Source organism: Zonotrichia leucophrys, chromosome 9, assembly GCF_028769735.1.
Source record: "Zonotrichia leucophrys gambelii isolate GWCS_2022_RI chromosome 9, RI_Zleu_2.0, whole genome shotgun sequence".
NCBI lineage: Eukaryota > Metazoa > Chordata > Aves > Passeriformes > Passerellidae > Zonotrichia > Zonotrichia leucophrys.
The window spans coordinates 10,280,313-10,407,141 of NC_088179.1; the positions used below are offsets into that span (position 1 = coordinate 10,280,313).

Sequence of the window (126,829 nt, forward strand, 5' to 3'; positions counted from 1 at the left end):
GCTTCATTTTCCATCCCCATCAGAAGTTAACTACCTGCTTTATTCCCTGATCCTGCTGAAACAGCTGATGATGGTGGGACACAAAGAAAGGCACCTTGACATGCAAAGAGGTGGGTATGTTGTTGCTAAACAAACTTGCCCATGTTAACTTCAGCCTCATTAAAAATACAAGACAAACATTCATCCTGGGATCCCGGGCAGGCAATTGGTAATAAAGGATGTGTTCTAAGCATCAAAAAACACACAAAACACTCCAAAACAAACAGGAAAATAACCCACTATAAATCCATGGTAGGTAAACACTCAAAATTATAAATCCTAACAAAGAAAACATCTTTTTTATGTTCTGGCTAGCATGTCTTGAATCTTGGACGAGAAGATTTAACATTCTTTTCACTCTATCCACTTTTAATAGGAAAATCCAGGTGCAGATGTGGGCTTGATTCCAGTGCCAAGATCCCTGCTCTCTTCAATAAAGAGTTTATTGCAATTTAATCTAGAGAAGCAAAGAGCCCTAAGATTCCAGCAGTAGAGATTCAGAATCCTAATTAATTTTCTGTTGGTCAGTTCTCACAGAAATTCCCTTAGTTTAAAAAAATATTAAATCTAATGAACTGTGGATAAATCAGTTGCAATTCTTGATGAAATAATTAATATTTATGCAAGAAAATAGAATATAAGCAACCAAAATCATGCTGTTATCTCCTCCCTCCCTTCACTTCATCCCTGGCCATGAGATTTTTCTATCATTAATAAAGGGATAATCATGAACATATGGAAACACCACTGGCTGAGTCTGACTCTTCATACACTGGTGTTTAGGAACAGAAAGCAGAAGCAGATGTTCTCACCCTGCCAACAAATCCACAGGGACCCTTCCACCACAGGAGGAGAAACAATTTTGGGTGGCTTATGAAGATGAGCAGTACATTTGAATTTCACAGAATCACAGAATGTCCTGCGTTGGAAAGGACCTTAAAGAGTACCCAGTTTCAACCCCCCTGCCAGGGGCAGGGGCACCTTCCACTAGAGCGGGTTGCTCAGAGCCCCATCCAGCCTGGCCTTGAACACTTCCTGGGGTAAGCTAGTAACATTACTTTACAGGAAGCAAATGAAAGCCATGCTCCTCTAGGCCTGGAAGGAAAAATTGGCAGAGAAGCCATTGATCACTGCACATGCAGCTACCCAGGGTCTAAGGTAAGCAGCAGCAAAATGGCCTCAGTGGGATATGCAGTGAAGGCACCAAGAAATTCAGCAGCCCAAGATGAGGAAAAGTTAACCAGCACATTGTAGCTGGCAGGAGGTCTGGGGGTTTTATAGCCCAATTCTGTACACAGGGAGAAACAGCCTTTTGTGGGTGGCTGTGCAAGAGGCTGTCCTGTCACAGCACATGCCACAGTTGAGATGGCCACAACACACAGAGTGTCACCATACAGTATCAGAAAGCTTCAACCTATACACAGGAACACCCCACCCCTTCAGAAGGCTTCATGTGTCTGCCCACACAGAGGAACATCAGGTCGTTTCAGAAGGCTGCAAACAACTGCCTTTCTTGTTCTTCAGCCCAACCTTTTATACCCTCCTGTTAATGCACTGCCCCTGTGTGCCCCTCACTGTTAATGCACTGCACCTGTGTGCCCTCTGTTCCCTTTGGTGGTTGGTCAGTGCCCCTGGGCACTCCATGGCTCATTGCTGTCAGCGCTGCTCACCTGCTGCTCACAGCTGTGCCCATTGGGGATGGGGCTCAGCCCCACTCCCAGACAACACCAACTGAGTGCTTACACTGTCCCAAAGTGATGAACACATCTGTAGTCCCTACTGCCCATGTCTCACCCATTTGGGGCCAGCAGCAGCTGCCTGCCTTGATGAGACTCAAAGCAGGTCCCAGGGCAGGCAGGGGCTGGCCATGTGTTCAGCACACCCACAGCAGCTCGAGTGTCCTGGACCCACCCACGGTGATATCAACATTTCGGAAGCCCTTTGTTTGTAGGAGCACAGACCACACATTGATTGCATTTCCTCCTGGACTAGGGTGAAATTCTGATTGAGAAAAGCACTGACAGGAACTCAGATAATGCATCACAAATTCAATATATTCAATACAAATGAACAAACACCAGAATTTCTGACCTCTAGCCACCATATCACTTTTGTAATATGATGACACCATACCAAGCTATTTCCTCCTGGTTCAAGAGCCAAATGCTATTTGCTGAAAGCCAGTTCAGTTTGTCTGAACTTAATAAAATATCTTTCTGCAACAAAGCATAAGGATTTTCTTCTGAAAGAAATTAATAAACATTTGACAAGTTAAACAAATTGAACCCTGCTGAAACCCTTGAGGCTCAAACATATTGCTTTTTTTTAAATTCCCCCCAAATCACAGATTTTAATAAATGGCAGGAGTAGACCGCGTTATACAAGGGATTGTTATTAAGTAGATTTGGGAAAATACTAAATGTCCAGTGTCTGCCTGCTCACTAAAACTGTTCCATTGCATTGTTTGTTTCCACCGATATCATTTTCACTCTCATTTAAAGATACCTGAGACAAATGGAGTTCTAGTGAAGGTACAAGCAGTGATACACAGGATGCCTCCAGAGCTGGAGAAAACCGCTGAGACAGTGGTGGTCCCATGGCCCATGGCTACAGCCATTCTCTGCCATGGGGGTTTGGATCTTCAGATGATCTTTATTTGAAAATGTTCAGTTCTTGAATTTGCTCCATCCTCTGCTCTCTATCTTCCTCAGAAGGCTGAAGAGAAAGTTTTTGCAAAAATCAAGAGACTACCAATAGTGTCATAATTAATTTGGCAATATTATTAAAAATATTGTGATGTGGTTTTCAAAGAAACTTTTTATAACAGCTTTCCATGTGAAAACAGAGCAAGTAGCCAAGCAAAAGGCAATTATTATACAAGCTGCTTTCCACTACTGCAGCAAAGAAGCTTAGCAAAAGAGATCTTCTTATTATTATTTATAAACAGTAAATGACACAGTCAAAAATAATAACAATGAAAAATCAAAAAGCCCATTAGCTAACTGATTTCAAGAATTATGCTGGTCTGTGAGGGTTTTTTTAAAATAATGCTGTCTTTCACAAAGATTAATTTTAACCCAGCCACATATAAATGCTGAGCTGGTTTTTAATGACCACAGTAGTGGGGAAGCCCCTGAGTGAGGTGACACCTGAGTGCAGTTGGGCTACCCAGGAGTTTCTGTAATCACTTAGAAAAGTGCCTTTGAAACCTCCTTTTCCCAAAAAGAATGGTACCTCTGCAGATCATGAATTTCACTTCTCTGTCAAAGGGAAGAATTATTCTGTTGGTGACAGAAATAAATGTTTTCAGATTACTGAAATGATTATACACAAGGAGAAAATAATTCATTTTGAGGTTTACTTAAGAAACAAAACCCATTCAAATATGGTCTTTTCCCCGCTGATGTCTGCAGCCCTCTGCCAGAGTGTTCAATGTCAGCAGGACAGTGCATCTCTTTCTTGTAAGGAAAGACTCACTCTGTGATGATTACAAATGGAAAGACTGAATAATACATGCTGCTGAGCAAGTCCCCGTGACTGGGAAAAATTCCTGCCATCCCCTGCTGCTGCTTTCCCCATCATCATCCTCGGGGCTGTCTGATGCTGCTGCGGCACTCGCAGGGCGGCCAGTGCTGCAGGGCCAGTGCTGCTGCTGGGAGGAGAAGAGCAGGTTAACACGGACACATCAGAATGGAGGGCTGAAGGCAGCAAGAGACAAATCCTTGTGGTGATGGGGTTATCACAACTTGGCTCTTTCCCGGCTGTAATTTCCTGCAGACCAACAGGGACAGTGCAAAAAAATCAACTTGTACGTGTTCCAGTTCAAACCACTGGCGTGGTCTTTATGCCTTTCAAGAAGAAAAAGTAAACCTCAGAGAATCAGAATCAGTATCCAGGAATGCATTTTACTCCTAATTGCACAAGATCTCCAGAGCTGCAATTACTCCTGAGAGTGTCTGTGTTTTCTTGGTCCCACCTAAGGATCCAGCAGCATTCACAGCACACTGAGCACCTCACCGTGTTCTGTCTGGGCTTGGTGACAGCAGCCCCCCAGATGCTGGGGGGAGCTGGGACAGGCTCTCAAAGGAGCTGTGAATCTCTGTTAAGCCAGCTTCCTTCTCTACAGAATTTTCAAACAACCACTGTTTTAAACATAATATTTCACCAAGAGTTCTTTGTAGCATTCTAGTGCTCTAAGACATATCATTAGATGAGAATTATGAGCAAAATGCACTAAAGTGCAAGAACCAGCCCACTGAGTTGCTTTGAGAGCTGACAGGGAAGGAAAGTGAAGATGCAGATGAGCGAGTTACTTGTCAGTCTCTCAGAGTCCAGAGGTTAAACCATTAGAAATCAGGTGTAAGGGGGATAAAAGAATGCAGTGAAAATTTCACTGCCTTAACATGTGGGCGAGGATGAGTGAAATGTCTCCTTTCATTTTGATGTCACGTTCCTGAGTAACTGATGTTTACATGTTTAGGAAGAGTCACAAGAGATAAGATACTGGCTTTTTGCCGGAGGAAACAAGTCTAACCCACTTTCTTTCTCTGTGTTTTCACCATAGTGACAAAGTGAGTCCTCTCTTTTCATTAACAATATTGTACCTGTCAAGCAAAAGTCAAGTCAACAACTAAGAGCTTCTTGAAACATAAGATCTTGACATGTGAGGTCTTTGCTTTCAGTTAATGGAAACAGAACATCATAAGAAAACTTGACTGTATCCTCCTGGTGACCCTCACCTCCGAAACTGCTCAAAGACACCAATCTGTGTGAGTGGGAATTCTGTGTGGCAGGCTGGAGCAGGCTTGGTCCCTGTGGTCTTGCAGGATAGAAGACAGTACATTCTTGCAGATTTATTTGCAACATTTTGCATGCTCCCTACAAATTTACTTTTGTTCATTCATGCTTACCCACTAGCAGCTAAAATTTATCACCAGGGCTTATGTAAAGGTTTGATGTAAAAAACTAAAGGTATGCATGAAAAAGGGGTATATTTTCCCATTGATACAGATATTCCATTCCAGTGCTTCCTAACAAGAGCCACTTTCAAGCTTATCAAAATGGGATAGAAATGGTTTCATCAGTGTGCTAGTGCTCCCTCAGTCACACTCTGACCTTGGGCAGGTAATTTATCTGCTCTGTACATCAGTTTTTCCTTCTGCAGAAAGGAGGAATTGAATTTTACCTTACAGGGACATGCTGTGAAGCTACAGAGTTTTAAGGGTGACAGAAGCAGACCTAATAAAGGGAGAAGATACAAGACCCTGAGACAGATCCAGCTCTTGGGTTCATTTCCCAGGACTTAGCCCTTATAGTGCAAGGCCAAAAGAATTTATTTTAAAAAAATAACAATAGATAAGTCTTCATGAAAATTAAACATGATATTAGCTGCCTCTCAAAGTCATAACATTAAATTTAAAACTTCCAAATTACAAGAGCTTTCCGATCAAAGTGCTACACAGCAGCTCAAATGGAACAGAAATAAAAAGGCATTTATATCCAACTGCCCTCCTGCCAGCCACTCCTGTCAGGCTGGGCTCAGCTTCCACTCAGCAGCTGCAGTGAGCACAGTGATTTTCTAAGCTACAACAAGCTCTGCTGAGGGGCCTCCCAGCACTGAGGAGGTCCCTGTGCTGTCACCCCCACGCTGCAGTTGCCATCCCAGCAGAGCTGCAGTCCCTGCCCCGCTGTGGCACATCCAGAGCACTCACACCAGCAGGGACAACAGCTGGGGACTGCCAGCACACAGAAACTGCACTGCTCTGGCCAGCCTGGTGTCTGCTCACTGATGGACAAGGCAGATCGATGCACTCCCCACAGCAAAGGAGAGAGGCAGGAAACCTGAACTGGCTTCAATTCAGAGACCCTGCTCATGGCAGCCCCTGATTTGGGTCCATATCTCCATCAGGAGGATGTGCATATGTCCACTCTCCCATTCTACAGCAGGGAAACAAAATGACTCTGGGACAGCTGTCAAATCCCTGCCCTCCTCACTGGTTCTCTGGAGGATTTTTATTTCTAGATTTTATTTTTGATTTGTTTGGGGGTTTTGTGGATTTTTTTTTTAATTTCATTGATAAAAGTCTAAAATTATTAAATAACCTCTTTACTTTCTCTCTAAACACAGGTGTAATTTTCAAAACTGCATTTTAGAAGGCAAGAGGCCCTGGAGATGGGTCCTGCAGGAGTGGGACACGTTGTCTGACAAGGGCAAAGAGCAGCCAAGGGGCTATGGCCCAGAGCTGCCAGTGGCCCTGCTCAGCTTCCCTGCTGCCCTCCCTGCAGGGCAGGCTCCTGCAGGGCCCCCAGCAGCACTGCTGGGACCTGCAGAGCCACAAATCCCAGCTCTGCTGCTCCTCTTGCCATCCCGCTCCCCTCAGCTCTCCAGGTGACCAAGTGGAGCCTCTGAAACACCTTGTCCCCCAGAATTGCTTGTGAGGTATTATTTCTGTTAATTAGACCTCTTGGCTACTTGGTATGCCAGAGTGTTCATATTTTTCTACTCTTTTTCTACTGCTTTTGAGTTGTTGTATTTATTCAAGATGAAAGCCAGATGTTATATTAATAAGAGAACTGCCTTTCCTAAAGGGAAACATTCATCAGGGCAGAAACAGACATTGTAGCTTTGCTGTGAATTATTTAAATTCCTCCTTTTTTTTTTCTTCTGAACAGGAAATCCAAGAAGATGTATTTGAAAGCAATGGTATTGTGACTGCACAATAAAAGCCATTTGCCCTAATCCCTTTAAAAACTGGTAATAGGGATTTAAAAGTACTGAAGCTTAAAACTGTTTAAATTTGAAGAAAAGAAAAATATAAACCCAAAATATTGGGGAAAGAAAAAGAATGTTTGGATAATTTATACAGCAAATACTTTACAAATCCAACCTCAGATAATTGCTATCAAACCAGCTAGATTTTTTTCTTATACCCAGTGGCAATTGTTTTTCCTACAGAGGCTCTTCTCCCAAAGGGTTTTAGCAGAAATGGACCTAAATGACATTTTGCTTTATGCTGAAAAAAAGACAGTTTCTACAGAACATCTCCTCTAATATTGTGCTGGATGGGTAAACTGTGATTATTTTCACAGAGAGGGAGGGATGGGGGGACTGGGGAACAAATAATTTGTGCAGATAATCTTCCCCATGGTACTGCCCAGGTGGTTCTTGGGCCGATTCTGACACCTGGGTTTGGCACTTGAGGAGCTGTGCTGGCTGTGACTCCTGGTCCAGTGCCAGAGGGGGGAAATGCTCACTCAGTGCCTGATCTTTCCTCTCCTCCTCGAATTTCTCTTCACAGTGGCTGGAATGACACCCATAGGAAGAACAGTGGAGAAGGAAAATGCAGTATTTTCTCCCTATTTAAAACTCAGCAGCAAATAAATAATACTTTTCATGGAAAAAAAAAATAGACTTTACAACTGACTGGTGGCCACAGTATTTCCCTGTGAGTAGGACAAGAGCAGCCTCAGGCATTGCCCCACCCGCTGACCCTGCTGTTATGGGTATGTTGCTAACACAACTTGTGATCTGAGTCCTTTCTAGAGCCAAACATGGCTTAGAAATCTAACTTTAGCAGCATAACTTTTTAAACAAAGATCCAAGCTTTCACACATGCAAATGAACACTTTGAAAGCATCCCTCCCATGTATTAGCTATCACTTTAAAATTTAAATAAATTATATGTATATCAGAGATTTCTAATACCATATATTTATCAAAATAATTATAATCTTGAAACTTCACTTACTGAGTCTTGGAAAATTTTTTGAAGTTGTAGTGAAATTATCTACTCATATAGAATGTTGTATCTTTATTATTAAATATCTCCATTATGCCATTCCTGGAATATTTTTAGAATTAATATAATCTGTTGTAATAAAAAGAAGAGTGCTGGCATAGCTATTTGACAGAATGTGTTCCAGTTGAATGAGCTAATTAGCTTTTAATAATGAGATCCAGCCCATGGACTTACAAAGCAAGCTACTGGAGCCTAATGATTTCAAAAGCTATCACATTTACAAGTTAATGTAGTATAAATTATTCATGAGCATCTTATAAATAAGTGTAATAAGTTATTTGCAGGGCTAGTGTTGCCTTAAAATGAGGTTCTTCGGAAAAGTGCCTTTAGAAACTGAGCTTTTGTGTGACCCCATATCCACCCTGGTTTTTGGTACCTTCACATGAAGTTGCAGAAGTTTGGATGTTGATGTTCATTCACCAGCTCAGATTTCCTTCAGCCCACATCTCTGCTAAGCCCTGACAGTCCCCATGGTTTAGGAGGAGCAGAAGAATCAGAGACCCTGGGGCAGCATCCAACTTTTCTGATTCCCTCTCCTGATGGCAGATAGTTAATGCCCATGGCTCCCTCAATACAGAAATCAGTTCAGGGAAACTTCCCAATGCTGAAGCCAGGAGAGCTGCACAGAGGCACCAGCAACACTCTTCTTCTTTATCACCCAGCCCTTTCTTTTATGGACAGGTTTTGACTCATCCAGCAGACTGAGATACCCTCCCCTGGGTGCCAAGCACCTGTGAAATTTTATGAATTTCTGAAGAATTCCTGAAGAAATTCTTTCCAACCCAATCTTTGTCACTCTCGCCCTTGAAAACAGGCAGAGTTTCAGTAGCAGAAGGTGAATCAAGTTTACAAAACATTTTAAAACATAGGTCAGGAGTGGTTCAGGGGATATTCTACAGGTATTTTGAGCCTAAAGGAGGAATGCTGATTTAGAGGGTCTGGGGACTAAGGACAAGAGGAGGGAAGAGTTGGTTTGGTTTTAAGGTATTTAGATATTTACTATTTTGCCATGCTCCTATTGCCTTTCTTGGCCTGGCTTAATGAATTCCAATTATCAACTGAAACAGGGCTTCAGCTGCAGCTGCTCAGGTCAGGGCTTCAGTTTGTATCACCTGGGGATGCTTTGCCTTGGGGTTTAGAATAGTAAAATGGGCTCATCAAGAAATTGCTTTGATTTGTGAGAATATTTGAAAGTCAAATCTTCTAGAGCACAATCATCTCTGCCAAACATCACTTTTTATGCAAAAAGAATCCCTCTTCTAGGAGGGATTTTTTATTTATTTTATATACAGGTCATAAATCTACACATTCTAATCCTAGTATAAGACCAACAAACACAGTAAGATTAAGGCAGGAATGCTTTCCCTGTTTAATTGCCTGAGTTATATCTTGGCAAAGTTCTCTGTGATTTGTTTGTTTTCTAATGGATGGTACTCTAGGCATTTTCTCCATTTTGTTATTTTGCTTACCACTGGGGGATCTTGGATGACTCAGAAACATCAATTCCTATAGAACTTCAGACTTTCAGAACAATCCCTGCCATTCCAGTCAGCTGTCATCATTTGGGATTGTTTTGGGTTTGATTTTACTGAGTTTTTGAGTCACAACACAATCTCTTCAGGCCTCAGAAGGAACTATGTGGTCCTCCTCCTACTTCTTATTTGATTAGCTAAAATTGGTACTTTTAAAGAACAGAGGAAACAGTTTATTTCACAATTGCTCATTCAAAGCCAGAAGATTGTATTTTCTCTTGAAAAAGTAACTTGGCCGTGTTTATGTATCTTATCAGGAAATAGGATGAGGGAAGATACTTGAACTCTGTTCCTCTTACTCACTGGTTACACAGAGATGTTCAGTACAAATTTGGAGGAGGAGAGGTTCATTAGATGCATCAAACTTGAAAATTACAACTGTTTCTTCATCAAAGCTCACATGCACAACCAGAGGAGAGAAGCTTGGCTCAGAGGATTTCTATTTACCTTGGTGGTCAGCTCAGGACCATGGAGTCACTCCTCAAGAGATGCTAATTATTATCACCAGGTCCTCCAGCTTCCTGTATCCCTTCAAGCAGCATTTTAGCCCTGCTTTCTCCATCAGCAGTATGCAGCAATCATAGCAAACTGTGATTAAAGGCAGATATGTAAGCACAGATATCCATATGTGCATGGCTTGCCCCCCCCCAACACACAAAATGTTATAGGAGTCCAAAATGTCTCCCCACGGGGAAAGGAAATAAGAGCAAACATCAGCCCACTCTTATTTAAGAAAATTATACCACTTTTAAAAGGGAACAAAACAGCACATGAATCTATGAGGTGATGTCTTCCACTTGGGTGTCTTCCCTCAGCTCACCTCAAAGTTCATTCATGAAGTTCAATCCCAGTTTTTCAGCAATAGCAAACAAAGCTGATGGGTCAGATGGTCTACAGGAGGCTAAGAGGAATGACAGCAATTAAAATACTTTTCTATATTTGTGTAGGAGGTATGAAAATATATTCAAACCATATTCATCAAAAAAAAACCATTATGGATATTCAGTACTTCATGAACAGTGTATCTGCTGTTAGATGGGCTTTTAGAGGGCACCCCCATTAAGCTCTGGTTCAAAAACAGATTGGTGTGATTCACTTGCAGGTTAGAGAAATCCCATCTGCACAAGCTATGATGAGGTCCTTGAGGAAGACACAAGGAGCATTGTCAGTATTTGGGCATGCCCAATTCCATAAACATCCCACACTGGAAAAAAAAAGAAAAAGAAAAGGAAACAGTTTTCATCAATCAATTTAAATTACTTAAGTTACAAAATGTTGAAAAAAACCAATGTGCATGTTTGCAGACATTTCTGAGCTTTTTCTCCTCCTTTAATTAGCAATTTATTAAATCTTTTAAAACTATCAGGGTTTGCCAAGCAGTTCCATCAAGCTGCATTCTTCAATGAGTTCATGAGTCTTCAGTCCAGTGAAGAACAAATGAGCAGTGTCAGCAAGACCTTCAGCTAACAGGAACCAGGTGGGGTTTGACACAGGATTTTCAAGTTGTGCGTCATCGTGTTGCATTCTTGAGCCTGGTGTGACTTCCTGGGAGCAGTGCCAAGGTCAAGCAAATCATTATTTACAACTAATGACATCTTCAATATCACATATGCTTAAATTTGTCTTGTCCTTGTTTCTTTTGAACTGCCTCCATCTTCTTTTGATTCTGACTGCAAGCTCTTTGGAATAAGGATTTCCAACAATTTGCAGTGTTTGGGAAAAGGCTCCAGAGATTAGCCACCAAAGCTGGAGCCATCAGGAGACAAGGGCTGGCTTCACAGGCTCGTGGAACAGTGCTTTCCCCAGGGAATGGTTTGCTGTCCCGGGCTGTCACCCAGCATAAGGTCACAGAGTGAATGAGGGACTCCTTACTCTGCAGCCCAAATGTGAGGGATTCGTTCCTAGAGCACAACTCAGCTCCTCCTGCCTTTCTGCTGTTCCCCAGCTGTTATGATTTTGCCCAAATTCAACTCTCAGCCACTGGGGCAGTTCCTGGTGCCTTCTCCTCACTACAGACAAAGTCTTGCCATGCAGAACCCTAGGTCTCCTTCCAGCCCCTTTCCAAACCTCCCTTAGCTGCTTCAACCTCCACTGCAACCAGCATGGTCCCCTCAAGCAGACAGAGCCAGGACCTGAGAGCACAGTCTCCATCTCCCTTCTCCAGCATCAGGGCATGGCTGCATTTTTGAGATTCCATCTGCATGATATCTGTAAGATGCAATTTTCTTATATATTGAAGCATTAAAAAAATTTCACCAGCACCATATCTCCGATCAGATAAAAGCTTACCTCAAACACTCAACCTTGTAGCTCATCCCCTTTAAGAGACCCCTCAGCGGATCCCGGCATGGTAGGTCCCTGCCACCAGCAAACCCAAACCCACTGCCTCATCACTCACTGATTCCCAGCTCCAGGCAGATATTTTGCAGCTTCACAGACAGAAACTTCTGTAATTTTTCCCCTTCACCTCCTTTGTTGATTTAACGTCCTATAACAGATAATTTTAAGAGCCTTTTGGACTGAAAGGCTTCCCAGGTGCCTGCACAAATATCCATTCCCTACATTTACTCTGAGCATCCAAAACCATCAACAGACAAATTAGACTCTTAATTACTGCAACAGGAAAATGAGCTTTACTATTAAAATCACAATGATCTCTTGCTGGAATAAAATTTAAGAAACATGCAGAACTAGGAAAAGCACCAAGTGGACACAGAATCATAAAATTATTTGGGTTGGAAGGCACCTTAAAAATCATCTAGTTCTACCCCCACTGCCACAGGCAAGGACACATTCCACTAGACCAGATTGCTTAGAGCTCCCTCCAACCTAGCCTTGAACACTTCCCAACATGCTTTGGTATAATTTCCCTAATGTATCTGGTCAAAGATGGACTGTTGATACACATTTTCCTTATAAAAAGCACCTATTAAAAAATTTCCCTTATCCTTCTTCCCTAAAGTCTCCAACTTTGTTTGGCAGACAAAAGTTTGCCATTTTGTAATTATTTTGTTATCTCCTGCATTTGTAGTTCATCAAATCTCTCATTAGTTGCTTATCCACCAGGAATTGGAGATGATTATTGCTCTGCTGCTTTGAATTTATACTTTGATATGATAATTTGCTGTCTGGATTTTATCAATAAGAGCCAGAGGAAGCAGCCTGAACACCCTGGCTGTAATTTGATGAAGGATTTGTGGCCCTACTTAGCAGTTCTTTAACCATCGATCTTCCTCTGCAGGGACTTCGCCTAATGCCCCCGTCTGCCATGCAATGAATTAGGCTGTGGTGCAGGGGGAGCAGTGATTATTCCAATATATCATTTCCAAGTCAGAGTGTCTAAACACAGTTTACAGCCTGTATGGGAAGGCATGGTTATAAAAGACTTTTTTACAGCCCTCAATGCACACTTCTCCTGGAATTTTTAAAGTAGGTAAATAGCCCAAGTGGTAGTCAGAGCTTGTGTTTTGTGTCCAGTTGTAATTCAGTTGTAACTCCATTAAAAAGATTGTCAGTGACCTTTGCTGGTTCATTGTGCATATTTGAGGGAAGGAAAGGGAACTTGTTCTTCACTACCATTTATTCAGTTATTTATGTAATAAAAAGCTAATGCCAGTCAGGCCTCCCTGCTAGCACTAGAACTACATCTGAGCAGAGGAGTAGCATCAGTTTGCTGGTTGCCCAGTCTTTGAGAAGTCAGCCACATTTATTTTTGCAGAAAACACGAGCAAAATTCAGCCATTCATCTGAAGAAATGTTCACCCCAGGGTGATAGTCCCTGCAGGGACCCTGGAGCTCATTTTGTTTTAGGAACAAAGGCAGTGTGGGATGTCCCTCTGCACAGCTCATCCCTGCCAGCCCTGGCCTTGGGCACAGCCCCCGGGTGACCTGGCACTGCTGCCAGAGACACCGTGCCCAGCCAGCACTGCAGTCACTGGGGGAGGGCTCTGGGCTCAGTGCAAGCCTAGACTAAAATAATTAAAGTCCCTTGTCAGCTGCATGGACAGAATGTCACTGTCACCAAAGCCAAATTCCCATCGTTTTACAGCTCCCAAAACAGGCTGCCAGCCTGCACCTGAGGCAACATTTCTATGACCCTTCACCAACACTGACTAAATAAATTCAGAAGGAAGATGATGACAAATGCAAAAACTGGAAGGAACTATAAAATTCTGTCCATTTGTGTTTTTCAAGACAATTTGTGTTTGTAAAAGTTCCCAGTTCTTGGACTCCTTGGCTCAGCAGCTGCTTGCCTGGTTGCATAGCAACTTTCTCTCTGCTTCTGCTTGCCAGAATCAAAGGGCCACATGTTGCATAAAATAATTAGAGCATTTCTTGGCTCAGAGGGACTGAAGTTCAAGCAGGGAGGCTGGCACCTTGCTGCCTGAACTGCTCTCTGACTCCAAAATCCCACCTTGACAATAAGTGATATTCATAGGACTGAAATCACAGACCTAACATTTGCCTTTTTTTTTTTAAGGGCACAGTATGGTGCCTCCTGTCACTGGCCATCTCCTGCTTTAAAATTAAAGATGAAAGGGGTCTCTGTACAAGAAGAAGATTATCCACCATCCATGTAAGAAAACCTGGGTTTAGTACCATTTGGATTATAAGACCCAACACTCTCTTGGTCTTCCCCAGTGAGATTTATGGTGGCTATTTAATACTTCATAAAGATGCCAGACCTGACTGTGACAGCATCTCTGGGTGCCAGTCATGAAAATGATGGCAGTCATCTCTGGACACTCAGTCAGAGCCATGAAACACACACCAGCCCTGGCTACAGCCTGGCATGGCCACAGGCAATGCCAGCCCATTGAAATATTATTGAGAAAGCTTTTGTTTATTGGGTTGGCTTTAGGACACCAGTTGCATTTTAGCACGAGGCTGAAGCATGGTGAGCTCTCAAGGTGCTTCCCTAGCTCCTTGCAGGACTGTGCTCTGGGAGGTTGCTGAGGGGACAGTTTTGGCGGCATTTCGTGTATTTCTGTGTACCTGTGCATTTCTTTCAGGGGTGTACCCCCACAGAAAACACAGCCTTTCTGAAACAGAGACCCAAGCTCTTCCTCATATCACTGCTCTGTTTTATGCTCCATAAAACCAGTGAGGTAGGCAATTACCCCAAATTCTTTCCAGCTGCCACAAGCATAACATCTTCAGGAGCAGTCCAGCTTTCAACATAAAAAAAAACAAAACCAAAAACAAACCAAAAAATCACTCTAAAAAGAGACATTTTACAGGACTTTTTAGGGCAAAAACCTGCTCAAGCTTAAAATGACAAATGACTGTCTTTGATGGAAATATGCAGATACATGCATACAAGAATCCAGCCCTGCTATCCTGTATTGCTGCTGTTTCTGGGAAATGGGTGTATGGATTTAACAGAGTCCTTTACCTAACCCTAAAACTTCCCCGCATTTTTTTTCTTTACATCTCATAATTTGCAGAGCACAATGTGAGCAGGAAAGAAATCACAGTGAGCAGTCACTCCATCCCTGTGCAGCAGCTCTAGATCACACAGACAATCCAACATGGTCCTTGCTGTGCTTTTGGGCCAGGCCGCCCATCAGCAGTGCCAGGGTTTGCTGACAAGCAACAGAAAAAGGCTCTGCCCTGGCAAGCAACCATAAGAGCTCACAGCAGCCATGGGCAATGCCCACCCTCTGTGGGTCAGCTGCCAAACACAGCCTCCTGAGCTGTGCACACTAGCAATACACAAAACCTCAGTGGCTCAACCAAAGTGCCCAGCAAGCATCTTCTGAGCATCCTGCCACTCCCTAACAGCTGAGACAGAATTACCTCCTTTGTTCCTCTTTCCAAAACCCCACACTCCTCAGTTCTTCCCTGTGAGCCCAAAGTGGTGGCTCAGATATAAACCACGGGAGGAGAATCAGCTCTATCTTGCATCTACCCATATCCTCTGGTGCTGGTCCTGCTCCAGCTTCAGAGGAGTCACACTTTATCTACATCACCCTGAAGGAAAGGAGAAAATCTGACTATTTTCATCATCCATCCTCTTTCCTAGCACATGAAAAGCAGCTTACCTTGCTGGAAATACGCTGAAATCTCAGATTTATTAGATCTAGGAACTTCCAAAGATAAAGCCAGTGCTGGATTTGATCTGAAATGTGCAATGAAGGAAAAAAAGAGCAGAAGCTCAGATCTTTCTTCTTAGTCTCTGTACAACATGAAAATACACATTTTTGAAGATGCTGTTTGCATTATTTTCACTCTAATTCTGTCCCCTTAATCACCACAATTTCCAGTGAAAAAAACCCACTCTCAATTTCTCCAATCCCATAAACATATCTTAACCCTCTAATGATTAAATTTGAAGAGGGTAAGGGCAGAGACAGGTCACCTACTCAGCTTACTGCAGGGTCAAACTTCCACAAGGAAAAGTCCAGTTGTGTCTGGACCTAGAACAACTGATATCCAAGAGGACTAATTTGGGATGCTAATTGATCTGCAGGCAGGTACCTCCTCAACTCCTCTAAACAATGTCTGGAGACCAAGGTATATGTTTGTGCAGGGCATCAGAAATATGTAAATTATGTCTATGTCTGTGATAAATATGTACTAATTAGCAAATACTGGTTTTAGGGAGAATGAGGTATCTAAGCATTTTTTAAAATTTGGCCTCAGCTGCAGGAAGTACTAATACTGTTCTCCAAATATTTAGCAATGCATAAAAAGCTGGTTCCTGATATTCCTAAGGACACAGAAATTATTTGAGATTGTCCCAGAAAGACTTTGTTTTATTATAAGCCAACATACTCCACAAGATTCTTTCCACCCACATTTCTTCCCAGCTGTGTGATGACTGTAGAGTGTAAGTGCACACACAGAGTGGGCAGGAGGCTGGGTGCAGCTTCTTGAGAGCTCAACATTTGGATGAAACATTTCTAAAATTCTTCAGTCATCTTTCCAATTAAAAAAAAACACCACACTTATCTTTCCTCTCACTATAAAGCTTCCCCTCCTGAAGAATGTCTTAATGCCCAAGTGCTGATGTGCCCATCCCATGGCTGCAGTGACCTGCCATCCCCAGGCTCCTGAGCCCTCCAGCCCCTGTGGGTGCCAGAGCTCTGAAGGAGGAGCACACTCCCAATCTGCTCTCAATCACTTTCCTGGAAGGTGCCAGGATCTATCCTGCATTCCTTTGGAAACCACGTGCCATCTGATGGGGACTTGCCCACAGCCAAGATGTTTCACTCATGCTGTGATTTTACCTTAAATCCCCTTTACTTCCTGTGAACACCAGCATGATCCAGGCTGAAAGGTGTGCTGCAGCTCGTGCTGGCCAGCAGTGATGCCCAAAGCAGGTGACAGCAGACACAGGTGAGGAAACACTCAGCTTAAAGAATCCTAAATTTTGGCTCTTTCACTGAGACAAAAACAACCACTGAGCAACTTGTTGCTCAGGTGAGCAACTCCTCTCTTCACCCAGTCCATCTAAGGGAGGAAAAGAGTTTTTATTTTGAGAAAAAGACATCGTATTTTGTGTCTCACCATCCCCTGGGTTCACACTGACACACACCTCAGCATCCACAGCCATACTCTGGGCCTGAGCTGGGGCTCTGAGCAGTGAGTGGAGCTCCACTCCTGCTGCTGCCTATTTGCAGTGTAAAATCCTGTCAGGGAGCAGCCCAGATCCACCACCCAGCTTTGCCATTCCAACCCATGCAGTGGTTAAGTGGGGACTATCACCTTTGTGCTGCTGAGGCCACCCAGTACCATGGGCAGCTCTAGGGTTTGCATGTCCCTGCCTGACTCCAAGCTCCCAGGGTGTGTGGGATCCATCATCAGAAATGAAGCACTGCCTGAGCAATATAATTTCCCTCCTCTTTTCTTCTTTAATGAATGCAACAATGACAGCACAGTTATGATAAAAGGTTCCCTCTGGCAACAGAATCATAAAATAAGAATATGATACTCCCTCTATCTGCTCTGAGCTGTATATTGGCTCTGGCATTTATATTTCTTTAAAATTCAACTCCAAAGTACAAAAACTTGGGCTAAAGCTTTTGGAAGTCGGTTTAGTGATCTGGAATAGGATTTGCTCCCATGAAAAGTTTGTTGCAGCTCCTCCTACTTTAAGTTGTAGAAATGGACGGGAAGACAGCCATTCAAAAAACATAGATGCTGGGAATCCTTCCTACAAACCTCCCCTTGGTGACAAATATTGTTGTCCTTCAGGTTTTTTTACATTACCTTTAGAAAATCAAGCAGTCTGAAGTTCAAGAATGTCAAACCTAAGGCTATTTGGACAACTTACACCACTGAATGGAAGATATTGGTTACAGACATGTTTGGTGATATTAACACCAAATGTGTTTGAACATCACCTCAGTTCTTCAAGAGAAAACACCTCATTAAAATCCCTATGACAGTGGGAAAAGGGGAGCCTTTATTTATGTGGAGTCCTGTGTGGTGGCAGCTTTTGGCACACTGGCAAGTACAGCTGAGCTCATGGAGCCTTTGGCTGCACCAAGCCCTGAGGATAGTGTGACCAGCTCCCAAGAATATGTCATGGAGAGGGTGCAGGTGAGCATTATCACCTTTCCATCATGTCAGATTATGATGGAAATAACTTTTTAAAGCAAAAGTCCTTCCAGGAAAATATAAGAACAGCTGGACCCATGTTTTTTCTACTCTTGGTGTTTTCTTCACCAGCTGGATCCTTTCAGACAGAAATGTCTCATCTTTGGCTTCCACCCAGCTGTGTGGAACCTCATCAAAGCCATCAGAATTACCTCAGTCCCTGAACCGGACCTGAAGAGGAAATGAAAACCCCTCCACCCACAGGTCTCAGGAAGTTAGGATTTGCAAATAGGTCTTTTCTTTAGGACTGTGGAAAAACCCCCATTTACCACGAACAAACCTGGGTACACCTGAGAAACTCATCCCAAAGGCAATACTTGAGCCCTAGTCCTAACTGATGGAAATAATGAATATGTGATTTACTGATAAATCTTGTCTATGGCACAGTAAATCTGTCCAAAATTTTGTAGTGAACTATTAGGCAATAAATTCTTTCAAGTCATAGAAACAGGACAAAGCAATGAAGATGCTGTCACTGAAACTCAGAGAAGAAACTAATTTCCAGCAAGTATTAATTATATGAAAATAGATATGCATACTGCATATAAAACAACATGTAAAATATACATTTATATAAAAATCTCATTAGAGGTTATGCCAGGCACATAGGTTTATGTGTAGAGTACACATTTACAGAATTACAAAATGTTACACAGTGATTTGCTGCTTTTAGCAGGTCTGCTCTTAAAACCACCATTCATAACCAATTCCACATTTTGAACTGTAATGTTTATAGCAGGTTTTTTATATGGTAGTTTTCTCACTTATAAAACTATCTGTATGTTTAACATATCTAGGAAAAAAAATTTCTTCCATTCAATTGAAAATGGATGTTATTTCACTAATTGGGAAGAGCTATTTTTCTGAAATATATTAAGTTAATTGGTTTGGCAATTGTTTGTGACTTTGCACTCTGACAGAATATGTAATTTGCATAAACCTCTGTCAGCTTGGCTGACATAAGTAGTCTCCCTTTTTTAATCTTAAATTTCAGCATTTGCATTAAAATGGACAAGCTTGATACAAACAAGCCATGAAGAGATAAAATTGCCTTGGAAAAGAAATATGGAATTCACTTAAGCAATTTCTTTGTGTCCAAAACACTCTTTGCAGAGTCTTGTGTCACTTTGGCAGGTTTGGTTGCTGGTGTGTGCAGGAGAGTTTGACAAGCACAGGGGTTCAAGATAGAAAGATCTGGACTCTCAGTATCACAGAAGCATTGCCATGTCATACCTGCTAAGCAAACAAATACATTTGCAGTGAAATATAAATGAGACTTATTTGGAAGATTTTAAAATCTGACAGGAGAGTAGCAGTAGTGCTAATACAGGCCTTAACCTTCTGTTGGGGTTTCCAGTCGATGTCAAATGGGGCATTTGGGATATGAACTCCAGCGTGAGAAGGTGGAAACTTTCCACTCCTTTCTTAGCTCTGTCTTGGGTGGTGCAAAGCATTGAGAAAGAGCAGGTTTGGTGTCAGGGACAGGCCCCCATCTGTGAGTGAAGAAAACCCTCCTTTTCTCTGGGAGTTAACAGAGAGCATGGCATCCCAGCTGGGCCTCCTGGCCTTGGTGGGCAGCTGCTCAGCTGGACAGGGCACTGACCACCAGGGTACTTAGCACTGCACAGCCCAGTGACTCTTCACTGCTGCTGCTCCCCCAGCACAAGCATTTGCCATGCAGATCTATTAATTACAAATTGAAAGCATCCACATACTCAGGATAGCTGCAACATTTCCCCCAGGAATGTGGGAGATATTTAACATTACCAGCTTGAAAGAGGGGGAGAGGGAAAGAAGGAATTTAATCCCGCTTTTGTATGAGGTAACAGCAATTCCTTGCAGTCAGGAGACTGGGGCTTAATTGATATCATATGGCTAACAAATGTACTCCAAAGCCACGTTCATCAGATTGCTTTTTAATAACTAATAACTCTCGCTGGGAGTCCAAAATATGATGTATGTATGAAAAAGAGCACTGGAGCTGCCTCTGTTTTCTGCCAAGATCACTGTTACTGAAGCACATTTGTACCTTTTGCAGTCCTGGAATAGATACCAGCAGTGGCTGGACACGTACTCTCTCAGCCTGCCCCAGCCAGGAGCGTCTGGAAGAGCTGCAGAGAAGTTGGAGGTCCTGTCCCTGGTGATGGCAGTGGTTGTCCACCCTCCCTGGGGTAGGTGTGGGGCCGTGGCTGGGGGAAGGACTGAACCCCTCCAGGGGTCCTCCCTTGCCTGCCCAGACCAGCTCCACACAGACACGCTTGCCCATGGCTGCAGGGCACATAAAGTAGTTGCCACTGGGCAATAATTCTGTCAGAAATCATTTTTCCTGTGGAGTTCATTGCCTTGCCAAGTCACAGATCCCAAAGCAAGGAGCTGTCCTCTGCAATGGGGCAGGAGAATCATCCAGGGTTGGGCTGCTCAGTTCCCTTTGGTAGCCCCACATTACCTCCCCTGGTGCTCAGAGTCTCCCTACTCACTCCCCAGCCCAGGCAGAGTCAGCAGGCCACCAGCAGTGTCCCCCAGTGTCCCTCAGCCCAAGAACAGCACAGAAATCAGCTGGATTCCACTGAACAGCTGATTATAAAAAAGCTCTGCCTGAACAGCAGGGTCCAGATGCAAGCAGATTTTTACAGAGCAGAGTGTATGCAAAAAAATCTGGTCTACTGACAAGCACTAGCTGAGAAAACCAGAGGCTGAGTCCTTCTTTCCTCCCTTCTCTCCCTGCCCCAGCAGGGTGGCTGAAGAGGAACAAAGGGATCTGACACTGCTGTGTCACAGACTGCCATGTGCCTCCCTCCAGCCCTCAGTTAGTGGGTGAGTGGCCAGGACTGGGCCATGTAGGGCCAGGAGTCAGGATCACTGGCTGGCTCCCCAGGGCTTCTCAGCCACTGGAAGTAGATCATGAAGCAGCCACTTCTAACCCTTGGCAACTGAAACATGTGCTGGGGGTTCCCTGAGTGATCCCTCACTGTGGCAGCCTGTAGGAGCAGGGCACCCCCAAAGGTGAGACGCTGCCCCAGGGGAAGCTGCAACACTGGATATCTGACCTTCTGCTTTAAGGCATGGGGGAACCTTCACAGGGTTCCTTGTCTGGACTCTGTTTTATTTGGAATTTTATGATTTTGGTTTTGCTGGGATTTGGGTTTTGTGGGGTTTTTTTGGTTGCTTTTTGAGTTTTGGGGTTTTTTTGTCCAAGGGACCAAATCTTGAAAAAATGCTGATCCTGTGCGTCCTTCATTCCAGCCATGATTAAAAACTCTCCTTGCTGTGGTTGCATCTGGGTTAGTGTCAAAAAGAATTCAGATGTCTTTTGTCTATAACCAGATGTAAAACTGGGCAAATTATACTTGGGATAATTCATATGTATTTGATTTCTTTTGCTTAACAAGAGGATGCAGGACAAAGCTTATTTTAAATGAGTTTGCAGAAGGGCATTGAAGTCCATATACTGAGAACAATTAATAAAGGACCTCTCCTGAGACTATTAGAAAGACTACTAGGAAGACAGCAAATTATGGAAAATTGAAGACACTTGATGCAGGCCAGAAAGAAGAAAACAAAACCTAGGCTGGATAATTAATGACGAAAACAAAATTATATCCTACTTGGTAGAAAACAAACACATTCAAAGAGTCCAGGGGTTCTTCTGTGAATAGAGACTGATGAGTGGAGCACTACCACTGTTTCTGTGAAGCACTGGCAATGAATCAAAATTAGTAGAAAAATCATGAGCTTTAAAACAATTCCTCAGAAAAGCAAGGTGAAATGCTAAAAATTACTATTTTGTGTTGAAAAAGGGAAGAAAAAATTACTGCAGTGTCCATTGCCCTGTTATTCCTCCACTATTCCTCTGTTTCCAAACCAGCAGAGGTAACAGACACATCAGAGCACACCTGCCCACCCCACTTCCTACAGAGACACAATGGGACCAATTTATAAATGTCATTAATGGAAACAGTGTCAGGAAAAATTGTGGACTGTTACCATTACAGTGACTGGTGGCTTTGTTTTACACATGTGCACACTGATTTTACTTCATTTCTATAAAGATGCCATTGATTAGATTTTCATTAGGACTCACTAAATTGCACAATAGGTTTGAGTGAAGGCCTTTCCTTTGGCTTTCCACGTTCCCTGTTTCTCTTTGTCCATCATAGCTCAAAATTATAATATTTTTCATTCTGGAGTGTTAGATAATCAAAAGACACTGTTATTTTATAAATGTACAATAAAAAAAGCAAAACCAAATCAACCCAAACAACAGAAAGCAAGACCTATTGCAATGAAATTGCAATATGTTGTTCTGAAGAAAGGTAGTTTAGATTTCCGCTTCAGTAAGCACATTTCATCAAGGCCCACAAGAACTAGCTTACAGCTCTTAAAAATAAGAGTGGTCTTATTCAAGTTAATAATGAAACAACATGGTTGGTAATTGTAGCAGATGATTTTGGGCTGCTTCTAAGCAGCAATACAGTAAGATTTGCTATACCTTTATACAGTATAGATAGACACAAAACAACCCTAAAACCCCCAAATCTAAACCAAATAAACCAACATTGGTCCCCTGTTACAGGAAGGGTGCTGCTGTAGGAAAGAATTACAAGAAACAGGGTTGATGTTCAGGCCTTTTGTTGAGGACTGCTTGTGCTCAGCACCATGTGTGACAAGTTCCTCAAGCCATTTAAAATGCACATCTCTTGACTTCCCTTCCTGATATGAGTGAGTTGCTTAACCTCTATAATTTTATTCCTTGTCACTTGGCCATGACATTAGCAATAGGAATAGCTTACAGCCTCATGGGGATATAAAGAATCAATTCTTAGGGTTTATGCAATTAGAGGTTGCATCCTTCACTATTTATTGTTACCTTTCATCCCAAAGGAGCAGCAAATCCTGGTCATTTGCTTTTTCCTGTCCTTTCTCTGCACTTCCTTAACATCACCATTAATGCTGCAGTGTCAGTGCAGTGCAGATCCTACCCTTGGAAAATGGAGGTGGTTCCTTGGCCAGTGCCTTGCACCAGCTATGGAGCTGCTCCATTAGAGGCTCCATGGGCAGCTAAAGCCACCTTTAGCTCTGGTGAAAGCCACCTTCACCTTCAGTGTAAGACTTGCCTGGCTGCAAGTGCTGATCATAGGGATCCAAGTCAGAGCCATGGGGAGTTCCCTGCCACAGCCCTGTCCTCAGTGAGACACAGCAAGTGTACTGATGTAGCACCACCACCATCACTTGATTGTTTGCATTTCAAAATAAGATTATATAAAAAATCTTGTGTCTGAGCATGCAAAGATGCTCATAAAAAAGTCTGTTAATTTTTATGCCTCATAAATGTAAAACACTCTTTAAGTTTTGCTGTGCAAACATTCCTTTTAAAATCTGAGATATGGGACACGGAACAAATAAGATTTCAGAATAAAGCCTGGTTTCTATTATCTCAAGAATTCTGTTATTTTTAATTAATAATTCTGCTTTGCCTTTCTTTGTTTTCAAATCTTTTCAAGGCATTTCTGAAGATCTGCTGTTTTACTGCTCTCCTTTGATGAATATTTTATCACATAGTAATGAACATCTTGTAAGGCAATTGTACAGTTTACAACTGTTACACAGTGAAACATAAAGCAAGTGGGGGAAGCAAGAGCAGAATACTATTAAACATTTAAACTTCTAGAAAAGCAGGGGTGACATAATATTAATTTATTCTAATGCCAGGCAGCATTTTGCCATTCTGCTCCTGCCCGCCACTTCCCTGAGTGGTGAGATTTGGTTGCTTGTGTATGACCAGGCTGATCACCCTTTTGGAAGTGTGGGCACAGGGAGCCGTGGTGCCAGCACTGCCTGAGCTGGGGCACAGAGCTCAGGCTGCCCCCACACCTGCCTGTGCCTCTCTTGCTGGCACTGCAAACTTCTCCCTGCCTGACAGTCATGGCAGCTGATGCAGCACTGGATTTCATTTATGTGTGTGGTGAAAAGCTGTTTGTAAACCTCGTGGTCAGCTTCTGGTCTGAGCACAAGGCCATTGCTCCTCAGTGGCTGTGCTGGGCACATCCCACAGACACCTTCCTGATGCAGAACATCACCACTGGGGGAAAGCATTTTCAACAGACATTATTTATTTACAGGCTGACAAAACGTAGGCCTTAGGGCTGAATATTAATGTAATAACCCAAACTGTAATAAACCAGCTGCTTCTCAGAAGTGCTGATCTCCCACAGCTTTCAGTGTCCCTATTTTTTTCCCCTCATATTCTTTACTGTCCTAAAAATCAGACTGCTTTCATTTCCCTCTACAAACAACAGTCTTGTGTCAAGCAGCCTTTGGTGTTAGTTTTGTTTCAGGATTGATTCTTGTGTTCTGCTAAAGTCAGAGACTTGCAAACTGTTTGCGAGACTCTTTTGAACTTTTTGGGATTTTTTTAAACATTCATAAGAACAGCATTACATGCAGCACCCCCCTGAACAGTGTGCAGGAACCACAGATTTGTTGTCACCATTACATGACACCCCCAGGGAAGCCTCACACAGTTCAAATGCAGGAATTCTTTCTGGTGGAGGAGCACTGGCATGTTTTTGTGGTGTGTGCTACATGGATGCGTTTAGACCGTTACTGACATTTGCATTATATGTTATGAGGTGCAGATAAAGTGCTAGGAAAGGTTGTGCCCACCTTGACAGAAAAGGTTCCTCTTCTCTTGACGCCTTTAGCCCCAGTTCCAGGCTGTATGGACAGTCCCAACCTTCACCATCCCTCCTCAGTTCACAAGCTGATTTTTAATTGTTTTTCTTTTCTGACAAATGGCAGGGGTTCCTTGGCAGGGAAAGGCAGGAATTTCTCTGCTCTGGGAGAAGCACCTTCCAGAGAGGAGGCTGAAAACAGTGGTCCCAGTGCAGAGGACAGGCCTGAAAAAACAGCACAGAGTGAGGTCTGCAGACTTGGCTTCACTGCTCTACTGGTCCTTAGGCTTTTTAAAAAAAAAATAAAAAATTAGGCCTGTGAGAGCTGATGGACTTAAGATACCTCTCAAAACCATGATCCTTGTACACCAAAGCTCTGTCACACCTTCCTGTTCTCCTGCAGTCTTGGACTGCTGATACACTGCTCAGAAGAAAGTAGAGGGCCTAAAACCAACACATGTTGTGGAAATGTCCCACAGAAAGTGAGTAGGATTGTTTCTTGCCCTCAGGAGATGACCCGAGGCAGCGGCATGAGGAAACTTTTCTCAGGCAGCCTCAGGAACCAGTCTTGCCCCCAAACATGATGTCACCAGTTTCCAGCTGCTTGAGGCCATAATTCTTCTACTGATGTTCCTTGAGCATGAGAAACTGTTGACAAACCAGAGGTTCAAATGCTCTGGGTGAATTTTGGTGTTTTTACTGGTGGAAGTCTATAGAAACCTTGTCAGTAGCAAGGCAGATCTGCCCATAACTCAAGTACCATTCTGTGGGAAATACTGAGGGTTTTATTTCAACACAGATTAAGTGGTTGTCCCCTATTACAGACAGTACGAGCGGTACTTGGAGACCTACAGGAAGGAAGCAAAAATCAGCTATGATAAGCTAAGTTTTCCATTTGGGGCAGACACAAGCACAAGGATACATATGCAGCAGCATAATACTGCCAAAACAGGAAAGAACAGGCTGATTTTATCCATTATCACTGTACTAGACTAAAGAATTTTGCATGGGGGAGTAAACAGATTTTAAATAGCTTTAAAGATTTACTACTGATTTAAAAAAAAAAGTTGCACAGCATGTGCATAGCCTATTAGCTTTGCCACATGTTATCTTTGCATTCAATTGTTTGATAGGGTTCACATATGAATTAGGCATAGGAAAATGAGAATATCAGATGGCTCTAATGAGGTAGATAGGTTTAAAAAAGATGTAAATACTCAGATTTCCTTGGAGCAAAAGCCACTTCCAAAGACACAACAAGGCACAGAATGGAGCACTGCTCTGCCTGCTATGGCAATTCCCAGTTCCTGAATAGCCTCATAGTATATTTTACTGTGTCCTCTTACACACTACATTTACAGCTGAGAAAAAAATAGTACTTGCTATCCTTGAAGTGCACACAAGAATTTTTAGCTGCATACCCTTATAAATGTAGAACTGCCTTGGGTTTTCTCCTGGCTTTATTCTGCCTTGCCTGGCACCTCTGAGCTGCTTCCAGACCAGCATTCCTGAATCACTGGAGTGAGCTGACAGCGAAGCTCAGCACACCGAGCCTTGAAGCTGTGTGAACACAGGAAGGGTTTAGGAAATTGCTATCACTATCTCAGCATTTCAAATAGCATTAATCTTGAGCCCAGCACTATTGCTATTACCTTATCCCTGGAAACATCCAAAATCCAGTGCCTTGAAGCCCTGTTTTATCACAGGCTTTCAGTGGGGCCCACAGGCTATCAACCTGAGCACTGAAAATCAGAGGTGGGACTTAGCAAATTAAACTTTTCTCTTGACCTCCTTTGCAAGTATCCTTTGACACTTGCGTGGCCACCAGCCCATCCAAAGGCAGGCAAGACAGGAGCCAGCTCAGCACTGGTTTGCCTTTGGCTGTTGCAAATACTATTGGAACGTACCTGGCCACCAGGTTCACCACTCAGGGAAGCACCACGTAAGATGAAGGTGCAAAGAGGAGAGGGGAAAGGGAAAGAGACATCTATTTTTGGACCTTAAAAGAAAATATTTTAAAAATCACCAGTGTTGGCAAGGAAAAATATTTGATTTGAGGTTTGCAAGTGAGCAACTTTATTTTTAAAGCTGGCATGAAGTCTGCCCTTTGTCCCACAGGTTCTAATCCAACACCAGCTGAAATCACTTGCCCATGGACTTGCACTTGGACTTTCATGTAAGTTAATACTTTACATAAAAACTTACAGCTCAAACTTACCCAATAGAAATGTTTGCAATAACTACCTTTCTATAAAAATAAGCCTCCATATTTTCAGAAGCATTTTAAGTGTTTACTATAAAATTTTATTATATATTAAACCTAATTACCCAAATTAAATTCTCAATTATTATACCTGTGCATGCCTTTTTATTCTTTGCTTCAGTAATGCCAGACAGTATAGTGATTTGATTGTATTTTGAAATTTGGATTGCATTTATTCAGGTATTTCAAGCTGGTAGTGAGCTAATGATAGAATTTGGTTAAGCTTTAGTATTACTGACAGCAACCATGCAGGCTCTGTACTGCCAATCATAGCTGGCAACACACCCTGGGATTTTTTGGAAGAAAGACAGCAGTGATCAAACAAATGGGACTGTCTGCTAGGTCCTAATGTTGAATCAAAAGCAGATTTCCATTTTGAAGCCAAATCTTTCTCAAAACCAGGTTTTCATAGATGAAAACATTACATCACCTTGGGGAAAAGGGAAAGGATAAAATAAGAAATTTTAAGGCGAATAAGCCTTATACTTTGCCAAGTATATGACTGCTGACAATTCATTTCATTTATGCACTTACAGAACACCTTTTACATTCTTATATCCAGCATAATAACCTCCTCCCCCCACACCTTGAGTCTCTACAGTACTAAGCCATCAAAAAAAGAAGTTACATTCTTATTATTTTGATTTGAAATCTGAGTTACCTGTTACTCTAAATGTTGTAGCAGGCATATATTTTCTGGTAAGCTCACAGATGAGCTTTGCTAGCCATACAAATAATACAAAGATAATTCACTGCAAAGATATGCCCCTTTCAGAGACCACTTCATTTATTCCTTGCAGTAGCTGAAAAATCCAGGCATGAAATCATGTTTTCCAGATATGCTTTTTGTCATATTTATGGTCTCTTTGGTAAAATCAAAGGAATGCACTTCTGTGTAATGGGGCATAGTTTGAATGGGGCACAGTAACCATCACACCATAAAATTTAGAGTTGGGCTGCCTGATTACAAAAGCATGTCCTCACTCCAGCCTTTGCACAATGCAGCTGTTTAAATCACCGGGAATTTAAAATTGGAGTCACTTGAGAACTAAAATTGCATGTGATGGCAAAATGGAAGAAGATATTAAGTTTGGGCTGCCAATTTCAAAGCAATTTCTAGAAGTCTGAGAGCTTACTGATAAAATTATGAGATGAAGAACATGCAGCAGTCATTAAGCTCCTTCCCTTTTGCTTGCATCATGAGATTTCTTATCCCAACAATTTACTGTGGGACTCCTTGGATTTAGAAACAGGTACCAACAAACGAGAACAGGGTAATGAGATTTTTGATGTATGGAGCCTTTAACTCCTGCTGGTTTTCTCCTGAGACATGCTCTCTGCTACTGCTCACTGGAACATTAATAAATGTTCATCTATTACTGTGTTCGACTAAACCTTGCAATCCCTATTTGGTTTAAAAATGTTCATGATGTGACAATCCCATGTAAATTTCCAAGTACAACACGCTAGTGTAATGACCACCCTCCTTTTCCTTAAGATGAGCCTGAAGAGTCCTCCTGGGAAACCTCACTGCAGTGTTCCAGTACTTGAAGGGAGCTTTAAAAAAAGATACAGAAACTTTTTACACAGGCAGAGAATGCTGGGAATGTTTTTTAACTAAAAGAGGAGAGATTTAGATTTGATGTTAGGAAGAAATTCTTCTCTGGGAGGGTGGTGAGCACTGGCAGATTCCTTGGAAAAGCTGTGGATGCCCCATCCCTGGAAGTGCCCAGGGCCATGTTGGTTGGGCCCTGAGCAACCTGGTCTAGTGGAAAGTGTCCCTGCTCATGGCAGGAAGTTGGAACTAAATGATACTTAAGGTCTCTTCAACGAAGTAATTTATGACTTGATGCTGAGGAAGATTTGTGCCATGGCTTGGTTTGGGCAGTGGAGCCACCTCTGATCACACTATCTCTGGCAGGTGGATGGCAGTTGGCCAATCCCCACAAGGTCTCTTCCCCTCTGGGAGCATGAAACAGAAAGAGGGGAAGGTGACATACAGGGGCTTTTTTTTTTCCCTTGTATTTTTCATACTCATCCACAGAAGCACCCAAACCATGTGAGCTGCCAAGGATATTCAGGATGACATGTGACTCACTAAAATTCAATAAATGCAGGTTTAATAGCATGCTTTTGCTGCTTTTCCTAATTTCAAATGATAAATAGCCCTATATCTTTTTCGCAAGATAATTCCCAGTTTTCCAAAAAAGAGAGACCACACTTCCCCACCCAAATATTACATACTGAAAAATTAATCATTCATTTTTATCAGAAATATGTAAGAAAAATAATGTGATTATCAGAGCTAATGCCAAATCACTGTCTCCTCAGGGTGATGTCTCAGACGTCTCCAGATCTCATGCCAAAGCATCAGTTATCTCCCATGCAGGGCAGTTTCTGCAGGGCAAAGTCCATTGCAGAATCTGTCCTCCACTGTTTCCTGAAGCTACTCACACACTTTCCACAGGAAATGCAGTTTAAGGATAACCAGACATCATTGCAAGTCTGCTCCTTCTGGTTTTCCTATACTAATAAACCCTCAGCCCTGTTGCCAACAAAATGTCAGTAAATTCAATCGCTTCCAAAACCCTGTGTTAACTGTGGGGCATCTGCAACAGCACAGGGATGAGCAGAGCAATGCTCCTTCTTTACAACCTCAAAACTGTTTTCTTTGGAAATGAGTGGAAAGCCATTTCTGAACCAGAGCATCACATGGAAATAAGAGTACAACAATTCTTTCTCTTTAGCTGTTAAGTGATTGTAGAATTTTTTTCCATGTTTGCAGCTATTGTTTTTCTTTCTCCTCTCTATTAAATCTGGGTGTATAGTATTTCAGATCGTTTTGATTTCCACCTGTATGAAATTTACACACATCTTGACATGACTTACTATGCAAGAACAGAGTTAATTCTCTGTTTTACCTGATTAACTCCACTGAACTGATCACACTTGCTTTTCTCTTTGGCTAAGATGTACACAGCTGCTCATCTAGAGCATACAAATTATCTCATAGCCTAGTTATGCTGCTGACACAAGGTCATGAAAAATATGCCAACAAAACAGAATCCCCAGTGCTCCAGCAGACAACAACGAACCTCATATTTCACTATAACTTGGCAATTAAGTTGGAAGAAATACCTCAGGAGAGGAGCCATTCTCCAGGATTTCAAGCAGAACAAACCACTGCTGCTGAATTAGCTGAGACCCACTGCAGCGTGCAGGCAAAATGTGAAGCATGCTGAAATGCTCTGTTCTTAACCTTTATAAGAGCATAAATTAGGATTCCTGTAAGCAAGGCACAGGGAATGCTGAGATCTGCTGCACAAAACCATGCTCAGGACAGCTCAGCATCACCTCCCCCTGCAAGCAGCTGCAGCGCCATGGCCTGCCAGGCTCCCCGGCCTGCGGCCTGGCTGGGCTGTGGGGACACCCCAGAGCCAGGGGTGACAGGGCTGGCCTGTGATGGCACCCCACAACCAGCGGTGACAGGGCTGGCCTGTGATGGCACCCAACAGCCAGGGGTGACAGGGCTGGCCTGTGAGGGCACCAAACAACCAGGCGTGACAGGGCTGGCCTGGTCCCACTATGTTCCTCTGCCCGCTCCTGGCTGGTTCCCCAGACACACGTGAGCCCACTGGGACCGTCCCCCTGACACCAAGGCATGAATGACCTGAGACAGAAAAGAGGTGGATGCAGCCCAGCAGAGACCTGTAATGCGCTAATTATCAAACGCTGGGCAATTCCTGGCAGTTAAACTTCTGCAGACTGCAGGGAGGAGCCTTTCCCTCCCTGCACAGCACAGCCCAGTGCATTACCATCCACTCACTTCCACAGCACTGGTAAGGAACAATGTATTTTTCTGACAGGCCACACAAATTTAATCAGAGCACACTACCTGCAGAAGACACTGCAATGGCCCAGGGAGCAGAGCAGGGCTCATTGGAAGTGACAGCCGCCTCCTCACAGGGACACCAGGGACAAGCAGAGCAGGACAGCCAGGCTGGGGCAGAGCAGTGGGTGCAGGGATCCCGCAGCTCCTCGCACACAGACCTGCCTCCAGCTCATCCCAGGTCATTCCTCTGCTACCCAACAGCAAGGACTGCTAGAAACAGGGAAGGGAGGCACAAATGCTGCTAGTCTGTGTGGCCAGAGCTGACTTGAAAAGATACAAAGGAACTTACCTGGAAACCCCAGAGAAAATCAGGTCCCAGCCCATTTAGGAGAGCCTGGGTAGATATGAAGCATGGTCTATTAGTCAAGCATAGTTTCAGATTTCACCTGTTCCTGCATTGGAAGAGGTCTGACTTATTTTATGGATACAAAAATATCTTGCAGTTGACTATCATCATTTAACCTCATTTTTCCTTTCTAGAAGAGTTTCCTTTGAAGTTCCTCTGTGTATTTCATTATTGTCTTGGGATCTGGAAAAGCTGTTGTTACTTGAAACCATGAGATCTGGAATCCATTAAAGATGAAACTGAGCCAGGGAGCACTGGCATGGTACTGAGCACTCAACCACAACAATTTAACCCAACTGTGCAAGAAAACCTTGATTAATTATATCCTCAGTAATTATGTCTAAAACTATTTCTACTCTCTAAATGAGAGGTAACTAAATTGAAATAACAAATTTGAAATAGGAATAGCACACTTTTTCACATTCACATGACCTATATAAACTGTATAAAATTACAATTCACTAAGAATGAAATCTACTCCTGTCCATCATTCTCAGAAAATCTATACTGCCCGCAGGAAAACATACCAGCCACATGATGCATTATTCATGGGATTATAATGTCTCCTCTCTTTCTGACAGCAATAAGATTTGCAGGAAAATAACAGAGTATGTAAAGCACAATGCAAATCAAAGCCTAACAGGTAAAATAGCTAGTGCTATCTTCCCACTCCAATGGTGGAAGTTGGGAAGGAGAGAGATGCTCCAGTCTGCACAGTAACCGCCCTCTGGGGAAGGGACATTCTAGGGAAGGATGATTCTGCATCATGTGACAGGTACAGCAATTAAGAGTCATTCCTTTGCCATCAAAACTGGAACCTTTCTGTGCCCTCCCACCCTCTCCCTCAGGATTACCAGCCCATTGCCAGTTCATCCCATTTGCAGCACAGTCAGCATGTGCAGCATCCCACCTGTGTTTCCAACACATCTCTTAACTCTTTTTCAGAGAAGTCACCGCAGCACACAAGGTAACATCTCTCCAAACATACACTTATTTTCAGAAAATCATTGTATCTGCTTTAACAGTCACGATCAAAATTAATTACAATCCTAACTGCAGAAATTCTCAGAGCACTTACAATGAACTGCAGCCACACAAGAGAGAAGTCTTCCCAACTTCAAGGAAATCAAAGCAGACACTGAACTACAGCACAGGGGCACAGTACCAGTGTCTGTGTGCTGCTGGGGTGGGAGGGACCACCTCCCTGGAAAACCTGGCCTTTCCCCAGCCAACCATGATCAATGCCACATTGAGAGAGAGGAAGCATTTTAATGGAGTTCAACAAAAAAGGAACTTTTAAAAACACCCTGTATCTGTTTAAAATTATATTAGAAGAAAGGTATAATGAGTGTTTCTACTTTCACTAAAGGATATATTCTTTTACTGTAAACTCTGGTCTACAGGACAACAATCATACATTTAAGTTATCACTTCAAATTATGTACAAATTAATAACTCACTGCCACAGGGAAAAATGAGCCTAACCATGTATCATTCTTAGAGTAGCTAATTTGGCATGGAGTGGGATAGCTCTGGTGGTAAGTGGTAAATAATGCATATGGTACATCAGATTTTGCATGTAGGTAGACAATTTAATTTGTTTCCTACTGTAAAAGGGAGAACCTTTTAATAAGTAAAACATTCATCTCAAGACTAACATGCAAGACTGCCTTCACACATCCACCTACTGTTACATATGTCCATCATTCACATGATATTTAACAAGGATCGTGTTTCAAGGTGTGTATGGATATGTATGAACAGATAAATCCATACATGTGTATACAGACACACAGCGAACCCTACAATTAAAATAAAATTCCATGAATTCACTGAGACAGAAGTATCAAAACTTCCAAGAATAACGTATTTAAAGTTTTCTAAGAGACTGATAAGGAGTTGCCACTTAGGTATCAAACGCTTCTCAATCACATACCATTTATCTGTAAGTTTTAGGAAAATTAAATGAAAGTCATTGGCAAAATCCAACTGCTTTTTCATGTAAAACTGAAGTCATTCCCTACAGAAAAGCTAAGGAGTGGAACCAGCTGCAGAGGGTTTTGTTTTGGGGACAAACAAAACAAAACATTCAGCTGTTCTTCAGAGCCTTTGAGTTTAAACATGAAAGAAATTACTGTCTGCCTTTCTCCATCCCCCTGGGCTAGAACCCCCATGCACATCTAGGCAATTCTCATGCAACCTATGTTCATTGGTGCAGAGTGTTACTCTCCCCATGGCACAACTACCATTCACTCACAGCTCCACAGAAGACTTGGTAGGAACAGAAGATATTTAGACTTCAGAGCTTGAAAACGGAACAAATTCATTCTATACAGAGTAACAGTTTCCCTTTCTTAAGGTAGGTAGAAAAATAGTGAAAATCCCCTTGGCATAACCATGGTGATGTTATGTAGTGGCATTGAGGTGTAATGACCTAAATGCTTTTTCCACCCTCCTAATAACGCACAGACATTTAGACCCCTTCCACTCTCCCCTAGAAGCACAAGAGGGAAATAAATCCTTCACATGTTTTCCTGGCTGACACTGAAGGAACTCATCAACCCACAGCGGGATGCAGTGAGATCCAAAACTGGACTCTTTGTAGTTGAACAGGAATTACTTTAGCCAACTGGAAATTACTCTTGATGGAAACTTTGTGATTTTTCTTTTCCAGCAGATTAATTGAAGTAAAAGTTTAACTTGATATTTCATTCCAGTATCTACTGGCAACTGATAATCAGTGATAACTGCTATGCTAGCAATTCATGATTTAAAGCATTTCTCCTTCTTGCAAATGGCATCACACATTTGGAATTGATAATGCAGAGAGATTTGGCCTGAATTCCAAATTATCTAAGGATCCAAACTCATGATACTGATTATTTTTCAAATCTCATGTTTTCAAAGACAAACTGCAGTTCACATTCCCTAATATTCTCTTGCATGCTTGAAGTATTAGAAAATAGCTGGTTCGTGTTTCAAAGGGTCTGATTTTCTAATAAAAGGACTAGAATTTTCTCCTTTATATTTTATTTTTTCATGCAAAATTCTAAGCTAATCCACAGCCTCAATGTCATATACTGAGGGACCCAAAATGGGACACAAGACTCTTAAGGTGCAGCCTCACCAGGGCCCAGCACTGGGGGACAGTCACTGCCCTGGTGCTGCTGCCACACCACTGCTGACCAGATTTCTGTGCAGTTGTACTCTGGCCTGGCCTGGAGGGTGAGAGGGGCAGACTGTGTCAGCCAGAAAGATCACGCCCACCCCATGACAGGAAGACATCCCACTCTCCTAATTATTTACTCCAGAAATAGAAATCCCAAACTCAAACCACCCACTGCAGTTCTCTGTACAGCTGGCAGGAGGCACCTCAGCCCAGTGTGAGGTGGGCTGGGAATCTCCTGCCCCTTCCACACTCCAGCAGCCCTTGGCCAAGGCCTGGGGCTCACACACGAACCCCTCTGCTGTCAGCAGGGACATCTGGGTGAGAGGATGGAATGAGGGATTCCACACACCCATTCATAGCAGCTTTGGTGGCAGAGCATCCAAACAAGTCAGGAAGCTAACATATAAATACAGCTCTGAGCAAAAGAAAATAATTTGTTAAAAGTTGAAGGAAATTTGGCTAATTCTGCCTTTGATCAAGAAGGCAACTATATACACAGCAGGACCCAGATTTTTTTTTTGACCAGCATATAGCCCATACATGACTCCCCACTTCCCAGTACACACTGTGGGAAGAAAAAGAGAAATAATTTTTTAGATCTGTATTTGGAAACACTGAGTCATCCAAAAATTCAGAGAAAAATTCAAAGCTGCCAGCATGATGGTGTATTCCCCATCCTGCCATCAAATGCCCTACCTGAACCATGCTGTGATTTCTATAATGAAGGCAATACTGCTCCCACTCAGCAGAGTTCATTTCAACTGCTCAGGTTGGGAGTGGGGGTATCTCTGCCACCTCCTGCTAAGCAAAAGTTACAAATCATGTCCCCACTCCACAAAGTAAAAAAAACAAATAACAAACAAAAAAAACCAACCCCAACCGACCAAACAAAAAACCGAAAACAATCCAAAATAACCAACAAAACCAGCCAACCAACCAACAAAAACCACAAAAAATCCAACAAACAAACAACCAAAACACACAACCCCCTCATAACCAAAACAAAACCTCACAGCAATAATTGGCCTAAATATTGAAAAGAAAATAATATTAAAATGTTAACAGCAATTCCCATGAAGACTGATGCAATAATTAAATGGAAATAAATTAACATTTTCGTTCCACTAAATGAAATAAACACAGAACCCACACACACAAAACCACAGAGTTTATATTGGAAAGACAGCTTAAAACTAACAAGGTTTAACTCAAAACTTTTTTTTATTAAAGTATGAATGCATTTATGCTGGAGAACAGTTTACATACATTGTAAAGCAACAAGCATATTTTCAAGAGGTGTGGGCCCTCCTCAATACATCTCCATGCTCAATCTACATGCTGGACTCACACATACACTCTCACATACAAACACAGAGACACAAAACACAGACACAGAGCTAAATCTGCTTGGATTAGCTTTCTTTTAAGGCTTCTGTAAGGTGCCCTAGTGCCCCTAACATTACCATAATTACAAACAAAATTGTACAAAGGAGCAGCATTACTTGCAAACTATTGATCTGCTCTCAGCCTTAAAAAATATCAAGTGAAACAAGTTTTTCCTTTATTTGAGTTTTATTAAACATCTGCATTTAAGAAAGGCATGACTGTATATCTGTGAAAAAGGAAAGATATGGGAATCTTAACATGAGGTTCTCAACCAGAACAGCTGTTCAAACCTGACTCCTAAGGGACCATTTCCTTAGATCTTTCCAGTGAGGCAGCCCTGTGTGATAAGACACTGCCAGCTCCATCCCACCAGGGCCGCTCGCCCAGCAATGCGGAAAGGGGGACACAGAGCTGTGCCCACCGTGCTCGGATCTCGTCACACCTGAGGCTGATGAGAAGTCACAGCTCTAACACTGACACACCCAAGCGTCCCTCAGCTCTTCCCAGCGGGCCCCCTCCTGTGGAGCACATCAGGGTAGGATAATGCACAGACAGCAGGGCTGACTTGCTGAACCCCCAGCCACCAGGGAGTATTTCTGCCCACCCCTTTTTGGTATCCTGCAGTACATAGTCTGAAACTGCAACTACTGGTGTTGGGTGAAAGACATGGCAGCCAGTACATTAAGAAAATAGGTACAATGAATAAAATAAAGGATAGCATATGATATAATGTGTACATACAAGCATCTTTCATTTTTTATCTGTGAAATGTGAATTAACTGCAGAATGCCAGGCCATTAGTCTAAAAGGCTGCGTATGGCTGTCTTAGCCTATGGATGGTCAAAGGATCTGTGTGATGCATCATGGGGAAAGATTCTTCAGGAACCATTAGGGCTTTCCAGGCCTACTTGCTCTTGTGCATCAGCATCAGCCTGCAGCTAGGAATGCCAGAGAAGCAACTAATAAAATTGCCTGACCAGTCTCATAAGACAAACAGGAATGACTGCACTTCATGGTATGCACCTGAACTACAGAGACAAGAAAGGGACAGTGATGAGAGAGTGACAGAGGTGGGGGAGGGAAATCTTCTTCTCACTTTTACAACAGCAGCAGATTTCAATGCAATGTAATTACTTTAATAATGCATATCTGTAGGTACCAAATTGCTCTTCTGATTTAAAAAGGTGGTCAGACAAATGTTTGGCAGTCCTTTCATTACCCAGTTTCAATTGTTGCTTATTCATCTATCAGCTCTCATTCCCTAAGCCATTTCTGCCTTTGCTGAACTGTGAATGACTTCAGTCAGCCATCATCAGATTCAAATTCATGAGACACTTCCTCCGATGAGCTGTTCCTGTGGATCCGGCCATCGCTTTTCATGCTGTGAAAAGTCTTCTTAAAGGCCTCCATCATGGCGTGGGCCAGCTTCTTGGCCTCCAGCTTGCTCTCACACTCCACAGCGTGGCAGTCCATCTGGTAGGACAGGTCATCGTTGATCTCCCGATAGACCCAGGCGAAGATGTTTGGGCTGACGTTGTGGTCAGCAGTGCAGTAGGCTATACGTGCCACCTGAAAGGTATCCATGTGCACTGTCGCCTCGCCTTTGAGGTCCAGATGATGCAGCCAGACTTGGAAAGGGCGAATTTCCAGAAGGGCATTAGCTGGGTAAACATCCTCCCTGGTGAGCGTGTGCTTCTTCCACAATTCAATGACTGGTTTTTCTGTGCAGCCTGACAAAAATTGCATCCCTGTTGTGGAAACCTTACCCAAATATGTAACCTGCAAAGAAGAACAAAGATAGGTGAAAACACAGAGCAGACTCTCGTGGTACTTTCTGCCATCCCAGGGAGTTCCATTGGGGAAATAAAAGCACACACCTCCCCTCACAAACTCCCCAATTTCAGTATCATTTTCAGTAAAACAGTTTTCAAACTGCTTTCCAAATATTTGCTTTTGCAAATGCTGACTTCACCATTCCAACCCAGAGATTAAAAATGCCCAAGTGTCTGAGTTTCAAGGCATTCCACTTTCTTCACCTCCCCTAGAAAGCCCAGCTTGAGAGCCCATGACTACCCCTAAGCTCATCTTAGCAAGGGCAAGTGTCACTGGAGCAGGTCCCAGGTAGCTGTGATGCAAACCATATATTTTTTTTTCTTCATTTCTTCATACTTTATTCAGATGATTTGCTGTATCATATTTCAAACATTAGTATTAGGGAGATGGAGACATTCTCAGTTTGATAAAGTAAGGCTGCAGGGGGTCTGAAAAGCATGATCACAGTAGAGGATTTTAAACTGAATGTTTCTTTTCCAAAATGATCCTGGTTTTCCACCACTTTGGCTACTTCTACTTAAGTATTAAGCCAGGAATAGCTCAAAGCTGTTCAAAACTTTATCTTTGAGCAGGGCTGAGATATTTATTACAACAATTTAAGAAAATATGCTGTCAAAAAATCTAGTAATAAATCTACCTAAGTTTAATCACATCATCTCTCTCCTCTCTTGTCTAGTCCTTTTGAGTAATACCCTGTTAGGCAATCAGTACAGGAAAGCAAGGTGGTTTTAGTGCCTTTACAGAAATTTGTTCACCAAATATCAAATTCACTAGGAGGTCCACATCAAAATTCTGTATTAAGCCTGTGAAGAAACATTCCCCTAAATCTGTGCAGCTACTAATGAGGCTTCCTTCCACTTACAGTTGAATGGAAGATTATTTTATCTGGGAAAAGGGATTTTCTCTAGGAAAGACAGGTCAATGCCACATAAATGCTATTATGCAAATTATTCTATTTATTGCTGTTGTCAGGATGGTGCATTTAAGAACAACTGTATGAAAGCAAAATTGTTCCTCATTTATCTCCTGCAGCAGTAACTGACTGAGACAGAATATTTTACCCCTTGCTTGATGTCTTAGAACCTCTACATTTTACTCAAGGCATTTGGAGGAAAAAAGTAATCACATGCACTTTTCAAACTAATTTCTTCAAAATTCTGCATTAAACACACAGTATAGGTTATTTCTATGTTGTAAATGTGTTAAGAAATGTATAGAAAAAACAAGGAATTTCCACATTTAAGCACATTAAAAAATCATAACCACAAGAAATACGGGATTTGGAATCCATGCAAACAGCTTTCCACAAGAGAAATATTTTGCTGCAAGTTTCACACGTTTTGTTAAACTCAGAGGCCTAAATTAAGTCATAATTAAGGAAAAAGCTTACAAAACTTTATTGGAAGTCTGTGTGGCTTAATCACGCTTGCCAAAAAAGCAATTTCCTAGCACTAACATTTCAAAATGGGAAGTCTTATTCTTTGCCTATAAATATTCATGATTTGCACTGGGAATAAGTTGAATCTTATAAAGCTTTGTATTTTTTTTGGAACAGTGGGAAACACAACAGCTAGAACAGTTAACAAGGCAAGACCTACCAGTGTTTTGCCTTATTTTATTTTATTAGTGATGAGAGTTGAGTTCCCTAAAGTACTGTAGAAAAACTTAAAAGAAAACCTCAGAGTTCACAGTGCCAACTAAACACATACACACAGCACATCCAAGACCAAAGAGGAATGTGTCTACAGCATACTGGGGGGTATTTCAACATATATCCAAAGTCAGATTGCTTTGAATGGAGCAAGATCATTGTGCAAATTTGCACATTCAATATATTCTCCAAAGGTTCGATCAGCACTGCTTCATACTCACAAGCCAACTAACAAAAGACAAACACTGTAACCTGACACTTGGGGTCAAATTCAAAGCCCATTGCAGAACCACAAGTCCTTCACTAACTACCAAGAGATCTGCACAAAGACTTTAAACCCCGACGAATAGCGAAATAGCCTCTTGCTCATGCACTTTGTCACTGGCCAAATACAGCTTTGAATCCCTGGCTGCAGGAGAGAGCTGCCACCACGGCAAACATTTTATCCCCCCAGCTGCTGGTTGGAGGAGACCAGTGTCACCTGGAGACCACAGAAATCAGTATCTCTCATGGGTGCACAAGAGGGGATGCAGGGAATTGTTCCACTGCTGGCTTGCCCTAAAGAGGAAGCTGCTGCCAGCTCGTGAGCTGCCCTGAGCAGCAGCACGAGGATGGGGAGAGGGGAGGAAAGCAAAGGCAACTCCACTCCTCAGTCAGTGTCGCTGAGCTCTGTACTGCAAATTCACCCCAACACCCAGCATCAGCTTCTGAGCATGGATGCCTCCCAAGTGATGCTCCAACACCTTCAGCAGCCAAGGAGCAAAATCAGAGCAAGTTGTCACACAGCAGCATAAATTGAATTTAATGTTTTCCTCTGTTCCTCTGCAGCAGCTAGCTGCAACCTCCTGTTGGCCATCAATCAGTGTGTGTGGCCTGCATAAGAGTGAAGCTCCAAAAAATAATGGACTTCCCTAAAATAAAGCAGTTGTATTTTAAGAAAAAAAAAAAAAAAAAAAGACAGCGAATTACTCTTAAGCAGCCAATGCAAAAGTAACTAATAATAAGGATGGAATTCTGGCTTGTTTACCAAAATGGGATGTACTGGTCTGATTTACTGTCCCAGTTCTGTCACGGTATAACTGTGTAGGAACCTCTGGAAAGTTGCTTCTTTTAACATCACTTTGAACCTCCATTATATAAATCTCCTTTTCCTTTGAGGACACATCCATAAATATTTATAAGGTGCTTAGACATTACAATAAGGAGTTCACAGGAAAGAATAAACAAAACCTCAACTTTAAAGTTTCTCCTGCGCTGTGTCTTATATAGAAACATCTACACCTACTAGTGCTGTTACTTTTTGGTTTTTAAAATGAATTATCCTTTTTTTTCCTAGTTGAGACACAAGCATTTGACAAGATGAAGCTCTTGGTGAAGACAGATGTCCAACATTTCATCACAGCATGGTCCCCTGCCAAAACAGAACAGGGATACAGGGGCTGGGGAGACTCCTCCACTCTGACTCACAGAAAGGTACTTCTCCCTGAGCTCAGAATCACAAGGTTATTCCACAAGCAGTGCTCTTGCATTTTGGCTCCTGCCTTGACACATCTCACAGCATATCCACCTTTGTTTAAATGCTCAGAAACTTCTGACCACACCATTACAGTGAAGCTAGTACAGTACAACCACCTTCCTTTTCAATTTCCAAGTCTGCCAACCAAGGGTCAAAGAACAGATAATCCCTTTCATTATCAGTTGGAAAAGAAAGCTATTTTGAGGCAAAAATTCCCATGGGTGGTCTTTCCCAGTAAAATCATTGATATCTCATCAGTGTGAAGCCAGCAGGTACTATAAAAAAAAGACCCCAAAAAACCCCAGAATTTCATCTTTAATAATCGTAAGATTGAGATGTGAAGGGCACAGAAAGGCATTAGTAGTAGCAGTACTGATGTTGTTACAGCTATCATTGCACATAGGAAAACACACTGAAGTGCCTGAACAGCATCAACTCCACAGCTTTACTGACCAGAGAGTGATCATTGACAAAGACAAGCAAGGCCACAGTGCAGGCTGAAAGGCACATCCGTGATAATACAGCTCTGACCACAAGCAAAAGTTCACCAGGACTCAATAATGCTTTTTCTTCCTCTGAAACTCTGGAACTCACTCGGCAGCAAACATTAGTCCAGGAAAATTACTTATTTGTGCAAGTGTGGCATGTCCAATAGCAAGTTCATCCTATACACAGTGAGGCCAGGACCTTTATTCCCTCCCCTCTAGGGTTGTTAAGCACTGGAACAAGCTGCCTGGGGAAGTGGTGGAGTCACCATCCCTGGAAGTGTTCAAGAAACAACTGGTCATGGCACAAAATGCCATGGTTTTTAGTTGACAAGGTGGTGTTTGGTCAAAGTTGGATTTGATGATATTGGAAGTCTTCTCCAATCTTGATTCTCATGATTCTATGATTCTAGTCACAGTGCAAGGCAGAGTAGCTACAGGTTGGTTGCAACAAGTAAATTATGATGCTGTTGCAGCCTTTACTTATTTTGGACACTATTTTAAGGGAGAAAAGGAATGCAAATTCAGCTCAATGCCACTGTGCTAACATTAAGCAGTGAAGGCATCTCCTATCATATCTTCTACCAGGGATAAGAGTGTATTTCTTTATGGCCGTTTTAGTCCTTTGTGTGCTCCATCTGTTCCACAAATTTCTAGAAGATACATACATCTCACAAAAATTTCTTGTGCATGTTAAAAATTATCCACATTCTTTCCTGCCCTTCTATGGCGAATTTCATCCTCTGGCAAGCCGCTGTCACCAAGCATGACATAAAATACTCTTGAGGCTTCACCACCTCTATGCTTGCAAGCATCCAAACATTTTGTAAAAGCCAAGATGTTCTGAAGAGCTCCTTATTTCACCCTAGAGATTTGCCAACACCAGTGTCAGTGTCTGGCAAAACTGTCCTCAATTGAAAAATGCTGTGCCTTTGCCCTTTTGTAATGCAGCTACACCCATGTGACACATAGAGATGTCTCATGTCAAAGGACATGAAGAATAATTGATGTCATTTTTCATGCACTCTCCTGGAAAGACAGAAATATCTGAGTATTTTGACATTGTTGTTTTCAGCCCCTTCAATCCAATAACATATGGTGAAAATATCTTTTAATAACTATGTTTAAGAGCTTACCAACTTTGAAAAGACCAGTAGAGCAGCTGCCATAGACATTTAAACTTCTAGCACACTATGATTTGTCAAAATTAATAAGGGGTTTTTTTCTTTTCATATCCTTTTCATACTCTTTCATCATTGATCTCACATTTTTCACTTGCAATTCATAGCAGATAAAGAGCAGCTTAGCTCCTGCATGTGTCTCTCTGACCTCAGACGTGACTCCCCAATGGATCATATATCCATACTGCCCCTACCTCACAAGCCTCACTGGGGCACCTGAAGTTAGGCAGTCATTTGACTTTTTCTCCTTCTGTTCCCTATCCCCAGCCCATAGACTATTAGTGCTCCAAGAAATCAGATCCAAGTTGTAAAGACCCATAATTACTGCATTACATGAGGACAGATGCTCTCTTGGCACAGGAGCTTGGCACAGGGACACATACATCACAGGACTCTCAGCTTTCTCACTATTCAAGACCACGATCAAAAGATCATATATAAAATTAACTCCTTATTTATTTAATATATGTATTTCTTCCATACTACATAAGGAGGGTCTTTGTCAGCAAAATCAACACAGAAAATGAAAAAAAAAATAGAGCACTGACCTTCAGCTAGCAGGTATTTACTCTGCATATTTGCAGTCACTAGAGGATCTTGAATCTTGTGCAATCTTAGTAGTAGGTGACTGTCTCTTTTGTTTATCGGTGTTTTAAAATAAACATTCCTTTAGCCTCAAATTTGGTCTAGTTGCTACTGATTATGTTTGATCAAGGCAGTTTGCCTCACTTAAATGTGAGGCAAGCAGAGGTAATGAGACATTTTCTTCCTGAAAACAGAACTGCTCCTGTGGCACCTTCAGGATACGTGGCGATGAAGAAAGTGACTGTAAGGGTCTGTGCTAAGATGCACAGGTACAGACCCTCCAGTCAGCAAGCAAACCATGACAGAATCATGGAGACATCAGGGTTGGGAGAGACCTTTAAGATCACAATCCACTCAGCACCACCACTGCAACCCCTACACCACTGAACCACTTCACCCAGCACCAGATCCAGACACCCTTAAACACCTCCAGGGATAACAACTCCACCATCTCCCTGGAAAACCTGTCCAATGGCTGAAGCTTGTCAGTTCATCCCAGCCAAGCCAAGAAACACCAGCCCAAAGATCAGGTAAACCTGCAGAAGTTTTAAAGAAGAATGCAGAGGAGATTGGAAGAACAGCAGCCAAAAGCAGGTTTAGAAGGACGCATGCATGTCTTGTTGAAAATTGCTGCAAGAACACATACATGGAGATGCTCCCTGGGTTTGCAGCACAAAAGCAGATGCAGGATGAGAAAGTTCAGGCACATATTGTCACAGCCAGGACACAGCAAGCTTCATCTCCACATCATCACAAGATCTGGGAACCTCTGCAAGAAGTTGCTACTCAGGAAACTTGTGCTCAACTTCACTGCAATGACAGTGTGCCAAAGTCCCCAGTGGCACCTCCAAGCTGAGTGGCTGGGGAGAATCAGGGCTCACCAAAGAGGCACAGATTTGATGGCTGAAACTAGTTTTTCTTTTTTCCTCAGTGGAGCTGGAATACAAGTGGGACAGGCCTTCAGCATGCTGTCCAACAGCTTGGTAAGTCCTGGCACAGCTTTCATGTCAATAAAAGCAGATTTAGCTGTAGAGTCATTTTCAACATCTTTAATTAACACATCCAGCTCCAGGCACAGCAGGAGTGCTCTGTGCTGGACAGGGTACCCGTCTCACCACACCAGCTCAGCTCTCCTCAGCCTAAAGCACAGTGACTCAGCCTCAGGCTGGCAGCTTGGGATTTAGAGCCAAAAGCTGCTTTTTGGCTCTGAAGGAAAAACAAAAATAACCCAGACATTCCACTGGATCACTGAGCAAATACCATGAACTGCATTCAAGCAACATTTGCTTAAGACTTAAAAAATAACTCAGTCAAGTAAAAAGGCTCACAGTTTCCCTCTGCCTGTCACTGCTTCCTCACCCACACTGCCTGTGTCCAGCCAAAGCCTTGCAGCACGAACACAAGGGTCTTTGTGGGAATGGCAGGGCTCCTCAGCACAAAGAAATACACAGTAAATGCAATAATGTGGCTTACAGAAATATGTGAAGAACTGTTTTATTTTTGAGACAAAATTCAGAGGGAGAACAGACAGAGCTAGGCAACTATTTAGTGGAAAATAACCATCAACTCTTAGGGCTGCCCACTGGATTAGGAGAGAAAAAAAAAATTCATCAGTAGTTAATGTCTGATTTATTCCAAGGAATCAAAGGATAGCTCCAGAAAAAGCTGGAAGCATCAGCACCTCTTCAGCAGTTAAGTCAACAGCATCTGACTCCTTTTGCAGGACCAAGGCTGAACTTATGTCTTACAGTCATGCTACAATTCCCCCTTGAAAACAAAAATAATAAACAAGCCCAGCAAGAAATGCATTTGGCTCTTTACATCTTCAGAACTCCTAAGGAAAAACAACTGCTGGTCAGCAGCTGCTCCAGTTGTCCATCTGTCCCCACAGCCAGGCTCACAGCAGCCCTTTGCAGGTGCTTTTATTTTCCCATGTGTTTCTCAGCTGTGACCATGCAGCAGATCCTGCCTTAGCTGCCCCCCAGGAAGGGGTCACCACACAAGTAAGGCATAAAGAGACAGCACAGAATAGTCACTTTGGATATAGTTCCCCAACTAAATGCCTTTGAAGGACAGAAGAGCTTTCATTTTTAGTCCATCGTTGTTCTTTCAGGTTTTACAGCCCCCATGCTTCTCAGAAGCTGCAGCAAGCAAAGGAGTAGGGAGAGCTGGGGCACAGTGAAAATAACTTTTCTTGAAAAATGCTCTTCCCCAGTAGAAAGAAAAACATAATACCAATTTCAGTGCTGCTGCTTCTGAAGTTGCCTAGGAAAGCCCTTTAACATGGCAGCAGGCAGAACAGGTGAGTTACTGTGATCCAGAGTGGGTGTCCCAACATCCAGTCCAGGGCAGCATCTCAGGAATGGGGCTTCTCTGAGGGCAGAGCTCACCCAAGAAGAACTACTCATTTCTCAAACACTGTGCAGGACAAACACTCCAGGCACTGCAGATGACTGGCATCAAAATGCAGGCACATCTGAGATAATGTCCCAACTCTGAGTAAGACACCAAAAGCACACAGACATCTCAGAACCCCTCTTCATAGCTAAATAAACCTCTCATCCTCCCAGAGGAGAGCTCTGCCAGGCCTCCCACTGATGGCAGTTGAGAAGAGGAACAGAAGACAACATGCAGAATGCCCACAGGAGTGAACCCTCCTTACCCTACATGATCAGCCCCATCAGCAACACTACCCCACACTGCTCAAGGAGGACGTGGGAAAACACATCAGCATTTGGCAAGTTTAAGATTTAATAAATAAATAAACCTACTGGAAGAGAAAAAATTTACCCTTGATGGCTTAATTTATAAGCTCTGAGAGGAAAAAAAGCCAACCAGAAAAGGCCCACTGAGTCCATAGGCCAAACAGCCAGTGTGGGGTAAATAAAGCAGTGAGCCAAACTCTCCTGGAAGAGAATCCTGAGAAGCACAACCATCCAAGCTTTTCACCTTTCATTACATCAGGCTGCTGCTCAGCAAGTCTTTTTATAAACTACCCCAGGTATTAGAATACTGCCTTCAGTTAGATCTAAGGGCATCTGACTTATATCCAGTGACCAGGAGTCTCTGCCTCACTGGCAAAATAGTTAACCAAGCCCAAACACAACCTCAGCAAGAGCCAGCTCTGCTCCCTGCAGCCTCCCATTAGCAACAAAAGGATCGCCTCTTGCATTTCATTCTCCACTGGACAGGAAGCTCTTTTTGTGGTTTGGCTTGCAGGGATGAATCTGAAATGAAATCAAGTAGAACTGGCAAACTGCAGTGAGCTTGCAGTCAGAGACTCTTCGGTCCTGGTGTGAGTGGAAGATTTACGCTGCACTATTTAAAACTCAAGAAATCAATTTCATTCTAGCAGCAATTTAAAAATCTTGTTGTGCAAGACATAACTGAATGAACAAATACATCCATCACACACCACCTCAGCAGGGCTGCTGGACACCCTATTGTACAAGTCGATGATTACTTTTATTCCCAAATATTTTCTTTATGTTGCTATTTAGATCACTTTCCTCCTTTGTCTCCTTTCATTGCCTCATGTAACTTCCTCTCCCTCTACTCAGTTACTGCTGGGTTGAAATTAATACTTGGATAAGCCAGTTCATTTCCCATTGTCCTTCAGGAGTCTTCACAGGCAAGGAGAGAGGTGGAGGCAGCCAGGAAGGTGAGAAAACCAACCCACTCTGTAGCCATTATTGCAATTTCTTGAAGTTTCCTTCACACAAAGTCCTTCCAAAACCTTTCCTCTGCTACCTCAAAACCTTCTCACTGAGAATATCCCTTCTGCCAGGAGAGTGTGGCATAAATTTGCATGACCACAATGCCCCTGCAAGCAGACACATACCTTGATGTTTATGTACAAAGTACACACAAACCTATTTCACTACACATTCTTTATTCACATGAGGTTGAAAGCGAACAGGGAAATCTGATTAAGCGCCTCATCATGTTTCAGAAAGCTTTTTAGTCCTGGGCTCCTCACATCTGTTGTCTCATGGTAGAGGGAAGGAGCCCATGGACACAAAGGGGAGCAGACTGTTCGCTTTTACTTTGTTCCCCTTCCTTTCCAACCCACAGAAAATTCACTTTGGCATCAATCCTACAAAAACTTTTGTAGCTCATGGAGCATGCAATGAGGGAGTACAAGAACAGTTACGACTTCCGCCACCTTTTCCATGGAGGCATGTGTATTTTACATACTCCCCAAGACTCTGCGCACTGAAGCACTTCCAGAAAGCCACACAGAATTCATGTTTTTCACTATCATTTATGGGTAAGAGATCTGTCCTCAAGGTTCCCTTCTTTATGCATTCCCCAGGAGATCCTTGTGTTTCTCCTTTAGTTCTTGCCTTCAAAAGAAGATGCCAAGTAATAAAATTGAACAAAACCTCTGTTACTAAGAAATTCTCTTCTGGAGACCAAAAATCTCAACTGCACTTGATTCCTGGCACAACTTGACAACACCTGAAATTAAAAACAAAAGGGAAGGGAGCCAACTTCAGGAATCACTGGAGATGACTACAAATTTGGATTGTATATCAAAGGAAGTGTCAGCTCTACACTGCAGGAAGAACAGAAGTAATGTTCATAAAATTATTTCAATTCTTCCTCCCCCAAGTGCTATAAGACCAGTACCATTCAAAAAAAGGAGAAAAAATTACAAAACAAACTACAGAGACTCCCAGAAATAGCAGTATTTGGTCCTTCTCATATCATTCACACACTGCAAATGTAACACATTCCCTGAGGAGTACCGGGAACACAGAAATATCAACCCCATACAAATGTAATTGTACCCACATCCCGCAAAGTCTCTGATTAAAATACTCTGTCATTACTTCTACGTCTCCTTCATGAATCATTATGTGAAATGAGTTCCATGACTTAACAAAACCCTCTGAGATTCTTCCTGCTCTCAAAAATTTTAGCATCTCCAGGAAAAGTCTTGTTTGAAGGCTGGAGAAGAAGAAATACAGTGCCTACACGGGGATGGAGCACTTACACTGCAGCAATGAAAAACAGACCTTGCATATTTCAACTTAATAAAAAGCACTAAACACATTATGAAGAAGAAAATATAGTTAAACAACTCTTTTTATTGCCAAATGAGTCCTTAGATAAATATGTCTGATTTATCACTTGTTTGTGTTATCAAATTCTGGATCCAGACCATGGAAACATAGGCTCTACACAGACAAGAAAGAATACAACCTCACTGCCTCTAAGGTTTATCACACTGTATTACAATTAAACAGAAATTTCCCACTCAACAATGCAACAGTATGTTAGCAGACTAAACAGAAGACTTTAAAGGAATAAATACATCCCAAAGAGTATAATGGTGGAAGACAACAGTGCCATACAGTTTTTAATTCATTTCCAAAGCCATGGTTCACAGTGCCTCCAAGGTCTTGTTTTCAGAATGGATTTAGTGCTTGCCTGTGTCTTCAGTACAGTCACTTTGCATTTAGATAATGTTTTTCCAACCAGCACAGAAGGACCTGAAAGTGATCCTTAGGCCCTGTGAGTGAACCTGTGGGTGAATACCCTGTGGGTATTCATCAGGCTCTCTGGGCTCCAGAGATGCTCATCTCCTGCAAATTCCTCTCTGCATCAGGAGGCTTTTCACAGTGTCACAGAGGGAGCCTCCTTCCTTTTCTGATTAATTCAATCCCAGTACCACCCAAGCACCTCTCCCAGAAAAGGTACATTGCCTCCAACCCAATCTCTTGGCTGTATTTCACCTCTAAGGTGACAAGCCTGCAAAGCAGCCAGAAATGCAGCCCTTAACCACCTGCAGCAAAACTGAGACATGGGGATTTCTGTAGTGCTAATTTCAGCCAAGATGAAAGGAAACACTGAACCTAGGATGGGAGAGCCTGGAAAGCAGCGCTCCAAAGTGAAGGACTGTCTGGAGGAAAGAAGGGGATAGGGGCAAAGGTCCTCCTCTCTGGGGACAGCTCTGCTTATCACTGCTGCAATTTATGTCATCTATTACAGCAGCTTGCCCCAGAAGCATTCAGATGGTTGCAGGTCAGACTGATCACTATTCACACCAGTTGTACAGCAAGCTCCTAGAAGCTCCCTTCATATCCACAGTTCATTTCTCTGTATTGCAGAGGTCATGGCTTTTACAAAGGGCAGAAAATTAATTTTCATAGATTCCACTGGCCCTGAAGTTGACTTTGCAAAGAGACAATCTATAGCGAGTAGCCCTGCTGTTGATCTGTTTGATAAAGGACAATCTGGTGCAAATTTTAGAGCTCTACGGAAAAAAGATACTTATGAAAATAAAGAAATCCTTCACTGTTTTTTCACAGTTACCATCTTTATGCAGTAATGAATACCAGCAGCTAAAAACATCATTTTCTACCTTCCAGTTTGCAGCCTGGCAGTCACTGGGCCATGACCAAACCATAGGGAGTGGAGAGCCCACCAGGGACTTCACCACTGACACTCAGATACCTTTACCCAGCTGCTGCTTGGCCTAACCAGGGACAGAGGGCCAGCCCTGGATAAAGCAACACTGACTGAAATGGCTCTTCAGCATGTCAACAGAACTAAAGAATTCCTAAAGAATTTAACATTACAGGATTACAACACAGGATGCCTATAACATTCTCTTGAAGCAAAATCCATTGTGTAGCACAATAAGCTCAAGGAGGTCTCACCACCTAAAAATCAACATATGGCTATGACTCCAATACATAGATGGTAAAAATCTCAGAACTCTTGTGATTTTTTTTCTATATAAGCAATTACTTCAACATTTTCCATTAACCAGGTGTTTCCCAGCTCTGTAACAAGCAGAAACTCAGTCCCATTTATCATCTTAGAGTAACAATTTTCAATATAGTTTTTAAAATTATTTATTAGAATAAGCAAATCTTTTAAGAGCTTAATAGTCCTTGATCATATCAAACGAAGAGTACAACTAGTGCATAATATTTTCTCCAGCACTTTCAGGATCAGACAGAAAGGAACAATAAAGAAGAAGAAGAAAGAAGCAGTGTCTGAACTGACAAAGCAATGGCCAAGCCAGGAATAACTGCTCACAGAGGAAGGTTTCTCTTCCCCAGAGACAAGGAACCAAATACTTCCAGGCATTTCAAGAAAGCCCATGGGTTTGGAGTGCTCTCCCCCTTTGCTTTGACATATTGACAGAGAGATTTTCAAAAGAGCATGGACAGCAACACGTGTCAAGCATTTTAAGAAAAGGTGACCATTCTCTCAGTATCTAAAAATGCAGGCAGAAATTTGGCAAGAGAAATTAGTGTGGGCGTTAACAAATAAAGAATCACTCATCATGTAAAGTTCTGTAGCTTTCCCCATGTAGCCCAAAAGCAGTGTTCCTGTTCCCAGGGAGCCTGATCCAGCACTGGTATGAGACACTGAGACATGGCCGTACTTGTACTTTTACACAAGGATTAGAGCCTCTGCTAAGCCTCTCCTAACACTCATTTCCCACCAAAGCTGTTATTATTCTGGTTAAATGGTTTTAAATAGAAAATGCCATATATTTTAGGTTATTTATGCATGAGCTTAAATATGACAGCACAATAGAAAGCAAACAGCATTTTGGGTAAGAAAGAATTTACTTTATGTGAAAATACAGATATTTACAGTACAAGCACAGACTACATTATTTGTTTCCTATTATCTGCCTCTAGCTTTCCACTCTTTTCTTCTGCTGCCTCCTCATCAAAACAAATTGGTATCTCTTGTTGGGCCGAAACCAAGCAGAAGATCCTTTAATTACAGTGCAAATCCACAAACAGCATTAAGGTTCAAGCCATGTATGCAAAAATCAAATCTGAAGAGACCAACCTAGCTATTCCTGGGAAGAAATCTTATTTACAAGAAAGCATACTGCATCTACAACAAATTCATGGGGGGGACAAAACCCACAACAACAACAAAAAAAAAAACCTGCACTGTTTCTTACTCCAGGCAAGAGCAGCCAACACATGATGTTTCTTTGTAGGATCTTGTTTACCTTTTGTTTTTCAAGGAGAAAAAGCTGAAATAAAGGTTAGTCCCCTCCTGAAAAAACAGTTACTGTGGCAGACAATATAGATGTAATTTTTCTTCATGTTTTGTTGTTAGCAAGGTCAGATATTTAATTTTTTTAAAGTAGTTATAAAACAATAGCCTCTCCCTTTCTCACAAAAGCACCAGAGAGATTATAAAAATCTCCACATTAAAATCAACTACAGCAAAAATAAGGCAGCCCCTCCCATGGCAGCAAGATCATGCAACTGCAGCACAGCCCCTGTGGGGATGAACTCGTAACACCCAGAAATGGCATTAATGCATCATATCGTAATGCCTGTCACAGCCTTAGGTTCCTATGGCCCCAAATTGTTCAGCAGTGCAAACAGACAGCTTCCTCTCTGCATCCTTAAAGTGACACTCTGCTATTCTAACAGGCTATGACAGACATATATATGTACTGCAAAATAACTCTATTGAATTATTTATAACACTTTTCTTCTTAAAGAAGCAGTTAGCAAGCTGTATCATTAAAATATAACCAGCAGCTGCCTACATGGCCCTGTATATGCCAAATTCAGAGTTTAAAAGAGGTGATGAATGGCATTACTGAGGGAAAATGCAAGGGCAATTTATGAGGGAGCAGTGCAATTAACAGAACAGAAACTGAGCTCCAGCAGCCACACTCAGAGTGCTATTCCTGCAAAAAGAGACACAGCTTTCCAACGACTGCAGTACTTGGGACACGGCCTCATTGACAGCACAGAGGTGTCTCCCAGCACGGCGAGGGATGGGGGGAGCAGTGGCCTTGCACCACCTCCACACCCAGACTCTTGGCAGAGCAAGTTCTGGCTACATAAACACTCCAGAATAAACAAATACAGAGGACAGGCACATATGAAGCAAGATAACTCCACTAGCTTCTTGCATCTGCTTTCCTTCTGGCCTGCCATTTGCTCTGCTTCCAACCTTTGCTCCCGGCAAAGGGCAATCCTGGCAATGGACAAGTGCCCCTCTCACCCCCCAGCACTGCCTGCACTGAAGGGTGATGGAAGAGCTGTGAGCAGCACGTGCCTGGGACACAGCCCAGGCAGAGTGTGGAACCTATAGAAACTACAACTTCATCTAGGGAAGACTGGAAATGTGTGGAACAGATAAAGAACCACAACATGACATGGAGAAAGCTCTTGGGAGACATGCAGCTGTTTTGAGGGTGGATTGCAAACCAGAGCACACCTGTCACAGGGAAGTGCATGGATGTCCCTGGATAATCCATAAAGACACTCCTGTGCTCCTTACATCAGTCAAATATAGCTCATGTGACCAGGAACCAATGACTAGAACGAGTACTGTAAGGTTTACCCAGACATTTTTAATGTAAGATACCGGGATGAAATTTTAGAAGGTGAGCAGAAGAAATTCCATGGAGTGATCCAAAAAGTGCATCTCAAGGGTGGGTCATACAGTAGAGGATACCAGCCAGAAAGGCTAATAAAAACAGAAAAGCTGTGAGATCCCAGCAGAACTGCCACCTGTGCTCTCTTGGAGGGGGTCCAAAATGATGACGGCATGGTACCACAGGCCAAAGCAAAATCTACTCTCCATTATATCAGGCTGCTGCCCTTTGGAAAAACACATAACCAGCACAGCTAGGTTTAGCTAGAGAGAATTTTAGAGAAGGCAAAAATCACTTTGGTTACTACTTATAGATTGGGCTTGGACTTGCATTGAGAACTGTCTGGAAGACATCATGAAACCAAATATTGCTCTTTGATGTAGAGTCCAAACTGCTCTGGAGTTTCTTGTTAAAATGAAAAACTTTTTTCCTTTTATGCTTTAGGCAAAGGAGACATAATGTCCTTCACACTTTCCAGCTAACGCTTAAAACTCTTACACAGCTCTATGTCAGGTATAACTAAAATCTAATTAAATCAAGGATGCAATGGCAAGAGCAGGCTTCATCTTGCTTGCATTTTTCTCCAATTCTAGCAACTAAGCTGCCACCTTCAGGCACCTACTTCTTTTCTGAAAGGAAAATTAAGTAAGCACACACTGTAAAAGAAAAGAAGAGAAATTTTTATCCAAGAATGTTCAGCAAATGTAGAAAAGGAGATAGAGCTCCAGACTTTGCCAAATGGCACAATCATCTAAAGCCTGGAAAAATTCTGAAAGAATCAACAAAAGGCTAACACAAATCCTTCCATATAAATGGCTAAAGACACATGGAGCAGCTTTCACAACACTCAAACACCTTGACTTAGGTACATGTACAGTCATTCTCCTTTTTCACTACCTAACCATTATAAGGAATGCAAACTCTTGGAATCACAGTTTCTTCCACTTACATGTGCACTTCTCAGCAGATGATTCTCAGATGAACAAAGCCCTAATCACTCCTGAAGGACATTATCACATGCATAGCAATGCCAAATCACCCAACACCTCATATTCTGAAATCACAGTGAATTCTCAGTTGAAAGGAGCTATGGCTCATCACAACAGATGATCAGCTTGAAGTTATTAAGAAAATGGTGGGGTTTGTGGTGGGGGTTTTTTAACTAAAAAAAGACAGACTGGTGTCCAACTCTTTAAGAGCAAAGCAACAGAGAACAGGAATCTAGCAAGATCACAGAGCAGAACTGACCTTGGGGTTCCCAGTGCTCCCTGTCAGCCCATGTGAATTTACTGGATGCTTTGGCAGCAGAGCACAGCACTGGTGTTCCCTGCCCCCTCTGAGTGACTTCATGTAAAACAGCAACAGCTTAAAACCAGAAGAGAATTCTGACACCCTTGAACAAGAAACAGCATAAAAGCTGGCCAGAAGAAAACCAAGGCCAGAGCTGGGGGCCGGCCCTGGTAACTCTCATGAGGTAAAACACACATTCCTGCTGGCAAATGAAAGAGGGAAACAAAATCTCTTCTCAGCAAAAGCAGTAGTAATACCTTTCCAAAAACTGAGTCCTGTGATATGGTTTTGTCAGATCTATCATACCAAGATAAGCCAGCTGATAAAATGACTCGAAGCAACTGCAAAAGCCTGGCTCTGGTTCATGACTCAAATACCAAATAATTATATGGACGTGTATCTGAGGAATTTCATCCTGCCCCAGGTTATTCCCAGCCACTGCCTAACAGGAAGGTTGTTTCAAGTTTGACCCGCTCTGCACTTGGTCACCAGCATCTGTGATGTGGAAGAAACAAACTCAATTTTAACCTCTGGCACAGAGCACAGGAAGCAGAAATATAGTGGCCAGCAGAGTCTCCTGGGCACTGATGTCTGTCATTTGAAGCAATCCCTGGTTTTAAATTATGTGAAGCCTTTCAGATGTTTAATCCGTCACCTCTGTCTTCAGCAGCACAGTCCATGGTCATTCACATCAAAGGTGTCTGAAATGGAAATCTGGAAAGCTCACAGATTCCTGACAAAAACCTAAAAAAAGGCTTTAAGAAGGGTTTTCAGTGAGGAAATCTGTGTTTAGCACATAGAACCAGATGTTGATACACCATGTTTATGCAGAGCACAGTATATATTGAGGTCACATGGGAAAATGGGAGGGTACTACTACAGTATCTCCCAAAAGAGATGAAAGCAAAGTTGTGGTGCCACAGTGTGAGTAAGAGCCAGAAGCCAAGATAAATACTCTGCTTGTCCCTAACGTGGCTCAGGCACCACAGTAATAGGTGTAATTGCACCAAAATTGAACGGGATCAAAATTCATTCTGCTGGCTCATAAAGTCTTCCAGCATGATGTAGCCCCTTGGAAAGGAAAGCTTATGGTCACATAGACCATGACACACTTGATTGGGCAAGCTAGATTAGTGAATTGAGTTCAGAGAAGTTATTGTGCAAGGCATGAGATCACTCTAAGATGACCAAGGAGGCAAAAAAAGGGGAAAAGACATTGTATACTAATACAGCAAACAACAATATCTGGAATCCCAAGAAGTCAGAGAAAGTGTCTACCATCACCGGTGCACTTAACATAACTTAAAAAGAATCAAAGATTCCTGAAAATATCAAGTCAACAGAAAATACAACTGACATTTGCAGGCAAAAATGAAAAACCAAAAAAAGTAAGAAAGCTGAAACTGAAATTTCAGTCCTGGTCTGATGTGGCCTCCCATCACAGGAAGGTGACATTTAAAAGACTGTTTTGAGAAAGCTGGATGATGTCTGTGCCCAATGCCAGTCTGTAGCCACAGTCATTTGTCCTTCCTGGAGTTGTGTGATCACTACTAGACACCATGTGAAACAAGGAAACAATCAGCAGTGCATGGGACCAACTCTTTCCACTTTTTCAAACACAGTCATTAAACTCAACAATGCTCTGTGACACACACAGCTCCACAGGGAATCATAATTCTTTTTTAGCTGCAGAGATGTCTTATCTTCACTTGGAACTAGAACTCTATCAAGAGCATTTATTCAGAAACATTGCTAAAGTTCCAACAGCTGCCTTCACAGTCACATATGCAAAACAGTAGGCTGGAATTATCCATTAATCTCACAAGAGAGAATTAAGCTGATGTCACGTAGTTTGAATAGTAATTATAGCATGAACTAGAAACTGTTCACAGTAATAAAAATTGTTATAAACAGTTCTAGATCCACAGAGTATGATGGATGACTTGTTATGACACTGAATAATGTTTTAAACATTGCACTGCTTAAATTCCAGTACAAAGCACCATATTCAAATTTAGGGTGATTCAAATTTGATTCACACCAAAGGTTTGCTTGACCTGTAGTATCTCAATTTAGAAATATGGGTACAGCCAGTTGTCCATAAATGGTTTTGCCAAGAAGGTCAACATGATATTTTATTTGAAATTTTTATATGATTAAAAAACAAATCTTAGTCAAACTACTGGGAGCTTTTGGTCCTGTAAACACAGTGAAAGTCTCAGTCTTGAAATGAATCTTGGAAGCATCACTAAAGCTGGATGAAAAAGCTACCACTGCCCAAACCAAACTAGGTTATATCCAGCAATGGATGCAGCAGCTTGAACATCTGCCTTCAACACCAACACTCTTCATAATGGCACCTTCTGGGGGCAAAAATATTCTAGCTACCCAACCAAATACCACTTTCAATTGATATTTTTAAACTTTGATCTGCCTTTGGCAGCCCACTATTTATAATGATATCCCCTACTATTTTTCTGGAGTAAAAATGATGGCAATATTTTGGTTTATTTTTCTTGCTGCTTGACAGCTAATCAAATTTGATATTTATATTGTACTGGGATAATGAAATGTCAAGATGGATATTATAACAACATTTCTGAAGATAGTAATTTAACCTTCAGCAGTCCAATTTGATTCAATGGTGTCTACATGCTTGCAATAATTGTATTTTAGAGCCCTGAACCTTGATGGCAGAAATAAATCCTTCCCCTCTTAGATTGGTGGGTCTGGAGTGCCACTCGGTGGCCAAATACAAACAACTCTTCTGTTAGCAGACACCTCCCTAACACCAGTCAAGTCATGTGATAGAGTCTAAGTTTGGGATATACTGGATATGGGATATACTGGATTTGTAAACAGTCATTCTGCCTTTACTTACATGACAGCCTAACACAATGAGGAACATTTTTATTCCTCACATAAACTGGGGTGATGAAACCTTGGTGACAGTCAACACATCCTCAGTGAGGCAGAGAGCCCCCAACTCAACAAGCTGAATCTCACCTCGCACTTCAGAAAAAATCCAGCTGCAACAAACATGTCCCATGTGCATGACACACAGAGGGGGACCTGCAGCCCATCCTTACCAGTGCATAACTTTGAATCCTTAGTACTGTGAAACTTATTTAATTTTAAACCTAAATAATCAAGTTTCTCTACATAAACAAATGTGCCTATTCTAAATTAAGAAGGAGTCAGAAACTAGGGAGGGGCAGGCAAACAGAACTTTATAAAGGTGGGAGCATCTGCACCACTTGTGCACTACCATCACAGGAGAATAAATTACTATTTGCCCACAATATCTCATAAAACTCCAGGGCATTGCTGAATTTGCATCACTCTGACCTGGCCAGTTTCAAGGGCAAAGCACTTCCTGTACCATCAGAAAATTTCCACTTCCTCTTATTCAGCTGCCTCCCAGATATTGAAATGCAACAGGGATTTTTGTGTCCCTACTTGTTTTATTACAACTGCAACAGCAGCCAGCAACAGCATAAACACCACACAGGCAGCAGGTGGTTAAGAAAAGATGGAGAAAATTAGTTTATGCATGACTAATATCTTTCATCAGTCAGAGAATAAGAAAAAATTCACTCCTAAATTTAAAAAGTTCCTCACAATTGAGTTAGTTGCACTGTTCCTTTTCCAGTTGGATAGTACAGTATACAGGAATGGAGAGCAGAAGTAATTATCTTGCATGTAGAATTGTAACTGTAGAAATGAGATTTCATTATATCAAAAATATCAATCATCCTTTATTATTAATACCTTTACTGTAAGCTTACTTTTTTTTTCCTCTTGTTTTCTCTCAAGAGTAAATGGCTCACACTGCATTTAAGAACTTTAATCACTTTTACATTGCTTTCTGAATAAATTCCAATTAGGTCAAATTAGTATTCAGTGTTCTTCAATAACCCATCCACACTGGTTTAAAGAGAGGAAGAATACTATCTGGTTAAAACTTCATATCAGACCGGAAACAACTGTCAAATATAACACGAGGCAGAAAAGACAATGCTTTCTTAATTCAACAAGACATCAACTCATCCTGCATCAATCCACACCACTGGGCAAGGCTCCTGCTGGGACATGACTCATACATGGGCATCAGTCTATGGGAACAAGAAACTGCCTGTAAAGCCAAAAGTTGCTGCATGGGACACTTGTACCCATGTGGGCAAACCTCAGAGGCTCAGGGGCTGCTGCAAGGTGTGTTTGTATTGCTCACTTCAGCAGAGCCTGGGATGCTGGAAATATTCATACAAAGTAAGGTCACCACAACTGTGCCTGCAATGTGGCACCAAAAACATCTTTCTTTCAAAAGAGGAAAAAGGAAAAGGAACAATGTTAAGCCATCACAAAAAAAAAGAAAAACCCTACATGATTTTTGTACAAAATCTGTGAGCTCACTGTTCCCTCTGATTTCATCGCAAGAGGTGCCATGAGAAGCAGCTCTGGCATGCAGAAGGTTCTTTGTAGCATCATTTTCTTAAACCAGAAGGTGACAAACAAACAGTGACAGTGTGCTGATACCACATCATCCTTACACAGAGGAGGTGCTAGCAGGGCCCTAAAGGATGGCAAAATTTTTCATCAAATTAGATACAAAGCCATCACCTGGTTTTGTCCTCAAAGTTATCAAAACCATTATTTTCCAAGTACCTTTAAATCCCTGTGTTCTAATTAAAAATGTGGTCTGACCACTGAACAACTGCAGGCAGATGCATCCTGTGTTATTCAGCACTTGAAAATGAGAAAAAGGGACATGATTTGCTGAGAGCAAGTGAGCTACACACCTGAGATATGAATTACACACCTGAGATGGGAACTGCACACCCGAGATACATGTCACAACCACATTTCAGGGGGGCTGACATCCAGCCTTTTCAAGCTGGAGGAGGCTAATGGTGGGCTGGGATGAGCCCACAGAGCTCCCTGCCATGGGAACAAAAAGCTGAGCCAAACTGGTCAAGAGCTCAGAGAGGAGCACCAAGCTGAGCTCACCAGCTCCTTACACTTTTCATGTGACTTCAGTGAAGTACTCATGCACAGGAACCTACCCCACGCTCTCTGCATAATAGGAAACATTGACTTTTGTGAATGATTATAAACAGAAGGCTCTTGAAAGGGCTTTACTCCCCAACAGAACCCTTTCAATATTTACATTCTGAGGGCTGATGTACAGTAAAGACTGTTCACTGCCGAGGATGCCACAGTCAAACTGCTGCCTAATCTGCCCCTCAAGTTCAATTGCAAATAAGCCACCTATATTCTTCCCTTCCAGGACACAGCTCAGCCATCCTCTCAAATGTCTCTGAGTAGCCCCACCAGAGGATGCAGCTCTGCCCTCCATGCCACAGTTTTCTGTAAGCAGCAGAAATAATTCACTGCAACAGACAGATCTTAAGCAGGGTATTGTGTTCTTGTTTTTTTCCCTAGGAGCTAAAAATGGTAGTCAAAAGAAGCTGCTAATACAGCCCTCACACCCCTCCAAAATACAATTCGTATCTTGGTAAGCAAGAAACCCAAGACAAATGCAATGAAAATGTGGAAGGAATAAGATAGGGACATTTGAGTCACTTCTGGGACACGACCAAAGCTTTTACTAATTGCAAAACTGAGCTATGTCTATTCAGCAGCCCATTTTTCAGCCTTTCATTTAGATAGAGAGGCCTACATTTAGCATAAGCAAACAAAAATCCTGAAAATTCACAATAGGTGGTTCCTGTTCTGAGACAGCTCTAGTTTATCACTTTTTTTCTTTATTGCTATTTAATGACTCATATCATGCAACTCTTTCCTCATTCCTAATGTCTGCTGCTGAAGTCTCCTCTAGAAAGATAATACTTGAATGCCTGAGGGAAAGTCAGAGAGAAAGATAACTGCAAAAAATCACGGGAGTCATCATTTCCTAGGTCTGCATTGAAACAGATAAAGCTTCCATTGCCAAGATTAGTTCATATAGTACAATATATGGGGAGATGGACATCTTCACATGGGATGATAGGATGAATCTTTTCATCAGATATATATGCAGACATATAGGACACAGCTTCTTTGAAATCAGCTGAGTTACTTTTGATTTACAGCCAGAAATATAAGGTCTGAAATGAGTTTGCTCTGTGACTTGCAAGCTGGAAAATTCAACTGATTGTCATAGAGAAGGTGCATATTCTTTTGCAATACAGCCAGGAACACTAAGCAGAAAAACATAAACCAGATGTTATCTTAGCATATCATTGCATACAGACCCATTAGTTACTCACTAATTTCATGCACAATAACCTGCTAAACTAAAGCTGTAACTGTCACAAATGGCGCTGTCCTTATTTCATCATTACAGGTGGTTTGATTCACCTTGGCTATATATGAACCATACTGCAATTACTGAACAAAGTCACTAACCCAGATCTTCACCTCTATACATTCCCTAAAGCCTGCACAGCAGTCCTAAACATTTTGATATGGGCTGGTTTATATAAAAGCAATATAGTCACCTCCTGCTCTCAAAATTTTAAGTAATAAATCTGTTTCCACAAGTGTGTATTATCTCATTGCTGGCCAACATCCCTGACAGCACAGGTAAGTGAAGATGTTTTATACTGCACATAATGGGAAATCAGAAATCTATACTGTGAAAATAAATAAACCCCACATGATTTCACACCTAGGCTTGCAGAGATTCCTCAGGGATTTCCCTGGAGAATCATAGCTAAGAAAACTGAGGATATTGTAAAAGCAATACTAGAGTGTTTTCCAAGTGGGCAGATGACTTAATTTAGACCGTAACATTGCTATGACTTAGTAAAACATACACTGAAGTTAAGCAAACATAGAAAGTCTTTTTCAAATGAGCCTGCACCAGCCCTGCACAGCTTTTGACACCAGCCACGAACACTGGTATGACCAGGTGACATCCTCCCCTCATGCCCCCAGCCCTGCTGTCCTCCCACACAAGCCCTGCAGCAGAACAGCATCCACCTGCCCTGGCTGCACAGCCACGAGTCTGGCTGCAAGGCACTCACTGTGGGTCACACTGGGGACACAGCCTCCATCCTCTAACCCTGGGCCACAGGATTGCCCAGATAGCAACCTGCAGGATAACTGGAAAGCAACTGCACAATGAAAGAAACTCTGCAGAAAGTAGAAAATATTTTCCATGCTTTCTATCCTCGGGAGACTGCAGAAGTCACTCACAGAAACCTTTGGCTCCTACTGAGAGAAACTAACTGTGCTCAGTAGATAATGCCTTTAGAAAGAATTGCAGGGAAATAGGAATACATTCTGCCACTGGCTGTGGCTAGAGCAGTTCATACTGAGGCTCGAGGAGCTGCCACAGGAAATGCATTGCAGAGTGAGCCCCAGGCTTCGCCCCTCTTCTTGCTGGGAAGAGTCAGCATGCAAGGACCACATGCTCTGCATTCCCGATGCTCCATTCACAACCTGCTCCCTATGCAGCACAGAAGGCAGGATCAAGGGTTTTCCTACAGTCTAAAATCCAGCTTGATTTGATTGTAGGTACCTACTTCCCCACCACCTGCTGTGACTCCCTACCCAGAGCAGTGCCTGCCTAAATATGGACAGAGAAGAAAGAGCATCCCTCCCTCCTCCTCCAAGCACCAGCTGAGGCTGTCTGTCCTAAGCAGACAGCTGAAGCTCTACCCATGCAAAGCCTCCAACAGCATAATTAAAGGATTCCTCATCTAAGCAGGAAAGCAATTTATCCTTGCCATTATCAGAATGCCTCACAAATCTTCCAAGGGCCCTTCCAACAGCGCTGGATTCGCACTGACAGAAAGAGCAATTGGTTCCACGCTGGCAGAGGTGGGAATTCAGGGACACATCTGCCTGCAGTTAATACAGCACACACAGGGTGCCCTCAGCAACACCCGTGGTCCTCTCTAGCTCCAGGGACAAAACCATCAATGCTTCCAAGCTAAGCTGCTGCAGATGAGCTCCTTGAAGTGCAGCTCTTTCATCATGGATGCCTATTAGATAAGTGCCAGCCCCTAAGGTAAATAATGGATTTCCATTTCAATTGATAAGCATCATTTACTGTGCATCAAAAGGACCTCTGTCGGTAGAAGGGATTAGAAAACCAGGAGGTGCCTCAAGAAGGCCTTAAAGCTTTCCCCAGATGAATTTAGTCTCTGAAATCTCCATCTTTTCTCATTTTCATCTCCATAAACAATATTATTTTGTCCACCAGGTTCTGCAAATCCAGGTAACTGATAGCAACTCTTCTTAGGTGGGGGAACCTTGGTCCAGGGTCAAATAATGTTTTGCCAGTTTTGTAATGTCATTAAAAACCAAGGAAAACATTTGTGTTTGCTATGACTTTGATGTGAAATGAATTTAAATGAAGTCATTTAGGCTGAGCTTGGGGCAAAATTAAAAACCCCACATGGGACACAACCACATAGGAAAGCAAATTCACTGAGCTTTGCAGAAATCATTATAGAGATCCAAGCAGAAAACCCATTGTTAACTTACTGTAAGAATGGCTAAATTACAAAGACAACACTGAAACATTATAGTCAAAACACGTAATCTTGAAAGAATTTAGGATTTTTCCTTGAGGCCACTGCAGCCCAGGCCCCCAGTGGGTCTGTGCACAGAATTTCTATTGTCTTCAGCAGGAGACTTTTGCATGGAAGAATCACTAACCAAAAGATTATTTCATGCCATTGAAACAGGTTTTAAATGTTTATATTATATACAGACATACACACAAATGCACATCTTTTCAAAAAATCTTAAAAATCAGGCATTACCACAAATTTTCTCAATCATGAGAATTGGAAAGGGGTCCCTGAATTGTTATCAAAAGATAAAGTAATTTTCTAGAAATAAAAAATAAGTAAATATATATTTTTTAATTACTTAAAGATTTCTTCAAGAATTCAGCTCATTTCTTAAATACTCCTACTTTTCTTTTTTCTAAATCCTTTGAAAGAAAGATAGCCTACGTCCTTTCTAAGCCAGTGAGCCAGCAAACCATCTGTGGCATATGTGACAACACCTATCCTGATATTAGAAACATATTCCTCTTCATCTTGAAATACAACAATAGAAATATAAGTTGCCACATAATTTACCACACCCTTACTGTTTACTGCAGGACATCTCCTCAAACCAACAGGCCCCCTCCAGCAGTGTTGGCAGCCAGTGGGCTGAGCACAGTCACTTGTCACCTTAGCAAAAGAGTGACCCAAAGGGGGGACCCACCTGCCTTCCCCAGCACTGCAGAGACCCCAGGAATTAGGGCTCATCTCAGCCTGCACTGAGAGTGAAGAGATCTCCGCCATTCTAGTTACAGTGGTTTTAGAGCTGTAGAGGGGGTTTAATACTTTCTGAGACTAAGAGAACATTAAAATTAGATACTTATTACTCTCAGTATTTTGTTTAGGAACTGCTCCTTAAATAAGGCAAAATTACAGTCAAGCCAACCAGAGTTTGTTCTGTTGGATAACCCAATGGCATCATCCCAGTGATTTGGGATGAAGCAACTACACCATTGTAATCCATGGCAATGCTTAAATCACAGCTTGGGGAAATAAAACAAGAAGAAAGGAAAGAAAAGGGGAAAAGTACAAGAAGGACAGTTCTAAATGTGGTTGCAATTGGTTAGTTACCATGATTCAAAACTGAATGCCAAAGAACATTGAAACTGACAGCTCACATTTGTAACCTGCATCTTGCAGCAGCCAGAACATGTTGAAATAGAAATAGTACAAGGTACTCTAAAAAAAGGTGCTCTGCAGGTTTGCTTCACCTCAGATACACAAAGCCTGCAAACACTACCTCTTCTGGGTATATGATGGCCACTTATACTGCAAAGCAAAAATCCACAACAAGAGAAAATGGAAGAAAACTCCCAAGAATAGGCAGAGATGCTCTGTCTGTGGGCAGCTCTCACCATGGCCATGGTACTATGTCCATACTCCTGTCCTTGGCTATATACAGGTGTAGCATGGAGAAAGTACTACATATGTAACACAGACCCAGATGTAAAAATAGTTAGCCAAAGTCATATTTTTTTCTGAAAATATTCACAATAAAAACAAATCTGTTTTATTCTGGGCATTGTTAAAACATAACACAGTGCAAGATAAAGCAAATTAGAACAGAATCATGAAAAGAATCTAGAAATAGCAGTGTAATTCCATTTCAGATTTTGATTCAGTTACTGTGCTGGAACAACTCCAGGTTTCTACCATCCTATCAGACTATAATTTGCTACCACATATATGAAATCTTCCTCTGAGTCAGTGCAAAGAAACTCTACAAAAACCTGAAGAAGTCCAAGAATGTCAGTACAACATGAGAGGTTCAAAGGGGAGTCCAAGAATCCCAAGTAAAAATATTTTGCTTTTTCCAAGTATGCACATGTGGAAAAAGTGCCTCTGAAACAACGGCAGTTTGCAAAACATCAGCACACAGAAGTGCTGAAATTACCTCTCCACCCGGCAGCCAAGTGTTTGCAGCTGCCATACCGTACCCTGATCGGTTGGAAACCTGTGTGCTGCATTCCCTCCTCCTCTCCTGAACCTGGAGAGGAGGGAAAAGACAGTCACAACCCTTCTTTTGGTTTTTCAGAGCACAGTACACAAGTCTTTCTTAAAAAAAAAAATAAAAAAAGCTGCATGTCAAGAAGCAGAACCTCTTATTCTTGACAAACAATTGCTTCCACTGAGCGACACCAAGACTCCCTCCTCCTTACTAAGGTAGCTCCATAAAGCAAGCTGTATTTTAATCAGCATTTCCTGCCCAGACAGTACTTTTCACTGAGCACTTCTCTCCCCTAAAAGGCTGCCCAGCAAGAACTACCAAAAATTTAGTGTTTTTAAAAGAAGCTTTCAGGACCATGAGATATGATCTTAAAAACCTCCTGCTTCTGCCCCCGCAGTCTGTTTGGGTGCCAACCTTGGCAAATGCAGTATTCAGCAGGGACAGGCATGGAGACAAACAGCTCAGCCCTCCTGGCTGGTGCAAGCCAGGAAGAAATACCATAAAGTGAAGCCCACACCAACAGCCACCCTCAGCTATGGACTGGGCAGGCAGCCCCAGCTCTCCAAGCTGTGTCACTGCAAGATGCTCTCACCCCTGGTACCACAGGGCTGCAATTCTGCACCAAATGAGTAACCTTTAAAACAAATTTAGAAGGTCATAATGTTCCTCTTGCTTCTGGAAGCAGTAAAGGGCACTTTTCATACCTCTGCTGTCAGTCTGAAAGCAAAGTAGACAATCTTCAAAGGAGAGGTGGAAGGAATGGCCTAGCAGCCATTTTAATCAAGCAAGAGTTTGTCAGAATACAGGAGCCAAACAAAACTCAGGAGGCATGTCAGATGTAAAGGGCATATTCTGTTCACCTCCAGCCCCTCCAGGCCTTACCCAAGCCAATACTATGAAAGCCAACTCAGGAAAGAAAATGAAGCAATGTGACAGCATGGGTGCCCTTGCTGTCCATCCCTTGTTATTCCATTCACGAAAGCCATCTATAATTCAACACACCCAGATGACAGCAAATCAAGAAACAAAGCACAAGAGAAAAGCAAAGGACATTTTTTCAAATGAGACAGATGTGTGCAATAATAGCAGTAACAAGAAGAGACTGTGTATATGTGCTCTAGGTTAACAGACTTCTCTGTGAACTCCTTCCTGCCACTATTTATATTCTGTAGGGCAGGAATATGAAATTATCCTGAAGTAAACAGTCATCTCAAAATGACAATGTCCTGTCAGTTGCCATGTAGCTGCAGAGCCCTTTCCCTCCATGTGGGCACTCAATAGCTACACTCCTGTTCTGCAGTGTATCTAAAGCCCTTGCACAACAGGTTCATACTTACGTAGAAAAGATTGGGTTTTGCTTCTATAAATCCTATATGTTTTATGGTTTCTGTTGTTCTTTCATCCTTCATCATCAGCTTGATTCCTTCCTGCGCTGCTTCAGCTAAGGGGCAGGGAAGAGAGTGAAGAAGAAGGGTCTGGGTTTGGCTCCAATTCACCCTTTGCAGAGAAAAGAACCTGAAAACAGTTTGGGTCCTGCTGCAATAGGTGCTGTGGAGCTGATGTTGCAGGACTCCTAGGAAAAAAAGTTCTTTCCAGATCAGCCTGGCAACTTAGCAGCAACACCCATCATTAAAATCCCCACAGTTTTCCACTTAGTAGAGATTTGTACCCGTAAGATGGCCCTCGGGGGTCTCATGTCAGAAGTGTATTACTGTACAAGTGACCAGGAGCAAAACCATGCTCTCATCTGAACTGCTTATTTAAAACTCCTGTGCTTATTCCTGCTGTAACCCACTCAAAAAACATGCAGCACTGACTGCAAAAGTGAATGAATTACACAGCAGCGTCCTTCATTCACAAGCCTTACACACTGAAGTCTACAGCCAACATCCACCAAGGATCTTCTTCCCTTGCCTGATTCCCACAGACCTCCTGAAACTGCATTACTGAACTCAAGACAAAAAAGCTATGCCTGCATATGCATGTACAAAATAAAATCTTATTAAACCATTAGTCACATAGAGCCTTAAGACAGGGCAGAACAACACAACTTATCTGTAGCTGTTTCATAATTGGACCCTGCCTACAATCCAAAGATGGGGTTTGGGTCAGTGCTGGGTTGGCCAGTGTCTTCCATGCACAGCACAGGGGCCACCACGATGCTGAATAGAGCCCATGGCAGAGCAGAGCCACCCCACCATGTTCCCTTTGAGGGGCTGAGACAGCACCCCCTAACACACCTGCCCATGTGACAGGGATAAAAGCTACAAGGACTGTTTTTAAATGTACTTGTTATTAGTTTTCAGCGTCTCTCTACTTCTCTCATCTGCATGGAATTATTGCCCCTTTCAAAATTGAAACTTGGTACAGTTTATTTCAAGATGACTTTGCAAGGCCTTCTATGTGATATTCATTTCAACAGCTCTCAAATATTGCACAACAGTCATATGATCCAGTGTGTGTGTTTTATGAGACAGACATGACACATGAAAATTAAAAACAGGTTCCTTGTCTGGAATACAGAGAGGGACTGGAGGGGAAAAAGGAAAAAAACAATGAGAGTGTGCGCCCAGAGATCAGGGTGGAGGGAAAAGGGGAGGAAAAAACAGGATGAGACGTCAGAGTCGTGTCATCCTGCCCAGAGTGAAAACAGCTTTCATCAGTATGAAAGACAATTAATTTGCATAAATTTACTGCACAATACAATTGAACTGTGCTGCTATATTTCAGGACTGGCAGTAAGGATTGCTGTGTCTATAGCCTATGTGCCTACAGTCATTTATCAATAATTTACAACATTCCCTTTTGCAAGCAAGACTTTATAATTGCCCTTGCATTTCACATGACAGTTTCTGTAGGTATTACATTCAAGGAGAGACAGAGAATCAGATTTTAAATGCACAGGATTTAAAGTTTATTTTGTAACCCATAATCTAAGCCCTCAGTAAGAACAAGGAGGTATTTCCTATGGTCAAGAGTATCCTTCTACATGTTCTGCTAATCACAGAGGATTCAGAAGTATTTCAAATATCTCAGTGCTGATTTGAGTGCACCTCTCATTCAGACTCACCCGCCAGACTGCACAACTGAACAATTTACAAGATCACCAGAAGCTGCAGTCACTTTGGTCTGTTTAACTTTGAATATATTTTTATTGCCATGTATGCATCATATACTATACTGGGAACAGCACAAGCAGAGCAGAACACCTCTGCCTCAGGAAGAGTGCATAGCAGATGTAGTCTCTGAGCTTTTGGAGAGGTCACAGCAGGAAAAATCACTTTTACTTTGTCTGGCCTGACATTATGGGCTGAGACAAAGAGGCTCCCTGTTTTAACCAAGTGTACTTCCTTGGTCAAAGGGTTATAAAATGGGTAATTTTACAGAGTTAGGTAACACAGCAGGTGTTATATTTACAGCTATGTGAGCATGAACAGAAAGACCTGAGGTAATCAAATCTCATGCTTGAAGGATAAGAGGATTCATAAGATGATCACCAGCTGAGATCAGGATTTATCCCACACCCCTTAGACACCGAGCAATCAGCCAGGTGCAAATTTATCTACTTTTCAGTTTCTCCTTCTTCAAGGCATCTGCTGCTGGAGGTCAAACAGAGAACAAGATGATGATCAAGGTCCATTTGTTTTACCCCACGTAAGCAAAGTGCAGATGAGACAAATGTAAGTAATGGGGAGGCAAGCCTGGACTAGCCAAAATCTCCATGTACCTCAAACACATACCACAGGCTTACACCAAACCCAAAGCACTCCTCCAAATGTGAATGATTCACTTTTGCTGCCTCTATCATTGGTAACATCCCCAGAGTTAGCAACATTCTTGAAGTAAACATATGTTCCATTGTATGGAGATAGATTATTTCTCAAACGAGTTCACCTCTGTGGGATCTTTTGGAACATATCATTTTAAATTAATACCATCACAACCATATGCATTTTACGACAACCTCTCAAGAAAAATATTTTTAAACATAGTTGTTGATTTTATGGGAAACTGAGTGCCAAGAAGTGAATAATATACAACAAAAGAACAAAAACATTTCCTTTGATTGAGAAAAGCCATTGGAAAGGAACACCTAAATGCCATTTTTATAACTTCTGCTGCACAGTCTGCTCAGGACATGCAATACACAAACATCAATTTGCTCTACCTGTATAGGCAGTTACCCCAAGTGTGATTGCAAGGGAGAATTTCCACCAGTAAACAACCACTACTGTGCCTGTTGAGCCTCTCTGCACACACAAATATCAAAAAATTAACTAAGTACCACAAGAAGTATCCAATCATAGTGAATTTTTTAACTGCCTTTCTCTGCTTTGCAGCTTCTTCTTTTAACAACTTTGATGAGCTATTTATGTTTTTTCTTTTAGTATTAAAAAAAAAGCCAAGGTCAGCAATCTGCTTGTCAAAGGTATGCTATTTAAAGGACAAAAAGGGAAAAAATCAAACAAGAGTCATAATATGCAATAGTACCCTTCAGCCAAATCCAACTGCTACCAATACCAAAGAAATTGTCATGAACTTTAAAGTGGACTAAAAATCATATCTAAAAGTATGGATAAAAAAGCAGCTTTCAGACAATGAGAGAGCAGAGGAACTGACTGTATGAACAAGACAAAATATAAATACAATTACTAAATTTAATCTGCATTCATTGACAACCAAGATCAGGACTAAACTGATTGCTTCATACTCTCCACTGCTCTTAGTGCAGAATATCACAGAGAAGCAATCAATCTCTGCTCAATCTAAAGTAATTGACAGCAAAATAAAGGCAAGAATGGATTTTCTTCACAGTACTCTGCAAAGAGGAAATAAAGGGCCCCAAGATAATATTAATTCTGTGGGCTTTAAAAAAAATCCTTATAAGGTTTGGAATTTATTTTGGTTTTTTTTAAATAAAATAATTTGGAAAATTGTTTGTTTGAGCCAATCTTTTAGAGAACTTGTCAAAGAACTTGCAAGTAACATTTCCAGCCAATGCTACTTGCATTCCATGCTCACATCCCTGCAAAAACATTCTTGATTTGCTTTGAGACAGGATCCCATTTCAGTTGTCTTGAAGGATGCTAAAAATATCACCTAGTAAATTGGACTTGTTCTTGCGTGCATACAACCTCTCACTTTTATATCTGACCCCCAGAAAAACCATGAAACCTGATTAAACTTTGTGCTTAAATGTAGGCAAGGGTAAATATAATGTTGTCTGTCTTACCAAAAAAATAAAAAAGGGGTGGGAGGGATGGACAGTGTCCACTTTTGTCACCCCTACATGTTACCAGGTAAATCCATTCCACTTCACCAAAACTTTGGTAAAATGAATTAACTTCATTTCTCATCACAGGGAAAGCATGAGGATTTACTCATGGTATCAATGCCAGCACGTTCTGCTGTCTATCCAGTAGAGCCAAGCACAATCACTCTCCTAGTTTTTCTGTACAGTGCTGCAAAATAATTCAGAGATGTCCAGGGTCTGCGTCCTCAATCCAAATCTGAAATCTAAACATTAAGAGGTGGTTGGCACTGAAGATTTCTAGGGACACACTTTTAACACTGAAACCTTTAACCACCCTCACACCCATCTCCTGCCCAAATTACTCGGTGTGCAAGGTAACCAGACCTAAGGGAAAGTCAAGGATGTAGGCATTATTTACACTTTATAAGATCAGAACAGTGGCCAATGCTATCTTACCTTTCTTTTATGTTTAGAAGGGAGAGAATGAAACACTGGATAAAGTTAATATATATTAACTGTGAGGAATGCATGCTGGTTTGGGAGGTTTCATTTTCTACCAAGATCTCTGAATTTTACAGCTGGGAATAGCAGCCTGAGCCATAGCTTTTTTATATGCTGAACAAGCATCTTAAATATCTTATATACATTTTGATTATGTCAAACTGTTCCAGACATGAAAAGACCATGGGTTGCTTTTTGCTATACAGCAAAGGCCACAATCATTTATATGATCTGGACCCTCAGCAAAAGAAATCCAAAACAGATTTCACTTGGTAGAATATGAACAATATGTTTCCTATATTACACAAAATGTAGTTGGCTTTATTTGCAACACTCCTCTCATCTTGGAGAACTTACAACTGTGCTTTATATTGCAGTGGGGGGATATCAGAGCAACCCTGCATGTTTAGTGCAGTTGCTGTGCAGTTGTACTGCTCTAAAATGAATAGGGAATTTGCTTATGAATATACAGCACTCTATTAAAAATATATTTTAATATCTGTATAATCAGGCAGCACTTTCACCATTACCTGGCACATGCCCCCTAATACATTTCACATTATTCAGCTCATCAGCTCTGGAAGAATTAATTGAAAAGATAGCCCTGAGATGTGAACCAACACACCAGCTTAACCAAATGCAGGCTAAACCACAGGGCATCTCTGGCTCATTCACAGTGATGATCCTCATTTATACCTTCTGTCAGCTGGAAATAAAGAAACACTTCATATCTTCAGGCTACAGTCAGGCATGACTACAGGATAATTTGTCTATTTACTGTCTGATTTCCACAGCAGCATGAGATACTAGAGAGCTAGGCACCTTTTTTTTTTATTTATTCCCTGCTTCCTTTTTAACAACCTTCCTGTTGTAGGGAAAAAAAAAAATTAAACTCCTCATCACCCTGCAAACTCATAGAAAAAGACCCAGTGCTTTAGGGATGACATTTGTGACACCTTCCTCTCAACTACAGCCTAGAGTCTCACACTTCCTCCCCACCCCACATGGTACAGGGACCAACAACCCACACACAAGAGTCACAAAGAAAGGCACCAAGCTCTCATCCAAGGCTCCAATCATGCCACCAAGAACTATTGGGTTAACCACATATTTGCATGTTTTAATTGCACTTTCTTGGCCTTTAAAGACTACAGTGGAAAACAGGCAGCAGCTTGTTTTAAGTGGATGCAATCTTTAGAGAAAGTAGTGAAGGACATTTGCTCATTTCACACCCTGGGTCAAATTCAGCATGCCTGCATTTTTGCACAGTCATGCTCTTAGATAAAAGCATTTATTTAAAAAAAAAAACTAGGCGCTCTTTCTTGAAAAGACAGCAAGGCTTTCTCTCATGTACTGAGAAATGTCATTCTTTGTCTATGCAGTTTTACAAAAACAAACAAACAATGAACTTGAAGGAGAGAAGTCAATTATTGTACAAATGACTTAATCCTTTGTAGTTGTCCTTCATGTAATAAACAAATTGTATTTCTATCCTAAACACTGCTTAAAGGCAGTGCCTTATACAAGATATTCTAAATGACACCACATTACCATTGCTGTAACTTGTATGTTGTTTTTTTGTTTCCTTTCTGAGAAAAGGTAGTGCTGCTTTGCAAAGACAGATAAGATGGGACAGAACTGATTCACTCTGCAGCTACAGATTAGACACTTAAACCTCCCCAATTTCCAGTCTGCCCATGTGTATAATGGGGCAGCTCTGGCCAGGATTGTTGGAGGATTAACTAAGTGGCACTGAAAGGCTTTGAAATCTGCTCACTAAAAATTATTTCTATAAAAGTGCATGTGCATAAAGTGCTAATTGATGCCAGCTGGCCTTTCATTCTGGGCAGCAAAAACAGCTTCTTACCACACACATTTCCTTTAGTGGGCACCAGCGGCATATTTTTTTTATTTCTAAATTCCTGGGGTTTGCCTTAAAACATACAAACCATTTGATTTTCAGGAATTCTCCATTAGGAGCTTGATACAGCAATGTATTTCAAAAATTACCTTGATTAACCTTGCACAGGCAATAAGTGTAAACACTTTACACCTTTCAAACTGAGACATGAGCCCTATTTGCAGTCTCAATTCTAGATTCAGCAATTTGCATCTTAGAGTCTGCAGTTCCCTGTTCATTTCCTAGAAAAACCTGACAGTCAATTTACAATGGCCCCTGAAGTGAAGCAGAAATCTGCTGTTCCTGAACTGGCCTTATCTGACAAATGAAGATACATAAGTAATTATTTTTAATTTCATTTCCCCTCTGTGCTGCAAACAACCGCTTTTCCTGGAGCCCCTCCCTCAGCTGCACAAACTTGGAAATGCTCCACCTGCCTATGTTTGCTGATAGACGCCAGAGGAATTTTCACTTCATCTGTTTCACAGATGCTCAGACTCTTTTCTCAAGACACATCATACAAAAATGTCTCCAAAATAATTAGCAGGAGTTTAGTCGGCATGACCGTGTGGCTGCACATAAAGCAAAGCTCAGACAGCCCTTAAGAAATCGAAGCTCTGCAATGAGTGTCTGGGACCTTAACAGCACTTATTTAAATCTTCCTGCTTGACACATTTATAGTTTTTCATGTAGTCGAAAGGGCAAAGGGGTTGGTATGCAGAAAGCTGCTACAATGTGAGAAACATCATGAACTTTTATAACCTCTTGTACTTATACTGACATGAAAGTAATGGCCAGCAGAGAACAAACATGCAATCTAATTCAAAGAGGGGGGAAAATTATGCAAAGATCTCTGTAATCATTGTCTCTGTCTCGCTTCAAAATAAAATTCACTACCTTACTGAAGAGCTACCTGAACAAAAATAATTCTATGAAATACTTTGCAATAATATCATATTTAATTGAAAGATGCCCCTCGTTTGGCCAATTGCCTGGCAGTGCCATATCAAGCAGGGCTCTTGACCATCCCAAGCCTGCTCCTCCCTCCCTGCTCCTCACCATGCCCCATCAGGCAGCTGAGCCACAGGCAGCACATGAGGACTCACTGCAAAATGAGGGCACATTAACAAATCCAAAGAGACAGCAAGAGTGCCTCGTGATAGTTCACAAGGCTCACGCTACCAAGTCCAGGGGATAAACCACCTGAGCATCTCTGGTTGCATACTGGACTCCCTGAGAGTCCTCTAGGGCCACAGTGAAGGACTCAAATTGCAATCCTTTTGTCCAAAAATGATAGGAATTTAATTCCCACTGCATAAATTCTTGTTGAGAATATTTCAAAGGGCCACAAGCCACGGATGTCTGATTTCAGGCCTATTGTCAAATGCAAGTGTCCTTAAAAAGGACAGGAAGGGGGATCTAAGGAATGGCATGACTGGGATGGCCAACCCTCCACCCAAAGCCACACCAGAGAGCTTTTGCTTTCTTCTGTTTCTCTTTGGATGTAGAAAAGGCTTATTCCTGTTGGTTTAGGTCACCAGCATGACAAAGGCTCAGAAAATTTGCAAGTGTTCACCCCATAGCCCGCAGGCACAGGTGGGTGCCCATTTCAGGGAGGTGAGACACCTGGGAGCACACACAGGAACCTTGGGACTTGCTCCATAGTGGCCCTGGCCCCTGTCTGGGGGCACTGCCAGGGTCAGAGCCCTCAGTCAGAGAGCAGTGGCCAGGAAGGGCCCTCGAGGCCCAGGACAAAACCTGACATGTCCTCACTCTCCTCTGTACCCAGATGGCAGCAGGGGCCGCCTGGCCCTGAAGGATGGAGTCACCTGAAGGTAGAGAACACACAAAAACCATCCCTACTCTGCTGAAAATGGCCAGCTGCCCCCAAGAAACAGCAGATACCCTCACTACAGCCCTGCACCAGAGCCCAGAGGATGGCTCTGGGAGGTGACAGCCATGCTGAGCCTGGGGCAGCCCTGTGACCAACAGATGCAGTCAGCTTCCCAGGGAGGTACACCATATCCCAAATCTGTAGCCTGATCAATTCCGATTTACTTATTTATTTACCTATTTAACCCAAGCTCACTTGCTTATGACAGTACCATACACAGAACCTGAAAAATTGACACAACCGCAGCTGCTGAGCAGGACCAGGACACAGAAAATCCACCATGTGTCTTCCTTTTATTTAGTGGCCCACAAACAAAACAATTTTTTAAGTGGCCACATTTGTACCTCAGGTAAACGTGCCCAGGAGCACTCAGTAGAGCACCACAGCAGCAAAAGGCAGCAGCAGCTGTGCCTGGGGAGTCAGGGCTGGGCAGGCCAGCAAGGCCCTGGGGGCTGCAGCCATTCAAAGAAGCTCCATGAGAGGCACCACCGTGCCAAATAATGCAGAGCACTACTGGCAGGGCTGGGATGCACAGACATGGTCAGGCACCACAGCACGGGGCTGCCTCCAGAGATGTGCCTCCTGCTCCAGGCAGCACCCCTGTGAAACCCCTTCAGGGCACTGCCACAGCAACAGCCAAGCCAGGCCCTGCTTTGGGCACCTGAAGACACATGCTGTCTGCATAAAACTGATAACAGCGAATAAAACCCTATATACAGATAAGGAAAGTCGTGCAGAACAAAAACCTTACAGCAGTCCATCAGTAAGTCACTGGTAATTAAAGTCATTCAGCTTATCCTCACTATAAAGAAGTGCTGTAAACAGTTCCAAACCTAAATTACATATGTAATACATATTAGATGTATATAATTTCTCCCATTTGGGAATGCAGAGTGACACAATTTATTTGGCCTTGTATGAAGGCCTGCAAATGTAACTCAAGGCAAAGCTCTGGGGTGAAAACACACCTTTCTTTAAATTACTATTGCGCTGCTTCATAAAAATCATTTCAAGAATTACTTAATATTTTTAACATTTCTGCCTAATAACAAATGGCAAACAGCACTGGTTCCCATAGGCTGTATTCAATTACTTTGATTTTATTAACAGACTGCTTTCAATCAATAGGAACTCCAAGCCACATGTCAAACTAGAACACCAGATTCTTCAATGCTGTAACTTAGCATGGCAGTTCAGTCAAAGGAAGTATGCCAATTTATACCATAGCAAAGCCAACCCAAAAACTGCATCCCATTAATGATAATTCCCATGGGGATTCTGGCCACCGTGGTTACAAACAGCTGACAAAGCTGAAGTGTATTATTGCACTATTTGCAAGAATGAGTCAGACATCAGCACAGGGGAATTACTCCCAGCCTACAGATAATTCAGTCAAAAAAGCAGCTTCCATAAAGAACTAAAACCAGTTTGGTTTTCTGTTCATCCTGTCCCAGAGAACACTCAGAATCCACTTCAATGATAATCTCAAAATAATCATAACACACGTATATTATCTTATTTTCTTTTCTATTTTTCCTTATCATCTCTTCTAGTTTACTACTCAATTGTACCAGACTTTAGGAAAATCTTTCTCTAATCTTGGAGATATTAACTTAAATCTCTTTCTGACTTGAAGTTTGCTTTCCACCCTTTTGAAAAATAAATTGGGGGATAGGGGATCCACAACAAACGCTGAAATAAAACAAGTCCCCAAGGATGAAAAAAAATTCCATCGAATAACTGCCCATTGATAAATCTTTCTCAGCGAACAGTTCAATGAATCTTCAGTGAACTTTAGAAAATACACTTATAAAGACACTTTCAACTTGTTAGTCTTCCAAAATTTGCTCATTTAAGTTAGCTTCCTTCTACTTTAAATGTTTGTGTATGGACATCTATTAAATATAAGGTTATCTACCATTGAAGTTTGGGATTATAAAGTGCAGGTCACTGCCATGCCATTTAAACCCTGAGAGCACTTTAATCAAAATATCATCATGCCCTAGATGATTAATTCAGTAACTCTTTTTCCTCAGTGTGCTATGCTCTAGCACTCAAAAAGCAACCCTAATATCTACCAGGCAAAAAACCATCATCTTCCAAAAGGGGTGGACCACAGCCCCAGTGGTAATTCTGTTTCATCAAAGTTAACAGGGTACTACCAATCCAACATTTTTCATTCACTGATAAAACACGATAAACTTAATTCTAAATTTACATTGCTGTGAAATTCAGTATTTTGCTTCTGTGCCAATATGTATCATTTAATAGGATCTTGCTGTGAAAGGACTATAGGTGAGTATCAGAGATTTCTGGGTTAGCAATACAAGGGAAGTTCTTAACTTAGAAGTACTTACTTGTTTTCCAAACCAGACTGTAAATTTCAAAGTTGATCTGTATCCTTTCTTAGAGAAAAAAAAAAAACTCACCAAAATTCTGTTGCCCCTGTTATGCCTATACAACCTAGAGTCCCAGAGAAGAAAGCTTACTGAATTACCACCAGTCTCAAGTCAAATATTCACAACAGCTTACAATAAAGGCAATTGATCAGCAATAGACAGCATGCATCAGGTGTTCAACTTGCCCAGAAGCATCGTGATGGTTATTGTTACGAACTTTTAATTAGCTATGCAAAGAAAATAATATTGTAATGAAATAAATAAAAGAAGTTATTAGTCTCACACACTGACATACAAATCCTGGAATGGAAAAATTTCTCTCTTCTGAGCTAACACATTTATACATCACACTGCATTGCAGAATATATTGCAATAGTACAAGGAGAACAGGATTACTTCTGGAACTAACAGAAACAGAGGTGGCACAAAGGACCCTCCTTTCTCTTATGACATAAAGCATTTTGGATTGCAACATTAATCTGCATTCCAGCAGCCCGTGCACTACAGACACAGCCACTGGCACCTCATCTGCCAGAGGATGGATCTGCAATCCAATTTCAGCTCCTTGCTTGCCAGTGTCGCTTGCTCCAGTGGGAAGCTTTCAGCACTCAGGACTGGCCCCAAAATAAGCACTGCTGAGTCTGGGCATGGTACAGCTGTAACCAGAGATTACAAATTCCCAAGAAGGCTCGTGTTGGCTCAAACTAGCCTGAGCAGTGGGTACCCAGTGCCAAATGCAAATTTTGCAGTATTCTAATGGAAATCAAAGAAACAATATCCATGGCTTCAGGGGAAGAGCCACACAGAATACCTTCACAGAATAAGCACACATGCCTTTGTTGTGAAAAAGCACATCTGAAAAGATCTGCCAACACCTCTCCCAGCACATTTCATGCTGGTGAGTGGGGAGGGGCCCATTTCAACAATACCAGGGAGCAACAACCGCAGAACCAGAATTTTTTTTGATTGTTGAAGAATAACTTCGTGTGCTGTGAAGGAAGGGTGCCTCCTCCTCCTCCTGAGAGCCAGCTCACAGCAGGGTCCCTAATGCCCCGAGGGCCATGGAGAAGCAGCAGCTTCCTGTGCTCTCCAGCATCACAACCACAGCTCCATCCTCACCTTGCAACAGCCACAGGAAGATGGAAACATTTCTCAAGGACACACTAGAACAAAACAATTGACAGTGACTGCAGCATCTGCTCAGCCTAGCCAACATAATAAATTTCAATCTCATTTTAATTTTTATATGTCTAAAGCTATTAGGTCTTAAATACTTGAACTTTAATTATTATGGAAGCAATTAGCTCCTATGACCAGAAGGTTTTGCCTGAACAATTGCAATGAACGCAGTATTTTCTGCAACATAAAAAACAAATACCCTGACACATCTGTAGCTATCTAGGACCTTGCAACTGCCACTGTGCTTCACACTGGTGTCCTGGCTTTGTGCCAGATTGCAAAAGCTGGAAATTACTGGCATAAGCTGTATGATATTGTATATATGTATAATTGAAGATTATCTCCTAAGTTATTCGGTAAATTTAGAATTTCAAAACTTAAATATTTCCTGCTGTAGAGAGATTAAATTGGTTTTGAAATTTAAATATTCTTTCAGAGAAAACTATTTTGGTTATCTCCTACAAAGACGGCCATAATTAAACAACAGCTCCAAGTACCCTGAAAAGTGGTATTTCTATAACTGACAAAACAACTCACATTTGTGTTTCAAGATACAAAAGTATTCTGTGGAGCTTTGTGCATCAAAAGAATTCCATTAATATATATTGCTTTTTAGTACCTTCATTCAATGCATTACTACTTAATAGAAGTATGCATTTTAATTCTCATCGTCTTTTTCAGTTTTCCCCTTGTGTATTTTATCCACAGTACAGTGTGCCCACACAGCTTTCCCCCGAGCTCTGGTGAGCTGATCTGACCTCTGCTAACAGGGCTGCTGGCAGAGAACAGCAGCTGAACAGCAGGGGACAACAGAGCTGGTTCAGAAGGGGCTGGGGGATCTTTCTGGCTCAGAAATACTGCAGATGTACAGATCTCCCTCAGTGAAGAGTGACTGGGCATTCCCCTGCACACAGTGTCTGGCCTCCTCAGTACCCCCAAGCTTCCCTTTGCTTTAACAAGCAAGGGTGGGAATCCAGGAATGGACAGGGCTTGTTCCTAACCAAGTCACAGAGAGCATTTTTAATTCCTGTACGGTGGCATTTTACACAGTGCTCTTTGCATGCCAATCACCATCTCTTCCATTACTGAATGAAATATAAACTGTTTAGTGCCTTGTTTTACACTAAAAGGCTTCATTTAGATGACTTCTGCTGATAAATACCATTTGCTAACAAAATCAAGGGTCGATGACTTCCCATTCAAGCTTTTGTTGAATCAAAGGCAACTAATAATGTCAAAACTCTGAAGCCAGAGGAAGTGCTAGATTCCAACCAAAGGGATTTCTGTTTAAGTTAAAAACAGTTTCCCAGGCTCCATATCATGCATTGTCACCCACTTTCTTCACTGGGACCCAATGCATCCACTACAAGGGCAGAACTACAGCAGTAAGAAGAAATGCAATGTACACAACTGTTGTGCAAATGATGAAATACATGTACCAAGGGGAGGAGCAAAGCACAACATGCAAATGGATGCTGTGACTTTGTATACCCTTGGCTTTTTCAAGGGGATTTTATTGTTTAGGGGTTATTTTCTACAGTTTACTGCCAAAGAAAATGGGCTCAGACACGCATATATCTGAGCTAAGTCTGTCTTACCCAGTGCAACCTTTCTGCTCTTATTTACTCATGCAAGACAAAGCAGTGCTGGGAACAGCTCTGTCCAGACAGAGCCTGGGACCCTGAGCCTTGCTCTGAGGAACTGAGGAGACCTCCTCAACACAAACTGGCTGCACTGGGGCAGGGGGACTCTCTTCCCAGGTGCCTGGTCTGTCTGCAGGGTCCACAGCAATTGGAAGCCTTCAGTGCAGCCCAACAAGTAGGGACTCCAATCCTCCAGTCCTCCTGGGAGTGCGCACACGCACACACACACACAGAGCTATTTCCAGCATATTTTCACACATCTCTATGAAACTCAATTCATGGCTGATCTTCCTGGCAACACCCAGCCTTGAGCGCCCTCCCTCTGGAAGCAAACCCAAGGGGAACCACAGGAAGAAGGCTCTGCAATCAGGGTACTTCCAGCCCTTTGCTAGCCACAGACATGCAGGGCAGCTCCCAGAAATCCTGCCTGTCACCAGAGCTCTCCTCCCCAGGTGATGGTCTTATTCTTTTCATGGAGCTCTTTAAAATTATTTGAGACATGCTTTCTCAGTGAAAATCCAAAAGGAAACAGAAATAGGCAAAACTGATTTCCTCTAATTAATATACATATATTCAGAGCAGGGTTGCTCCACCATATGCAGAAAACAGACACATACTTTTTGCTATGAAGGTAGTTAAAGCAGAAATATGAAACTGACTGCAATATATGAGCATTTTTAGATGGGATGTAAGAACTTCCTCAATAACAAGATGCCCTTTACTTGAACCATTGCTTGAAAAATGTCACCAGTGCAAATGCTAAGAAAAAAACAAATACCACCAACATATCTGACAGGACATAAGACATAACTTCCACCACTCTCAGTATACATTATTCTTACAATGCCACTTTAGCAGTAAGCAAATAAAGTTATGCCAATATACATCCAACACAGAAAACTGAACACTGCAGAAGGTACTATTTAAAGCAGGCTCAGTTAAAGATTAATTCAATTGCTTTACCCAATTTATATTCTCCACCTAAGACTGCTGGACATCAGGAAATGAAGCATTACGATGCTTTAACAACCTTCTGCACTTGCATCTACCCTTCATGTTTCTATTAGATCCTCTGCACTCATTTAAAGTATAAATTCTCACTGACACAAATGGGTTTTCCATGCATGTAATTAAAAAAATCATATGCAAGAGAGACTCTTTCCTAAGCTGAGAGCAGCCAGTGTCAAACACCCTGCAGTGAGTGCTGCCTGAGGGCTGCTGCCCTCCTGCACAGCTCATCCCACCTTGCTCACAGCAGAGCCCATAGCAGAACTCAGCAGCTTCAAGGTACAAGGCAGGTACAAGGTAGGACCTTGCCACAGAGGCATGTTTTGAAACAGAAATAAGCACATGCAACTCTCCATTTTCAATGTCAGAACAAGATGCAGCCAATAAAGTAATATTTCAAGGTTTCTGCAAGCAATTTACTCTTCCACAGCTTCAGGATTCATCTTTTTTTATTTCTATAACACTAAACAAAAAATATATATACTTCATCTTTATATAACATACTTGTTGGGTTATTAGTTTATTTGATGCACTTCACCTTTGGAAAACACATCATCACAGACTCTGAATTTCTCACCAACCAGCACTATATCTACATCTAAATACAGTGAAGCTACTAAGTTTTGCCCTATGGAAGAAGTCATGTGTGTCCTTTTGGGTCATTTTATGAGGGGAGAAAAGCACAAAAACAATCTCTCAGTTCACAATGCCAAAGAAGCAATGGTTAAGGATAACAGTAGAAGGCCTTTAATAAAGCAAGAAGAAAATAACCCTTTGTGCTTCTGACTCAGATGAAAGATGAGGGGGAAAACAGCAGGCTGGGGAGTGATGGTACAATTAGATTTTCTCACTTGTTTTATTTGTTTCTTTAGTAAAGTTAATGGCCATCTTAATATTACAGGCCTACAAATTGGTAATGAAGACCAGGCAGCTAGTGGGACTTATAGTTACAGCTGCACTCAAACCAATCATCCTTGCCATTCTATAGATGCAAAGAGAACACTTTTATTAAGTTTTATAAGTATAAAGTGAGGTGGTTTTAAGAATATATGCAGCTTCCAATTTGCTATGGTTTCAGTAGCCAAAAGAGCAATAAATGTTCAACAGGAGTAGGCTTTTTTAATTATTTGTGGAAATTTAAGTAAAACATAAGATTTTTAACTACCCATTTATGTCATCTGGATTTTACCCTCCCAGAGAGGCTATGGATGCATTTTCAGGCAATTTGAGTCAACAGCACATTAAACCAGTAAAGGGTACCTTGGGCTCTGGGTACTGACATGAGGGACAGTGTTCTTGCTGAGTTTTGTCTGATTCAGGATGAAGACACAAAACCAACCCATAACAGTAACACAATTACAGGGCAGCAGAGGGAAGCCATTTGCCCATGCTTCAGTGACCCAGAGCTAAAACTCAGGCACTGGGGACCAATGAAGGGGAAGAGGAATGAGGCTGAAATTGCCACCACCAAAACCATGCTGTATGGGCTGTTTGAAACTGGGAGGATGGCTCATCAGTTTAAACATTTTCTGGATGCTGTAGGGGCTCCAGGCCCAGCAGATGCTGTACCCCTGAATGCTCAAGTGGTAACGGATTTGGCCACCACAGGCTGAGCTGATTAGGATGGGACACCAGTGGAAGAGCTTGCATAGGCCAGAAATGCTGGAGAAAACAGCTTGGGAAAGTCTGGTCTACAGGAAAAAAAGCAACAACATTGTGAGTTTAAAAATGCAAAGACCAATAAAAGCAACAATACAGAATTACTAAATTTGCTACAGAGGCACATAGGGTACAGTAGAAATGGGGTATTTTGCAAGTATGTAATAAGAGACAGTCCTGCTGCAAGGCCTTTGCAATCAAAATTAACAAGGCAGAAAACCAAAAATAGGCAGTAATATCTGAAAAGACATTATTCCTAAATGACAGCCTTGCACAAGGAATTAGAAACAAACCAAGGAGGGCAATTCTAAGGCAATGTTTCAGGGTTTTTTTAATATGTATCCCAATGAGAAACTGTAATTCTAAAGATCACAATTAAATCACGATCAATCTTACTCTCTATTCATCCTATAAGCTTATTATGAGCTTTCCCCTATGTCCTAGGGTGACTTTATGATGCTGAATTGTGTCCCCATTTATCTGTTTAGCCCTTGCAGGCCAAACTTCCAGTCTCTGCTGCACTGCTGTACATCCTGCTGCTCAAAGCACATGGGACAATTTCATGTGTGTGGAGATTCATTAGTAGGGCCCACACGTGATGGAACTGTCTCTAATGGTGAAAGCTACATTTGAGAGAAAAAGAAGAAAAATGGGAGAAAGACAGAGAGACAAAGGGAAAATTAAAACTTTTGGCAGCAGCCAGCAAAGCCAGGAGAAAGGCAGGAACAAGGGCAACAGGCTGTGGCTTTGCTGAAGGGGCCAGAGCTGCTGCTGGAGGGCAGGCACAGGTCAGGGCATCTCAGGCAGTGCCCAGCTGTCCCAGAAAACACCCAAACCCAGTTCATAGGCTGACAAACATGTAGCAGCATCAATTACACCAGTCAAGTTTGGTGTGTAACTGCTGACACTACACTGGTGCCACAGAAGCCCAGCTGTGGCCTTGGCCCCACTGTCATCACCAGCCTGCAGCCAGCTTAGGACAAGAAACACTTCCTTTTTGCTTTGGGAGTGAAGCTATTAAGCTGTTCTGAGAAACCAACCTCTATTTATTACTGTTACTTCTTGTCTACTTTTAAATCTCTATCAGTATGTGCAAGACTTGTTTTTAAACACTATTACCCCACAAATGCCATTTATACAAATTGTTAAACAAGACTTTCATCCATCTTAAATTAAGATACACCATCACAGAGGTTCCCACATCATACCTTCCACAAAGCCTGAATTAATAAGCTCACAAAATCAATCCAATAAGACAGGCAAGCAACAAGTATCATTCATGTAAGTACCATATCACTAAAATATATTTTCCTATTTCATTAAAGCATACTCTTAAAAATACAACTATTTGCACCGTTTGTGCGCCTCTCGGCCTCTGAGGCTGCTGAGAAAAGCTCGTCCACTGGTGGGAACTGGAGGAATAAGATTGCCTGACCCAGTGCTGATTATTCAGCACTGACTTCACTTTGAAGAGTCTTCCAATAAAAAGGAAAAAAAAAATGAAACCTACTACACCACTTTAAAAACTGCAGACAGCATTTTTAACCTCTGTCCTTTTGCATTACTGCACCAGTGCCTGGAAAAGCTACAGCAGGAGAGAGAAAGTCATTTAAGCAGTTCCCTTCGTGCCACCACCATGGCTCAGAGGGACAGAAATCAAGAAACATTAGAATCAATATAAGCCGATTAGGACATTAAGGAAGAACAAACCATGCAGAACTTAAACAAAATCATTTAAAAGGCATGGAGAAGGCAGGCATTTCTGAGTAGAGAGTAACTTATTTTCTGGAGATACTCCAGATTTTGCATTTCCATCTGGTGGTACTTAGTGCTGGGAAAAGCAACAAGCAGGTTTCCAGCTGCAACACAGGAGTGCCCATTTGACAGGAAATACCTACAAGCAGGACTGCCACAGTCTCATTGAAAGCCTTAGGATCTGAAGAGGAATGGATGCTTTTTTCTATGCACACATCTAAATTACACTCCTACCCGAATGAATGCTCTACTAAAATAAAATCAAATCAGAACCTGGGATTGAAACTGTGGTCCAGTTACCAACAAAATAGTTATTCCCACTCTTTTTTGTCATTCTCCAGGAAAGGAGGGTTTACCTTAAGCTGAGGCTTACCATTTCCAGGTATACAATAAGCCAGTTAGGTGTTCTCATTCTTTGGAGCAGCTGCTGACCTTAGCCCATGGTGATCCAGCATTCATAAATGCCCCTCCCACTGCAGGGAAGAGGCAGGATGCACACAGGTCCCCAGCTGTGTGTCCCAGAGAATTAGCAGCTCTCTGGGAGCTGCACCCCCGTGCCCTGCCCTGGCATCCTCAGCTGAAGGAGGATGAGAAGCTGCAGCTCCTTGGGCCAGAGACCTGACTGTACACTGCAGCTCAAATAAAGCACATGATACCCAGGAGAAAGCAGAGGCTGAGTCCTTTACTGTACCCAGAAATCCTGCTCTGGTTTAGGCTGCCTGCTGCGTGGGGCTGCACCACTCTGACCCCAGGGCTGTCACTCCCCACTTGCAAACAGGGCTGGTGGGCAAGGAGGGAAAGAAGGAGCCCTTAGGGAGATACAGCCTCCAGGCCAACCCACCTGACTGAGGAACCAGCACCACAAACTCCCAAATGCGTGCTCCTAAAGCTCTGTTCTGCAAATCAGTGCTAACACTATCCATTGCTCCTGCTTGGGGAAACCATGTCCATGAGTCTAGAAGGGTGGGAATGACAACAAGCACATCAGACCCAAGCAGAAAGGTGTAGACATGCAGTTACAGAAGAAATTAGTCTTAAGCCTTCTGTCATAGGTGAATAAATATATTTCAGAAACCACAACGGCAACAAAGCTGTGTCAGATGTGGAACTGGACAAGAAAGAAAAGCTCTCTGAATTTGTTCAACTCTTTAACTTTCCAGATTTGATGGGGTTTCCCCTAGATCACTTTACACTAGACATTTCCCTGCTATTCTTAAAACCACCCCACTGAATTACTAAATGAGATTACATCTCAGCAAAAAAGGATTTTTCTTCAAGATTCAGCAGCTAACTGCAAATGAAAGCAAAAAGAAAAGCCTGCCTTGTGATGAAAGGACAAGTAAAAGAGCAATCACATCAGAAAACCAATGCCCAGACCTCTAAACAGCAAAGCAATTGCATGTGTCAAGTTCCCATAACAAGATGGTGCCAGCTGAGGCTTATGTTAAAACTGTGCAATACAATTAGATGTCTGGAGCCTCTGTCAGACAAATGATGCTATCTCATTAATGGGATTACATAGAAAAATTGGAGGGATTTCAGTCAAGAGGAATAAAATGATTAAGGATCAAAAACGTGTGACTCATGAAAGTAAGTAGAAACTGGATGCTGTGCTCTTGCCTGAAAAGCCCAAGTCTCAGAACCAGACAGGCCTGGTGGTACCAGCAACACCACAGCATCTCCTGCCTTACACCCAGAATAATAGGAATTGATCAGACCAGCTAGAGCAAAAAATCAAATTATAAAATTCTAGCTTTTCATGGCAGCACTACTGTTGTACCAGTCAGCAAAAAACGAGTAATTGGAGGGGAAAGAGGACAGGGAAGTTAATTACCTATTAACAGCTGTCAGGAAGAACATATTTAGTCAGGAAAAAAGAGGGGGAAAAGAAAGAGGTTGTGAATACAGAGACTGGGTAAAATTGAAGCCTTTCAATTATTAACAGGAGAGGATTTCTTAGCCACAGGAAGAACATACACGCGGCAGGTACTGAAAATCACAACAGCTGAATCACCTGAGAGCCTGGCCACTACCTCAAAACCACCATTGGGAAACCAGCACTGACAGGAAGCAAAGTAGCTACAGGGGAAGGGGAGAAGGAGAAACAATGCAAGAAGGAAAACAGGAGTTGTGGTAGATGCTCCCTAGTCAGCACTACTATGCTATACTACAGGAAAAATAAATGAATAAATAAAAGAGATCTAAATATAGAATGCGATTCTCTTCACTGAGAGGTTCAACATTTCTCTGCAATTCCTTTCCAATTGAAGGACTGCAAGTTGAATAAAAAGCTTCATTTAAATTCTATACACATTCACAAAGATAAACTGATTTCAGAAAGCATTATTATGCCTGACCTCTCTCACTGGGGGTGAAAGCCAGATACTTTGTGAACCATTTTGATCATACTAACATTCTATAAAAATTCATTAGATGTCAACATAAAGGACAAAAGCAGCACCATGGAAGAGCAGATGCTGTGAGCTACCACACAAAGCACATTAGGGTTGCTTCCTCTGCATTCCTCTGCATCAGCACAGGGCAGCTCTGCTTCAACACCCAGCAGCAGAGTCCTGTTCCTGGCTATTGTGACAGGGAGAATCAAACTCTTTGGAAGTGACACTTCCCAAGAAGAAACTTTGCTGAGCAAGTGCCAGGCCTGGGGGTGCCCAAGTACAGTATGCCAAGAGAGAAGCAGGGGAAAGCAATTTCTCCCAACCCCACTTGCAGCGAGGTGTATTTGGCCTTCAAGGGCAGAGAAGGTCAGAGTCTGGCTAGCTGAGGTTAAGGTTGACACCCAGCTGCAATCCTGCCAGCACCCCTCGGTGTCGTAAGGCCTCGGGCTGTGCTGGCTGCGGACTGGATCGCTGCTAAACGACAAGAAGGAAAGAGCTGGACACTCGCTGGGGGCGAAATAGGTTTATTGGAAAGCCCACGATGCCAGCCAGGGAGGAACCCCCTGATGTACCAGCGAATGACCCAGAACAAAAGGTATCTCAGGGTTATAAAGGGAAGGGGTGGATCCGGGAGGGGTTTACAGAAGACCAATAGGAGGAGGAGAGGGGATGAGCTTAACACAAATGACACAGTGGAGAGCCCAATAGGTACCAGGTATGGGAGGGGCCTCAGGACCACAGCCAACCACAACCCCCAAAGAGGAGAAGCTTCTGGAATACTAGGTGGAGTGGGGGGGTGATTGACTTGGCCCAGGGAGGAGAAAAAGCATACATATAAGGGAAAAAGGGGAGGAGGGATTATATAACCTAAGAGATTGACAATAGAACTGGCAGGGCTGTGGCGGGAAAACTGAGGAGGGCAGAACCATTTTATACAAAATGGGGGGGAGCAGATACATAAAATGGGGGAGGAATTAGATGAACTTAACGAACACACTACAACACCCGCTTCACTCACATCTGATCCCCCTGCAAGGAAGAGTGTCTGTGTGCACGTGTTTGTGTACACACTGTGGCATGGAACATTTAATTGCGCTTTGGATCTTATCCAGCACGCACAGCATCCAGCAACAGCTCTCCTGGAGTTAACACTTGACAGAGCAGGGGAGTCTGAAGCCCAGTTCTCTCCCTTTTCACCAAGATCCTGGAGGGCAGGTGGACACTCCCCAAAAATGGCAGCCAGGATGGGTGAAGGGGAATTGGTTGCCAAGCCCCAAATGGCAGCACAGGCCAGACTGGTACCCAGCTCAGTCTGCAAGGCTGCCCATGGCTCTGCAAGGCCAGGCGAGCTCTGTCATCAAGGAAAATGACTCCAAGAAAAGATGCAAACAGAGCAGATTTGTTTCCTATTTTTATACGGTTTCTTACCACAGAAGAACACACTCGAGGCTCTTAAGCCATTAAACTTTTTAAAAGAGGAACAGCCTTTGCAGAAGCTCTTCTTTGATGTAACAGGGCAGATTGATCTTGTTGCTTAACCAAATGAAGAAGTAAGACTCCTGGTTCGCTTTTTTCTTTTTTTAATCTTAAAAACCCCAAACCAACAAAGAAAACAAAAAACCCCACTAGTCCTTATGGAAATATTGTCAGTGTTTACAACCAGCAGTATTTACAACCAGTTGATCACAGTCTATTAGAAATCCTCCACAATTTGCATCATGACATGTAACTCAAACCATTTCCCCCTGAAAACCAAAATTTCTGGTCAGAAATGCTCAATGACTTTTTTGATTCAGAAACTTTATAGTAATAGTAGCAGTCAATTGAACTTCCAGAATGCTGTTGGTTACTTTGGGCTCCTTAGAGTTCTCACAATCACATGGGACACCTCCACAGTGGTGCCACTCCCTCAGTTTACACTTCTGAGTACCTTGCATCCAGTGTGAGTCCGGGTCTTCATGAGGGGAGTTGTGGTGCACAGCTCAATGGCCTCTGGTTCATGGAAGATCACTGTCGGGAGCGGCTCTTTACGAAGAGTTAGGACATTCAACTTAGTCTTTAACATGGTCTGAAAGTGCTAAACAGAAAAAGAAAAGAAATTACCCTCAGTTCTAGTACAGAAAAAATGAGAGTTAAAATTGGACGTGTCTGCAGGTTTCACTTGCTGTTCAATGCCTTACAAGCTTTCCTGGGGAGAGTTACCAAGTTCTATGACTTAAGAGCATTCATTACTATCAGCAATGTGGAGGCTACTTTTAATTAAAAAGACATACACAAAGTGAAAGAACTCATTACATTTCCCATATGCTCCACAAAGAGTCTAAATTCAACTTCTGATCACTTGCAAGTATAATAAAGCTGGTTATGGACCCAGTTCCTCAGGGAGGAAGAACAGGGGATCAAAGACCACTAAAAGACCTTTTTCTCCTTCCTCTGTACTTAAATCTCATCCCATTGACCTTTGTAGATGTTACCATTCCCACTGAGCTGAATCCCTCATTGGTTTGCCTTTTTCATGTGAATTTTATATTCTCTTCCTTTGTAAGTAATAGCTCCTGTAGCCTCCAATGTAAATGTCACTCTTGGTACCAATGAATAGATGTCACTCAAAACTTGTCACTTTCTTAAACAGACTCCCCAGGCTTAGGGGTGAAGAACTATCCAAGTGAACAGTAAAATCACCAAATTAAAAGTTTCTCAGCAATTGCTTAGAGTTAGTAAAGTCAATCCTCAAAAGACTTCCAAAGCAATTTTGTGGAATCAGGGAAGTCAAGAGAAATTTTTTAATATTTCGATGCTTCCTTGAATGGAACTTTATTTGAAAAACTGAACATTTTCACATGCTACTACTTATCTAAAGGAGAAAAAATGCAGATATGAACTAAATCAAGGTAATAACATGTCACAGCATTGTCTAGAGAAATATGACTTTATAAAAAATTCATAAGTTGACCCTTACCAAGAAGCAGTTATTAGACGTATGTGCAATGGTTCCAGATTACTTTCATCAAAACTAAACCATTTGTTGTGACTTGACAGGAGATCCTTAACTTGCTTTGCAGCCACCCCTTTTCTCAGTCTCCATTTTACCCTAGCAAGGCAGACAAGCATTACAGGGTCTGGCTTGCAGAAAAAGAGATGCTAAGTGATTTCCCAGAGCCACGCAAGAAGTCTCTATCAGAGCTAGATATCAACACAGGTCCTTGTTGTTCAGTCCTGTACTTTAGATGAAGAGAGTGGCTATTCAACATTTTATTTATACACAGGGAATGAATCAACTATTTAGATACTGTGCTGGTTTTCTGTGGATTTTTGTGGATATGAATTTCCCTTGAAAATAAACCTGCTACCAGATCATAAATACTTTATCATGTGCCAACTGAAAACCTGTTGATACACTTTTGTAACGGTCCAGTCCTTAGTTTGTCAGTGTTTAGGTCTAATAATTGTTATGCCACTGGAAGTACAGCACTTCAAACACTCTTAGAAATATGTTCAAGGCATATACACTAAGAGTCTGTGAAAATAGTACTTGTTTACCTATTTCACACATGAAGTTACACCCTGTTAACAGCAATCCTTTAGGGCCTCTGTGATGTTTGTGCAAGCATTCAAGTTTTCATCCCAGTGAAGCACTCTACTCATACTACTTTTCATCTGCTCATATCCTCATATTACACATTACCCCATTCACTCCCCCAAACACAGCTCCAGCAAAAATGTACTCCATTTAAGATGATTATACATTAAAGAATATTCTCTGACATGTTTCTGAAGATAACACACCTCTTTGACATCTAGTATTACTAAACTGACTGAGAAAACCTACCTAATTTTACCTTTAGGTTGCAATTGACAGCCTTGTATTTGGAGTTTCCTAGGCCCTCTCCAGTGGAACTTTTAGCAAAGGCTGAGAAGCCATGGTGAGTACAAAGCAAGTGGAAGGTCTGAGATGCTATGTTTGAAGGAGCGTCATTGATTGGGCTGGCTGGTCCCACTCACTCCCTGCTGTCTCCTACAGCGTGACTTGCTTCTACCTATAGGCTCTAGGTCTGCTAACCTGCTGCTGAGGTTGTATTTCTGGAAGAGAAAAAATGCAGAAGGCAAAGGGTGCTGGAGCTCAGGCCCAGCCATGCACAGGTCACAGGGATTTCCCCTGCAAGGATTCCTTTTCAAGCCTGGAGAAATATTGCCTCCAGGGCTTTCTGCTGCTGTCCTCTGCGTGCAGGGGGATGGGAGAGCTAGGCAGAGATGGAGAAAATGTACTATTAAGGTTAAGTCATGCTATTTTCCAAGTGAGCCAGTTTTGGATCAACAGAGATAATGGTGTGAAATAATCAGGTTGAAGAAACTCTTCTAGCATTTAACTTTTCCCTCCCTTGAGTGCTGAAAGAGCTCTATTTCCATAGATCAGTTTACGGGGCTTCTCCAGCAAAGAATGGAGCTTCCATTAGACAACAGATGTAAAAACTCCATTTAGCCCTCCTGAGCAGTGAGCTTGGACCTGCAAAATAGTTGTTCTACTCTGCTGACATCTCTATAAACTTCAATGAGAGAAAGGGCACAGTTTGATCAAAATGAAGAAAACTACAGCAATGATCTATCTTTTTTTTTTCATGTTGTAACAACCATATATACAATCTTAAACAAGGAAAAGCCTACTCTGTGCCTTACAAAGGCAATTCAAAACTTGCATGAGCAGCAAGTTGGAGCAGTTGGGTGCCAAAAACACGAGAGCACAATTGGCAGCAAAGAGCTGATCAGCTGCCAGAGAAGTGCAGGAAGGACTGGGGGTGGAGGCAGAAATAGCCTTTGCTTTGGCCCACAGGGCTAATGCAGACCACGCTGGGCTCCTGCACAGGCCATGTGATGGCTGCCATGAGAAAATCAAATCTCTGCCAGCAGACATCATGCAGGGAACCCCCAGATAAACAGGTTATTTAAACACGTGCCTGACTTTCGCTGTGTGAGCAGTCACAGTAAAGCACACGTGGGTAGTCAATGGGATTATTCATGTGCTTTAAGCCAAGAACAGGATAAAGTGCTTTGCTGAACCCACTTCTTGGGTTTCCACTCCAAACTGGCATCTCCTGCAGAAACTGTTGGCAAAAGCTGATCTATAACAGTAGCCAAGGTATTTTTTGAGAAAAGGCATTCACTCTCCACTGCTGTGAACTCTAAATATTTCTTTAAAGAACTTTAAGTTCACTAAGTTCTTGAAAAGCATGGCTTTGGCAATCCAGTGAATAAAGTTGCAGGGAACATTGTACCATTCACATTTCATGTGCCAGAACCACTAGGTTCGTTTGGTGGCTCTTATACTGAAATTCATCATCAGAAGATTTTCTTAGCTGGCATGATTATACCAACAGCTAAAAACTACACATGGCTCATTCTGTATCCATTTAGATGGTGCTACTGATATGACTTTAAATTTGAAAGAAATACAAGGAGTAACATAAATGAAAATACCTTAAATGCCAAAGAAAGCATCAGTCCTGTAATTAGCATTGTATTTTGCTAGTTGCTGAACATTACATCATTCAGAGCAAAATTTAAGTAATGCTGGCAATAACACTGGACAATTATCTTAATTCAAAACCATAGTTTTGCTTGTTCAAGGATTCAAGTTCCATCAGTTTATTGTGCTTAGTTTATCCATCTTAATGGCATCCTTTCCCCCTGCAGAAGAAAACCAAGCAGTGCGTAACTGGCAGCCCAAACCCATAACTGGCTAAGACTGTCACAACAGAGGTGCTGCCTCCTCCTTGGTGACCCTCAAAGTGCTCTCTATTTCAGTGAAAACCCTGTCATCACTAAGACATTTAGCTACCAGTTAACTGAATGTAAGAATCAAGAACTTCTATGTTTTTTAACATATATTTGTTATCAGTTCAACAGTCACACATTAGCTCCAGAATAACTAGCTCAGAACATTCAACTTGCAAATTTTACGTGCTGCATATTTAGTACAGGCACAATTTCTGTTGCAGTTAAAAAAATTAAAAAACTAAAAATTAACAGCATTTGGGTTTTAGTTTAGTTTGTCAGCAAAAATACAGTCACTACCAGAACTCAGGCCAAATATCTTGGAGAAAATAACTATGATTCCATGCAAGGAAACATGACTTGGAGGAGAAAATTATGCACTGAAATTTGTAATAATAATGCTCTTCATTTCAGGTCTTGACAAAACAGTCACTGCTGTTCACAATATTGAGTATTCAGCAGCCAAGCCCAGTGGATCTTTTAATTTTCCTGATGGAAATAAAGGCGCAAACTCAAAAATCTAAGGAAGGGTTATATATTGGAGTTATATATAAATGCCAAGAAAGAGGGGACTGTAACTCATTGTAATCTGTAATCCAGCAACAGGAGTTAAGCAAATAAATACATTTTACAAGTTGACTGGGTTGCAACATGGTGATTGAAAGAAGTCTTCAGCACCTTAGCTCTCATCCTCCCCTTCTCTCTTAACATCAGCATTACAATCAACACATGACTGCCTAAACTGGCATCCCATTGCCAGATGACCTGTACTTGGCCAATTTTGCCAAAGATGCACACTGAATCCAACCCCAAAAATGCTAGGATGCTAACTTATGAGAAAGAGTTATTCTAAAAGTTCAGACTCTGAAAGAGGGATCTGCCAGAGCAAGAAGCAATCCTCTGAGTAATTCATCCTTCTACAGCACCTACAAAGGAATTCCCAGATGAAATCCATGTTAGTGCATCAGTAAAAGATAAAAGGGAAATTAAAAATAATATCTATAATTTACTATTTCAGCAGAAGTACCTCTCTACCTCTGAAACCCGTTTAGTCTTGAATGAACCCAGAACTTTTCAACTGCAACCTACAGCAAAGAAAAAGCAGCCTAGGAGAGGAAAGACACAACCAAGTGAATTGAACTGCAAGAGAATTTTAGAAAGTTCAAAGGTCCCTTTTTGCCTGTTCCCAGTGGAATTTGACTACCAGCATGTCCAGTCTGTAGGTACAAGAGGAGATGACAACACAACAGTCCTTTAGCATTACGGTTACCCCATGAGTTACACCAGCACAGCTGTGAGCTGAGGACCACCCAACCCCAAGCCTTCAGCTTTTCAGCAAGGAAAGAAGAATCCTATATATAAGAAAACTGATCCACTTCAAGGTTTTTTTTTGTTTAAAGCAAATCTGTCCAGTACAGATAAATGTCATCTCTGATCCATTTCTTGTTAAACAAATACTGCTAATACAATATAAATGCTTTCCCTCCCCCCCATTAAACTATATTGTGCTTTATTTATTTATCCTTTAGTAGCAGTTCATATAAACATTGTACTGAACACTGCAATAAAACTCACTACAGAAGGGATGGAAGCAATTTATCATGATAAAGTCAGAAATCATCCCATCAGCAGCCTGGTATGTAACACAAAACTGGCATGCACAAACCCAAGACCATGTTACAACTCTACTCAAGATATTCATCCCAAGAAACCTCCTTGAAACCAATCCAGAAATCTGGTTATTAAAAGCTTATCTAATCTAACATCTCAAGACCTATATTTTTCCAGCCTATCAACACAAATCCACTCCATTTCTTTCAGGTAACAGATGCTATTTATGTGAAAAATCATATAATTATATCTGAATTTTCACTTTTCAATCACAAAGAAGTGGCAACATGTGGAAATGGTAAGACAGGCTTGCCTGCAGGCACCCTGTGATACAATTTGTAAGTAGAGGAGCTTGGACTGGCCCATGGCACAACTTGTCATGACTCAGTGGGCTGAGGGCATGGCACTCCCAAGAACCTTGGGACAAAATATCTGGGAAATGTTCCACAAAACAAAAACAAAAACCAACCAAACTTCTTCCCCCTCTCCACACGTCCAGTGACCACACATGGTTGCACATGAGAGACTCAACCAGTGCCTGCCACCATTCCCCTCTCATGTCCTCCTGCTCCTTCCACCCTCCCCAGCAGACAGCATAGGAGAGAGATGGGGTGGCACAGAGAGTTTGGGCACAGGAAGGAATAATCTGCATTTGGCAGGATAAGCTCTAATCCTTATGACAGAAGAGCAGGAGGAAGATGGCATCGAAGCAAGCAGGGCATGAGACTCAGGAAAGGAAAGCACCAGGAGAGGCAGCGCTACAATCAAAGCTGCCAGGCAGGGCCCCTCCTGCACTTCTCCTGCCATTACTGAGGGTCATAAGGGAGTCAAGGATAAAGCTCTGATGGAAAAACCTGCAGTATACAGAAACAATAGATAGCGGAAAGGGACACAAGACTGCAGACAGAAAAGCATGACAACGTACATAGGAAACCTAAATCAGCTGAGTGTCAGAAAGCCTTCCAGTGAAGATGCTACTGGATCTTTGCATGCAAGTACTGAGAATTATTCCATCTCACTCTGACACCAACTTCTCGGGAATATTCTTCTTCTTGTGGTGGTAAGACATATCTCTTAAAAACACAAAATTATCAAGATTTCATAACTAGAACCGGCACTCCTTATCAATAGCTGTGATCACACAGCTGCCTGTGTGATGGTGCTCACATTGCCTTGTTTTCCTACAAGTTTAAAGAATTTCTGTTTCCTCACAATTTAATTCATGTGAAACGTTTTGTTCTCAGACCCTGTGTACTTCAAGTTTGCTCTGGCCGAATGCTCCCATTCCGTTGCCAAGCTTATGTGATTCCAATCAGCAGGACTGCTGCCCAAACAAAACAGTCCCAGATACAAACACCCTCCAAACTGCAGGGAACTTCAGAGCCAGATGAGAATTTCATGACTGATCCTCTAACATCTCTCTATCATCAGTTAAACTAAACCCCAACCTAAACAAATCTAAGCATACAAGATATTCAGAGATCAAGTTCCCAGTTTAGTCACAACTGCTCAGAACATAAAGCCTCACCACAGAGATCCACATCAAAGTAGGAAGGAAGGAGTCAATATTTCAGGACACTCAAAATCATGAAAATAAAATGAGACGTCCCTAGGACATGAGTGGAGGAGGGGAAAAAAAGTCACAGTACCACAGTAAAATGTTCTTTCACCAGTCTCTATGTTACACTGCTTAAATTCCCAGGTTAATATTTCTGTGGAAATTAGGCATGTTGGATAGAAGACAAACATCTAAATATATCTGTTTGTATTTGGGCTTTTACAGTCTTTTACCCACTGATGACTGTAAAATATATTTTGAAATAAGCTGTAGTTTCCAATGCCTGGTGTTCATGGCATATATATTTTATAAAAGAACATTTTTTTAGCATCAATAGAAATAAAGCATAAAAAAAATTTTGACCAATATATCAACAGAGCTGTTCTCATAAATAACTACCACCAAAATTTCGACCCCAGAAATTACTGTTAACTCTCAAAATCTAATAACTTTGTCGCAACTAGTGACAAACTAGTTCTGGAATTTTAAACTAGATTACAGTTTCAAAGATACTAGAATTTCTCAGTGGAAGCAGAAGAATTTAGCAGTTCCAGCAATTTTCAGGACAAATGCCAGTCAAAATACAAGTCCAAGACAAAGCAAATGGTATAAAAAAAAAAAAAAAAGAAAGAAAGAAAAGAAAAGAAAATGAAAAAGTAGAAATAAAGAAATAGGAGCTGACAAGAAGAGAAAGAACAAAATAGAGCACGCAGCAGCATAGATATGTCAAGTTCATTCACTTTGATTTTGAGCTGACCCCTAAGCTGCTTTCCAACATATTTTTGTCCTAACATGAGTTTCCAGTACATGTATTATTTGGTATAGTTGGCCCAATATTAAAACAATGGAATCCTGCAGCATGAAGGCAGCTGTTGCTTTTTCAATTTGCCCTTGGAGGCTTTCCAATAATGTCTGTGTCAGAGGATGCTTTAAAAAGTTTTTTATCCTCACTCAGTGCCTGGCACAACAAGCCCATCTCAGACAATACCTGCCAGACAGCCACTGCATTCTGCAATGCAGCCCTTTCAAAGCCAGTGTTTCACTCTGCCACTCTTCTCCTTCATTTTTTACAATAAAGCAATAACTTGGTAAGCAGTTATGTAGTTCAGTGACACCTCTCTTGCCTTGCTAACTTATTTTCTGAGACAGGGATAGGGACTGGGTGACAAAGGCATGTGCTACAAACAAGGAATCTGCTCTGATTATTTGCTACAAGTAACACTGTTTAATACTGTGGAGAAACAAAGTGTACAAATTCTGGACAAAAAAGGTTACATATTACTAAATGTAAATAAAATAATTTCTGGTCTAATTAATTATTGTATTTACAGCTAGAAAATAAGGAGAATCCATTCCTTCCTCTAAAGCTATTCTATCACTGAGTGATTTGATGCTAATGTACAGCAGTGCCTTTTCCAGGTCAGAACCACCCCCAAGATTTATACCTGGCACTCCTGGGGGTCTCTGAGAAGGGCTCCTCCTGTTTCCCATGGACACAAGCCACTTCCAAGGGAATGGACCTGCATCTTTGGCAAGTCAGCCTTTTTGGGAAGCCCTCACCAGGGTGTGCCTCCTCAGCCGTTGCACGGGATGAAGAAGCAGCCTGGTGGCTTCAGCCTTCCCTGCTGCCCCCCAGCCCCATGAGCACCATCAGTGCCTGCCCCAGAGCACCCCTGGGCAGCTGTGTCTGGCCAGCACCACTGCCCCGTCTCAAGGAACCTCCCCAGCCCTGACTACACCCACAGGCATTTCATCTCCTGCAGCTCTGCTCCTTTCCCACCTCCAACAGCAAATTCTTCATCCTGGGGGAACTCTGCCAGGATTATAGCTACACAAACCTTTGAGCTCACAATGCAGAATATAGACAAAAATTGGGTCCCACTGCAGTGCAGATACACAACCACTACCCCAGGGCAACTTCACACAGTAGGTCTTTCCACTTCTTTAAGCCATGAATAAAAGTGGTACGCTAGAGAGCCTAAATCAGAAATAAGGGATTCTACAGAAAGTGATCAAAAATACCTTTCTACAAAGTGTCTCATTAATTCAGCAAAACTTTACAGTTGGATAATTGACAGGATTTGCACCAAGAAACCTTTACAAAAGAAAAATCAGACCAACTCATTTACATTCCTGTTTCTCCTGCAACTACCTTACTTGTTAAGTTGAGCCAAAACAGCCAGATGCAAAATTACTCTGCTTTGTACAGTTCAGAAAGAGTCAAGTAAAAAGGCTGAGGCTGGTGCTCCCCTTTGTTAAGGCCAACAGGGCCCATGGCTAGGACAGCCTTCCAATACCCACATCCTCCAGATATAAAGGTTAAATCTGCATCGTTTTTTCAAGGTTTTTCCAAAAGTAATTCATCTTTTCTGATGCTTCCATTTTTCTGGTTTTCAAAGAACAAATCATTAGCACTTGACAAGACAGAGATTAAGCTTCTGAGTTCTTGCAATTTAGTCATTCAAACTCAGAGATACTCAGAAACTCCAGCTTCTCTATAAAACCTCAGTTTCTTCCTCTTTACTTGTCAGCAAAGTTCAGATAATTTTGCAGAAACTTAACTAATCCCTCAGCTGAGTATTAAGTTTCAAAATGCTAGTGGTTATACATATATATACATATCTCCAGTTCTAAGAACAAAGAGGGGGGAAAAGAACCATGGAAAAAAAAAGCAAATCCCTCCAGAAAAGAAATAAAATATGCACCATGAGATTCAACCAGATGCCCTTATCCCCTCCAGGCATGGTTAATATACTATCTGCCAGCACATATGGGACCAATTAAAAAGAGCTCACTCCTCACACAGGCGCTGCAGCGTCACTCTGGAGGAACCCACAATCCATTAAACAAACTCATTCCAAGTAATTCCATTCTGGAAACACGTGCTCATTCATAACCAAATCCCAGTCTTTAGGAATCTCATATGCCATGAAAAAAACAGCCCTGCTTCCACAGAAATCTCTGGCAAAACAATCTGAAGTTCAACAGGAACAGAACTACCTTCATCTTCACTGCTGCTTTACATGTGCCACTCCCTGCACCCACATGAAGAATTACTATCACTCCTTAGAGAAGTAACTGTCTTGGTCTTACACTTCAACATTGCCAATGAAATTAAGTGCGCTGAATGATGGAAATCATTAATTGTTTAACTAAAGGAAACAGATAAGTTTGAAACTATCCAAGCATTCCCTTCCAGTAAGGCCAGAATTGGAAGCCTTCAGGCATGTACAAGGATCATCATTCAACCTCTTTACACTGTGAAAGCTACTTCCTCTGTCTCCAGCAATTATACTCTCACTTTTGTCCAGTCTGCTCCAAACTTTGTTCAACACAGCAATGACTTACAAGTTTCTACACGCAAAAGACCTACAAAATAAAGAATTCCACTCAGCAACAAAGAGAAACATCCTTACTCTCAGTACAATCTCAGCTTTCTTCCCCCCTCCACTGACTGCTCACCACCACAAACATGATCCTGTCTCAGCCACTTTACAATCTAAATAGTTCTGCATAGAAAAAAAAACCTGTGTTTTCAAGTTTGGGCTCAACTTTGAGAAATGAAGCTGCAAAAGAAAGAGGAATGTAGATGAGAGGGTTGTTTCAGGGGGAGGAGAGGAGTTATTATTATCTAGTGCTTGTTCATGCAAATCCTGTCAATTATTGCAAGCAGTGTTTTAACATATTTTAAGCTTAGAACAAATGAAGTAATATAGAACATCAAGTTTCAAGGAAAGGGACCTATGATGTTACAGCCCTGAGTTTCTCTAGATACAGATCTAAAATATATTCCTATAGTACAAGATGGAAATATTCTGAATACCCACTACATTTACAGACCCCTGTTGCCTGTGTCAGGCAGCTAGTTCAACAGATGCGAAAGAACCAACAAAATTAAAATAAATTAAGTGCCTGCCCACCATTTCCCAACTGTTTTCCTCCTCTGCCCCATTCAATTTAACTTTGAAACATTAGTGATGCAGTTATTCCAGCAACCCTCAAAGAGGACAGAGATGTAGTTCTGCAGATGTTAAAAGAGTGGTTTTTATCAAATTTGATGCAGCTGAAATCTAAATTATTTACCCTGAAAGAGAAGGGAATAAAAGAATTTAGGGGCCTCTGATAAAATATTAAAGTATTGAATCCTGTGAATACCTATTAGTTATTCCTCTGAGGAAAAAAGTATCAAGATATATATATTTCTTTTAATAAAGAAAAGGCATATATTTGGCTGAAAGAAAATACTCAACTCTGATGCAAAATGTTTGAGCAGCTTTACAAATTCAGACCTCTATAATTATACTGAGACTGCTAAAAATTCCACTTTCATAACCACCACCACCACAAATAAATAAGTGCCAAAATAAATCCAGCAGATTATCATGCAAAAATGTGTCCTCTATAGCTTAATCTTGAGATAATACTTTTTATAGCATGTCTTTCTGCCCAGATTTGCAGCTCTTGTTACTTACATTCTGACCACTAAGCACAAGGGTCATCAATCTTATAATTCATTTTTTCATTAAATTCTTCATGCTGCAGCCCTGCTGATGGCTTCTCACCCCTGCTTATCTAAGGTATTTGCATATAGAATGGCCATACAGTTCTTTGAAAGATCGCCAAGCCATACTCAGTGATGTCAAGGACAGTAATTTAGCCAAAAGAAAAGAAAAAAAATAATCATTTAAAGGTAAACTGTAAATACAAGGCAGATGGATGAATGTACACAGGGATTCAATATGAATCTCTAGTGACATTTCTCTATTGCTCAGCCCCAATTTTGCAATGAAAAACTCACAGAAGACTTTTCAAGAGAATCTCTGAAGTTTCCTTCTTCCACAAATACTTTTCCTAAAAGTAACTCTCTGCCTCCAAGTGTTTAATGCAGTTTCTTACGTTTGTAAAGCAAGGGTCATTTAGAAAGCAATTAAAGTGAATACCAGTCCACGGCTGGGATGATCAAGACCAACCAGTCTGATGGAACATCATCCTCAGAAGGGAACCACTGTGGAGAGCATTTATCAGCAGAGCCACCCAGCAGCCAGGGCACAACGTGACAGCTCCACAGGACTTGTGCCTCACCACCACACACCTCCCCCAGGGCTTCATTACAGCTGCAGAGATCCCAAACACTGCCCACTGCAAAGCTGCTCTGCCTACACCCTTATCAGGAACATTCAGCACAAAACATTCCACGTGGGCACAAAATAAGGCTTTGCGTCTAGGTCTCCACTTGGGAAGTCAAAAAGTAGTCAGAGCTGAACACTCAAAATGAACATTTCTCTTGCTGAGGGGTAATTCTGAGCTCGATGACAGATGGCTGTTTTCCTGCCTTCCAAGTATTACCATTATTTAGAGGAAAGTCTGTAAAAATGTTTGTACTGTTGGTAAGTTACTTGGGAGACCACCACAAGTAAAATATTTTCATTTTTAAAGAAAGCATTCCATTTCAGTCCAGAAGCAAAGCTTGAAACAGATAATCTCAAAAGTGGAAAGTCTTGGGCAAGTTGTTAACTGAAGTCGCAGATTTTTCAGAGGGGACTTTAACTCCACATCAATTAATCACCACTAGTTCCCCTCCTACAGACCAACCTTTAATCCAACTATACTATTTTTAGTGTCAGATGGCTTGAGGAACAGAAGGTATCCCTGTTTGATTTTTTTCAATTTTGGATCCCAGGTTGTCTGACTGGAACAGATTTTCAGATGACATTAGAAAAGCCTCTGAAATAACATCAGTCAAGTTTTGCATGCACAGCTATTTGCACAAGCCAATTCTACAGTTTTACAAGACAATCGGCTACATAAACATCTGGCTGCTCCATTCCCAGCAGCTGACGAGCGAGGGGGACCTTTGATCATGCAACAAAGCCAGTTCTCTCCTGGGTACAATCCAGCAACCACCACAATTCAAGGGTTCCAAGTTTTGCTGTTTCCCTGTCCTGAAGCACTCGTTGGCTATCATGTGCATCTCAGTGTCATCCACAGCACAACAGAGAAAATCAGAGGTTGCAGCCACAGTGACCCCCTGCAGAAACAGGAACCCAAACTACCACCACTGTCTGCTGCTCAAGCCAGGGGAGTGTATGCTACAGTTATCCACACAGGGTGACCGTGGGTTTTACTGACACACAATGAAAAAATGTATGACAAGGGCATCTGCTAAAACACAGATTTTTTTAAAAAATAATTTGTTTTAAATACATGTTAGAAATCCTTTGAAAACCATGATATTATACAAGGTGCTCCTTTCCTTCTATAAAGATTAAAAGAGGAACAGCTTCAACCAGCACATGAAACAGGGCTATGTGTTATGATCTATTTTCCCTGTAGCATCTGTAGGAAGCTGATTAGTTCCAACTCATGCTCAACAACATGAGCACTTCCACTTTCATCTTTTATCACCATTATAGTCAGAAATTAAAAGACTCTGGTGGCTTCACTGATGTTCCCAACCTGGCAGAGTAAAGCCATTCCTGAAGGAGATTTAGGATTGCCTTTTCTGCTTACACAGTAGAGAAATCAGAAATGCAGTTTACTGAGAAGCTGCCAATATTTAACAGTGTTTAATGGTGGGGTATCCGAGTGGAAAAAGGGCACAAGTGTCTATGTAGAGAACAAATCAGTTCATCAGCTTCCACCGAGTTTCCCTCTTTGCCTTCATCCCTGAATGTGTGCTGCTGGGTTGGAGTTGGGGGCTATTTATTTGCTGAAACAAATCATCCCAGAGATCCCAGAGATGATTCTGGGGAAGAAACAGGAAGTAATTCTGAAAACAGAGGCAGCAAGATGCTCACCATTGAAGAAATAACACAGGCAAGACAGGGGTAAATCTCAGTGATAACCTGGCAGAGCTACCTATGGCAAGGCCTCTGACCTGCCTCAGGCTGCATAAAACACCCTGGGGTGTTGCTGGCCTGTAGCAGGTTATGTTGCAGTCAGCCTGACTGAGCCCCACAGCTGCCTCCTCATCAATTCCCACAGAGGGCCACCTTTCCATTTCTTTATCTCTAAGTGTGCATGCACAGCAGAAGGAATGAGAAATGCAAGGTTCATTTTGGCCCAGCCCATTGGGTTTGGAAGACATTCTCCTCCAGTTCAGCACATGAAGTGCTCTGGCTTCAGCCTCTTTTCTGTTTGGCACACGATCAAACCATATCTAAAGGAAATCCAATTCATCTATAAAAGTTTTATCTCAATATATTGTGACTTACCTCTGTTCCCTATTCCCATTCAAAGGGAGAGAGCACTGCACAGCTTTCAAAGCCATTCCCATTTAAACTTTACTTTCCATCTGTACATTTTTCAACTTCCAAAACTGTACTTGGTAAGAAAAAAGAACAGCAAAGAAGGAAGGCTGTCTCACTGTATTATATTCACTTAATAATCATAAGCAATTTCTCAGAGAAGTCCTCCAGGCAGAGTTTTAATGTTAAAGCAATTCTTGCTTCATTTTAACTATCCACTGATGCAGAGCTGATAGCCCAGCTCATTAAAAAGTACAGAGCACTATTTCAAGAAATGTCATAATTTATCAGGCAGAGTTAAGGCACCCTGCACACGGCAGCCTGGATGCACAACATCAACTGCCTCTGACACTTTCTGAATCCAGCTTTGAATCCCTCTGCCTTGGGCTCAGCTGCCCATGTTGCATGAAGTCACACAGCAAAGCCTCCTGCTACAGCATCATCTTTTTCAAGAGGCTTAGCAACATTTAAAAATGCATGAATCTCACTTGAGTGACAACCCATTTAACCAGCTATAAAACTCCTTAGAGGAAAGATAGTTGGAGAGAAGATAAATATTGCAATCATTTTTTTAACTTTAGCATGGAAAGTCCCACATTAGGTTGACTAAGGAGTCCAAAACAGTGACAGAGCTCTCACTTTGTTCTGTTGGACATTGGATGTTGGTCAATAGATTTGTCCTATTAGTGATAAGATCCAACATCTTCACTTTGCAAATTGTAACAGGCAATGCAAGGAACCATTACCTGGATGAGGTTCAATTTAGCCCCCAAATTATTATTTTGAGGGACTGTGGTTCTATTCTGTCAAGTACTACCAACACACGGGAGATAATTATTGATCTTTGGACTCATGTAAGATGGTAATGAACCACCTCCCCTGCCCATCAGAAGGTATTCTTCCAAGAAAATGGGCATTAGAAGAAAGCAGTAAACCCACCCCAAGTCTCTGTCAGGAAGGTGTGTGTTTGAGACTGTACAACATACTGGAAACCAAGTGGTGACTTTATCAGTAAATTCAAGTGGCTCTCTTGAACTAGGTGTTACACTCAAGTGAGACACTGCAAAATCAAAGTACCTTGCTGATCCACTCTGACTCTGCAAACATCACAGTGCTCTGTTTAAGGATTTGTGTTGCTTTCTGCAAGAAAACCTTATTTTTAAACTAAAGCCCACTAAAAGAAGATTAACTGCTCTTAAAAAGTACTTAACCACCTCTTTCTTTATTATCAAGTGGCCCATACATATCTGTCAGATGAGCACCATTGATAATAATGCATTAAATAAACACTTCTGCTTAAAATACATAAGTTTACTTATGAGTAGTTTGAGACACACAAATATCTACAGTTTATTCAGTGGAAGAATCCTCTGCTCTCAAAATGTCCATTCAGCAGCCCTGCCAGATAATGTTTCACAATACTACAGGCTCACTTATTCATAAACAAATCATTAACATTCTTGACATAAATCCATAGTGTACAACAAATCCCAGCTATGATAGTGTTTTACTACATTTGCTGTGCCCATCATGAATGGGAGCTCTGTTTTCACTAAAAAAACCCATTCTCAACAAATAAAAGGCAAATTATTCTCTGCAAGAAAACCACCAGGATGAAATGCCTATACATGGATTACAAACTAATTATCAAGTTCATACAGCAATAAACCTGGTATTTAGTTAGTGAAAAGAGCTGCCAAAATAGATGAAAGAAATTTTCTTCCTATAACTCTAATAACTAAGAGACTCTGAAGGTAAAACACACCATACAGGCTTTTATATTTTCCTCAGTTACTCAGAAACCTTTCATACATCCCCATTTCTCCACACATGGGCAAAAGAATCATCTGAGAAGACCCTCTGAAAACCCTTCAACTTTCACTGACTGCCAGGGGTATATTTATAGCCTTGGATCAGAGGGTTTCAGCCAAGCCCAAAATGACCAAGGCCATTTTTACATACCTACACCACAACTTAAATTAACTAATTAACATGAATGGAATAGTTTCATGAATGCATCAGGACCAGGCTTCTTGTTCTCTCTGAATATACTCCACATAGATGACAGCACAGGGCAGTATTTCCCAAAAAAAGTCCACAAGTGAATCCTCTGCAGGTACCCCAAAACAGCATGCCACTGTGCTGAGGGCTATGGAGAGCCTGGCAAGGTGGGATTCCATGCTCGGAGCTGGTCCACACAAGGAAGGACACTCCCGCAGCACCTCACACAGCATCAGCAATGGACAACCATCAGCAAAGCTCTGGATGACACGAGGTTAAACCCTCCACTGTCAATTCATTAATACTTTCCTCACCACATTTAAAGAATTAAATGCTTCCCTGAATGGCCATATTTAAGTAATTTTTAAAAAAGATTAAAAGAGGGTGGAAGATAGTGAAGTTACCATTGGCGTTCTTGGCTCACGAGAGCTGGGCTTCTCCCGGCCTGATAAACATAAAGCAGACTGCCTCCTGTGCCGGTGCCAGCTCAGCCCGGGGAATAAAAGATGTTTTCAATTCCGGAAAAGATCCATGTGCATTGAAACACTGAGCACTCAGCAAGGCCTCAGTCCCTTACTCACAGTGCACAGGCCTGTGGGCGCCGGGGGCTGCTCAGAGTATGTAAAAATACGCATATGGCAAAGTTTTGCAGAAATGAGACCTTTGTTATTGTAAATACGTGCAGATTTTCATAGCAATTACATTGCAGTATTTTTAGGGGCATGACTTCTCTTTCTATTATTTCCATTGGCATGGCTTTTCCATTTCAGCTTGCTTTAGTTCCAGTTCTGTGATAATTTCATGGCAGTACCCTCACATGTGAGTATAGCAGCATGAAGGGCTCACCATTTTTAGGTGCGACTACTGAGGATTGTTCTGCAATTCAGAAGAGCAGGTTTACAGGATCTATTTATGGGTCTCACTCTGTACCCAGCCTTTGAAAACATTTCAGACTTATTTTTGATAGAGAACACAGCTACTGAAAAAACACAGGGGTTGTCTAATCTGGCTTTTGGTATCACAGAGCTCACCATCCCTAAAGTTCTTGCTTTCACCCCTGATCACCTAAAGTTGCAACGTATCTGTTAGTAAGGAAACCATCAGAGCTGAAGGAGTTCAAGGGGTGAATAAATTTAGGTATCTTCTCATTTGCCTTCAAGTTTTCTGAGCACCTCAATCACAGTTTTAGATGTTGTCTGAAACAGTAACAGATAAAACCGAACTCTTAAAAAAGCAACAATTTAAGACAGAAAATCGCATGTAATCACACATCTATAGTAAATGAGGCACTACAGAAATGCCAGACTATGGAGGAGGTCAGACTAAAGTGATACATGATTTGAAAGAAGGCAAACAGCTCTGCCGGGAATCAGCAAGGAAACCAGACAAGTTAATCACTCATTTGCAGTATGATACAACAGCCAAATGACACAGAAACCTCAGCATCAAGTCACCCAAGGAAACCACCATGCTGCAGAGCAGCCCAGGAAGCCCCTGCTTAGGAAACACACACACGACCTTGCTGAGCAGTGCTGGGAAACTGCAGGACCGGAAACAACTAAGGAGTACTGGAAAACTCAGAAGATACTCACAATCTGAAATAATTTCATCCTCCTGAGTTACAGGTAGATCAGAGAGCTTGCAGGGCAGCTTGCTAAGAGGGAGTGATGCCAGTGAGATGCCCACCTGCAGAGTGCCCAAACCCCTGTGCTGGCCCATGGAGAACTGCAACAGGCAAAGCCAGGAGCCAACAGCAGAAAAACCTGAATTAACAGGGAGGCTGAGCAGAAATCCTGAGGACATAAGTACTTGCCTACCTCAATTGCCCATTTTCTGGAAATATCAGTACCTCCGAACCCACCTTTCCTTTGCGGACGGCATAAAAAACATTAAGCTCTGCAAACAAATAGCTGCACAGCACCTGGTACTGCTGACATCTCTTCACTAACCTGGTTTAGAAGCTGAAATAAACACTACACTTTTGTTTCTAAAGGCAAAAGCTGGTCATCAAAACCCATCTGTCACTGGCTGTGCTCCGAAACATCTCATGCTAAACCCCAGCTTGCAATTGTCCAAAGCACACTCCACTCACAGAGCTCCAATAGGAGCACTGACCAACCACTTGTCTCCTTCAATACACTAGTGCTGTATTTTGCCCACTGATCTAGTTCTTGGAAAAGAAAAGGGAAAAAAAAAAAGGCATGACCCCCTGGCCCCTGATCCAGCAGTAAACTTTTCAATATTTTAACAGTGATTTCAAACAGGAGCAAAGCCAAGCCTGTATCCTCAGATTATCCTTTGCAAAACCCCAGCATCAGTGTTAGCAAATGAAAAGATCAAGTCAGTTTGCTCAGACAGACTGTAATTTCTGTACCTATATTTATTAACAGTAGGTACATAAAACTGAGGAAAAGAAGTGCTAGAAAAACACACAGTGATGTTAACCACAATGGCAAACTGAATGTACTGATCCTTTCCTCCAGCCAGGAAACATTTTCAAGCTGTTTCTTTCAAGCTAGTCACTGGGTAGGAAATGCTTTTTAGACAGAAAAATATTTTCTTTTCCAGAAGACACCATAAAACCCAGGCACAGAGCACAGTATATGTTTTGATGAGAATTAATTACTTGTTTACTGTGGTAGTTCATTACACAGCTAATCCCCACACATTGTCTAAACAACTTATTTCCTATGGTGAGTGAGGAAAGGCCAACATAAACAAAACAGCCTGATTTTTTTCTAAAGAAGATGCAGATCACTGGCAACACATTTGCAGGGTGTAAAAAGCTGAAGAGCAACATTAGAGGATGTTCTTTGAGCATCTTCTAGTTTTTTTTCTAAGTGAAGGTATTTTGGAATGAAATGTTACCAAATATAATGGAATTGAGATGTTCCACTATACAAAAATATTGTTCTAAACCAAGAGCTATTAATTCTTCAGAGCTGTGGGCTGTAGTTTATCATTAGCATCTAGAAGTGAAGGATGGTTATAACATTCAATTCCATTTCTCCCCAGTGACTAAATGATGTACTAGCTAAATCATTTATGAATGTCAAAGGGTGACAGTTTTCAATTAAGGTAATGAGATTCTAAAGGCTCTGGCCATCTGAACCCTGTTTGTGGATTCTCTTGCCAATTAAAAAAAAAAATCCAAAACAACAAAACACAAAAGGAAGCAGTCTGACAAACTGATTTTACTTAAACTGGGTGCTAACAATTTAGCATTAATCCTACCACATATCTGCTAGCTACATACCAAGAATAAATATTTATACTAGTCACCACATGCTGTTAGGCATTAACACAGGGTTAAGAAGATGTTAATTGAATCATATATGTTGGGAACTGAAATAATTTTGCTCTCCTTGTACTCTTCAGCTCCTCAGGCAAGGATCCAGCCTTTGTCCATACAGCATCTCAGCAAATGGACACACAGCATCCAAAGTCTGGATGCTCTAGGAGAAGAGGGCAAAACAGTCAAGGAAGAAAATCAAGAAACCGCCCACTGACACAGCAGGAGTGGGCAGCCTCCCCAGCAGACAAAGTGCCCTGCTGATTCTGGATCATGTCCAAACGAGGACACATCCCTCCAGTAGCAAACACTGCCTGGGTGTGGAGATATATATTCCAGATTTTTGTAAATATGACCCCTATAAGTGAGCATCCTACCCATTAGACCCTTTACTGTTAACTTCCATGGAGTATCTGTAAGTACTGGTAGCAACAGCCATTATTCTTTTTAGCCATCTCACACCCACTGTCCCAAGCAATTCTTTATATTGACCCACTACTTTACAGGAATTAAAAAAAAAAAAAATCAAAAGAAACCCTAAAGAACAACTATACAGTGAAAGTGAAGATAAGCTTCTCAGGGTAAAACTTAAAACTCCCACAGAAGTTCAATAAAGTCAGAAAAGCAACACCACATTAGACTTGTTGGTTCAGACATTACTAAGCACTGGCCAGACTCCATGCTTTCCCTTTTTGTTTTACTTACAATTAGCTGGCAAGAGATGATTAGCTAGAAAAACCACATTTCCTTTTGACCTCCAGGTGTACAAAGCAGAACAGCAGTAAGTATTTCCTAAAGCAAACCCAGGATCTTTAGGCAGTGTGCAGTAAGGCTTCAAGCAACCACAGCAGCAAGTCACCACATAGTGTTTATGGCACAAACCCTCAGCTCCTGGTCTCTGAGTGTCATGGCACTGTCAGGCAGGCACCTGCCTCCAGATTCTTTTTCCAAAGCCTTTTTCCAAGGCTGGACCTGTACAAACTACTGCACACATGAGAACTTAAAGAGGACAAGATTATAGCATGAGCACTGCCAGCTCAGCTTCCCGTTCTACTGGAGATCTGGACTTTACCATCTCTGTTCTCAGTTCATACCCATACTCAGGAAGAATCAGAAGGGCCAAAGGGTGCAACAACAATGCCAAGTATTGTAAATCACCCAGGCAAAGCAAGGGGAGTTACTCTGGTGCAGGCAGCTCTGCTCAGCAGGGAAATGTCCCCATACAGCACACAGGATGCAGTCACCTTGGCATTGCTAGCACTGAAACCATCTTCTTCCCAGTAGTAAAACTGATTACATTTAGGAGGTGATGATATGCTTGAAAGTCATTCCTCACCCCCTCCAATAGATGGACAAATTGTGCTGTGTCACTTCCTGTTACAAAACAGTCCCCAATTCTCCTGGAAAGCTCCCAACAGCTCTGTTCCCTCCCTGGCCAGTCCATCCCACTGGCATTGCAAAGGGAGCCTTTACCTGCTCCTTTAGCCAGAGAGTTCCAACTCAAGGTTTTAATAAAATTCTACCTTAAATAAAACTACTGCTGCCTATGAGACCTACTAACTGGGATACTACAAAGACTAACTTTTCTGGAAACTGTTGCACAGCCAAAAACCACTCTGGACTGAGGGCTCTGCAGCACAGCGGCAATTGTTAGCAGTGACTAACACTGTTATCTAGAACCCCTCAAACTTACATTACTTTACAACCAGCATGGGAAGTCAAATATGGTGCTGGCACGGCACTGTAAGGTCATTTTAAAGCAAACACCAAGTTACAGAGCTCAGTGGAGACCAGATTTAAAAACCTCCCAGAAAAAGTGTTTAAAAATCAAGAAAAAAAAATAAAAACTGACAGATTTTTTGGGAAATGAGGAAGACTATGACTGCACATGTATAGATTTGAGAGTAAGAATATGTTGAAAACAATACTTTCTTTTCCCAGGATGAGGCAGACTACTCTTTAACTTCAGTTTTGTAACGATAGATGCTGGAAAAGAAACATTTGTTTGTTCCTGAGAAACGTTGAAAAAAAAAATAAAAAGCAAAGTGGGTATTTTTCACCCTTTGAAGAAACAAATACATGACATTTTCACAAGAAAATGCGAAAAGAAGAAAAGGTCTCAGAAACAAACCGGATCCACAAATAAGCAATACGGGTTTTGGCTGAAAGCAGAAAATATTTCCTGAGGCTCTGGAGGTGTGTCAGGCTCCTGGCTGTGCTGGGCAGCAGCTGCAGCACCACGGAGCACCAGGGCTGGTGATGCTCTGAGCCCAGTGCCAGACAGCTGCCACGGCCCTGCTCCCACCCTTCTGTGGCACAGTCCCTTTTCCCCCCACAGAGGGAAGCAACTGGGTGACTGTGATGTTATTAGCAATTCCCCAAGTGCTCTGTAAAGCAGTTTCCCCAGCCCCAATGAGCAGGCAGAGCACTCGCTGTGTGACAGAGGCTCCTCTGGCAGATACTGAGCAGCCCCTTATCCAAACAGCATCAGGGCCTGCTCCAGGATGACCTCAACAAAAGGTCAACCCTCTTTCCAAAAAGAGAGTACAGAAACATTTAATTCAGCTCTCTTAGACATTAAGTCTTGTCTCATAAAGCTACTCTTAAAAAAAAAAAAATCAAGTAACATTTGGGCTTTTAAAGAAACACATGAAGTTGCTTCTCAGTCATAATAAAAGAAACATAGTGTAACTCCACTGGCATAAGTATTGGCACTTAGACTTATACTAATGCTCTAAAAATCTGAATTTGGACCAAAATCAAAACCCTCATATAGACAGGGGCAAAGTTTATCCCCAAGTGAACAAAATAACATCTCTTGTAGACATTAATGGCTTCTAAAACTCTCTAGCTTGATACGACATCAGTGATTTAAATGCCAAACCACATTCACTCTGTTTATCTTGGGAAGCTCCACATCCATGTAAGAACACCCTCAGACCATAACAGAGGAATGAAAGGTCAGGCTGTAACTTTCAGACCCAGTGCAGAAAACTTAAACAAGGTATGGGCACTTCCCTGGTGAGTGCCACACACTGCAGCTGGCTATTTTTCAGATATCATGTAAGCAGCATGAATAACTCCTGATACAGAGAAATAAAAACTCAACTTGAAAAAAGCAATATAAATACACTCTGAAAGTAATTTAAACTAACTAGAAGTGAGCTATTTCAGTGCAAGATTTCTGCAGATGTGGCTCCTGAGCCATGCCAGGCTGCTCATGGACCTCTAAAGTCCCTAGCTAATGACCTGCTCCTCCCACACTCAGAAGTTCTACATCAATGTATAGCACTTAACTTCATTCAAAGCCTCCTCAGATTCTGTCTTTCTGACAAACACATGTAAATATCTTAATCTATACAAATCTCACTGCCCCACACAGCTGGACCATGCTCTGCCCTGCTGGAGCACAGTCCCAGGCTCAGAAAACCTCTCAAGCTTGTCCAGTCACAGGGGTGAAAACCATAAGCTGCAGCTCTGAATGTCTCTTTCCAATTGAAGATCTGTCCACGACTCATTTCAGCTCACACTTTCAGCTCAGCATCTCTTCAAATGTGACTTTTCCTTAGGGGGGATGAGCTCCACCACTTCTGCAGCCTGAAACTTGTCAGCATTTTAAATGTGAGCAGGATGGGGGAGAATGACTCCAGGAAAGGAATTATGAGCGCTAACTAGAATTTATCACTAGAATAAGTGAGTATTTTTCACTGTCTTGAAGTGCCAGGGCTTTTCACTACCCTTGATTACAAAAGGCAGTCATCTCATTCATTTAGAGATGGCTTTCAGGCTGGCCACAATGCCCAGACAGGCTGCCCTGTGCCCTGGCAGACCCTGCACCAGACTGATATTGCTGACAGGGCTATTTCCCACACCAGGTAGCCCCACTTCCAACTGGACATCCCCACGGAAATTATCTGAGCTCTGTGCATGATGTACATTGAGGAAAACAAAATCCCAAGACTTCAGAGGGGGTTAAATCCCAGGAGCTCTGGGTCCTGTTCCCAAGCCAGAAGCTGCAGGACTGTGAAGGGCAGGCACAAGGAGTCACACACGACCTCAACAGCTACAAGAAAAAAAACTGAGTATTGCAACACCCACCCGTGGGAAAAAGGCAACAGCAGATCCTATCTGCGCTCCTGCAACCTTTCAAATTGTTCTACTCCTCCTTCCATAGCAACTCTGTATTTTAGGGGTACAAGATTGAAACGTTGCCCTTTGAAAATGTTACATGTCCCAGCACTAAGCTTCAGGCTCTTTAATGAAAAAAAGAGCCTCTAAACACCAGATCAAAACAAGTCAGTCACAAACAAATGCTTCCTAACATTCCTTATAAACCACAGAAAAGTTACATTGCCATCTCAAATGGCAAGATAAAAGTTAATGGATTCAAAGGCCTATCCTATGCACTGAGATGAGGCTGCATGCCTAAATCTGAGTGATTTAACACTCGTTTATCAAAGTGAACTGTCCAATCTCAGAAAGTAACATCCCTTCTGCAGCCTTCAGCACCGATGCTCCATCAACAAGAATGTCACAGAGAGGGTTCCACCTCCCTCATTATCCCAACAGGAGCACTGCTGATGGCAGCACAGCACAGCCTGAGCACAGCCAGGACCACAAATCCACAGTTCCAGAGCAGCAGGGGTGAACCTGAACCCAGCTCAAGGCCTGGCCAGTCCCTATGCCTCGTCCTTGGCTGGAGCATCTCGGGGCTTTGGGTGTCTCAGAAATCAATGATGGGTTTTTTCTTTGTTACCTACCAGCAAAAGCCAGCACCCAGCGCTCCTCAGCAGCACTGCACATCCCTCCAGCACTCTGCTCTAGCAGGAGGCACCAAAGCTGTCTTTACTATCAGGATTTTCTCAAACACACAGAACCAAGCTCAATAGGGCCTTTCAGCCACACTATCAAGAGGCCGACATAAAATTTTCAAAATATCCTTCCTTCTAATTCTAATCCAAACAACAGAGCACAGCTGTGAAAACTGAAGCCTGTACAGATCTGAGCTGTATGGGCTCCTTCTTAAAAGCACTGGGACAGGATTCAAGCTTCTACATTTTCTGATTCAAATTTATAGTCAGGCACAGAAAATTCCCATGGACTAGGGAAAAAAGAAAAATGCTTAAGCTGACAAGTTTCTGAAAGATGAAAAAAATTCACTGCTGTCTTCTGCTGACACACTGTGCAGGGAGCTGGGACAGAGGTCCACACTATCCCCTGACAACCAGGCAGCTCAGGGAGCTGCCAACTGGTGTTTGCTCAAGTTCCAAAAGGTACTTTTCTGGTCAAAAACCAGAAAAAATATAATAAATGCCACATGGAAAAGCTAAAATTTGCAAAAGGTTTGGTTAAATAAATAGCCTCAAATGAAGGAAAAAGGATTAAAACACTGTTTTCGAAGTCTGATGTATTTTTTTTCTAGCAATTTTGCCACTTGTCTTTTCACTCTCCAGCTCAGAGCCAAAGCCAGAATAACCAGCACACCATAATACAATTCGCAGTGCTCCTCTCCCCCGCAGAAGGGAATACTAGAGAACCAAGGACAGAATTCCATAACACAACACTAGAAACCAAGTTCAGCATACTAATTTGGATGGGACAGTTTTGATGAATACTAACAGATATTTAGTTTGCCTGTTTTTCTTAAGCAGAATGACAGGGAAGGAGGGAAGAGTGATTTCTCTCCCCAAGAAACTACCGTTTTCAGGTCAGTGTCACCATGAACAGTTCAGAAAGCACAGATTAATCCTGACATCAGGAAAGTTGGTCCCCGGCTTCTGAGGAAAGCCACAGAGCAGCTGAGAGTCACTCTGGAGAGCCTCTCCCTGTAGCCATTCAGAGAAGGAATGTTGCATCCAACCATCCCTCCTGCTCCTCAACATCCAGACTCCGGGAGGAAAAGGAGAGATAGAAACTTGCAGGTTCAGATGGTGTTTTTGATGTTGCCACAATCACAATGTCTTGGCCCCTCACAGACCCCAAACTCCTCTAAACCTGCCTTCCAGCCAGCAGAATTACTCAAGAAGCTCCGCAGCAGAGACAACTTTTCATTTTAAATGAGACTATACAATCCCTCTGGATCTCCTGTAAGAGTCCAATGGATGGGTTTCCTGCCCTGCTCTTGAGGCTCAGGGTTGGTACTGACCCCAGTGAAGTTTGGATCAGATCCCACTGCAAGAGCTTCAAAGCAGTGACTTCACCAGTGGGACCAGATTGAACATCAGTTCTCCTCTCCAGACACTCAGTGAGTGGGTAAGATTTCACAAGAGCACAGCCCACCAGGTAAAACACTGTCTGGAAAAGCCTGGCCTTGAACAAAGCTGAATACAGCCAGCTGAAGACTTGTAAACTTACTCTGGGGTCATCCTGCAAGCCTCACATGAGATGTATGGAACAATCATCTCTCAAACCAGAGGGAGCTTGGCTTGGGAAGAAAGAGGTGGCCACAAATCTGAGCACCAGGACACTTAATTACATTTCTATCTGCTCTCAGTGTTCTTGGCAGCTCCCATCAAATATATCTGGAGAAAATGTTTTCATGTGAGGAGACATTTGAAAATTGTCTGGCATAACACAGATCAAGGCCACAAAGGGTGATGGTGCAAGGACTCTGACAGCCCCGGTGCTGTCCCAAACCCAGCAGCACTGTGGTCACAGCACAGCTCCGTCAGCAAAACTCACCAGCAGCAACTCAGGTTAGAAATGCTCCTGCCCACATTGCCTGGAAGCAAAACCAGCCATTAATCTGTGAAAGGGACATTTATTTAAATGGTCCCAATGAAAACACTTATGGAGGCTTTTCAAAGACCAACACTTCTGAAGTCGTCACCAAACTGCCAAGGCGTCAGTGCTACCAGACCAACTTAGTCATTCTGCGGCTATGTGTAATTTTGTAGAAGCAACATCATTAAAAGAAAATTAAATACTGGCAATACACAACTTTTCTTTTTTCCTTTAGCTTCTGTGCAAAGATTTATACTTGCACTCTGTATTTTCAGGGTGTCAGCAGGAAAAACAAATCATGAAATGCTACATTAGGTCTTCTCAGGACACTTGTACAATCATCCACATTTAACATCTTTGGTCAAAGAATTCTGATACACTTATTCAGAAACAGCTCAGAAGACTTCACACTGTCACATGTAACTCTTCCAGCTATTATATGAAATACAATTAAGTTCAATTCCTATACATGAAAGCACTATGGGGAAAAAAATACTGTAAGTACTAAACATTGCTTAAAGGGACTTTTCAGCTACACATTTACCTGTCTCTGGGTAATCAGACTCTCCTCTTGCCTGCACAGAGATACATCAAAACACAGTAGTGCTCTAAGGGTGAGGACACCTAGCCCAACACCGCAGCACCAACCCAAGGCATGTCTGCAGAGAACACAGCCATGCCTGGAAGGAAACGTCTGGGACATCACTGCTGACTGTCCTGTCCTGTCCGGCTGGGTGACACCAGGGACACACAAAATCTGAAGCAGGCACTTAAAATTCTGAAGTAGACTGAATTATTTAGCTTGCCTTTCTTCAAGGAAATCACTGCTTAAATGTTTTGTCTTGGTCATCAAACAGGCTGGCACTTTCATAAACAGAAACTAGTATTACACTATAAGTGAACCCTGAAGATCATTTCCCAGGGGGCTTTCCACAAAGCTCTCATTGATTTTGATTTTCTTTTGGTCATAGAATGCTTCCCAAAATTAACATTTCTCCAGAGACATTCATTTTCTACAAAGAATAAATAATGTAGAAAGAAAGGAACTGCCTGAGTTAAGTGGTGCCAGATGAGCCTCCTGGAATCACAGGGCTTTGTTTTAAAGATTCCTGACTGCTGTAAAGTCATAGCAGCAAACGAGTGCAAAACTCTGATGCCTCAAAAGATATCCTGAAGCCATATAGTGCCAAAACACCGGGCTGTAAGACTTCAGACGTTTGCAGCCACATGACTCAGGCTTAAATTTCAAATACTTACCATTTTTTCCTTCTGACATAATATTTAATGAAACCAGAGTTCAGTAGTAGTATCAGTCCTGCTATACATGTCTTGCAGGAGTTTCTGCCTAGACAGCTGTTTGTGTGCTTACAGCTAGCTTGTGTTTGGCTTAGAAAGGCTTTCCATATGCTTTAAAAATTGGAAAACTATTGTTTTAACTGACTGTATGCTGTTATTTTTAACACACATATGCATGTGAACATTGAAAAGGATTAGAAGCTCATTTTGAAAGCACCAATAGCACCTAAAACCACATTACAGCTGAACACATGCAAACATGTCACCAAACCACAGTGGCTGTGATCAGAAACCATCACACATGTGTAGGTCTACCCAGAGCTCGCGTCTCTTTAGTGAAAAATCTTTTCAATGCTCCTTATACATGAAAGGCAATTGATGTGTATACTAGTGGTAGTGGATGCATGTAATATACATGAAATTAGCAACAGTCTACAATCACAAAATTTAAAAGTAGATTGAAGGTGCAAGGCTACAGATATATTAACAAATTCCTGTAAAAAAAGGAATATGCTTATGAGGTCTTGGAAAACAGTGCTCAGAGCGCAGCCCAAAGGTGAGCAGCAACACCCCAATACTGCTGCTTTCAATTTTTCACTTCCATTAACAGCTACACTGTTGTTTTACTGTTCATAAAGATGTGGAAATACACTACAGCAGCCACTCAAAGACTATGGTAAAGCAACCTTACACAATCTTAGTTCTCATGGATTTCAGAGGACCTGCACAAGTTATATGATGGCAGAATTAAGCCCTGGGGTTCAGGAAATCCAACCTGCCCCAGTAAAGGACTTGAAACTCTCTGCCCTTCATCACCTGCTTCACATCATCTCATCTTGCCCACACACAGCTCTCCTGCACAGTATTTCACAGCACATCAGGAGAGATGTGGAGCTTTATGAAATAAATTCTAACAATACACTACAGCCATCCATTAATAAATCCTTGCCCAAAAATGGCCCCAAACTGTGGGTTTTCATCAGAATACTGAACTTCCAGATGAGCAGACAATCACTGAAGTCCTACTGTGAACACTTGGCCATCTGCATGCCTGTATGAAGCCAAGCAGTGTCCAGCCCAAAGCTCCATGACACACATGCTGTCTGTTCCCCTCTTCCCCTCCTCACTCATCTGAGCCCACCCACAGAAGCAGAGTGAGACTTTCTCCACAAAGAGGGCTCATGGGCATGGCTCAGTTCAGGGACACTTGGCAATACAGCCCAAGGCTGGGCAGCACCAGAACCGCTGCTCTGGGGGAAAAGCTGTTTGAACATGTTACCCTGTTACCCACACATGTCAAGAGAAGCAGGGAAACTTGCAAGCAGGGCTTATAAACAGCACAGCCTCAGAAACTATGCACCCACTGGGATTTATTATCTAGAAACAATGTCTGGCATCAAGCTTCCAGGAAAAATTAGGCTACAGAGCAAATAGCAGCCACCTCTCAGGCTGTGAGAACACCTTGCTTGTTTCCAAACACCACTTCAGAGTCCTCACGGGAGCATCACTGAGACCATCAGCTCCAAAACCCCAGCTGTGCTGCCAAGGGCTGCTGAACCAGGCACAGAGGGACATTTGGAAATAGTTTTAAAGAAAGATTTCACAATATTTTTGGCATCATTTCAACAAGTGCCACTGCCACAAGCATCAAGCTACACATCAGTGCCCACTGCTTATAACCATTGATAAGGTCTGCTGCAAACAGAGCAAGGCAATCAGATCAGGCAGGTACAGTGAGCTCAGGACTGGAGTCTCTGCATTCCCAGCAGGGGGAATGACCTTTAAATACCTGAAGCAACCTTGGCTGCTGCTCCAGGGAAGACTGGGAGGTACATACATGTTCCATATGCTCACCTGCACTTTACCGAACACAAGCCAGGAATGCCACCACAGAAATTAGAAGCAAAAAAGTCTCATAAACAGATACAGTCCCAGATCATCTCTCTTAAGTGTGAATAATGCTAATCCTGTATTACCTGCAAAATCATCATCTTCTTACCACATCAGAGACTCGCTGATCCCTGTGGTATATTCCTGCAACATCCCAGATGTAGGATTTCACATGTAACTGCCTGTCCCACTAACTTTTGAGAAAACAGACAAAACTTCAATGCTGCTATAGGTGAAAGAATCATAAAAAGTGAACGGAAAGAAAAAGCAAAAGCAAGCTTTGCTGTATTATATTTTCAAGAAGAAACCTCAATATCTGCATTTTCTAGGATGTCTTCTAATCCATTTAATTCAATTCTATATATCTTCCAGAAACAGAGAGGCTTCTTCATTAAATGGCAGCATAATAGGAAAAGCTTCCATCAGAGGGAAGCAGAGACAGGCTGACAAAAACAAAATAAAACAAAAAACAAACCCAAATTAAAAAACAAGCTTATTCCAGCAAAGCCAGAAACCAAGGCTCTGGGAAGGGGGGCACATTTCAGCAGCAGATGAAGCTTTCAGCAGCAAATGGCTACAACAGCAGGAGAGACAAGTCCAGCTCATGCCCCAGCTCACAGTGTTCTGTAACCCAGCTGCTGATGACACTTCATTCCTATTGCGTATGCGTGAGCTTTGCTGCTGACCTCACTACTGGAATTGTACCATCCAGTCAATGCCAAAAACTTCAGCACAAACTATGAAACTTGACAGGACTGAGCACATTTGGAACAGGAGATTTTGCGTGAACGGCAGCAGACCAGGAATGTGCAGTCTTGTCATCCTTTGAGTGGGACTGGGAAAGGAGGCCCGTGAGCAATTGAGGACCATGGCACAGCTGGTCAGAACATGACAGGAGCCTTCACACTGCGATGGCCACTGCCATTTCAGTTAAATGCACACAGCTTGCCTTAGCTCTGAGGGCAGGACCGACCCGTACCAACAGGCATCCACTTCCAAAGGCAGTTCATACTTTCCCTTACTGAACCAGGCCAAAAGAAATATTCTGAGAGATGAAAATATTTTCTTTGCCGTTTTACTTAGTACAGAGCTACACCACGGACTAACAACAGTCCTGCACTTCCCCACAGCTGGATATTGACACAAGATACGTCTGTGTCAAAACTAAGTCACATACTGTGCACACATTAGAACATCAAGAAAGCTGGGCCAGCTCCACACTTCCTGCACCCATACATCAGCCTGATGTAAAAGACAGGGCTGTATCTGCCATTATACATCCCCTAAATATCCTGCAGTAGTGACTTGCCATAACTGTAATCCTAGAATACATTAATAGAGACCATAAGACGTCATCTACTCTTCCCAGTGACCACAAACCACTCTGCTACAACCAAAATCCCACACCCAGAGCCTCACAACACTTGCTTGTCAGCCAGAGAGAGCTAGTGATGCCAAGGACAGGCAGAGGGCCCCCCTTCAACACCCCCATAGCACCAACATTTGTTTTACAGCAGTTACGTGCCGGGAGGGAGGGAGCCTGGGACAAAGAGAGCAACATGGGACACCTGAAACTAAATTAAGATGTTGAGGGGGAGGAAGAAGGGGGAAAAGATGCATTTATAGCATGCACAAGCTCTCCTCAGGGGGCCAGGCAGCGCTGCCAGCAGTTCTGACCAGGCTGATGATTCACAACATGTTAAGGAGAGATCAGACTACTTGAAAGTACCAAGCTTCAAGGGTTTTCTGGGGGGAGGGAATTCAGAGGGTTTGGGGTTATGAGGTAGTTTATCACCCATGTAATAACTCTAGCTCATATATATATGGATTAGGATTAAGCTTTCAGTTACAGGATCTCATCCTAGTTACACCAGCATCCTTCCCCTCATTGCATTCATTTTGTCCACAAACCAGTACATTGTCATTTAGCCCCTTGTGTGAACACAGAATTATTATGGCCTTCCTATGACTTTTCCAAGGCTTTCTCCCCATTTCAGAAGCTGGCACAAGTCCAAAGCATCCTTTAATTCTGCAATTTTGAGTACCCCTGATTTCTTTATTTTTTAGAGCATCTACAGTTATTCATGTACTCCCCCAGAAACTCCTGTTGGCAAAAAGTGAATTTACAGGCACTCAGCATTTTGATCAGTTCAGGATGCCTGGAGACTCCAGCCAGAAGCAACCAAAGTAGATTTGCACTAAGTTAGTGGCCACTGCTGAGAACTTTGGTGCTTGTGGCTCCCTTTCAAGAGCAGGGAGGAGCACAGGCTCCCCTTGCTACAGGCTTGGGTTCTGCTGCAGCAGGTAAGTGAGGAGCCCCGTGATAAATCATTTCCCCTCCTTACAGCCCTGGTTCCCCACAGCACAGAGCCATTCCCACCCGTTCCCTAAGGCCAGACCCCTAACAGCGCACAGGATACAGCTAAACAAGGCTAAACAACGTTACAAGCTTATTTAGCAAAACACAAGCACTTGGTTCTCTTTAGCCTTGCATGCTCTTGTAGGCAGTATCAGATATTTGTCATAACAGCACCTTGTTATTTGAACAATTCCACAAGGGGACACAAAGCCATTCTGTACAATCCAGACCAGCACAGAGTACTAAGCTAGGCTTTCCCTTTCTCCTTCTCTTCCCTCACCTTCTCCTTTGTCACCAGCCACCGGGTGCAGCCTCACCTGAGATCTGTCCCCTGCATCTCCCCAGGGAACCCCTGCCTCCACAGAACCCAAGATCATTAACTCCTTCACTCAGGGCATCCTGCCACTTGTGTAAAACAGAGAGGTTTCTGACTAACACAGGGAAAGAAATAACTAATAATAAGCACACATAGTTTTACCCTGGAATCCATCAACTATGCATGTGGTACCTCATTTCCATCCACTAAAAATCAAGCTTTTCATTGTAGAGAAAAGTACAGCTTTTTCAGACCAGGAATTATTCCCATAACTGGCTGGTGAAGATTAAAGCTCACGGATCTCTCAGCTTGGCTCTACTATCAACTCAAATCAAACTGCTGAATTTTCTGCTTGATGATCTCAAAGCAAATTCCCATTTTGAATTGCAAAAGTAGTAATAACCTTTTCTCATCATCTGCTGTGCCCACTGATTCTTATCCGAGATATCCAACTCTCTCACTCGACACTTGCCCTGGAAAACTACACGAAACTGACGCAGTGGAACTACAAAGTGAGTTTTATTTCATCTCACTCTCTGCCTGTCTCGGATTTCCCCGGACTATGCAACACGCACACAAGCCACACGAACAACGGCAGAGCCGCACCGCACACCGGACCGCCGCCGGAGGGTGCGGCAAGGGGGTACCCGGTGACCCTGCCACATCCCGACCTCGGCCGTGGGGGTGCCAAAGGACCCCCACGGGGCTCCGCATCCCCGCGCACCGCTCCGAGGGACCCAGGGTCCCTCCCGCTGCCGCGGGTCAGGCAGGGCCGGCCCGGGGGTGCCCCTCACCCGAGCGGCGCCGGAAAAGCCCCCGAGCGCCGCGTCCGCCGCCGAGCCCCGCGGCCGGCACCCAACTCCACCGGGAGCGCCGGAGCCGCCAGCAGCGACACCCGGGATGCCGCCGGGGCAGCGGCCCCGCACTGCGTGTGCGCGCGTGTCCCGCGTCCCCGCACACCCGCCCTCCGCGCCAGCGGGGGGAGAAGTTGTCGCGAACTCCCGGTACGAGGTGATGCTCCGCCGGTCCCGCCGCCGCCCCCCGAGGCTCGGAGCCCGGCCGCCCCCCTACCTGCAGCCGCTCCGTGGCCGGCTGCCACATGGTGCCGCGGCCGGGAGGCGCTGCCGAGCGGGGCCGCGCGCGGCTCTCTGCGGGCGCGCGCCCCGCCCCGCCCCGCCCCGTCCCGCCCACGCGTGGGGGCCACGCGCGGACCCGCCCGGCAGCGCCGGTCCTCGGGCACGGCACCCCCGGGCTCGGCAACCATCCCCCGGGCTCGGCATCTGTCCTACCTGGGCACGGCATCCACCCCCCGGGCACGGCATCTATCCTACCTGGGCACGGCATCCATCCCTCGGGTACAGCATCCCTCTCACCTGGGCACGGCATTCATTCTCCGGGCACGGCATCTGTCCTATCTGGGCACGGCATTCATTTCCCGGGCATGGCATCCATCCTACCTGGGCACAGCATCCGTCCCACCTGGGCAAGGCACCACCCGGGCACGGCATCCATTCCCCGGGCACGATATCTCCGGGCACAGCATCGATCCCACCTGGGCACGGCTTCCATCCCCCGTGGCACGGCAATTATCCCACCTGGATGCCTGTGGTGACCGGGACAGCGCCTCCCCCAGCTGCTGCCACTGCCCGGCGTGTCCCGGCCCCTCACGGCCTCTGGGGCAGCGGTGCCGGTTTCCTCATGGCGTTCGCTGTGCGCTGCCTGGGAGGGTGACCCCCTCAGAGGAGCCTTCCCCATGGGACGCTGCCTCACCACAGCTGAAACTTTGTCCTCCGGTTCTGCAGGTGGCTTAAGCTGCTGCCAAGCACGTAGGACGTGTCAGGGCTCTGTAAGGCCGCTGCTGCTCGCAGTGCGGGGTCACAGGGAGCCGCCAGCTGGGGGCAGGATCCCCCCCTGCCCGGTCGGCACCGGGGTGGTCCCCGAGGGGCCAGCACCAAACCAGCATCAAGGCCACATTCAGCTGTTTCATGGTGTCGGGCATCCCAGCTGTGCCCCGACACTCACAAGGATAGACATACACACTCTAGAGGTCTGCAGGCACTGCTCTTCCCCGAGGAGGCCAGAAATGCCAGAGAAAAGCAGTCTCTGCAGGTTCCAAAGCTGCACAAAGGAACATTTTCTCCAGACACAAAAGCTGCCCCGGGCCCTCCCTGCTCACCTGAGGCTGCCTGGGCAATGCCTCATGCTTGGATGCAGAAGGATTTGTTAACAACCCAGAGGAGCCCACGTCATACTTGTCCTGAGCATTGACCACCACATCCCACAGGCTGCAAGCCAGGCTCCAACACAACATGGGTGTGTGACCCTGGGGACACAGGGCATCCTTTCTGTGTCAGTGTTTTAAATAGCAAGGAAAAGCAATACTGACGGGAATCTTCTCAAAACAACAGGCGTCAGGCTCACCTGTGGACAAACCATGACCTTTGGCAGGGCAGCTCTGCCACAGGATCCATCTCGAGGACCAACACCTTGAGATACATTGCAGGATCCAGCTGAGGCTGGATGTGATCAGAGCAAGACACAATGAACATGAACTTTTAGATTGTTTCTGGAAAGATTCCACCAGTTTGTCCCTGGGCAGTGATGGTCTGATTAAAGCAATTCAAGTGTTGCATCTCCATTTCCTGATGCATCACCCCTTTCCTTCCCCTCCAAGAAGTGAAGCACTAATTCTGCACCAGCTTCTGGCCAAGATGCCCACTAGAGCTCTTTCCAAACACCATGTCCCTGTCACACCATTGTTTGTTTCAACTGGTGCCTACACTGCTGCACGAGGGCCTTTTCTAAAAGCCTCACTCTTCCTCAAGTGAGCTCTGGAGCAGTTTCATCGACCCTTCCCATATGGATAAATCCACCCACCACCATTTCATGAACCAGCTAGGAGCTGGCACAACCCAGGCTGTCAGCAGCAGGGCACACAAAGGAAGTTCAGGATCTGAAATTAGCATGAAACCAACCCTGGGGCTGGAGGCAGCTTCTCTCTTAGTTTACATGACTTTTATACAAACTAAAACAATTGGGGAGGGAAATTTGCATTTGCTACGAAATGGGTGGCACGTTATGAGAACAAATGAATTACTTAATTTCAAAAAAGGATATGAAAACAAGAGAAAATGAATGCTGTAAGCTTCAGGCTTTAGTTGTATGAGAAGGTAGGAATATGCTCATACACGGGGAGGAGCAGCTCAGCTGCAAATTTTTTAAATCCGCCTGGTTGATTAGAAAACAATCTGTGATCCCTGAGCCCCACCATCATCCTCCCCAAGCCTTATCCCTCACCAAGGCAGCAAAGTGGCACTATGGGGATGAGAGAGCTACTGAGCCCTTCTATTCAAGTTGGTTTCGTCTCCAGGTGTGCTCTGCACCATGGGCTGTCCCAGGAAATTCAGCTGGTTTGCCTTTTTGTTCATGCCCCACGACACCTCTGCAGGAAACTTGGTTTTCAGCTGGGCCAGGTGCTGCTGGGGTGGTCAGGCACCAGCCAGAGCCCAGCTCAGGAAATGATTCATTTAACTTGGGCGAGTTCATGTCACAATCTCACTAAGATTAGGTCATTTCTACCTAGACTTTCTAATATTTTAATCCAAGCATCATTCTTTATTTGGTATTTAAGCTGTTCTGCATTATGTAAGGTCCTGCTACAAGCCAGTCAGAGATCTTTCACTTAAATAAATAGTGTGAATTCCTATTTCCAGGATGTACTGTGTTCCAGAATGTGCCTGTAAGAAGATACAGCATTTTTTTCTATTAATTTTCCTTTTACTGTGCCAAATTTTGGAGTTTCTCTTCTCAGAATGAGTTAAGACAATTCTTTTCAAAGACTGCAATACATTAGACAGGTTGGTATCACTTCTCTCAGTCTCCTTCCTTTCAGTGCTCACAGGACAGAAATACTGGAGCCGGGGGAGATCTTGCATTTCAAAAGGGAGTATTGGATCCATTAGGACCAATTTCACTTTTATTCAGATAGTAAATCTGAAGCATTTCCTGTGACTCCAGGATATTTTTTGTCTTTTAATGGCTTCTAGTTATTGGGCTTGTCTTCCTTTTGCACCATCTCATCCCCTAATAAGGACTATTTTATTTAAGGTTTTTATAGCAACGTAGCTCCTCTGCATTTGAAAAGAAAAAGAATTTATTTTGGTTTTAACTATAGCATTGCCTTTTTAATTAACTAAACTCATCCATTTGCTGATCCCATTGAATTATTTGACTTCAAAAGCTTAATTTAGCTTTAGGAGCACTTATTTCTCACTGAAACACAACTAGAAGAGTCATTCAGTTATTTAAATGCTGCTTCCCCAAATATTTTGCAGACTTTGCAAGTCATGTTTCCAAGATCCTCTTTTTGATTATGCAAGTTTACAAAGCATACAGAACTCATTAAACACATCCCTTTTTTTATTATTAATTCATTTTACCTTGTATTTGCTTTTGTAGAGTAAGTTTGCCTAATTAGCAAATTTAATGGTCTGTAAAGGACTGTAATTAATAGCATACTTCCAAAATCTAAATACACTTGTTACTCTTAAACACTTTGTCAAATCACCCGAAGAAATGCAGCTACCTACCCTGCATAGATGGCACCAGACACCTCATCTGAGCTTTCCGATATTTCTCTGAAAAAATTCTTAGTGCCTAAGCAACCCAAAATACACTATCCAAGCAATCCAAACTGGTTTTTCTGACAACAATTACATTTTAACATTCAAGATAAAAATAAATGTATTTTTATGTAGAACTTCATCTCATGCAGATGACAAAGCTGGATAGGATGGCATGGACTCAGCTTCATGTCATATAAATATGGCAGAGGCAACACCCAAGTTGGAGATTTCCAATTCCCATGGCAGGTGCACACTTTGGAGTCTGGGCCTGGGGGAGCTGCAGTGAGGGCATTACCTGGGGAGAACACAGCACCAGCACCACAGCCAGCCATGGGATGCAGGCAAGGGCAGCCAGGGGCAGCATCAGAGCACTGGCAGTTTGCAAACACTGCCAGCAGAAACCTGGGGTTTGAGGGGTCTCAATCATTTGCAGAGTTCAGAGGCTATTGAGAGACAACTTCAATGTACATGTGGTGACAGATACACACTCTGCTGGGAATAGCAGCATCTAAAGGTCTGGTTCTGGTTCCTTGCCAGGGATCTCCTCAGGCATGGTCACTGTTAAACTAGCAGCAATTCACAGTAAGAATGTTTCATTAAAATACTGGCAAAGTACAGACCACATTATCTTCAAAGGCCGTTGATTTCCTTTCAGTATTGTGTTTTGATATTTTGAAAGGGAAATTTATTTACATCCCTGCTCACTGTATAATCCCTAATGTTATTTAGTAATCATTTTCATTTTGATTGTGTCGGTGCATAGAGATGATTATGCAGACATGGGAGTGCAGCTCCACCAAAGGTGGTTCAGCAGAGGGCACTTCTGCTCCCAATGCATCTGCCTCAAATCCCCTTTAGAGGTATTTTTAAACGGCATCAGGAGACACTATAACCTGAAGCCCTGTGGTGTTAATGATTTGTGAAATTGAAGCAGCAGTAAGTATCCCAGTCAAGGGAGATAATTCAGGTGTGGATATACCATATTCTCCCACCCATCCACATTGTGCTTGCCAGGGAAAATGAGGTGCTGATTTCCAATTTGTTGGGGAAGCCCTTGCTGGCGTTCCCATAGCAACCAGGTGTCTTTAATTACCTTTACTGCTGCCACAGAGCTTGTGTTTCTGATTCCCCCTTCAGCTTTATCCACCCCACCACCTTCCCCAAGTACCAGGACAGCTACTTCCCTTCCTCTTCCAAAAGTTCAGTTTTGGAGATGGATGGACTAAATAAAAACATGGAATGCATAGGTAGTGATGTATTTGGCCATGTTTACATGATATCCCTTTTTTCTTATTATCTCTAGAGGTCTTATTTCTAGAAAACCAGAGAGGTATTTGATCTTACTTTTCCTTCATGTTGGCACTGTACTGGTCCTGCTCACAGCAGCAGAGAAAATAAAGCACCAAAGCCATGGCAGGCCAACGAGTGCAGAAGGAAGATTGCTGCAAAGGTCTTGCATACATTTAAAGGGGCACAACACTTCTGTGAAGGACAAAATACACGATACTGAAAGGGGGAGCAAGTTTATTCTGCCTGTGCCAGGCAGCCCCTCCACTGTCCCCTCAGGAGCCGGGGTGCGCGAGGGAAGCGGGGCTGTCAGCCTCGCAGCAAACACAGAGTTGATCTTTTGGGGATGCCAAGTCCCTCGGGCCAGCAGCACCAAGGCTGTTTTTCCCTGGCCAGCCCCGGGGACGAAAGGCCGAGTCTGTGGGCGCTGGCAGCGGCCGCCCTGCGGGGCCGCGGCCTCTGGGCTCCGTGCCTGGCGGCCCCGCGCCAGCGGGCAGCGCCAGCCGGCCTGGGGGAATTCAGGCCATGGAATCTGGGCCGCACAGGCGGCGAGAAAAGCGTCTGCAGAGAGCGGAGAGGCGGATGTGATCAGCAGCCCCCCGGCTGAGGGCACTGCAGCCATCCGGGAGCGGGGACGGGAGAGGCGGCGCGCACGGGGAGAAGCCCCGGCCGTGCCCAGCCGGCTGTGGGGCCCGGTGAGGGCAGCAGGCCTGGCCGAGGCAGCGTCCCAGAGAGGAAGGGGCGCTCCGAGCAGAGGAGCAGCAAGGGTGCACAAGGGGAAAACCCCGAGAATTTCCTGCTTCCTGCAGAACCCCACCAGGGTGTGGGGGCAGTGATGGCGCGCAGGGCAGAGGGGAGGACAGGAACACGGGACAGGAGGATCAGCCGTCACCTCCCCAGGGAACGCTCTCGCCGCGTCACCGCTGGCACAGCTGCTGGCCAGACACCTCCTTGCAGGAACGCTGAGATTTCCCAGGCAGCCTCCAACAGCAAATCTTGCACGAACAATCTAAAGAAGCTCAAGTCCAGCTCTTAATGCACCAATTAATCTTGTAAGCAGCAGAAAATGAACGCCAGAAAATCTTTGGGTTGACACATGCCAGATGCTTACAGATTTGTTCTCTC

The 126,829-nt window shown here is 42.7% G+C and overlaps 1 protein-coding gene and 1 long non-coding RNA gene across 4 annotated transcripts; both read right to left on the reverse strand.

Moving 5' to 3' along the window:
• Positions 1–9,704: 9,704 nt before the first annotated feature.
• On the reverse strand, positions 9,705–11,365 carry LOC135451915 (uncharacterized). Its single transcript, XR_010441481.1, has 3 exons — positions 10,631–11,365; positions 10,191–10,271; positions 9,705–9,958 (listed from the first exon to the last, which is right to left on the reverse strand). It is a non-coding gene; the product is annotated as an uncharacterized LOC135451915 (long non-coding RNA).
• Positions 11,366–35,517: 24,152 nt separating this feature from the next.
• On the reverse strand, positions 35,518–121,268 carry PID1 (phosphotyrosine interaction domain containing 1). 3 transcript variants are annotated; one of them, XM_064721484.1, is made up of 3 exons: positions 121,250–121,268; positions 87,661–87,807; positions 35,518–37,480 (listed from the first exon to the last, which is right to left on the reverse strand). In XM_064721484.1, the coding sequence occupies exons 2-3, from the start codon at positions 87,793–87,795 to the stop codon at positions 37,004–37,006; spliced, it is 612 nt and encodes a 203-aa protein (XP_064577554.1). In that variant the 5' UTR covers positions 87,796–87,807; positions 121,250–121,268; the 3' UTR covers positions 35,518–37,003. The 3 variants fall into 3 exon arrangements, with proteins under 3 accessions (XP_064577554.1, XP_064577552.1, XP_064577553.1); XM_064721482.1 differs by lacking the exon at positions 121,250–121,268 and adding an exon at positions 120,864–120,947; XM_064721483.1 differs by lacking the exon at positions 121,250–121,268 and adding an exon at positions 89,560–89,697.
• Between the last annotated feature and the right edge of the window lie 5,561 nt (positions 121,269–126,829).

What these genes read in the sequence shown, in the direction of transcription:
- PID1 (XM_064721482.1), bottom strand. Translation starts at nt 120,893, where the DNA reads ATGTGGCAGCCGGCCACGGAGCGGCTGCAG. An exon ending in CGGCCACGGAGCGGCTGCAG is followed by an intron (nt 87,808 to 120,863) that starts GTAGGGGGGCGG and finishes TTTTCTGTTTAG; the next exon opens with CACTTTCAGACCATGTTAAA. An exon ending in GGACTCACACTGGATGCAAG is followed by an intron (nt 37,481 to 87,660) that starts GTACTCAGAAGT and finishes TCTTCTTTGCAG; the next exon opens with GTTACATATTTGGGTAAGGT.